Genomic DNA, 127691 nt, shown 5'->3' on the forward strand with positions numbered 1-127691 from the left:
TGCTTCTCCTCTAGCAGTGCTTTCTATCCAGAAGTCACTTAAAACTCCATTCCTTTACAAGTTTTGCATCTACCGCGTAAAATGTTGCTTTATCTCAGCCAAGGCAAAGCGTTCTCCTCCTCTCTCTAGAGAGCGTGAATAGGTTGGCATGTCGTTGGCGTGACGCGTGTCAGTACTATTCGGTGACGTCACTAAATTTCGCGCCAAATCGGTAAGCGGAAGAGGAACGCCTGGGTACTAGGATGGCCTTATCCCATTCTTACGATTTTGGGGGGGGGGGGGTTCAAATTTTTACATCGGTGACGTCACTGGAACTTGAGGTTACGCGTAGAGGGTAAAAGGAGCATGCTCAGCTGACAGAGAAAATCTGTTCAGATTAATAGACTACTTCATTGGCGTCTAGAATTAGAATTGTTGCGTAAACACGGTTGCAAAGTGTTTTCTGAAAGAGAACTTGAGACCAGTCCCTTATACTGAATACGTAGGGCTATGGGGTGGGGTGGGGACTCCCCAAGGGTCACCTTCTGGTACATACATGGCGATTATACCTTTGGTTATTAGTTCAAGCTCAAATCATGATCTCATTTTAAGCACATTAAATCTGCCTTGTATTCTGTTTATTAAATTTTGCGAAAATTCGGGAGCTGTATTTCGCTAGTCTGTTCCAGGCGTTCAGTTAGTTAGGGAGCCGAACGCGAAAAAAAAAAAACAGGATTAGCGCGAAGACCGGCGAGTGGGAAAAAAAATTCGCTCGCCGTTTTTCGCGCTGCCCGGCCCAACTTACCGAACGCCTGGAACAGGCTTTATTTCGCAAGTTTTAATTTCGCTTTTTTAGGGTGAAAAGTTAACAAAAGTAAATGTCTTTGTTTTCGCGATCGTGCCATTGGTTAATGCCCCATTGAACTCTGACTAATATCACTGTTGAAAAGGGTCATACGTCAAAGTGAATATCTAATTGTGATTTCATTTGTTCCCTTGAAAATTACATGTTGTATTTTTTATTTCAGAAGCAAGGAATAGCAGAAATCAGTTCCACCAAAACTGGAAACACGCAAGTAATACCCTTACACCAGAAAACGGTATTTTTTTTCACTGTATTTTGAACTTATAAGGTTTTACTTGCTAGTCCAATGTGTTTTTAAATAAAGTGTCATTTGAACACGAAATGTGTGCTCATTTTTGTGTGGATATCGTTGAACTGGACCTCACACTGTGAAAACAGGCGCCCATTTATTTTTCCACGTTTTAGTGAACAAGCGAACTGTAGGGATAAAGGCGGGGTGCTGCGAATGAAGCCCGCCTGCTCTAACCCGAGATCATTTCTCTCTCCCTTTCGAAAAAAGGAAAAAGAACGCCTGATCGCAGATTACGCCTGTTCCCTTCCAATTCCCCCCGAGAAAACAAAATAAAAGTTCACAAAAAAGAGGAAGAAAAGATCCCCGTCTGACTCACTCTTATACTACCTTCCACCCCTGATAATCCCAGAACTTTCTTTCTTTCTTTGTTTATTTTTTTTTTCCACTGTCTTTTTTTTTTCTCGCTTCAAGATTTAGGAAATAGTAGCCTGCAGAAGAGGCGGTTTATTTTGCGAGTAGTGCGAAGCGCGAGGGCAGTAAACCGCCTGTTCTGCAGGTTAAGGAAAGAGAAAAAAAAACCATATCCAGGACAAAGGTAAATGATAAAAGGTTCACGTGCCGCAACAACACGTGTCGCTCTTGACCGGCAAGTAGTACCCCCCCCCCCCCCGGGAGTACTACATGGTATCACTCATCATTGGTGTCCAAACTGTGAGTGTCGCCTACAACTAGTACTAGGCTACGTTTACACGGACACAGTTATCAATCGACACGGTTTCATTACCTTGAAACCGCATCGAAAACGACACGGTTTCGAAGTGTTTACACGGAGCCTATATAACGATTTTCCGACTGTTTTCGAATGTGATTGTATAAGCAAGCGCTGCTCTCTATGCGTGTTTCACCATGTTTACCCTTCGCAAGCCAGCCAGTTCGTGCCATAATACATGGCCGTTTTCAAATCGATGCGGTTTCGCCGTTTTTGACCGTTTACACGACAACGAAACCGTATCGTTTTGAAAACGCTGCACTTTTGACAGCGTTTTCAAAACGACCCGGTTACTGTAGTGGTCTCGATCGGTGCCGTGTAAACGAAAAGCTTAACCGCATCGCTTTCGATGCGGTTACAAATGAAACCGTTTCCGTGTCGGCAAACGTCTTTATCTTGTTACGCTATGACGCCTTTTGAGTGTGACGCACAACAGACATCGCAACAAACCAAAGTTCTACTTCAATAAACACGTTCGTCCGATACGAGACTTTATGTCGAAAAAAATTAAATCCAAGTTCACCAGGAATCTATAAAGTTCAAGATTGAAGGCGAAATATATGCTTTTCGGCAAACATCTGTGACCACTTTTTTGCCGACAGGTGTCTAAGCATACTTGGATCGATCATTCTCGTCCCAGCAGGACTTGTAGCCTGCTGGACAGAAATCAGGGTCAGTCAGGGATTTTAGGTATACAGTATACAGGGAGTACAGGGGCATTTTCCCGGGGGGGGGGTACTCCCATATATGGGCTATATAGGTATGTGCCGCCCTATAGGGTATGGGTTTTGAGGTTCCCAGTCCTTAAATAGGGTATCATTTTTGCTCATTTTGACAATGTGTTCCCGGTGCGATCCTTAGATAGCGTAACTAAATTATATCAGCTTAAATAAACGCCCAGCTAAACGTAAAAAGGCATCCGTTCAAGTGTTAGTAAAGCGATTTTGATTTTATAAAGATTTGTGTTTTGCCGTGCGCGGTTAGCCGTTATTTGCATCGTCGCGGAACGCTTCTTCTTCCCTTGAATAGGGTGTCATTTTTCAGTTTGGGGCCTTTAAAAGGGTATCAATTTTCGCTTTCTTTATCCTTCAATAGGGTTAGGGTTTAAGAACCTTGGCGGCACACCCCTATACAAAATTTATAGAGTACCCTCCCGGGGGCATTTTAAACTGGGTATACTGTATTTTTACCTAAAATTGGGTCTTTTATGGGTATAAAATTACTGTGTTATTCCAAATTTTGGTATTTTGCATGATTTTGAGGGGAAATTTTGGGTATACTGGGTACATGCCTTTCAGGTATACTGGTATACCACTTCCCCCCCCCCCCCCACTAGAAATGGGAGACCTCTGTATGACCTGTATACGTATTGGGTCAAAACAAAAGGAAAACTGATGCCATACACTCATTATATAACGGCTTCGAAAGAGACTACGTAGCAAATAGTGTGTGCTTGTATCTCCGAATAGACTAATATCGTCATATAGCCATCTACCTTGCGCGAAAATGAAGAAGATCATCTTGATTGTTCCCTTTCTTCTTTTTTGCCAAATGTCCTCGTGCAAGACAGAATCTCTATCTTGCTACACTTCGATCTGCGAGTTTACTTTGGTCATAACCGAGAGTCGTGCGATGACATTTACAACGGACGATGGTGAGACATCTTATGACGTGGAACTGGAAGAAAACGGAACACTCAAGTTAGCACCTAACCGCTTTCATCACCAGGTACCAAACGTGTCGCTTACTCCACAAATGGTGCACACCGTTGATGGCAGTAGTCAAAGGAAGATTATTCTCGTCAACGGGCTCTTTCCAGGACCGACACTAGAGGTTGTGGAAGGCGCAGAAGTGGCCATAAAAGTTGTCAACGAAATGGAAAAAGAAGGAGTCGCAATCCACTGGCATGGTATTCACATGCGAGACAATGTTTGGATGGACGGAGTTCCTTATGTAACGCAATGTCCGATTATTCCTCGTGCAAGCTTTACTTATCGGTTCATTGCTGATCCTCCGGGAACTCACTGGTATCACTCTCACAACGAACTTCAAAGGGTAGACGGCCTTTATGGAGCATTAATCGTTCACAGATCGAAAGAAAGAGGAGTAATTCCTCACTTTCCAGTGGTGATTAGCGACTGGTTTCCTGTCGATTCTACCGAAATCCAGTTACTTGATCCCTTCCAGAACGCGCCTGTTGGAACAGCAAAATCGGTTTTTCTCCCAATCGAGAAAAAGGGTGCTTCCTTCGACGGTGTTAAGCTCAGCTCTATGGATTTCTGGTCTGGTCTTATAAACGGTCGCGGTCGAAAAAGAAATAATAGCGCTCCCCTGACAGTTTTTATGGCCACCAAAGGGAAAAAACATCGGCTACACATCGTTCTGGCTTCGGGAGAATTCGCGTACCGAGTTTCTATCGACCATCACGAGCTGACAGTCGTTGAGAGTGACGGAAATCCAGTTGAACCCATGGAATTAGAATCTGTCATTGTTTTTCCGGGGGAAACATACGTGGTTGAATTCAAAGCCAATCAAAATCCGGGAAGATATTGGATTCGAGCAACAACTCTTCGAATGGGATATGGCTACGAAAACCCTCAACCCGACGACATTGTTTGGGATGCGAAAGCAATTTTGCACTACGAAGGAACAAGCGACATGACAGGGGATCCGACGAGTCGAAGACGAAACTGCACCTCTAAATCTCCATGCAAAATTCTTAACTGCGCATGGCCGGCCTATCGCCAAGATCTTTACCCCAACATGCAATGCATCGCATTCTCGGATCTGCGATTGGACAATTCTCGTTACCATGGTCACGAGGAAGAAATTTCACTCGAGAACGAAAATGTCGATGTGGAACTGTTCTTGAACATGGCCTTTCCAATTCCAATCGGAACCTCCATAAACAGTCGTAGAAATATAATGCCCAGTGCACCTCTCTTCCAACATCCGTCCACGTTGGGACTGGTTCCTTGCACTCACGATTGCGAGAAAAAAGGATGTCTGTGTTCGAACATAATAAACATTCCTGCTAATAAAACAGTACAACTTGTCATGATGTCTGACATTTTTGGAGGTCTACAGAAAGGCACAGATTTCGGAAGCAAAGGCAAGGCACATCACCCGATGCATCTCCATGGTTACAGTTTTCAGGTCTTAAAGATGGGCTTTCCTGTAGTTGATAACACCACTGGAAAGATAATCCGCGGAAATGACGACATTGCCTGCAATTGGCGTCAAGATAAGATGTGTAGTCACCCTTACTGGACCTCAGGCAGCGCCACTGGGTTAAATTTTGACAACCCGCCTGTCAAAGACACTTTGGTCGTACCAGCAATGGGTTATACTGTTGTCCGCTTTCGAACAAACAACCCCGGCTATTGGCTGTTCCACTGTCACGTGATGCTGCACCACTTCGAGGGAATGCTGTTGATTTTCAACGTTTCCCATGAAGATCACCCACCCGTCCCTCGAGGATTTCCCACGTGCCAATCCTTCGACATTGGACACGAGGAGTTCAGAAAGAACTTGGAGGAAAGTCAGAAGAAACGCCAAGAAGGATCGGAGAATGGCGAAAAGAAAACTTCAGTGGATGAGACGCAAAAGGAGACCAATGAAAAGATAACGGAGGTGCACGTTTTGTCAGCCATAGCTGCCTCTTGTAGCTCCCTTGGTATATTGTTTCATCTTGTTTTACTGGTCTTGCTCTTTAAACTGTTTAAGGTCTTTCGCCCAATTCAACCAGGGGAGGAAAAGAAAATGGAAATGGCACAAATATCCAAAATGTGATTTTCCAGTAATTTTGAAGTTGTTGTACTGTTAAGCAAGGGAAGGGAATTCTTAAAAAAATAATAATTCAGCCCTGATTGCTAAATTCTCATAAATAGTTCTTATATGTTTCTATGAAACAGGTTAGGAGAATGAAGCACTGATCAACAACGATTGCATTTTTTATTTGCTACTGAATTTCTTATCAATATTGTAAAACTGAAAGAAAAAGTTGCAAAACAATTTAAGAGCATCTTAAGAAATTCATATTTTTATATTTACAAATTAATGTTTCGACTTGACAGAATTTTAACCGATTAATAAATGAGTAATGTTGAATAAGTTTAACTTTTTAGAAATAAATAGTACTTAATTTACATTTAGAATTCTGTCATCAATGTAATTTTTCTGTTTGATTTTATGGAATATTTTCTAATTGTGAAAATAAAACTCGTGATCATGGAAAAAAAAACAGAACTTTACATTAAGAACAATATTACTATTAAGCCAGTTCAGAAATCCATTTAACTTTAATAGCCAGACATTTACTGTAATACTTCGATTTAATGAATAAAATTTGTTTATCAGTTTTACGAATTCTGGCTGTTGTAATCTCAAGTGCGTCAAACCCCCAGCGGAGGTGGGGGGAGGGGGAGTACTCTGGGATTTCGGGGGGGGGGAATTTTTGGGGTATTATCAGACTTTCTCAAAGCCCGTTTACTTCGTCGCTCAAAAGAGTCGACTTGTGGCAAGTCTAGGGTATTATAAACAATCCTAAGTACAAACAAACGTGTTTTTCTAATGTTTTTCTTTGTGTTATATAATTCCCCCTTTTCTGCAAAGTGGTCGATTGCGTTTTTTTTTTTTTCACTTAAAATCCCAAGTGCCCCCCCCCCCCCCCCCCGTGGTCAAATCCCCTCTTTTAAGGGATGGGGGAATACAGGTGAAAGCTGTGTTCGCTGATACGTAGTTTTCGCAATATTTTCCTCTTACCCTTTTAGAAGAAAGAACAAGTGAAACTATTTTTTTCTTGCTCTTTGGGATTCCTTGCAATCTCACAATGCCTTTGTTGATGCGTAGTGAATTCTTAAACTTTTAAGAACTTTTTAAATGATTTGAAGGTGTTTGTAAAAAAGAGGCATGAGAGATTAGTGGATTTGAAACGATCAGGGGAAAAATGAAGATTTAATGAAATGTTGAATTCTGTACGGTTAATCATTAACCGGACAGCTCATATTAAGAAATAGTATGTTGTACCGGATCAAATTTGTCATCACATCTTGAAACAAAAGTCTATATCCCGAATTGTCGTTACCTTCATTTCCCTACATTTTGGGCAGGGTTTTGTTTCCCGGGCTTACCGTAATTTGTACAAAAAGTTATATCAACAAGATTGCAAAAGGTGCACGCTGATTAAATCCGCTGTATATTATATATGAAATGAAAAATTATCGAAACGTTCATTCGACCAGTTGCAAAACCGTGTTTGTGAATTAGATTTTCATTTGCACTTTTTTAAAAAATTTCATTTTCTCAAAAAAGTCATTTTTATTTTCTCCGGAAAAAAAAGTATTTAATGCTGCTCTGAAAAATGTCAGCATAATGTTTAAAAGCCTCTTTATGATTAATAATAATAATAATAATAATAATAATAATAATAAATATATTTTTATAGCGCCTATCCAGGCCTGCTATAGGCGCTTTACAAATGTTTAAAAAATATATATATAAAAATTAGCTGAATAGCTGAATGATTGGTTGTTCTTCTCGTTCAGTCATGCAATAAATCACTTACTAACCAGTGGGATATTGGCCTCGTTTAAAATTAGCTAGTGATCAACGTGCCACAATTTTTTTAAGCCATCAACAAGGTCAATATCGTGCCGTATAAACTTTACACATGATCAATAACAACCTGTATTTACCGACGTTATTTAATTTGACCGACCTCTGATCTCATGTGTTTACTTAGTTTGCTTTCCTTTCTTTGTTTTAAAAGTTTTTCGAGATCAATATTAAATTGAGAAAACGAAGAAATGGCGTATTAATTCCTCTGTTTCACAACTGAGGTAAGTGCTTATTACGTACTTAATCGGCTCTTCGTGTAAAGTTGCACATAAGTCCGCCAAAACTGAGTGTTAATTGTTTTTTACGTAACCTTGACGTTGACTTAGGAAAGAAGGAAAAGAAAGTGCTTCTACAAATTAAAGGGTTATAAATAACACACTTATGCCCAGTCAAACGTGGCTTAGCACACGTTTGCCATGGCTACACTTCAGTTCATTTATTGTGCAACCTTACTCTTTGATCATGATACGGTGGCTTGAGGCTTGTTGATGACGTATTGTTTTCCGAGAATAAAAGTTTAGAATAACGCATTGCACATGGTCAGTTTTTTTTAACATAATTTGATTTAGTGGCACTTTGCGCATCTTCGGACGTGGCTAAGCACAAAGGTATCATAATCCAAGGCTTTTGAAATCGTTGTTTGTTAGTACATTCAGCCGACGGGTAATTAGAAAGTGATTATAGAGTGGCTTTTGTTCCCTGGGGAGTCTGAACGACTAGTGTATGAGGTCAATAACAGATCATTATAAACTGTCTGTTGCCATTAAACAAAGATTGTGCTTGTTTTACACTTCGGTTGATATTTTAGTCAAAGAATTGAATTTTCACCTCGAATCACTGTTGATTTCTGGATGCGTTCGTCACAAGAACGTTCTTAGTGGACAAGAGGGTCAACTTCAACTGCGAAAGACAAATAAGGATCACAAATCAGCTTGTCGTCTGAAAAAACATTGAGACATCAACTCGGGTCACACAAGACACTTGGTGACTATTGATTATTACAGCTTTTGCCGATGTTTTAGTGAACAAGATGTCTTTGTCTTGTCTTCATCAAGCCGTGTGTTCAGGAAGGCTTCACCAGATTCGTCTATTGTTGGATATCGGTGTAAATCCAAAAACAGTCGACAATCAAGGTCGCACTCCGCTCATGATGGCAGCGTGCGCCTCAAAAGACTCAACAGCTACGAAGATTGCTCGACTCTTGCTTAGCCGAGGCGCTAGTGCTGAGTGCGTAGATAGACAGGGAAGGACTGCCTTGTCTTATGCCTGCCAGCATGGCCACTGTAAACTTGTTAAACTGCTTATAGATGACGACTGCGATATCAACATGGCTGATAAAGAAGGGAATACTCCGCTAATGTATGCCGCCATGTCGGGTAATGTACCCACTCTGCGTGAAATTTTACATGTTGTGCTAAAATACAGACTCAGTGTGGACTTGAGGAACAAGAAAGGGTTTTCAGCTTATTTATTAGCGGCAAAAATGGCCAATGGAGAATGCGCTAGAATTCTCAAAACAGAGGCAAATGCTTCGGACTGTGTGAGGGACACGGAGTTTTTCTTGAGTGACAAAGAATGGGCCAAGAAAATGAAAAGAAACTTAAACAAAGAAAAGCTTGAAAAAAAGGCTCAGAAGATCGAAGAGAGAGTTCGTCCTCACACATCTTTGGAACTGGGTCGTGCTAGTAAAGTTTCTAATTCACCTCGCGCGGATCCGCGCGCGATTTCGCGACTAACAACTCGTAGTGAGCCCGCGGTGACGCGGAAGATTGGAGTGACGCGCATGTGGCCTACTCCTCACAATGACATTGAAACTGATCACGAGCTCGAGAATACACGCGTTACTAGCGCCTCATCAGCATATAGTAGCAGCAAACAGAGCAGTATTCCTGCAGTGGCTCGCACGCTAACACCAGACTTGCACGCCATTTTCAGTCAGTATGTTTTAGTTGACAACAGGCCAGCGGTTACCGTGGCTGATCGCAGGCCCCAATACAACGCGTCTCCTCGCAAGAATTCAGAGTTCCCGACCAGACCTTTGCTTCGAGAGGCTAGATATTCTCGACTTGGGGCTATGAATAGGAAAAAGGTTTCCCTTATCAAATAGAAAACAAGGGTAAATATATAAAACATCTATATTTGAAAAAGAGAGTTTTATGTTTAAAATGCACACGATAAAATGTTGGTGAGATTTCTCTGGGCGAGATGGTGAAACTCATGTACGAAGTATTCAGTGAAACGAAAAAAAGGACAAACGAGCAAAAAAAAGAATACTCTGGCACTAATGGGTAAATTTAAGACCCTTCCAAGGCTAAACAATCTCTTAAAGACGGTTTATAGCTTCTCGTATCCCCTGGGCTGAGAGATCACAAGTACAGTTGATATCGAAGTTTTTGCTTTGATACTTTCACCCTGCAGTGCAATAAAAAGCCGCACGGGAGTGAGTGTTTGTAATGTTATGCTCAATGTTTTAATAAAAGAGTGTTTGAGTTGTTATGGACTGAAAAGTCAGGCTCCTGTTTAAACGCGTAAAAGAATATGTGCTAAATTCAACAAAGTGTTGTTGTTTCTTAAAGTCTTGTGTCGGTGTCGCCACGAAATCAAACAAGCACGTCCCAGAGCCAAGTAGCTCGTATGAAGCTGGTGCTAACTAAAGCGTACCTCGGGTTTCCGGTTTTGTAGCATATAAAGCAACTAGGAGAACTGCTACTACCCCCCTCCCCTCCCCTGGTGGGGTGCAAGTCAACCGCAAGTTACCTTCCTCCTCCCGAACATTTTGTTAAAAGTCTGTCTATCCTTCCCTGACTGACACGCATCGCTGCACTCCGAAGTGAATCATTTCATGAAAGAGACGTGAGCAAGGACTAGATCCCCAATTGTTGCGCGCGGATCATTTTAAAAACGGGACACCAGTTTGAAGTACACAAACTACTTCATTTTTCCTTCCTTGATAGCTTTTCTTCTTACAGGAATGACTACAAAACATTAATATAAAACGCACCAGGCGCTTATTCCTGGCGAGACTTCGCAAGCATAGATAAACATGACCCAAAGAAGCCTAACAGCTTTCGAGGAATGATCCAAGGATCAACTATGGTGTTCTCTAGAAGGTCCCTTCCAACAGCGCGTCCCTTTGGAGAGCACATAGCCCGGCGCCAGAACTTCAGTAATGAACCCTTAGTGTCGAAATTTGTACTGTAAAACAGATTGATTGACAAAAGTTTACGATTTTGCGCGGGACTGAGGTCTGGGATGGAAGGAACTTTGTCATCGCGTTTCAAGATTCTTGGTGGTAACGCACTCTGTTTTCCTGCCGTGTTATTGAGATCCGTTCGGAAGTGTGTAGCTGCAATGAATTCCACAAGTAGGGCCCAGCCTACCCCGAACTTTCTTTCAGGCAACGATAAGAGACTGACCTCCTCGGTGAAAAGAGGTTGCGCTGAAAGCAAATAAAAACAAAATATCAAAACGAAGCAAAAACGAACAAACAACATATACAACAAAAGCTAGTCTAAGAAGCGATTCTCCAAAGCTGCCTGTTCTACAGTAAAATACTTGCTTTAATAATAGCCGTGGTCTTCCAACTGTGATCTTCATTATGGTTTCAATTCGGAAGGATTTTCTCCCCCCTCCCCAAAGTTCTCCTCCCTTTGTCTTACATTTTCACTCGCTCCAATCCTTCTCGTCCTGCCTCGGAATATGAATACCATATGCTTGTGGGCCACATTTTGGCTTCAAAAAGATTCGCGCATTTTTACGTGTGCAGACATTCAATAGTTGAAGATTCCATTGGCCTACTCTAGACCCATAGCTGTCTGCACTTTCTAAAATCGCCATTCGGTAAGATTTTCCCAGTGGTTAGCTATTACGCACCTCTTAGTATGGACGTTGTGTGAGCTTTCCACATCAGTGCAACTATAGCATCTTTTTCAGGATCAAAGGAAGTTGACTGCTGAGTAGAAGCAACTTTAACTCGTGCAAAGAACTCGGTCCAGTCACGAATGACCTCAGGATGGTCCAACGAACACTCTTGAATACTGGTACAGAACTTTTGTTTGACTTTGTCGCTCACATTAGTCGGTTTAGCAAAGTACACAGGGTGCCTCAGAGGGGTGAATACTCCGGCATTTAAGGCCCCTAGGAACGGTAGGACTGAGAGGTAGTAATTCATATCGGCCCACCAGCTGTTTGGGGACACACAGCGGGGCTCAGCGCTACATTTCTGGCTATCCGCCATGTCACGGAGGCGACCAGAAGACATTTGCCATCCGAACTGGAGCGGTAGTCCCCAAAGGAGGTTCCCAGTGTTGTTATACCCCCAGGAATTGAAGTACCCGTGGGTTTTCTGCACCATCAACTTAAAAATTCCCATTCTTTGTAGATAATCCCAGGGGTTGATAATCGTCATCATTTTGTCATCTATCTGCCCAACGGGGTAGTCGTCCAAAGATGCCGGAGCTTCCCACCAACCAGGTGGATAATGATGCTGGGATACTGACGCAGGAGTGGATAAATGGCATATTGCCATGCACAGCACGGCAAGGCAGCCCAGATAACTCATGTAAAAAACCTGCAAATAAATTGATATCACCTACGTCTTCTACTGAACAAACAACGTTCTTCGCCATTACGTTTTGCATTTAGAGAAAAAATATTTTCTTCAAGATGGATTAAATTAAAAGGAAAAAAGAAAATGAAACGATATTAAAAATGTATTTATTTTTAGTTAAACTATATTTTATCACAAGAAAATTAGAGAGTTTCCGGAAATGAAAATATTCGGGATTTAATTTTGCGCATCTATACAGCTTTTTTTTAATGTCAGCAATGCCTTTGTCAAAGAAGAAATGTTTCAATTGCATGTCTGGATAGAAAACATATACAGTCAACTCTCTCTTAAACGACACCTCTACAAGACGGGCACCTCTTTAAGACGGCCATCTGGTGTTGGTCCCGTCCCTGCCGTTTTTCAGTCATTTTACTGTAACTAAACTTCCTATAAGACGGACACCTCTCTAAGACGGACAGTTAAAGCCGGTCCTGACGGTATCAGTTACGTTTTAGAGAGAGTTGACTCTATGGCGTTGAAATCACGTTAATTACTCAATTCAATTCAATGCAATTCTTGATTCTTGACCATTTTTCATCAATTTTTCGTTTTATTTGGTAAACACTGTAGGTTTGTTGTGTCGAATAGTGTCCTTATTGACAGTCGAATTCTACATCAGCTGCTAAATTTCCCATACTTTGCAATTCTATCTGATGCCAGACTAAAACTGATGCCTCGTCACGTACCGTTCGAATTATCCCAATAATTTACACCCCGTCCTCGCCAAGTAGAAAAAAACAACACTGCCCCTGTCTAGAAAAATGGACAATGCCTAATGGCTAAAGTATGTAACCTGAAGGTTTTGATTTAACTTGTATAGGGACTTTACCTTTCTCCTAAACTTCCCTCTCCACGGGTAACATCACTTTCTATAAATCAGCAAGTATGGTATTCTTGAGTCGCATACTATGGCCACCTGCGGGGTTAACGAGTGCGGCTAATGAACCGGTTCAATTCGCCAAAGGGGAAATCTTAGTTATGGCTAGTCTGAATATTAAAACTCGAAGTGAAGAGATGTTTGGTTTTGCGAACGACATTTATTTCTCCGTGTTTTGGCTTTGTCTGAATTTTTCTCTCTTATTCTGCATTTGCTTTGTCTCGTCTCGTGATTTCTCTTTAGTAAAATAACCGCGGCAACCACCAGCAATGCAATACTGAGTCAAACCATTTACCGAATTTTTTTTAGAAAAAAAGGCATCTGGCATATAGAGCGTGTCACTAAACGTTCCTTCATATTGATTAATTTTGTTCGTCGATCTTCTGAACCTTTTTAGTAAATGGTAAAACACATGTACGAATTGTCCAGTAAACAAAAAAAGCAAAAAGGAATGCTCCGGTACAAATGGTTAAGTCACTCACAGGTTAAAAACAATCTGGTAAAGAGCTTCTGGTATCTCCCATGATGTAATGTGAGTTGAATTCAAGATTTTTGCTTTGAAACTGTCATCCTTGCAGCATTAGTTTTCAGCTGACAGTGCAACAAAAATTTGCACGAGTGTTTCTGCTAAACTTCCAGATTTTTTGTAATGTTCTACTAATTGTGTTTTAATAAAAGCGTTTTTAAGTTGTTATGGACTTTATCGTTAGAATCTTGTTTACCCCCCCCCCCCCTCCCCCCCGCCCAAAGAATGAATCTTTGCCAGATTCAATGTCTTTTTTTATCAGAGTAGCTGTCGGAGAACTAAAGCGCAGTGAGCCCAAGTGGCCTTGCCATGACCCACCCACCCCCTCGACTGACACGCAACGCTGCACTCCGAAGTAAAGCACTGTATGACAGAGAGAGGCCAGGAACTGCACTAGTTCCTTAATTGATATGCGTTGCTCAGTTTGTAAACGTGATACTAGTTTTAAGTTCACTACTTTATTTTTCCTTCCTTGATAGCTTTTCTTCTTACATTTTGACTACAAAACATGAAATCTCGCCTGGCGCCTATTCCTGGCGGGACTTAGCAAGGATAGATAAACATGCCCCAAAGGAGCTTCAACAGCTTTCGGGGAATGATCCAGGGATCGACCATGATGTTGACCAGGAGATCCCTTCCAACAGCGCGTCCCTTTGGAGAGCACATAGCCCGGCGCCAGACCTTCAGTAACAGCCCCTTAGTGTCGACATTTGTACTGTGGAAGAAATTGATCGCCAAAAGTGCACGATTTTGCGCGGGACTGAGGTCTGGGATGAAAGGAGCTTTGTCATCGCTTTTCAAGATTCTTGGTGGTAACGCCATCTGTTGTTCGCCGGTGTTATTGAGATCCGTTCGAAAGTGTGTAGCTGCAATGAATTCAACAAGTAGGGCCCAGCCTACCCCGAACTTTCTCTCAGGCAACGATAAGAGACTGACCTCCTCGGTGAAAAGAGGTTGTGCTGAAAGCAAATAAAAACAAAATATCAAAACGAAGCAAAAACCAATAAACAACATACCATATTCTCACTAAATTTCGCGAGTACTTAATTTCGCGAAAACTGAATCAAGAGCCATATTTCGCGAGTATTTAATTTCGCGATTGTGAGAAAGGTACAATTGGACCTCGAAACTGTAACAACATAATTAATAGGAGTCATCGTTAAAAACAGCAAACAAAACAATATACACATAACAAAACAAAAGGTATTCAACAGTCTAAATCCCGAATAGGTTCATCTACGACTGCAAGAGCGGGATTTTGAGGAACTTGGCGGCAGAGAACAGTTAGAACAGTACGACTGATGGAGTGGAAGATAACTTATGGACAAAATTAAACAAAAAAAACACCTAAACATGAAGCTCACACATGTTAAAATAACCATGATAAAACACATCGAGCTTCACTTTTTTAATGTTAGTACGATATTAAATTTCGCGATTTTAAACTTCGCGTGTCCTATATTTCACGAGTATTAAATTTCGCGATTTTTTCAGAATCGCGAAAATCGCGAAATTTAGTTCTCGCGAAATTAAGTGAGAATAAGGTATACAACAAAAGCTATTCTAAGAAGCGATTCTTCATAGCTGATAGCATAGTTCTTCAATAAATATTAACTTTTTTAATAGTGCCCTTCCGACTGTGATCTTCATTATGGTTCCAATGCCATAGGATTTCCTCCCCCCCCCCCCCCCCCCCACTCCCAAAATTCTTCTTCTCCCTTCTTCTTACATTTTCACTCGCTCCAATCCTTTTCGTCCTGCGTCAAAATTTGAATGCCTTATGCATGTGGGCCACATTTTGGCTTCAAAAATATTCACGCATTCTTACATTTGTAGACTACCAGTAAGCGAAGATTGGCTTCGTATATTACTTCTACCTAAAAACACCAAGATTTTATTTTCCCTGCAGACCTCTACATGCAGATGTTACCTTCACTGTGGGTGTTATAAGATAAGGTAAAGCAATTTTGGCGTGAATATCATGAAGTTTACGAACCTCTTAGTATGGACGTTGTGTGAGCTTTCCACATCAAGGCAACCGTAGCGTCCTTTTCAGGATCAAAGGAAGATGACTGCTGAGTAGAAGCAACTTTTACACGTTCAAAGAACTCGGTCCAGTCACGAATGACCTCAGGATGGTCCAACGAACACTCTTGAATACTTGTACAGAACTTTTGTTTGACTTTGTCGCTCACATTAGTCGGTTTAGCAATGTACACAGGGTGCCTCAGAGGGGCGAATACTCCGGCATTCAAGGCCCCCAGGAATGGTAGGACTGAGAGGTAGTAATTCATATCGGCCCACCAGCTGTTTGGGGACACACAGCGGGGCTCAGCGCTACATTTCTGGCTATCCGCCATGTCACGGAGGCGACCAGAAGACATTTGCCATCCGAACTGCAGCGGCAGTCCCCAAAGGAGGTTCCCAGTGTTGTTATACCCCCAGGAATTGAAGTACCCGTGGGTGTTTTGCACCATCAACTTGAAAATCCCCATTCTCTGTAGATAATCCCAGGGGTTGATAATCGTCATCATTTTGTCATCTATCTGCCCAACGGGGTAGTCGTCCAAAGAGGCCGGAGCTTCCCACCAACCAGGTGGATAATGATGCTGGGATGCTGAGACGGGAGGGGATAAATGGCTTATTGCCATGCACAGCACGGCAAGGCAGCCCAGATAACACATAACGATTCGACTAGGTCAAAACTGCTTGCGACTGGGATAAAAGGAAACCTACAAATAAATAGAAATTGCGTCACGTACAACTTTTCCACTGAACAAACAACGGTCTAGACTTTTCCGCATTGCATTTAGAGGAAAACTATTTTCATTGGCATATGAAAAAGAAACGTTATTAAACATTTGACTATTTTTAATTTTACATTATATATTTGAGGAAATGAGAGAATTTCCCGAAATGAAAAAAGAAAATATTCAGGATTTAATTTTTGCGCATTTAAACAGCTTTGTTTAATGTCAGCAATGGTTTGTAAAAGCAAAACATTTTAAATTGAATGTTTGGACAGAAAATGCAGTTAAAAGGCGCGAATTTGTGTTAACTGACTTAATTTCTGACCAATTCTAATTCTGATGCTTGACCATTTTTCATCAATTTTTTGTTTTATTTGGTAAACACTGTAGGTTTGTTGTGTCGGATAGTGTCCTTATTGACAGACGGATTCTACATCAGCTGCTAAATTTCCCTTACTTCGCAATTCTATCTGATGCCAGACTAAAACTGATGCATCGTCACCGTTCGTATTCTCCATTAAATTTTAGTCCCGTCCTGGACAAAAATATAAAACTTGCAATAGGCATTAGGCAATTACATTGCCTCATGCTCATAGTATAGAAGCAGGAGGCTTTGATTTAACTTGTATAGGGACTGTACCCTTACCCAACTAGCGCTCTCCACGGGTAACATCACTTTCTATAAGCTCGCTGACCCCATTCAGCTACAAGTCAGCAAGTGTGGCATTCTTGCGTCGCATAGTGTGGCCACCAGCGGGGTAACGCGTGCGCGCTCTCATGAACCGGTTTGCCAAGGGGATAATCTTAGTTATGGCTAGCCTAGCTAAATATTAAACCTAAAAGTGGAGACACGTTAGGAATTGCGGGTGATATTTATTTCTACGTGTTTTGGCTCTGTCTGAATTTTTTCTCTAATTATGCATTTGTGCAGGAGCCCATGATTTGTGTTTGTCTCATGATTTCTCTCCAGTAAAATAACCTCGGCAAGAGGCCACCGGCTATGCGAAAACTTTTACCGAATTTAAGAGTGTGAGAAATGGCATCTGGCGTATAGAGCATGTCACAAAACGTCCCTTCATCTTAATTTGTTACTTTTTGTTCGGAAATTAAACTCTCGTAAGTTCTGCTTGACAGTGACATCACATGGCATATGTCCAACAAACCAGCAATCAGGAAATCACTCGAGATTCAAAGATGGCGAAATCACGTCTGCTTCAAATGATTTCACAATCTTCGCAGATTCTTTATTTTTCAGATATTTTGCAGATGTTTTGTATAATTCATGCGCCTCTTTATGACATATATTTGGTTTCGATTTTAAAGCTGTAACTCAGAGGAAAACAACAACAAACAGCAACAACAACGGTACCCAACTTCGCAAACTTTGCCTCTTTAAGTCAAGCATAAGTAATTTAAATTCAAACACTTTGAGGTCATTTGGATAAGGTCATGAAGCTATCTCAATTAACACACAGAAATTCATCACCTTAAAAATAAGTAAAGCAACTTACAATTTTCTTGAGAGTGATTCCGAAGATTTCTCCCTAAGTGTTTGTTGAGCGAATGGGACCACACATACACTGAGCAGAACTTTATTCTTAGATCACGTGCGTTTACAATGCAAAGTACACAACCACGCGACCTCGTTTTGGGGCTGACACCAGGCTCTGTCCACAGCCGGGTTGTTGCGCAGTGATTTACCCAGGTCCCATTTAGGGGTTTTCTTTACCTCAGCTCAATTACAACAAACAAAAAAATCAAGAACATTACATGTCTTTGGAAAGAGTGTGACCACATAAACCGCTTTCTCAAATTTACAACTTGAGCGCGCTTATAAAACACATTTTTTCTGCGGTTTGCCCTTCCGTCCCAATTTTAGCCACCGAAAACGAAACTTATTTTTGCAAACGCTGACGTCACAAAGTCGAATTTAGCTCTGACTCGAGTTTGAGACTCGAGTAATGTACGCAGACCTGCGCATGCTCTGCCATGGATGGAAGGCCCATTCCGTAAGGGACCCTTAAGGCCCATTTTCCTACCTCAAGTCTTTGTTCCATTCTGTGCACGCTTGACCGCTGGTCAAAGGGAACGAAGGGTCTGGGTACGAGGGTGTGGAAGGCCAAACCGGTCGGATATTAAAAAGAAAACTTGCGTTTTAAAATATATTAGGATTTATGTGGACAACGCCTCATTAGGGTGAAAATTTTCATAACAAATTATTTTATGCATGTCCCAAACTTTAACTAATGTAGTTAATTTTAACAGACTGCTCCAGGCTTCTTTCGGTTTCTAAATTCAGAATTGGCATGGCTCGTCGTGGCTTCACTGAATTTTTCTGCGCCCGCGATTCCTGTAGCTCTCCGTAGCCTCGCTATCAAACTGAATGGTAATTATATCGAAATGGGATTGTTTTTGACAGCTGTTTGGCGGGCTGTTTGATCTCCATCACAACCCAGGCTCTCAGTGCAACACTAGTATTTGATCCGTGTCGACAAAGTTGAAGAGGAAGTATTGTTTTATTGGTGAACAGCGAATTAGGAGAGAAAAAAGCTCCAATATACAGAGACCAACGGTTTTACAAATCACCGCAACTGTGTCAATATATTTCCATGTTGTGGTTGTTGTATATTTGAACAGGTAAGTGAAGTGACCGATTGTATTTTACGGACGATATCTTATTTCTCCGGAGTCCGCGTTGAGCCGATGTTGCCCGCTGAATTGTGGATTATTCGTGAGAGTCGCCTGTTGTTTAACTGGATGCGGATTGTTATTGCTATAGATATGCTTTATTCCAACTCCAGTAAATAAACAGCTTTCGTCTTCCAGATTTAAATTTCTTTGCAAATCGTCTGTACTAAAATCGCTCCCAAATAAACTCTTTCAATGCGCGTTTGTGCGAAAACGAAAATCCCCCGGATAATGCGTAAATTTTGTCTTGAACGCTTTTTTTGTTGAGGACCAACATTTACTAGTGAGGCCACCAAAATGTAGCTTGTTTATGCTAAAGATAAGGAAATATGTGAATTCTATTGAAAGATAGCTTGCTTGTTTAGCCCGCTTAACGGATCTTCATAACAAAACTGAATACCGCACCTAAATGAAAACGCGTTCTTGTTATTGAAAAGATGTCGCCTGATCAAATTTTAGCTCGGGATAATCCTTAAAAATTATTTCTTGACGTCAACAGCCATGAACATTCAATTTTTACAATTAACTATGACACGCGATGGGCGATCACATCACAGAAGATATATCCCTTGTTGTAGGTGAAAATATCATTCGAGAAAACGGCAGATGGCGAGACTGTATTGCACTGAGACATAAAGGAAAACAATAAATGCAATTTTGGAGCGTGTAAAATTTGAATAACGAGTGTCACGAAAGTGAATATCAACACATTCCAAAATTGAGCTAATCGCGAATCTCTTCGTTTTCGAGCGAAACAGAAATTCTTGCAAAAAATGTTTTTTTTTTTGTTTGTTAAAAACTACATTTAACGTTTCAATTGAAGTCGATGTGAGCAGGTGTTTTTAGTTTCGAAAACATAATTTTCAGATAGTAGTATTATCGACTCTACCTTTGCAACGTTTTATTGGCTAGATCGTTTAATAATAGAGGAAATTATTTCATCGCTTTAGGACATTTTTTATTCAGGATGAACTCAAGAAAGTATAGAACCAATATTTGTCATTTGATACTGAATTACTTGAGAAAACAGCCGGTACTCTTTTTGGCAAAAATTAAGGTCTGCATGCTGTATATTTGGTGAATTAAATATGCCAACTGTCAGCTAATGTTCTCGTTGTTTGTCAGTTCAATTGTTTCTGTGAACCAATCGAAATTTAAAAAGGTGTCATGTAATTGTTACTAGTGACACTGAATAAGGGAAAACTGAACCACGCACCCAGCTATATCGAGATCCATAAAAAACTAAAATAATTTGCAAAATATGGGGAGATGACGTTCCTATGAAACCGTGTCGGAAATGTTCGGTTTACATTTTTCACTGTAAAAGCTTATGCCTTCGTTATAAACAAGACCAAATACTATTTCAAATCTTTCAAGTAAAATTTATCTGTATACATGTAGTATTTAGAGAAAAAACTAGAGAACCAATGAAAAATTGCATAAAATTATTTCTATTCTATAGTCAGAGCCTCCAAGTCTCATATTTAAGTGGAGCGGAAAACTTTAACCGACTACGCTAAGATTAAATGCGATACCTTTGAAAGGAAATTGTGTTTTTATAAGAAAATGTTTTCTTACGCGAACTGTTTACTTCCATTCGCTGATCTTGTCAACGCGTATTTGCATACAGAAACAGGCATAATGGGCCACCTGCTCTACCTTTGAACTATACCCAATGTAAAACGAAGTAGTCTGAAGAAAGATATAGAAAATTTATAAAGGCCGATTGGAAGGATGTTTAATATAGTGTGACGATATGACAAGAACCTCTTAAAGGCAACGTTGTTACATTTTTGTCGGGTTTATACTGTAACACGGCGTCATCTGGGATCATAAAGGTATGATTATAGATTTAAAATTGATTCCTCATAAAGGAAAATTAATTAGTTTAACGCTTTTCAGAGATACATTCTCAATGCGTGTTAGGACCTATTATAAAACGTTATGTGTGGTTCAAAGCGCACAATGGTGAATGATCGAGTTGTATATTGACTGACTGATCAGGCGATAAAAACGATGTAGAAACTATCAGTTTGAAAATTCAGTTGTATTAAAAGAACGCTTTAAGCCGTTGTTCAATATCAGTCACTTGTGTATTTTATAACTTTCCTTTATTTAAAAATAGAATCCCGCAGATTGTGGATCATCCCAAAACTTGACGAATTGAAAACACGTTTATATTTTAAGAAGAGTACAAACAAAATACTTTTTTAAATTTCTATCGTGCAAAATTACAAAATGGCAAATGGTTCAACTAATATTGAATTTAACGGCTTTAAATTCTCGAAGCACAAAAGGTTCTGTTTGCATTTTTGACGAACTTAAAACTAACGACGGGGTCCGAATCAAAATCGGAAGCAGAATCGGAGTCGTTAACTAAGTCGGAGTCTGGAAACGGAGTTCGAGAGCGAACGTTGGCCACTTTTGACAAGATTTGAAGCCATAGCCATTTTTACCGCGTTGCATTTGGTCTGTTCATTTTTGAATTCAAGAATAAGTTATGCCTTCTTTTAGCATTGTATTGTTATTTCAGCCTAAACGTAGTTAGCCTGTGAACAGGCTCCGGCTGGGAAGGCCGCGAAGGAACTGACCGCGGGCTGAGAAGAAACTGGTTGCGAGTGAAGTGGCCAAATAGGAGGGGAGGAGGCCGAGGGGGGTGATGGGGGGGGGGGTGATGGGGGGCGTCCCCCTCCGCACCTTCCTTCCCACCCCTCCATCTACTTTTCCTTCCCGCTTTTTCTTCGCCCCTTCTCGACCTGTTCACGGGCTAAAACGTAATAAGAAAATACGTTTTGTTTCAGACCTCTGTCGCTATGTGTGGCTGTTCCAAAAGCACGAAGCTACTGTTGTGGAAGGCTTTGTTTCGAGTGATCGCTTTCATCGTGGTCGCATTGACTGGGGGATTAATTTTCTCGAAAGTGGAACGTCCCAATGCCGAAAATAATTCAAAGACCAAAGACGAGCTTTTAGACAGCTTAAGGAAAGAAATGGAAAAGAAATACAATATGACCAAGAGTGATTTTGACAACTTTACCCAAATGACTAACGATGCACTAAGCCTAGATGGGCCTGAGTGGAGTTTTTACGAAGGCTTTAGGTATGCCTTTGAAACGCTGACGACAATTGGTAAGTTAAACATACAAAAGTATTTTTTCTTGAAGCTGTGCACGTGGTGAACGATATGGGTTTACATAAGTTCAAATACGGTCTAGCCAAAAGTTTCTTGAGACACTTTGAGGGGTATCAAATGGTCTTTGCGAGCATTTGCGAGCATGCGAGCAAAGCGTTTTTCTTTGCGAGCACGAGCACTGACAAAAGTTAGCCTTGCGAGCAACGAGCACTTTTCAAAAAGTTACACCACTGAAAACCGAGCATGCGAGCACTTGTAAAAACGTGCGAGCACGAGCAAACGAGCACCCACTAAAATTTTGCGAGCATTGCGAGCACTGCGACATTTTGAGGGACCATTCATGACCCCTACTTTGCATACAAAATATACACCATCCAGTGAGAATGTCAATACAATTTAGTGTTGCCGTACTCTTCTTCCTCCCTGCAAACAGGGCCAAAATGTTGTGGGCGGGCTGTATGGATGAAAAAATGACAATTGTACTGGGGGTGGGAAGGGGGTGGCGAAGACAAATATCATTCTCTGGTAAAAAGATGAAGTGTCCTAAGACCTTTGACTAGGATATTACGTGTCCCGTTGTTTATTTCTGTAAGAACATGCTGAGCAAACTATTTGCAAACAGGAAAATCACTTGAGGCATTTATGATAGTATTTGCATTCATATCTAGTGTTGCTTCATGAGTGTTCTTTCTTTTCCGAGCAAGGTCTTAACGCCGGAGAACTTTTATTCTGTTATGAATTATGAAGACTTTAATGCTTGAAAGAATTTCTGAGGACGGCTTTATCTCACTTTTGCGCATGTATGTTCAAGTTCACTTCAGTTTATTTAGGTTTAACCTTGCCTAGTTCCTAGGCCTCTATTTTCGTCGCGGTCAACTCGTTTCGAGTCACTTGCTGTTCGCCCCGGATGCGTCACCGAAACATGTTGTGACGTCAAAGATACCGCGAAGGCCTGGGAAAAAAGCCGTACAGTTTAGAGCGGTTTTCACTTTGAGTGTCGAAAGTAATTCGCGAATGCTTTGGTTTTACATTACTATGCTTAGTGATTAGTTTAAAACTCTCGCGCCACTTTTTCAGCCAATCAAAAGTAAAACCAAAACCAATCGTGACTCGCTCGCGCACGTTTTCCCGCGCCTTGTGCCGGCTACATGTATTTGCTTCGAGTTTTGATTGGTTGACTGCATTGTCTGTGTTCTTTGTGATTGGCTAGAGTGATTAGTTTGGCTTTAGTTTTACGACACTCAATTGAAAACTGCTCTTACTTTCGTCATATTCCTAGTACTAGTTCAAGTTATCAGTAACAAATAAAGAGAAACAAAACATATTATTTTATTATTTTCTAGGGTATGGTACCCTGGCACCATCCACCAGTCTTGGCCAGGGACTATGCATCGTATTTGCAGTATTGGGCATTCCTGTTACCATTCTAGCATTTAAATCAGTTGGTGAGCTTATCAGCGGTGGAATTATCTCCATTATCGCATTCATCGAAAGCAAATGCTTCAAAAGAGAACCTTCTCACGTTGAGGCCAAGTGTACCGCAGTGACATGCGTACTAATGTTGATAATGTTACTATTAGGAGCCACGTTGCAAGCATATGTATATCATACCGATGACATGACTTTTCTGGAGGGATTTTATTTTTGGTTTATTACCTTCACAACTGTTGGATACGGCGATTTCGTACCAGGCTATTCCAAAAACCCAGCCTCCTCCCAAAACAATGGACATGCAAGGAATGAAGCTCTTCGGACGGCAAATATAGCTTTCAATATCACTTGGACCACGCTTGGTTTGTGTGTGGTTTCTAGTGTGCTCAATGCTGTAGCCGCGTTCATCGAGAAGCGATCCGCTGAACGGCTGCGTACAAAGTGCTGTTCTTGTTTACACGGCGATCAGGAAGAATCGGAGGAAATAGACTCGAAAGACAACGATAGTTATCGAGTGAACAATTACAATGGAAGTGAAAAAATTGGAAGTGGAAATGGAAGTGAAAAAATTCCTGAAGATGAAAATTATCACAGCGTGACGTATGTGTGATAAGGTGCTCAATATACCAGATCTCTTCTTGTGGATAAACTGAAGAGCACTGGGAAAGAGATTTTCAAAGCATAGAGTTTTAGCTTGGCAATCGTTTGCTCCAGGTCTGCTCATTTCGCGTACTCTGAGACCTCCCCGAATACCAAGCCTTATTTCTCTACCAATGAAACTACAGGGTGATAAAATCACAGACAAACAGACATCACGTGAAGTGGCACGTGATCGTTGATGATCTTATTTCCTATGATACAAAAAGAAAATCCGCCTTTTTTGCGGTCACTCAATTTAGGTGAATGCAAAAACTTTGTATATCTATCATGACACAGGTTATTGACAAATGTCATGCATCAAGTTTATTTATTATTTTCTCACACAAAACAAGGAACCGAGATTTACACGTGTGTTAAGTGACACGTTGGTTTTGAGGCTGATTATATTTGTTTTGTTTTTACAAGAACTGCCGTATCTTTGCTTTCCTTGGGGCAACGTTAGGAAAGCCAAGGAAACTAGATTTCACAAGATTCCCTTATTTCAATGGTTACTGCTATTGTTGGAGAAACAAGCACTTTCTTGTGGAATCTCATTTCTAAGATTTTACTGAGCCCCCAAGTTTTGATAGAAAACTCCGTTGCCAAGCAACATGACGTACTTTCATGACATCATGCTATCATTCGGAGAACTTCGTGCGTTCGTGTTTTTTAATGATTTGACAGTCAGACATTCGTCAAGTACTTTTACGAAGATTTGACGAAAACAGTTCTCACTCGTCCAAATGACAAAGGAGGCGATGATTTAACATTTATACAAACGTGATAAAAAAATCCATTTAAGCCTTAGCACAAACTATTATGATACAATTAACTGTGCTTAACAACGACCATTATTTTAGTCTGCATAACGATTGCTATCTGTTTTACTTCATGCAATAAATAAACAACTACACTTCAACAAAGGCATTGTGAGATTGCAAGGAACCCCAAAGAGCAAGAAAAAATAGGTTCTCTTGTTTTTGTTTTCTAAAAGGGTAACAGGAAAATATTGCTAAAAATATCGCCGTCACTTGAAATCCTGAGAACCACCCCCACCCCCACCCCTGATGGGGGTTTGACGCACTTTGGATTACAACAACCAGAATTCGTAAAACTCATAAACAAATTCTATTCATTAAATCGAAGTATTACAGTAAATGTCTGGCTATATATAAACGTTAAATGGATTTCTGAACCGGCTTAATAGTAATAATGTTCTTAATGTAAAGTTCTGTTTTTTTTCCCCCATAAAATCAAACAAAAAATTATATTGATGACGGGAGTCCATATGTAAATTAAGTACTATTGTTTTCTAAGAAGTTAAATTATTCAACATTACTCATTTATTAATCGGTTAAACTCCTGTCAAATTCGAAACATGAATTTGTCAGGAGCCCATTATACAAGTATGAATTTCTGAACATGCTCTCTTGAATTATTTTGCAAATTTTTATGTCAGTTTTACAAAAACGATAAGAAAATGATTGTCTTGGCAATTGCAAAGTTCAGTAGCGATGAAAAATGCAAATTATTGTTGATCAATGCTACATTCTCCCAACCTGTTTCATACAAACATATAGGAACTAGTAATGAGAATTTAGCAATCAGGGTTGAATTTTTTTAAGAATTCTCTTCCAGCGTTACATTACAGTACAACTTAAAAAGGCTAAACTACATGGGAAAAACATATAAAAATATATAAAAACATATAAAAGTTTACAAATGAAAAAATACAAATAAAAATGTTCGTTGGCCTTTTGCCTAAATAAAAGCCTAAAGTTCAGAGTACAACAACTTCAAAACTGAAGAATCACATTTTGTTTATTTGTACCAAATCTACTTTCTTTTCTTCCCCTGCTTGAATTGGGCGAAAGCGCTTGTACATTTTAAAGAGGAAAACCAGTAAAACAAGATGAAACAATATGCCGAGGGAACTGCAAGCGGCAGCTATCGCTGACAAAACATGCACCTCCGTTATTTTCTTACTGGTCTCCTCTTGCGTCTCATCCACTGAAGTTTTCTTTTCGCCATTCTCCGATCCTTCTTGGCGTTTTTTCTTACTTTCTTCCAAGTTCTTTCTGAACTCCTCGTGACCGATGTCGAAGGATTGGCATGTGGGAAATCCTCGAGGGACGGGTGGGTGATCTTCATGGGAAACGTTGAAAATCAACAGCATTCCCTCGAAGTGGTGCAGCATCACGTGACAATGAAACAGCCAATAGCCGGGGTTGGTTGTTCGAAAGCGGACAACAGTATAGCCCATTGCTGGTACGACCAAAGTGTCTTTGACAGGCGGGTTGTCAAAATTTAACCCAGTGGCGCTGCCTGAGGTCCAGTAAGGGTGACTACACATCTTATCTTGGCGCCAGTTGCAGGCAATGTCGTCATTTCCGCGGAGTATTTTTCCAGTGATGTTATCAACTACAGGAAAGCCCATCTTTAAGACCTGAAAACTGTAACCATGGAGATGCATCGCGTGGTGCGCCTTGCCTTTGCTTCCGAAATCTGTGCCTTTCTGTAGACCTCCAAAAATGTCAGACATCATGACAAGTTGTACTGTTTTATTAGCGGGAAGGGTTATTAAGTTCGAACACAGACATCCTTTTTTCTCGCAATCGTGAGTGCAAGGAACCAGTCCCAACGTGGACGGATGTTGGAAGAGAGGTGCACTGGGCATAATAGTTCTGCGACTGTTTATGGAGGATCCAATTGGAAAGGCCATGTTCAAGAACAGTTCCACGTCGACATTTTCGTCCTCGAGTGAAATCTCACCCTCGTGACCATGGTAACGAGAATTGTCTAATCGAAGATCCGAAAATGCGACGCATTGCATGTTGGGGTATAGATCTTGGCGATAGGCCGGCCATGCACAGTTAAGAATTTTGCAAGGAGATTTAGAGGTGCAGTTTCGTCTTTGACTCGTCGGATCCCCTGTCATGTTGCTTGTTCCTTCGTAGTGTAGAATTGCCTTCGCATCCCAAACGATGTCGTCGGGCTGAGGGTTTTCGAAGCCATATCCCATTCGAAGAGTCGTTGCTCGCATCCAATATCTTCCTGGATTCTGATTGGCTTCGAATTCAACCACATATGTTTCCCCGGGGAAAACGATTACAGACTCTAGTTCCATGGGTTCAACTGGATTTCCGTCACTCTCAACGACGGTCAGCTCGTGATCGTCGATAGAAACTCGGTACGCGAATTCTCCCGAAGCCAGAACGATGTGTAGCCGATATCTTTTCCCCCTGGTGGCCATAAAAACTGTCAGGGGAGCGCTGTTATTTCCTTTTCGACCGCGACCGTTTATGAGACCAGACCAATAGTCCATAGAGCTAAGCTTGACGCCGTCGAAGGAAGCACCCTTTTTCTCGATTGGGAGAAAAACTGATTTCGCTGTCCCAACAGGTGCAAACTGGAAGGGATCAAGTAACTGGATTTCGGTAGAAGCGACAGGAAACCAGTCGGTTATCACTACAGGAAAGTGAGGAATTACTCCTCTTTCTTTCGATCTGTGAACGATTAATGCTCCATAAAGGCCGTCTACCCTTTGAAGATCGTTGTGAGAGTGATACCAGTGAGTTCCCGGAGGATCAGCAATGAACCGATAAGTAAAGCTCGCACGAGGAATAATCGGACATTGTGTTACATAAGGAACTCCGTCCATCCAAACATTGTGGCGCATGTGAATACCATGCCAGTGGATTGCGACTCCTTCTTTTTCCATTTCGTTGACAACTTTTATGGCGACTTCTGCGCCTTCCACAACCTCTAGCGTCGGTCCTGGAAAGAGCCCGTTGACAAGAATAATCTTCCTTTGACTACTGCCATCAACGGTGTGTACCATTTGTGGAGTAAGCGACACGTTTGGTACCTGGTGATGAAAGCGGTTAGGTGCTAACTTGAGTGTCCCGTTTTCTTCCAGTTCCACGTCATAAGATTTCTTGCCATCGTCCGTTGTAAATGTCATCGCACGACTCTCGGTTATGACCAAAGTAAACTCGCAGATCGACGTGTAGCAAGATAGAGATTCTGTCTTGCACGAGAAGATTTGGCAGGAAAGAAAGAAGAGCACAATCAAGATGGCATTCTTCATTTTCGCGAAGTTTGAATTGTACGCAAAATCGTGACTCTCGCCTTGCAAAACAAACCTTAAACAAATATCTCATACTGTGTGAAAACACTTGAAAATATTTAGCAATTTTAATTGACTTGACTTGCCTTTTGAAATAGCATCAACCTTAATCCATGTAAACACCCAGTTTAGCTTCCTATTGGTTTGATCACTGGACTAAAGAACTCCATGGGTGATTCGGCTTTCTCGATCGACTGGAATAATTTAGTTCGGCACGGCAGAAGCACGACGTCTGAACTAGGCCTAATTTAATTTTAAAAACTGTTCACTTACCTTATTATAGGAAATTAACGATACATGTTATTAACGAATTAACGAATTTCAAAAATTCGCGTTAATTTTATTGATGTTAATTAATATAAACACGTTTACTATAAGCATTTAACCAGAACTTTTCTTAAATTCGCGTTAATTTTATTACGCGTCAATTTTGTTCGCGTTGTTAAAATGTCTCGTTATATTCCTATAATAAGGTAATTGCTTTTATCTGTGTTGCTGTCGTAATTTCACGGCAGCTTCCTTTGTTCTTGTTGTTTGTCGTCATTTCAGCTCCTTAAATTTATGTTTCCGTTTCAGAGCCGTCAGGGTGTCGCCTGTCGGAATTTACCCCTCGGGCCTCATCCGTTGCTAAAGTCAATTCTTTTACTTAATATTTAGACTTTCTCAAAGTTTAGGTAACACTCGCGGTCGTCGCTTCGCAACTCACTGCGCGTCGCTTCGCGACGCTTTCCTGCCCGCTTCGCTCGCCAATAGAGGGCGACTTGGTGCAAGTCTACTTAATATTTTGTTCTTCTGTTTTCTAAATTAATTGGTTGAAACATTTTTGCGACGATTCAGGTGTGAAGAAAACAATCGCTGGCGGCTTGTGTTTCCTAAATTATTCTCGTGTTGTGCTGACTGCACTGTGACAAAAGAATGGATTGTGGCCTTCTTTTCTTTCAGGATAAACAAAATAACCACGAAATTTAATTACAAGAACGCGACTGGAAAAGCTTGCCATCATTTTGCTGTGCTTTGCTATAATGATGACAATAGCAAACTACCACACCAGCGCTGCTTTTCTTTTCAAGATATTTGGGCTGAGAGCCCAAACAAGATCAGAATGTCAATGACTAACCTGACAGCCACAAAGGATGCCGAAATATTTTTTCACTTCTGTCAATGCAAACGCCTGCCGTAATCGAACACAGGGCGCCCACACAAATGGAGCGACAAAAGAAGTTTCAAAATTACAAAGAAATGTATGGGAAACGTTCGAACGTTCCTGATAAACTATATCGAGTAATATATTTACATTTATACTCAAAATAAACGTAAAGTTACCTCAATCGCTGTGCCTTGTTGCCCTTCTAGCTCAAAACGGCGAATTTTAGCGATTTAGTGCGGGTTTTGCCCCGGTGGGGGGATACTCAAAAAGGTTTTATACGGGGAGGCTCCGCCCCAAGTTCTAACCCGTTACCCTTTCATATACCATTTTTGACAGGAATTGTACCCCTTTCGTATACCTTAAACTGAAAAAAGGTACCCCTTTCTTATACCTAAGAGACATGGCGTGGACTTAAAATAGGACGTTTTCTTGTCATTTTTATGTAGCGCTCAATAAATTAAATAATACAGCCATAAATTGCGTCTGTTCGAAATATTTTAATTAAAGACCCTTTTAAATGGCCAAATGACAGATTTCCATACCCATTCATATACTTAAGCTCGTGAAATCCCTACTCTTTTATATACCTGAAGCCTGAAAAAGGTACCCCTTTCGGGCGGAGCCTCCCCGTATAGGCCATTATAGGGGGTACCCCCCCCCCCGGGGGTTTGCGATGCTGTGTACCGGTGACTGTTCTCCTCTTTAATATAATGTACAGTAGACAGCATCGCAAAAACCCACTAGACAGACAGACAGACAGACAGACAGACAGACAGACAGGGGTCATTACATGTTGTGGTTCGTGATCGTTGATGTTGTTTCCCTTGAGGAAACAAAGAGGAAATTAAAACGCAACCCGGCTTTATACAGCCAGTCAATTTGGGTGAATGCAAGAATTGTGTATGATCCATCATGACACAGGTTATTGACAAATGTCATGCATCAAGTTTATTAATTATTTTCTCACACAAAACAAGGAACCGAGATTTACACGTGTGTTAAGTGACACGTTAGTTTTGAGGCTGATTTATATTTGTTTTGTTTTTACAAGAACTGCTATATATTTGCTTTCCTTTGGGCAACGTTAGGAAAGTCAAGGAAACTAGATTTCACTAGATTCCCTTAATTAAATGGTTACTGCTATTGTTGCAGAAACAAGCTCTTTTTAGGTGGAATGTAATTTTTATAACATTTTACTGAGCCCGCAATTTTTTTTAAGAAAACTCCGCTGCCAAGCAACATGACATACTTTCATGACGTCATGCTATCGTGACTCATTCGGAGAACTACGTGCGTTCGTGCTATTTTAAGATCGGACAATCAGACATTCGTCAAGTACTTTTGCGAAGATTTGACGAAAACAGTTCTCGCTCATCCAAATGACAAAGGAGGCGATGTTTCAGCATTTTAGCATTTATACAAACGTGATAAAAAAATCCATTTAAGCCTTAGCACAAACTATTATAATACAATTAACTGCGCTTAACAACGGCCATTATTTTAGTCTGAATACCGACTGATATCTGTTTAACACCTGAACTCGTACTAACTTCATGCAATAAATAAACGACTCCACAAACCACACCAACTTGATTATTAAGATCTTTCTACGCTTGTTGCCCTGTACAAGATATAACTTAAATAATGTTTCCCTCAACTTGAACTGAAACGTCCAAAATTCATAACATTCCTTAGCCACCGTCTTTTTTAAGTAGCAGAGTTGCGCTTGCTCATCCGGGATAACTGGGCTACACTTGACCCCACTAGGGATACCCTGAGGCTGCAGATTGTTAGGTATCTCCTTAATAACCCGGCAGCTTTCTAATGTTTCTGCTCGCCATCTCTTCCTCTTCAAGTTGTTTCTTAAACTTGTTTACTTTTTCTATGTGGGTACAGAAATAAAAGACAGAAAAATGAAGTCAAACATAGTAGATACAAAGGTAGATAGTTGCTAAAACGTGCAAGGGCCGTGCAAGGGGAGTTTCTGGTGAGGGGGGAAGGCAAATGAGTTATTAAGAACGCAATATGAAAACTAAACTGATAGATTTTATTACACACTTTGAATGTATTGCTTAGATGAGAAGTGTGTTAGATGGGGCACATTTTTGCATCGAGATAATACACACATTAGAACCTCAAGTCTTACCTCGTAGCTGCGTGAATTTCTCGATTTTTTGCGCCAGCAACTCGTCCAAGCGCCGTACATAGTCTGTAAAAGTTATAAGATTATAAGTAATTCCTGCAAAACGTACCGGGCTAACTGGTTAAAACTGGTTACAATGATGCTAAATTACCTTCCATGTTATAATCGACATCCATATCCACTCTCTCGATCAACTTGTCTTCTTCTTGTAAGAGAGTTCTGGTCTCCTGGTGATCAAAAAGGATTTCAACTTAACAAGCTTTGGCCTTACGTTAGTTTCAAGTTCTACCTGAATTCTAATTGAATGAAAGTATGTTATTCTTTGTATTGAAGGAGGGGTGGGGGCTTGTTTGTTTTCCTCGGGGGTGGACGAGGGGTTTGAGAAGGTGAAAATGAAAACATTTTCTCTAAATACTACTGTCTCCAATAGAAAGGAATAGAAAAGAGCAAAGTATTTTGATTACAGACGTCTCTTGAGCGGGGGAGAATAAATTTATCACCCGAGAGTTCTTGCTAATTTTCACAGGAGTTTTTATGAGCTTACTTCAATGTTTTTCCTGTGGTCGTCCACCAATTTATCTTCAGCATCTTGTAGCTGTGAAACTGCTTCATGGAATGTGTATAACTCTTGAGACTGTTCACCAGAGCCCTGAAAAAAGAAAAGGGGACTTGGTAAAGAGAAACGAGCGAACGATCGAACGAAGGACGAACGAACGAACGAACGAACGAACGAACGAACAAAGGACAAAGAAACGAACGAACGGACAAACGAACGATCGAACGAAGGGACGGACGGACGGACGGACGGACGGACGGACGGACGGACGGACGGACGGACGGACGGACGGACGGACGGACGGACGGACGGACGGACGGACGAACGACCAACGAACAAATTAACGAACGAACGAAGGACAACGAAATGAACGAACGAACGAACGAACGAACGAACGAACGAACGAACGAACGAACGAACAAAAGAAAGAACGAACGAAGAGAGCAAACGAACGAAGGAACGAACGAAAGAACGAACGAACGAGCGAGCGAACGAACGAACGAGCAAAAGAACGAAACGAACGAACGAACGAACGAACGAACTAACAAACTAACGAACGAACGAAGGAACGAACGAACGAACGACCAATCAACATGGAATATACGTACGCTGTGATTACAGAGAAGAGCGAGATCCACATTGTTGAGATGTCGTCCATCAGAGAGAGCAGACATGTCTTCAGGACTCGAGTCATCTTCACCGCCATCAGACGCTGCTCGTTTCTTCTTAGCATTGCTCTCAGGACCAAGTTCTTTGACTCTGAGAAGATAACAAGAACAAAAGGCATGACATTTTTAGTATTCCATTTATTTTTTTCACTCAAATGCTTGAGCAAATGCTTGTGCTTTTTTTTACATTTTTTTTTACATTTACAAGGATAAGATCATGATCATTCGCTTTCTCTAACCTGTCAGCATAACGCAGAGTGTTCAATGTGTGTTCACAACAGCTCATACCAGGAGAAATCATGGCGATCTGTCAACAGAATTGTACATCGTTATTCAGAAACTCATCAAACCTTTCTCATTTACTGTTTAATTTTTTCTGCTCAAATTTCAGACATCTCTCTCGGAGAATTGAGCACGTGACAACAGAGGTTTCTTTTTAAGGGTAAAACATTTTCATAGCTTCATAAAAATGCTCGATGGAGTCAGTAGGGAGAACTTGATTACCGCTTAGAACAACGACAATAATAACAACATAACAAAATTCCTCACCATACATGTCTTGGACTTTTCTCCGATGAATGAATCTCTCAGAACCTGTTTAATCAGACAACACGAAAATTTACAAAAGCATTCTAAATTGTCGCCAACTTCTTCCTTACGCGAGCAACTACAAGTGCAGGTACAAAAAAGACAATGGATACTATTTTGATAAGCTGAAGTACCATCAAATACTCACTGAGAACTAACATTAAAAGAGATAAAAAGTGAAGGGTGGATGTCACTTCATTATTTTGATGATGATGATGACGGTATTTATATAGCGCATTTCCATATGCTCAATCATGAAGTTCTTTACCTGAGTGAGTTTGCTTGCTCTAAAGGGCAGATGAGCTCCTTTGCGTCCAAGGGCTCTGATGCATTCCTACGAAGAAGAACAAGATTTAACTTAACACGCATTTTTAGGCCACTTTGTTGAGGCAGTTCGATTTTTTTACCGTAAAGGATCTTTTAAAGCGTATTTATAGCTGAAACCAACCTTCAAAGCAAGTAAACTCTTGTTTATTTCTGCGCCTTCGAGACGTGTCTGTCTGTCAGCGGTCGATGTGTCAGCTCCTCTTTCATTTCCTGATACAAGCGAGAAAAACAAGAACTTTATCAAAAAGAACTAAGCGAATACACAAGAGGCCTTGCTTCAAATAATAGAGTCATCCAGTTTCATCAGGGCCAGGCTGTTCAAAGGGTGGATATTAAACGCTATCGACTGGATAACGGTTTATTTGATGGTAATTGTTATCTGCCTTTTTAAACAGCGTTGCAGGTTAGTCGTTCGTCATGTCTATCGCGCAAGCTTTTTTACATCATAGCTACTAAACACGTTAACATTTTTTTTACCTGCTAAATCTATCAGCGAGAATTTGCCGTACAGTTGGCCTCCACCACCGTTTTTCATGTAGCCTCTACGAGCAAAGATGTATCAGCAAAAATCATCAAAACGGCAAACAAAAATTTGTTACAAAGCTGTCTCTTGTAAAACAAACTAACCTCTTTCTCAAGACGATCTGGAAAACAGCGTGTGACCGAGACGAGTTTTGATTGGCGGACGTTTGCCCAGATGTCCTGTGAAAAAAAAAATGATGTTCCGATTAAACGCCAGGTACCGAATAAACGCAGGTCTCTAAGGTGGAGTTGAAAGTAGGCCCCTCAGGTAATTATTTGATGTATAATAAGCTGTAGATATATTAGCGAGATACATGCTTGTCAAAAATAATGAACAAAAACCCTTGCTTAATGAAAACCAGGTTAGTTTTGAAATAAATGCCGAAGGCGTTTAATCGAGAAAATACTGTGTGCATTCAATTCTTTAACAAAATAAAGATACCGTATTTTCTCGATTAAACGCCGGGCCCGAATAAACACCGGGTCTCCGAGGTGGAGTGGTAAGTAAGCCTTCCAGGCATTTATTCGAGGTGTAATATGCTTTAGGTATGATGGCAAATTACATTTGTGTCACAAATAATGATTTAAAACCCTTGTTTAATAAACATTTTGCTCCAATAAGCTGCACCATTCAAATAAACGCCGGATCCACGGAGCCAAGTTTGAAATAAACGCCGGGGGCGGTTAATTGAGATCAAAGTCTCTTCGAGATATCGACGTTTTTGCATGAAGTATGAGTCGAAGGTTTATCCTGTGCATTGTTCTTCGAACTTATCATTACAGTTTCTTTGTAGTTTAGTTTAACAATTTCCTATCTTCGCGGAGGAAATGCAGCCATATAATTTTGTCAAAAATGGCTCGTCCGCGCCGGGTATTTATACACATATTCCTTAACATTACACAAATAAACAGTGCAACTTTCACCGAGATCTGACAATTCTATACTTTATAATTGCAAGGACCTTTCGAGGCAGTCGATTACGGCAGCGAAATTAGCAAATGAAACAGCAAAATATGCGTTCCACGCTTTGTTTTTGCGACGCCATATTGAATTGTTATAGGTAGACCGCTGTTCAATGTGATCAAGGCCGTATCGTTACGATTGCTCCACGAAAAAGCACGAAAAAAAAATACGGATATTTCCGACTACTGTCGGAGAAAACATTGCGCATATAATTGCGACGTAAACAAATCGTTACACACTCAAGCTGCGTTTTGTCTAGGCTCTGCGAGTGTCGGATACCGGGGTCGGATATCAAGACCCAGGATTAAACAAAAGCCATATATACAGTTAATGTTTCAGTGAATGCTTTCGAATTATATTTGAAGATGAAATACGAAAGAATGTTATGTCTTTGACTGAAATTCCACTCGAACTGCGTAGATACGATCGCATGTTGTAAAGCCGATTCATGCAACATTGCTGTCAACGCGAAATCTCGTCCCTAACGACCTAGGCTGATGACGAATTTTTAACCGCTCCTAAGCGAAAGGAAGACCCCATCTCTTGCATTTGTTTTAACTTCAATAATATCTTTGAAAAGAGCGAGTTTTTTGGTATGGTTTATTTTTGACGTTTGTAATTTTTAAACGATGTAAGTGCTAGTGATTATTTATTCGTGTTTTAGTTACGCAATCCATTGTTTGTGCGACGCTTTTTATAGATCGTCTTTCAGACACACGTGCGTTGAGATAAGAAAGCTGACATGTCACTTTTAAAATTGTTATATAACGTTTGTAAATGTGACAAGTCACGTTTTTTTCCACGAGATCGCAAGATCACCCACAGAGGAAAGTAATCCCTTGAGAAATTAAAACAGTCCCTTGAGAAATTAAAAAAGTCCCTTGAGAGTTTACAAATATGTGGTTCCAAATTTTGTTCACATAACCCCTATTCTACGTTTTTAGCTTGTAAACAAGCAAAAACGTCGAAAAAATACGGTATACATTCGATAATATAACACGCACAGTAAAAGTTTTGACATGCAGCTCTGCTTACCTGAGTTTATTACCGAGCTCTATAAGCTTCAGAGTGTCTTGTACTGAATTGACTATCTTTTCCTCCAAGTCACAGACCTGAAAAATAAAACACAGCTCTTGGCTTACTTAAGGAAACTAAAGGTCTTTTCCAGAAATTGTTGATTCAATCTTTAGTGGGTTTCGTCAGAAAAGTACAATTTTCATAATTAATTTAATGATTAAAATCGACATGTTACCTGAACTTGTTGATTGCCATCCTCGAGCACTCTTAACCGTTTTCTTTTGTTCAGCAAGTCAAATACCTTGACAGTAAATAGAAAAAAGTTAATCCAAAGAAAAACAATTATTATTAATTAAGCTAAAGTTGTCAAAAAGGTTTTGTAACTCACCTTGCTTCCATAAATCTCAAAATAACTTGCAGATATTAAAAGATCCTTGTTTTTGTGTTTGGCGGATTTGTTCAATTTAAACACGTCTGTTGCTGTAAAGCAAAAAAAAGAAAAAAGAGCTTAACAAGCTTACTCATGATCAGTTAAAATTAAGTCTCATTTGAAAATAAGATACATGTTGTCTGCACAAAAATTATGAGTCCGTTTAGTGGACAAAGGGCGAGGATATTACTTTATATTGTAACTGACTCGGATTCTCTTAAAATTTTGCAAACGTCTTGTCATAACACTTCTTTATGTAGCTTTTCAAACAGAGTTTATAAACGTTTATTTAATAAATTTGTTGGGAATGTAATGAGCTTTTGCATTAGTTTATTCTTAGCAGTTGTTATAATAACAATTTCAACATTCACTCCAAACATGACCAAGAAACAGGCTTTTACAATTATTATAAAACAGTTTACTACTTTTTATGTAACAAAAAATGTTTCATTGTTCAACAGTGTTTCCTGTCCATAATGAGTACATCTTTTCATTGTTTTTAGTTATGTTCAGTGATGTAAGTAATAGGCGGAAGGTGGAAAAATAGCCACCTGTTGTATAGGACTTGATTTTTCCAGCTAAAAACTGTGTCTGCTAGATCTTTCTTTCAATGTGACCCACATATTTTGCCTGTGATCAAGAACATTTTGCGGCCTGTTGGAAATCTTAGCTACATCCCTGATTGCTACTTATTTAGACCAACCTGCCAATGCATAAATTCCTTTGGAACAATCCTGTTGTTTACCACTAAACGTTCCACCCATAGTCTGTAAATGATACAGAAAACACATTAACGAAAGTAACAACAAAACATACCATTATCTATCGTCCAGTCCTACAAAGATTTAAAATACAGTGCAAAAAAACCATAATTACAAATGTATTACATGTACGGGCACTTTCTCCTTTTTTCTCCACACCATTTAACAATGTTGTTTCTCAAGTGCTTCATTAATAATTATTCTTATTCCTCACACTTGTTTATGTGTCGTACATTTGTACCAAGAGCCTATTTGATCAAGAGTATTTCATGAGCACATGGCATGTTACTTACATGAGTTTTTCCACTGCCTGTCTGACCGTATGCAAAGCATGTTGCCATTCCTTGGTTGAAAATAGTGTCGACAAGTGGCTTTGCTGTGTATCTGAGATGTAATCACAATGATAAAAGTGTTAGAATGATTCATATTTTCACACAAAAAAAGTTAGCAGCAACAAAAGACTGACCTGTACACCAATTCATTATTTGCATTCTCATCAAAAGCATAATCAAACCTACAAAACAAAAGAATAGCGTTTTAATTAAAGGCCAACTTTCGGGAAATTTACCCCAATTTTTTATTTTTTCTATAAGTTGTTTATAGCAACAGGAATTCTTATGTACAGCCACACCTTTAAAAAACTACCAGTTAGATATTTTATGCATACTAGATGGGGGCAGGGGGAAAGGGGGGGGGGGGCAAGGGGATGGGAACTTTATGGAAGGGGGAAAGGGGAAAGGGGATGGGAACTTTATGGGAGGTGGGAGGAGAGAGGACAGGGATTAGGATTCCTGAAGGTGGCAGGACCCTTGAGGAACATGGAAAATAAATTTTCAGCATTGCATCATATTTTGCTACAGAAAAAGCACCAAAAGGCAGGAACCGTTAAAAAAATGCATGGAAAGTGGGAAGTGCGGACCAATCCCTTCTCCCCCAAACTAAATGCTTTGTTACTAAGAGTTAATTCATAAAAGCCATTAAAAAAGTGAATCACAAATAAGTCAATCATTCACAACATTTGTACAGGAACTTCATTATATGTTGTATTAATTTACCAAAATTTGTGATTCTCTAGGTACTTTGTGAGGTCAACTTTCAATTTAGGCTCATGGACCTTAAAATGACAAACAATCAAAAAATAATTAGTTACAAGGAGACAGCAAACAACTTTTTTAAATTAAAAAGATTTGAAGTCATAACTTAAACCTATCAAGATTGAACCATTCTGCAGTTCACTCACTCACCACACAGTAATCACCCTTTGGTACTATGATGACATCAGTTTCCTTCTTATTGAGTTCTGTACAAATAAAATCCAAATAATTTGCATGTTATTACAACATACGGTGTTACTCATCGTTGTTACTGGAAATCAATGTTGTTGTTAATGGTGATGAGCACTGTTATCGTCATTCTAAAAACAATTTACAACAACAATGTTTAACAATAGAGCAGTTTTCAATTGAGTGTCGTAAAACCAAAACCAAAGTAATCAGTCTGGCCAATCACAAACGACACAGACAATCCAGTGAACCAATCAAAACTCGAAGCAAGTACATGTAGCTGGCACGAAGCGTAGGAAAACCGCTCTAATAGCAATAATAACAATGATGATGATGATGATGATTAGGCCTTTGTTAGAAGCTGATGTGCTCACTACTATGGAACTCACTACTGTCGAACTCACTACTATACCACTGGCCCAGAGGGCGCCCCCAGGCACAGAACAGCCCACCAAATGCTGGAAACGCAAACTATTAGCTAAATACAATGCTATAATGCCATAATGCACACTACAAAACAACACCTAACTGCAATAACTGCAGCTTGCTCCCGGTCGTTAACTATGTTAAATGTTTAACAATGTTAAATGTCATTTAACTATATTAAAACTAGTTTGAAATTATCATGCAGCAAGATAAAAAGACTGTCTTAGTATCTTTTACCTTTCTTGGACAGTGGTCGTTTGCGGACACACACACAAATCTGGTGATCTACCACCTGATTAAGAAAAAGAACAACAATTTTTCAGAGACCAAATTAACAGAGAGTATGAACATTTTGCCACCAGCACCCAACTTGTTAACAATGACCTGGGCAGCCAATGTAACTGAATGTACAAATTATGCACAATAGATCACAGCTGCTTTCTTAAGATTGGGAATGCAGTGCTTTATACTTACCAGGTCTGACATTGTTAATCCTTTAAATTCTAAATCTGCTTGATACTCCCTAATTGTAAGAAATTAGGCAACAATTTATTATTATAAACTAGTAATAGTTCTCACTATAAAGCTGCCCCCGCCTTTTTATAATTTGTTTTTTGTCGCCTTTAATTATTAATGCCGATGGACTGCACAATTAGGCTTTTTTTTACTGTGTCATGCGGAATTTCTTGTTGTGTGACACCGTTACGTCCTAAAAATATTCACAAGTTCAAGTCGAATTATATTACCTAGCGCGCGTAAATAACACCTAGCGGAAATAACACATAACACATTATTCGTGATGACAACACACAAGCTTATTCCTGGGCTTATAACATTCAAAATAAACTTACAATAATTTCCAGGCCAAAAAGCCTAAAAAAATTCCACGAGTAACAAAATATGGCACAAGATTCGAGAAAACAACCCACTCTTTGGATCAAATAATCTGACAGTTTGTTAGCGAAACGAATTACATGACAAAGTTCACGCTTTTGTTTATTACTCGTTGTAACTTGTAAGATGTATACGATACAACAAACCTCCGAAAGCAAACCTTACAAATGTAACGCTTGGAACATAGGTAGCCGGCACGTAGCCAAGAACACGAAACCAAGTGCTCGAAATCTTTCGACGTATTACTAACATTTGCTTCAAATATCACTTAACACAACCAAAGCAGAGAAACCGCTCGAACAAATCTGTGAACACGCGTAGGCCAAAACCGGAAAACAAAACGCTGCTAGCAGATGGTGAAGCTCGAAACGTGAAGGTGACCAAACGCGACCTCGTGGTTGCAAGTACCCGACACCACCGTGCGCGCTTGCAAAAATATTACCCGTCACGACCGTGCGCGCCTAGTTTCGTCAAATCGAGAATGCTTCGCCCAGTACAGACACATTTCTTACTTTTTCAACAAATACCGTAAAAACTCGTGTATAAGCCGCACTCGTAGATAAGCCGCACCCCCAAATTTCAAGCATGATTTTGAAAAAAAAAAAAATAAAACCTGGCGGAAAAATGCCCAGTTAATTGCACATGAAAAAATGCTGGATTATGAGGAAATTTCAACAATCAATAAAGCTAAAGTTGATTCCTTGAGCCTTTCCGATCGATGTGCAGGATGTACTATAAACACATAAACGGAAAACACTTCAGTCTTATACCCAGAATTTTAGAACTTTATAAAATAAACATCATTTCTGCCAACTTTAACATTTTTTATCTTTTTCTGCCATTCGTTGACAGGTATTTTTTCGTTCATCACCGTTTTTACATCAAATTTTGCACCTGATTTTGCGCTGTGTTCGTGAAAGCGTTCGTAGCTTAGTAACCAGGCACTAGTTTCCAGGCCCATCGCCAAAAGACACATGGAACGCCTGGGGGTTTAAAATTATTTACGGATGAAAAGCGTGGTTTTTGTCACTGTTTTGAGAGGAAAAACTTTTTCAAAATGATCAGTCTCCTTGTTATTTTTGTTTGTGAGGATAGTAAAGAGCTGCTTTGTCGCTTATATGGAGCAATTTTGCAGTTTTATGCGCAAAAATGTGCAGAAGATGCGGAGGATGCAGTGTGAGCGATTTATGCAGATTTAAGTGGACCCGCACGGCCGCACCACCGCTTCCTGTCAGATGCCCTGTAAAATTGCATGCAATGGTCTCTTAGATAAGCCGCACCCACGATTTTGAGCCCAAAATTTCGGCAAAAAAGTGCGGCTTATACACGAGTTTTTACGGTATTCATTGTCCTTGTATGTATACACCCGGGGACTCCTAGTGTGCCTCCTCGGGTTTTGGCCTCTGGGCCAAAACCCTGCGGAGGCAATTATTGTTAAATTTTTACAATCTTTTGCACCTATCCAGTAACTGCAAATAACATTATTTTATAATAATAATATTACAGTGCGAATACTCGAACCGGGACAGTTTGAACAAAGTTAACCAATCGCAGCGATAGTTGATAACAATGGATGGCGACCTTTTTCGTTAGCGGACCAATGACGTTTAAGAATTGAAACAATAAGTTTACAACAAAATTTGAAAACTCAGCAACGTTGCAAATAGATGCGGACCTCTCAGGAAACCCTTCTTTCTTTTGATTGGTTAGTTTCGATCCTAAATTTTTAAGAACATCTGAAGGTTCTTACGGTGGTCTTCGAGCTTTCGAGTTACACCTAAGTTGTTAGGGCTTGAAATAATTTTCCGCCTTGATCAAGTTCGTTCTTGTGACGAATAAAACAAACCTTTATTGACCTTAACTTTTACAACATTATATGGCTCTAACCAAACTGCGTTGTGAAAATCGACTAAACTGCAACGCCTCGAATAATTTTCGCAGTTAGCCTTTCCGCTCTACTTATGCTGGGCTTACATAGTTTCTCAATTTCGAAATGTTCAATTTTTTTGATCGTGAAGTTGTTGCTCACCTTCTGGGCATAGACGAATTGTTCAAATCATAATCCCTCAAAACGTTTCTAACAATGAAAGTGCCGGCTACTCTTGACCTCAGTTGCGATTAATTGTTGATTCATTCCGGTGTGTTGCAGGTCTAAAACCCACTCTCGTAACAACTGCGAATGTCGGCGACCATTGTCATATATTCCCCCTTCACGATTCAATCTGAGTGGAATACTTTTGACAAAAGCCATTTTACAGAATATTTTTGCACTCGAAACGAAAACTTTTTTACCGTTTCGAAACAAAACTAAAATTCATTTCAAATTTGGGATGGAAACTAACCAATCAAAAGAAAGAAGGGTTTCTTGAGAGGTCCGCATCTATTTGCACCAAAGTGCCAAAGTTTTACCTGTATAATAATGCCATAACATGTAGGACAAAGAGAGCTGAAAGCTTTTTCACATTTCGATACTTCTTGTAATTAGTCCTTTTTTGATAGATTTTTAATTGTAAATAGTAGACTTTTCATTTCATGTAAGTGTCACTCGATAATTCAGTTTCTTTTAAGTGCAAAAGAGTTTGAATAAACTATTATTATTATTATTATTATTATTATTAACATTGCTGAGTTTTCAATTTTTGTTGTAAACTTATTGTTTCAATTCTTGAAAAAGGTCACCATCCATTGTTATCAATTATCGCTGCGATTGGTTAACTTTGTTCAAACTGTCCCGGTTCGAGTATTCCCACTGTAAAAAAAGTCTGTTGATGTGTTTTATAAGTGGATATTAATTTTCTGATAGCAAGACACCTTATTTTGCTGCTCTGTAACATTCATTGAGTGTCACAAACCTTATCATTTGTATAAATTCCCAGTTAGGATTCCCAGGTTCAACTTCTTGCTGAAGGCGAAGTCTCATTTCTTTTTGCTCTTGCTGTTGTGCTCTGCAGACACCATAAATTTATTTGTCATCAGACAGACATGGGAACGATTGAACACTTACATAATAATAAACCTACCCAGTAAATTAGGAGAAAGATATCAATGGAAACCAAAAAAAAAACAAAGTTATGTCTGATCAATATATCTTGCACCTTGAACAGTTTCTTACCTTCTTTCTTCTCTGTTCTTTTTTAATCGTTCAATCTCCTTCACACAGTTGGAGCGTCTTCTGTTCACTGGACAAAATAAATAAATAAAATAAGTACCCTCATAAAAAGTCACAGATGTTCAGGTATTGAAGTGCATCATCAAACATTTTATAGCATATATTTTTATAGATTATATATGGTTCTTTTTTGCTCTTTTAATACTATTTTGTGTCCAAGCACAATAATAAATACAAAAATAATTAATTGAACAATATTTGAATAAATTCCTGAACACTTTACCTGGATTAGAGTCTGCGTTATCTTTCTGTGCAACCTCCACAGGTGAGCCTCCATCATCATCATTAGCAAGGTTGAGTGCCATGGGACGCTCAACTTTAGCTGCAAGTAAAAATTTTATACTTTTTTGTTAAGTTATAAGTTATAAGACAGTGTACAATGTTAGTAATCAGGAATAAATTTTAATATATTTAGTTATATATGTTGTGGTTTAATTTTATATTTGGTTTAAAATTTTTCAAACCAGTTTGATTTTTATTTTCTATTGTCTCACATTCATTATCATAATCTGAAACAAAGGGAAATAAAAATCAAACTGGTTTGAAAAATTTTAAACCAGGGATAAAATTAAACCACAGCATATATAAACATAAACATAAACATGAAGTGTTTTTAATAAACACGAAATATCGGCAAAGTTGACTTTCCAGTTTTTATGACACACATAAATTAAAAAAGATATTTTTTAGTAAATTAAAACAAAATTAAAAAAGAGAAAATTTTATAACCTGATGGTGGATGAACTTTAGGTGAAGAAACACTGTGATTTTCATTCCTTGCATTCTGAACAAAAAGAAAGAAAAAAGCAACTACAATGGTCAGCGACTAAAATTTCAATATTACAATAATTTGTTATAATTATACAGTTGAACCTCGCTAATTCGAACTCGGTTATTTTGAATTCCCCGTTAATTCGAACTAAAACCCGTTTCCCTTGGATTTGCCCTTCAGTCATTTACTATCGGCTATTTCGAACTCCCGCTACATGTATTTGCTTTGAGTTTTGATTGGTTCACTGAATTGTCTGTGTTTTTTGCGATTGGCTTATTAAGTAATTACTTTGGTTTTGGTTTTGGTTTTGGTTTTACGACACTCAATTGAAACCTGCTCTATATGGGTCTAAGTCAAGATTAATCCAGATTCTTGTCTTGCCTTTTCGGTTAGGAACATAAATTGTCAGAACTTGTCCTCATAGTACCTATTGGTCTAGTGACCACTGACATGTCATGCTTTACTAGACAGGCAAAATATTATATTTTTCTCCAGGCAGGTGGTGACCCAGTAAGAGGGTCTTGTCAGGTAGACAATAAAATAATAGGCATGACTGAATTGTTAGAAAACTGAATTTAAGAATAAAATTTATCATTTCGATACTTTTTATACTTCACCCTGGAAAAAATCAGAGAGCCCCCCCCCCCCCAAAAAAAAAAAAAAAAAAAAAAAACTATTCTGTTTCTATAAACTTTATAAACTTATAAGTTTTTCTGCAACGCAATACAGTCACAATCTGACAGTGCACAGTGTGCATAAACAATTTCAAAACTATTCAATTCCCTGTGTGCTCTTTTACACCTGACTGCTAGCAAAAAGCAACACATGCCGTTGTCTCTTTCGACTCTCCAAAATCAGACTTTGAGAGAAAGTATACTAGATTTGCAACTGGTAGAAAGGAAGCAAACTCATACAGTGCAGGATACTTTAAAATAACAAATAGAATGTAATACAGTTCCCCATTCAGGTCATTCACCTCTAGTAATGAAAATAAAACGACAGAACTACTTTACCTTGTTGCTTGGTGTAGTAGCTATCCTTTTATTTGATGGCGTGGGTTTTGGTTTTGGTTGGACAACAAGAGTTGGATTGAGTGCGAAGATCTGGTCAACTTCAATCTGAATAAAAGCAGTAAGATACAGAAAATTAGGTCATCTCTTGAAAAACAGATTCTGGATAATTTAGTTAACTTCTGATAATAATTTAAAAATTTACGTCAACTGCGATGCCCTCCCATCCTTCTCTCCTGTTCTCCTTCCTAACCTCTCCCCCCCCCACAAAAAAATAACAAATGGAGAGATTTTGAGGACTATGTGGCAGTCTGCAAGGAGAGTTTTACTGCACTTATTTTTGAGGGGCTCCCAGGGGGTCCATGTTCCTCTGTTCCCTAAAAGGAATTCTTCGATTTTTGTGTTCCTTGTTACCTAAAATACCAGGATGCTTTTGTTCTTGTGTTCCCAGTTTTATTTTCCTTCTGTTCCCATGTTCCAAAAGGTCAATTGGTATGTTCCCTTGTTCCCTGAAATCCCTGGGGGAGACTCATTTTTTTACCTCTTTTCCTTTTGTTTCGCCATTTTCATACCACTCCACTGTTACACTTTTGGTGTCCACATTTATGCCACTAATCATTGATGAGTGGACACGACCTACAGACATGACAACAAAAAATAATTTAGAGAACAGTCAAATAGTATTTATTTTACAAGTACATTTAGACTTCCATAGCCTCTTGTTACCCAATTTGGCATCCGCAGTGAGGTTGGATCACATAACAGAGATCCCCAAGTTTGGTTAAGGGTCTGTTTAAAAATTTCTGCTCCTACTCAGTTAAGAAAGGTCAGCTACTAAAACTGAATACAAAATGCCAAACATATTTTGTTTTTAAGGGTTTGAGTCGAAGCTCATTTCTCCCAGCATCGCTGGTAACTGAGCCAAACCGTTATAGCCATGGTTAAAAAATTGTTTTTTCTTGGGGAAAAACCTCCCCACCCCAAGAAAAAAAAATAACAAAAAATCCTTGCCACAAAAATATATGTACATTTAATAATGAGCAACAAAGGGCCATTCCATTTTATATCCACCCCCCCCCCCCCACCCCTCCATGATGAAAAAAAAAGAAAAAACGATCGAAAGTGCCGACATGATACCCCCTTCAGAAATGACCCAGTTTTTCAAAACCCCTTCAGAAAAAAGCCAACTTTTTCCTAACCCCTTCAGAAATATTTGAAAGATCAAAGAACACCAACAGGGCTACCCCCTCAGAAATGATTTACAAAGCCCTTCATCTTTATAAAAGGGGGATGTGGATATAAAATAGAATGACCCATAACATAACCAAACAAATGTGAAAATATCTAAAATCTACAGAGATGGTTAGGGATTATTTTATAATAGACACAGTAAGTATAAAGTAGTATAAATAAAAAAAACGATCGATACAATGTAAATAAATTTAGCCACATTTTATGGGTTGACTGTTAAACCATTTGTACACAGTAAAATGAATTTGACAATAAACAAATTAGATTCTCGAAAAAAATTCAATCAAGAAGCTTCATTTTTAATACTATTAATAACGATGACGTTAGCAGAATTCAAAGGATATGACAATATAAATGAAGGCCTATCAACTTGGGCTATTGTACGTGTTAATGCATTTAAATCGAGATCGTTGGAAAAAAATTCACTAATGTTTAGGTGTGGACGACATTTTAAGTTAAAAAACTTCACCAACAACTCTATCTTGTCTGAACGATCAAATCTATATTTTAACCAATATAACCAAAGTCGCGTAACTAGGGGAAAAAATGAAAGATTTTATATGTTTACACGTAAAAACCGGCCGGCAAACAAACTTGATCGGCAAATTATCACGGTTTTTATACTCCCGCCCGAGGCTTGCCACAACTGAATATGCAAATAACATTGGCTCTAAACGAAAACAAAGTTATTACACTAATCCTCTGAGAGAAAAAATATGTAGTCAGGGTTCTATATCAAAGATATTAAGTCTAAGTAGAGGACAAAAAGTTGTTGCAAATATTCCAGACACTACGTTGAATAAAACTTTACGTACCGTCGGTTCGCTGAATGTCGACTTTGATCCCCACGACAAGTTTGCTGTATTTGTCCATTGCGGTAGTGCTGCTCGATTTAAGTTAATATTCGATCTTTGGTATAGGGATCTGCAGTCGTGGAGTTATTCATTCGTTTCAGTGTTTAGATTTTCCACTCAAAATCTTCTCGACAAGTTCTGAAATTTCCATTTGGATTAGCAACTGAGCCTGCTCTTGCACAGCGGTACTGATTCACGGGTATGTACGTTGTATAATCAGAATCATACTGTCTCTTCTAAATTTACGGTGTCTTTCAGTTTGGTCGCACAAAGCTATGGAAAAATCTTCAAGAAAGGGAAAGATCATCTCTGTAGATTTAGCTAGAACCTGTTAACATGCAAATTTCAAACCCTTTTATTGGGATTAAAAGAGGGCCTCAATGAAGCGCGTCGTGGCGTGGGAATCTAACTAGTTTTAAATAAACAAAAATAAAATACGACGCTTTACTTCAAAATAAAGCGATCCCTCCCCCTATATTGAAATTAAAGGTGTTAGAAATATACTGAGAACAGTTTTCTGCTGTATGCAACAGCCTTTCGACGCCAAACTAATATTGTACTCTTTGTGGTCAGGTGTAATTTTGGGACGGTTCATTATTGACACAGGAGGGGGCTTGGCAAGTAACTTCAAAGACTGTCACTAAATTATAAACACCTCTTGCGCAATGACTTAAACATATATTGCAATCGAAAACAAAAATCACCCCCTATTAAAACCCGTAATGAGTAAAACAAAACAAAAAAGTAAAAAACAAACACGAAAACAAAAGCAAAACAAACAAACAAATTGAAAACGAAAACAAAACCACAAAAAAAAAATGAGTCGTCAATTTCTTCACATCAATTCAACGCTAAAAGAATCATCATCACACCCACTTTCAGTGTTATGTGCATGTCGGCTATCTTTCGACATCCAGTTCTCGATATGCTAAACAAATCATGAAACAAACACCAGAGTGCATCGGTTTTGTTTGGCTCATTTCAAACAGCACGTCGAAAGATGGATGTTGAAAGAAAGCCGCTGTGCTCGTAACACTGAAAGCGGGTGTAAGTTTTTCTTTTCTCAGCGCGCGCTCAATTTGAAATGGCTTGCGCGAGCTGAACACCACAAAACCGTCATAAAGGGCAAATCGCGTTAGTTTTTCAGTTACCATAGGAACAACAAGTTGCGTTCAGTTAGTTTGCCGGGTACACATTGAATACTGTAAAGTGCAACGCTGTTAAGCTCAACGTAAGTTCAATTTTTAGTTTGCCCGGTACACGGATGAGAATTCATGTTATTTCCTTACAGTAAAGTTACTGTTGTTCCAAGTCAACGAAGCCAAACGCGCCAATCAGGGGTTTTGTGGAAGAAAAAAGAGATCCTTCAACAACGGAGTGAGAAAGTTGAAAATCCAAAAGAGGTAAGTAGACCCAGGTGCTGTCAACATCCAACGTTTCACAAGTTACAACGGGTCAACGGTTTTGAGCTTTCCCCATGTGTAGTAACCATGCGAGGACTGTTCCGGCGTTCGGTTAATAGTGAAGAACGGCGCGAGAAAACAACGGCGAGCGAAGAAGTAGGGAGGGCATTCCTTGCGCCGTTCTACAATAACCGAACGCCTGGAACAGGCTAGGATTTACACACCCATGCATTCTTCACGACTTTTATTTCTAGGTATTTACAGATGGATTTGATTTATTTTTTAAGAGTAAAGAGAGTCAGAGTTAAGGAGAGGCTATCCGTCCTCTGCTTAGGTCTCCTTGCTTCTACGAGAAGTTGCCTCTGTAACTTCCTAGTCTCTGCAACTTGTTTGAGCTTAACGCATTTGTTCAGCGTTATCAATCCACGACTCGTTTACCGTATTCACATACATACTTCACGCAACACCGTTATCCCAATATTTCTTGAGGCAAGTGGGAGGCTGCACACTGCGGCTATCGTCACTGTTCGTTTATGGTGGATTTCATCACAGTTAGCCAATAAATTCTAGAACAAAAACACGCAGTCCGTGTCAAGCGCGGCTAAACTGATTACTCGTGCTACGCAATTCGTTACGTTGGTTTCCGTTTTGCTCTTCAGCGATCGGTTGAACGAACAGCACGTTTCTTGAAGCAAACACACGCAGCCAAGCGCTGAAAAACTGGTGCAAGCCAATTCGTTTCAGTTTTGCTCCTGGCTGCTCCTGATTGGTTGAAAGAACAGAACATTCCCTCTGATTGGTTGGTTTCTACTCTTTTCACGATCTTTTCTTTAACCAATAAGCGCGTTCATCAATTGCGCTCTATTACAGAAATTGCTATTATACTTTTCTTTTTAGCTTCAAAAGGTGAATATCTGGACTGTGGTAGACGGGGTCTTGTTCATCTTCTGGGATTTCTTCCACTGTGAAGTGTTCTCTCACAAGCTGAGAAATAAAAGGAAAATACTCCTTGTTTATAAACAGTCTATAGCTGAGTTCCAAGCCCAACAAGCAACACCTATGGCTAAGCTCTTAGCATAGTTAGTACTACTAACTATGCTCTTAGAAATGCGGACTTCTCTACACCGAGATTTGACTTCTGTTACTCTGGTAAAGAGTTTAAGATAGCGTCAGTTATATGGTACGATGAAAAATTACTATTTGCTTTTTGATCCGTTTCGGGACATGTAACTCATTTTATCGATGCAGAAAATTTCTCAAAAGAACATTTCAACAAAGCAGAAAAAACAACAAATGTGATAGTAAACCAAAAGTAGCCAAAAGTAACAAGAGTAAGATAAAGAATAGATTAAGAATAGCTATGCACAGGTCTGTTTTATCACGTCTTTGAACGAAGTGCAAACGATTCCTTAACGACATTTTTTAGGAGCCTGCTCGTTCTAAAACTGTGGTGTAAATACCCTATTCTGCACCTAGCCCTCAGGTACCTTTTCTCTCAGGTTTTTGCCAAGTATCGTTCATGTCTCGCGAGTTAAAGACTCTTTTAGCCATTTCTTGGATCCATACGCTAACTGTCTGATGCACAGCCCACCGTTTTGGAACCCTAGTTAATTTAGCTTGAATATTGTCTAACTTAATAATTAGGTGTCCTCTGACAAAGGGCCAAAATTGCCTGCCGTTGCTTCTATTATAATAGCTGTCTTTACCTGATGAAACTTTTTCTCCAGCAGTGGTTTATTGCCTGTCGTTCTCTCCTCATAGCTTATCAACACTGTTGTATTGACGTCACTCAGATCACAAAGAGTTGCCACAAGAGGTTCTAAGGACTTAAACAGTTAAACAACTTGCATGAGCCTACAACACCATATTTAGTAATTCCTTGGTTTAATCTTTTAGCATTAATATTATTAATCTTCATGTCAACTTCTCACCTCTTCATAATAAATGCAATCAGCCACTAAGAGAAGATCTGGGGAAGGTTGAATAGCAGATACATCTTGCCCCCTGCAATAATGTTAATAACACATACACGAACATTAAATAAATGAGGGCTTGCTTGTGAACAGTTTCAGGGGCGGATCCAGGGGGGTGGATTGGGTGGCTAGCCACCCCCCTTGATCCACCAGAAAAATGAAAATAACTGAAAATAAGAATAAGAAAATAACGACAATGTCCATCCACCTCTCATAGTCAGGCGGCCGTTCAAAGTTAAGGACGGCCATTTTTCCTTAATAGGAGATTTTCGACAGCCTGTTTTTCGAACTTCTGGCTTAATGTAACAAAACGTGTGTATAATTTTGAAAAAATAGATTCCTTTTAGCTTTCAAGAATTGTTTTAGCCTTGCTAGAATGATTTTCGTCTTCATTTACGTCTTTTTTTAGCGAGTTTTCTTACCGTTTTTGTCGCATCGAAGCGATTTCACAAGCAAGCAAAGTCGCCAAAGTTGTCCCAAGGCCATTTTGCCAAGAGCTAAAAATTTCTACGCACGTGGGTGAGCAACTTATCTGTTCTTTCCTGTAAGTTCGTGGCCTGTCAAATTTCAATCACTGTTCATTTCATAACTGAAAACTATACTTTTTCTCCAAAATATAACTCAAGGTAAGTTGAGGAAAGAATATTTTGCCAAATTATCAAGGAAAAACAGTGTTTTAATAACTTAATTGACAGCTGTATAAAGCTGCTCAGAATCGCGAAAACCACGTCTAAGAGGCTTCAACTTTTCAAAATTTTCTGCGGGGGGCATGCCCCCAGACCCCCCTAGGGGGATGGAGCCTATGGCTCCATGAAATATGGTCCTCAGACCCAAAATAATTTGCGCTCCCATTTTCAAAAAACTGCCTAAAAGCCTGAAACCCCCTCCCTCATAAACAAATTGGGGCTTAAACAATATAGTAAACAAAAATATTGGTAAACAGCCACCCCCCTTTGAAAAATCCTGGATCCGCCCCTGAGTTTAGCTACACCGTCTCTTCATGTGATAATGGCCTTTGCTCACCTCATAACCTTTCACTACTGCAGACAAACCAGTGGGACAGGCCTGACTATCCATATCTATGAAGCAGTGGCAGATCATCGTCTAGGGGAGGGACCTTATGGAGTCCACCCCCTTTTGCTATAAGTATCAGGCCAAAAATGGCCACCCCCACCCCCACCCCCACCCTATTTTCAGGCAAGAAAGAGTCTAGTTGTACTCCCCCTTCTCCCTTTTGAGCACCACTGGGTTCAGACTCAATGATGTTTTTCGATTTTAAAGACCTGTACTTTTTTTTTTTTTTGGGGGGGGGGGGGGAGGGGAGAATGCAAATCGCCCATGTAATTAATACTAAAATGTCAGTGGTTCCATAAAAGGAGGTACCGGTATTGTCACTGTTGTTAAATATCTGACAGATTGCAAATTGTAATACAAAGATACTTACCATTTTAAGGAATTTGCCTTGAAAGTCCCAGTAATCATATGTTTATTGATCTCTCCATTTAACGTAATGAGAGGCACGACCTCTGTCAAGTCAGTACAGCAAACATGTGCACTGAAATGCAATGGTATGGATAATATTATTATGCTCACTGATAACTAGTGCTCAAAGTTGACTGTTGAGTAACTGCAGATCCAGGAGAAAGGCATTCCTAGGGGAGTCTGGATATACAATGTGGTGAACTCCTGCCCTTAGCAGAGACATATTATACCCCTTGATCGAAAGCGGACACTTCTCTAACATGTAACACTCCCCCTTTCTCTCCCCCCCCCCCCCTCCAATACCAACAGAAATAATTATTTGAACTGGATACCAGCAGTATCTCCTACTAGGTGAAGAGCTTGATGTTCTTCCAATCTACAACACCCCCCACCTCCCACCCACCACCACAATGTACTACACCTTGTCTCTCTCCCCCCCCCCCCCCCCCCACACACACACACACACATATCAGCACCCATACTTCTATGCTTGCTTATTTCTGGTTGGATTCTATATTGCTGGTTTGCAACCACGTGACAAAGTGGCCATGTTGGGGGACAAAGCAATAAAATAAATTTTCGCAAAATTTGCATGATAAAAAAGTAAAATTCCCAGCGGAGTGAAACGCTTTGTTCATGTCCCCCAGCATGGCCGCCGTGACGTCAGTTACAACCTCTCTAAGACAAACACCTCTCTGATGAGAAAACTCTGCAGCAGACACCTTTTTTTAGTAAAATGACGTATTTACTACATTTAACCTGTATCTCACCCACAAGTCGCGGCTATGAGTCCGACTACTCCAGTACCAGCACCGAGCTCTATAACGCGTTTGTTGTCGAGTCGTTCTTTGGAGCAATAGTGGCGTGCCTGTAGATATTTTGCAAGAACCAGAGCAGCATCCCAGACAACACAACTTTCATCTCCCACTTCGGCTTGTTTGATCCTAAGTATTCCATCTTGACACTCGATTTCTCTCTCAAATGTTCGATTTGAAAAATCCGCAGCTTCGTCCGCCATATTGGAATTTTAGCAGCAGCCGCTGGCCAGCGAGCCGTTGGATTAAACGAGGAAAGACTGGAGCGAGAGATGGCGCGCAACGCGTCAACGTCAACGCGCGTTTATTGACGCGCTGCACATCAAGCAAACAGACAAACAAACAAACAGAGTTACTGAGAAACAAACCGCGCCAGTGTTCATCGTGCACATGTACATATCATGAGGGTTTTTGGGTTATGGGGGGGTGGTTCATGTATCTTTCAATGCCCACCCTAAGCGAGGTTACACATTGCATTGGGCTTGTTGGGTCGTCACGCTCAAAATGGTTGCGGAGACTCCTCTCTCCTCCGCAGAGGCCTTTTTTATTTTTCGTTCTGGGAAATGGGGAGAGGTGAAAGCAAGCGCGCGGAGCCCTAAAAGAGAAAAACGAAAGCGCGCGGGCACTTCCTTCCTGGCTCTTCTTTTTTTTTCGCTTCCACTGAAGAGCCTCTTCGGAGGAGAAAGCGCGGGGACTCCAAAACAAATGACAATCATTTGTACAAGGGGAATGGTCAATGGTTGAATGGTCAACGGAGAAATTTGAATAATTAAATCGGCAAGCTGTGACCACACAGAGGATGGTATGCCTGTGGTCGATGTCTAGAGAAAATCTGCTAGAGTTATGAGTTGTAAATGCTTGTAACCAGAGTGTTTTGAGCCCGTTAGCCAAAATTATTTGAAAAATGTTTTATATAGTAGAGGCGCTATCCCCTGTGCGCTTGGGCATGTAGTGATTGGTTGGACTCAGTTTACTGCAATACAACAACAAGATCGTGAAAATTACTTTATTAAAATTAAAATGCATTACAAGGTAAGTTCGTATGGTAGCTGGAATCTGGCATATTCAACTTTTTTTTTGAAATGTCATATAGATTATGTAAAGGAAAAATTAGGTCCTTAGCTTGAAATACTTGAAAAGTCTCCTTTTGGTAAAGTCTCAAGGAAGAGCAAGTTTTGAATCAATGCCGCCATTACCATATGTGCTGGTGCCATGCGTATCACCTGATGCCACAAAATCTCCTTACAGGTCTCCATACATTTCTTATAGAATAAGTTGCGAGAATTTGATTCCACATCAGAGCTATTCACTTTTGTGATCAGCTTTGTGATTCCCACGACCCGCGCGCCTAAATTTGTATTCTGTTTGTAGGAGAAAGCGAGCTTTTGATAATTATTAGGATTGAAAAAGCTTATTACAATAACAACTATTCGTTTTTGTTTCCAGTAGAAAATTCTGTACAGATATAAGTGTTTTTAGATCACAGTTCTCCGCCGTGTTCGTGGGGAAATGTCGAGTCTCCAACGTTTTGACAGGCAGCTGGTGTTCTGAATTCCATAAGATATTCACATCGGCTAGGCTCCGAGACTTGGATTACTTCGTTTGTTGAGCCACAGCGAAGGTTAATCTGTAAGGAAGAGAATAAAAAATTAACATTGATTCTATCAGTTACCGCCACAGACAGATAATTTGCACTGAATTTGACTGGTCACGGAGGCAAGATTACGTGACAAGGCAAACGAATGGGTTACGTTTGCAAAGAAAGCTTGACTCTGTTCATGTTGTTGTCACTTACATACATATAAGCGGATTTTCGACTTTACAATCACGTCTCCCTAGTCCGCTTAAACACCTTATTTTCGCAAGGTTTTAAAATTTTACAAGAATTTTTTACCATGATAATTTGCAATGAGATAGGTATGTCATCAGTTTCCTTTCTTTCAAGCGATAAACTTTCGCGCGTTTAATTTTTGTTAAGCGATTTGCATAAAAAAGACGCCGAAATAAAGGCATTAATAAAGGAATGAACATCTTTTGGAGGCAAGTGGTTTTTCTGATTGGATAAAAACAAGCGAAAACTCTTAGGTAATATAGTAGTACGAGGATTTCGGGAAAATAACACACAAAACCACAAAAGCAGTCCATGACTTACCTCAGCTGATCTGCTTGGTCCATTCCAGCAGCTCTGTCCTCCTGAATACTTCATACGACTGTACTTGTTTGGATGCCCAGTCCACTCACCCCAGGTCCTAAAACAAATATGAAACAGGTTTGTTCTAAAACAAATCGAAAGCAGGTTTTAAACAGCGTAGTTTACTTCAGTACTGAGATCGTGTTTGGAAGTTGTTACTTAGATGTTAAAATCGAAATCAGGGTTCAAAAGTTCTTTAGAATTTCTTTCACCTCCGTGGTCACTTCTGGAAGGTTTCACTGGGGCTTAAAATGCGTATGGTCTAAACCAATCAAAGTTGAGCTTGGTGATTTGCAAGTTATACTCACCCTAGAGAAGTCTCTGAGCCTCCATCCTTAGGCTGCTGAGAAGCTTTGTCAAACGGACAAAGTTTGTACAAATACCTGAAAATGTTAAAAGCAGACGGTGACCATACATGTCACTGAATTACAATGTACAAAACTACTTTCAAGGCCAAGGAAACCTCGCTGAGGCAATAATAAATCAAAGCGGAACAAGAGTTTAAATAGACATGTATCATTCAAGTCTTGGCGCTTGTAGATTAGTGTCTTGTTCGTCTGTTTGGGTTCGTCGTAGTCATAGTGTGAATTTAAGTTCTAATTACTCACTCTCTGTCGGTATATTCAAAACACTGTCCTTGAAGCGGAGAAAACTCTTCTTCTTGACCAAGATTCAGGTTCAGTGATCTTTCAAGGTCACTAAAAAGCAAACAGCAAATAAATAAGATTGATAACTTTACTAAACGATAGCAAGGATCTGACAGTCAACGAGAAAGATGTCAAGTTACAGCACCTGATTTCTCTTTCTGTTTCCCGTGAAGTTGATTCTGCATCATCAAATTGTTTTCTGGCATCGTCAGCAACTGAAAAAAAAAAAAGATGTCAAAACATTCGGACCTTCTCACAATGTCAATGTGGAACCAGTTGCCAGCAAACGCCAAATCCTCGACCACCTTGGCACATTTTCGAGCTAGTTTAAATGGCATGAAGTTTGCTGGGTGCCAGTGTATGAACTGTATATCGTTTTATCTTGATTTTTTTTTGGAACATATATATATATAATTATGCTTCTTGTGCAAACTAAAACTTTTAAATTTTAATATTACCTAGGATGCTTTCATATTTCAATTCTATATTTATATTAGCATCTCTTTTTAAATTCTATTTTTAATGATTTTAATGTAATAGTAATGTAAGTAATTGTATTGTAAATAGTCGTGCGTTTTTAACATGAGCTCCTGGCTTGGGAGATTGGGCAACCACTCCCAACGTTACCGACTTTAAATAAAATAGCTATACCTATATCCCTATTGCATGAGTATTGCATGACATGGATCCGAGCACGATATGATATTGTAGTGTATTGCGTGACATGGGTCCGAGCACAATGTGATATTGTAGTGTATTGCGTGACATGGGTCTGAGCACAATGTGATATTGTAGAATGTCGTATGACATGGGTCCGGGCACAATCTCATTTTGTAGGGTATTGCGTAACATGGGTCCAAACACAATAAATGAAGCTAGACATAGCGGTCATTCAATACAATCCAGAAATTATTATTCCTGGAATGCATGATCAGGTATGAGTTGTGTGTTAAAGCATGAGTCTTGGTCAGTTCACTTTTTGGAATAATTATACTTAGTTTGACTTACCAGAAATTTTTGCTTTTGTTTCCTCATCATAATCTGGCATCTTTAATTCATCATCCTTATTATCTGTAACGTATGTAACAGAACTGTGTAAATTAAGAGACAGAGGTTTTTTCCACAGCAGAATCCTGATTTTCTGGAATCCTAGATTTCTCTTACATGAACCAAAAGTTGTTTCCCTTGGATTCGCGTAACTAAGTCAAACACTGCAATTTTACCCCCGATTTCTCGAAACTCCCAATTTCTCAAACCAATTTTTGCTTAGTTTCCATTGGAGGTTCGAGAACTTGTTATTCACTGTAGTAGTTAGAAAACAGTTTTTCCAACTTTTATCCTGAACACCAGCATAAGGCAGGGACAAAAAAGCTCTTATTGCAAAGTGTCAGGAAGCAAAGTTTGTTTTTGTTTTTTGACACTTTGTACAATTATTTGAGCATTTTTATGGAACTAAAGGAATAAAAGCAATACCGGTACTTAATTTTAACTTATAAGGGTCTGGAAGTAATAGATTTAACTGCACATAGAAGAGTTTATCGCAAGAACTCCCGATTTCTTGAACCTATTTTTGTTTCTCTGGAGGTTCAAGAAATTGGAATTCCATTGTTAGTGGTAGTGAAAAAAACAAATATATATATGACTGGATTTATGAAAACCAGGTTAGTGAAATTTTCACAGTTGTTAGCGCAAAGTAGACTCCAAAGTAGAGTATAAAAACTAAAGTGAATGTCACTTTTTTCTCCCTCCTCTCTCTTTCTTTCAGCACTGTAGTTCATTTTTCCTCCAGCATGTTTTTAGGCCACATGCCAGTGTTGTACTGGTCAACACTCAGGCCCGGTTTTCTTTGACCACGTTTTCATAAATCCAGTTATATATATTTTTTCAACTTTTATGCTGAACACAAGCATAAGGCAGGGACATAAAAGCTCTAATAATTTTGCAAAGCATCAGAAAACAGACCTTTTTTTGTCTTTTGTTACTTTGCACAATTATTTGAGCATTTTAATGATGCTAAAAATAATGAAAGCACCTCTTAATTTCAACTTAGAAGGGTCTGGCAGTAACAGATTAAACTGCACAGAGAAGAGAAAGGTTCATGTCAAGAGTTGTCACATCTGTTTCTTTCAATTACCCTTACTTCAACTATTTCTGTACAAAAATCAGTTTCTTTAAACATGAATTTTTTTGTGGGAGGTGCGGCGGGCTTATAATTAGTGTGCTGGACCCAGATCATGCGGTCTGGATTTGAGCTCTGGTCGGGGTAACTATGTTGTTTTCTTAGACAAGACACTTCACTCTTCAATGCCTCTCTCCACCCAGGTGTATAAATGGGAACCAGTGAATTTAATGCTTCAGGGTAACCCTGCAATGGACTACCATCCCATCACGGGGGGAGTAACAATACCCCTAAGGAGTATTCCTACTCCCCCTGGATGGGATTTAGTCCTAGTTGCTTCATGCTTCTGAAACCAGGTTAGAAGCTCTGGCCTGATGGGCCACTATAGGCTTGAACACAGACTTTACCTTAAACATGACTCACCTTCTGTGGCTTCAGAAGCTCTTTTCTCTGCTTCTTGTTTAATGTCGTCAGAGTGGTCCTCCCCTTCATCTTCATCATCTTCCTCATCCTCGTCGTCATCATCATCACCAGGCACTGGAGGAAGATCTTCATCATCAAAATTGTCGTCAATTGGCGGCGGTACTTGAGGTGCCTCAGTTGAAGCAGCTACAGCAAAGGATAGAAAATAAAAAATCTCATCAGTGATTAGATCCTGAATTCTCAATACCTTTTTGTAACCCATTTAAGTGTTCAGGGCCCCGTTTCTCGAAGGTCCAGAAAAAAATTTTCACACCCACAAAGACATTAGCCAAATCTCAAACCCCATGATTATACATAGCTGTTTTATTCACATATTTTTAATATAAACAGAGGTCCCTTACATACAAAGTTTCAGGCCTATACATTTCTGTTTTTAAGATACAGATAGCTAAAATTGGATTTGCAGGCCTGAAAAGTTTCTGGGGCTTGTTAAAAATGGGCTGCAGGAATGCAAAGTAAAGCAACAATGTTATAATTTCTTCATTAAATGTCTTCATTGCTTGCCATCCACATCTTTAATACATGTAATTTATGACAGAAAACATTTGTTTTTGAAGACAAACCTTCAGTTGCTTTTTCTTCACCTTCAGTTGTTGCTGATTCATCAGTTGGTGGTGGCTCAGGCTAAATTTAAAAAAAAAAAAAGAAAATTCAGGACAAGTTCAGAGGAGTGCATTAAATCTGTTGATTACTCATTGAATGTATTTTACTTGCGTCACACATTTTGATAATAAGGAAAGTGGTCATAACAAGTGTACTCGATGAGGACCCACCTTGTGTAGGGGTAGGGGGGTTATGCAAGACACCACCTGTCTGATAAGCCAAATGGACAAAATTTATTGGCCTCAAAATTCAAGTTGAGACTTTTATATGAGGTGTGCATGAAGCTTGTACTGCTGGAGAATTGTTACTGGGAGGTCTGAATCTTTTTCTTATTCTCTACAAACAAGACAGCATCTTTTAAGGTGGGGAAGAGGGGGGAGGGGGGGGGGTACACAAAGAGACCACCTGCACCTGTCTCTTTGCACAGTGGTGGGTTCTGTCTGAGTACAATAGTTTTGACCATTTCCCTAAAACAACTAAAGATTTGGAATTAATAGAGCAGTTTGCTCTTACTGAGTAAGTACTATGACCTTCCCCAAGTTCAGGTGAAAAAAAAAAACAGAGAATACCAACCTCTTTGTGAAGGTATTTGTCCTTGAAGTTGCTCCACAGACCTGAGAAAAAGTCTTCAAATTCTGACTCTTCATATCCACCAAGCAGTTCCTAACAATAAAATAATGAAAAATACTGACTCAGTGAAAAATGACAACGAACCACATGTACAACATTAGTAGGATATCTGGGGTAGACCAGGTAGGGCCACCATCCTTTGAACAACATAAATCACATCCTTGCCACCACACCCACCCACCCACCCCTTCCCTACCACCCCATCCCCCCTGAACATAATTTATCTGGACTTGACATATGCTGTAGATGTACCATTTGGGGTTGTTTCACTTGATACAGAGAAGTAAAGTGCCACTGTAAGAGGATTAAAAGTGTCTTGCCTAAGAACAGACTAACACAAATAATGATCTCTGGCTGGTCGGAACTCAAACATGGATGATTTGATCTGGCTGGAGTCTAACCCTTAGGCCTCCATGCCTTACCAGTGCAGTTCAGTGTCACTTTGCAAATGATTCAAACTAACCTTGGCCTCATCCTCATTGTATTTTTTATCCAAAAGTTCTGTATCAACAATTTCTTGTACTGTGATACTGCAGAAGAAAAAACAAAATTTCAGGATTAGAAAGGACAGTACACATGCTACATATGGTATAACTGAAGACACACGTCGACGAAAGGCACCTAAAAACTAATGTTTTATTGTTCACGTTCATTACCGTCCATCCTCGTTAGTGTCTAAAGCCTTAAATGCCGTCTCTGCTGATGCTCTATCTCTTTCTGCCAAAAGTTTGGTCTTGGTTTCTAAAAAGAACATACAATGTAAACAAAACAATGATCACAGAATAAATAAATAAATATATAATGGTTTATTTACATTCCAAAAAATATTGACTCTTCTATGCAAAAATTTAAAACAAAGATATATATAAAATAAAAAATGATGATGAAAAAACTTTGTTTTAATATACAACATGCTATAAAATATAAGATAAAAGATATATTATAATCAATTGTCTGCAGCTTTGCTCTTGAAGTGAGCTTTGGAGTAATTGATATTGAAGTAGCTATCACAGACAATTTGGTTTTAATTAATAAATTTTCTGTTGCCATGCAAACTTTCACTCAGGCAATAAGTTGCACATTGAATGAATTGGTAACAGGCATGTTGCTCTCCTTTCTCTTCTCGGCTCAAGTGAACAATCAATATTGGCAAACTGAGTGCGATTCACAGAGAAAGGGCATGATTTCTCACAGTGAAAATAAAAACACATGTAATTACTCATTAATTAGAGACAAAGACTTTATTCTTTTGATCGTAACTTGCATGAGTTTTAACAAGTGACGGCAACATCATACTCATCACAACCATCACAAAAATCTACATTACTACTAAAGAATGATAATGATAAAATAAAAAACCTTCTCACCTTCCCATTCTTTTTCATGTTTGTCCTTGGCTTCTTTTTCTATTGCTTCAACTTCCTCCTTTTTAGCTGCAATGAGTAACAAATTATTAAAAGAAGCTAACAACCATTACATTTATTGTTTACAACTACATACAGGAACAGTGATATACCAGTAATAACATTCTACATTTTAGATAATGATGTATATTGATACCTTTCAAGTTTTCCACGACAGCTTTCTTCTCTTCCAACTGTTTCTTTAGTTCTTCAAGCTTTTGCTAAATAAATGATAAATGCATTATGTTAGCAGGTAAAAATAGCAGCAACAGCAACAACAACATATTTAAAACATTTGCACCTCATAAAATAACAGACATACCTTTCTTTCTTCTTTTTTCTCCTGTCCTTGCCTGCTATAATCTTGTTTTATAGCTGAACCCTTAAATTGACAAAATATGGCCATTGACCACCAGTTAACAATGATTTTGCCAAGCCTTATTCATAATGATACTAAATACTGATGAAGTGGTCTAGATTGATTGCAAAAGAAACAAGACTCACCTGTTTTGCCAGTTCAGCTTCTTCTCTTTGCTTTTGATACAGTTCCTTATAAAGCTCCCTGAAACATGCATCACAAAAATATTTTTGATATTGCACTGGTGAAAAATAAACAGTTATTAATAGAAGTTACATTCCAATTGTGAGAAGTGTAGGTACAATCTGAAGAATGTTTCATATTCAGACAGAGACAGATCGATGAACAGACAGACAGACAGACAGACAGACAGACAGACAGACAGACAGACAGACAGAAGGCAGGCAGGCAGGCAGGCAGGCAGGCAGGCAGGCAGGCAGGCAGACAGACAGACAGACAGAGTGTGTACTTTCATTGAAAAAGTTAAGCTACAGTAAATTATGTCATTCAGACCCCACCACACCCTTTACAATTCAGTACACCTTTAGTTAGTTATTATTAACATAAATAAGCATAATTATGCTTTATTAATAAATTTTCTGTTGCCATGCAAACTTTCACTCAGGCAATAATTTGCACACTGAATGAATTGGTAACAGGCATGTTCCTCTCCTTTCTCTTCTCGGCTCAAGTGAACAATCAATATTGGCAAACTGAGTGCGATTCACAGAGAAAGGGTACTAACAACTTCTTACAATCTTCTTACTTCTTAAAATCAGCAAAGTACTGTACTAGACTGCTCAATTAATACAAAGAAATCATTTTTTGATCCTTACTTGCACGTGTTTGGACAAGTGACGGCACCATCATATTCATCACTACCATCACAGCAATCTAAATTTCAACAAATAATTATTTGGATTAGAATATGCACTTACCAAACGTACATGTATGTACAAATAATAGTTCATAATAACATTATTTGAGGAGCTTTCAACACTCAGGTCAAGAAGAATAACAGAGTGGTTGAAAGTGGGCAGTCAAGCGTTAAATACTACCTCTATCTACATGTATATAATAATATAATAATAATAATAATAATAATAATAATAATAATAATAATAATAATAATAATAATAATAATAATAATAATAATAATATACTTAATTGACCACTCCCCAATGGGGTTTTTCAGGGCCAATGTGAAACAAATATTGTAAATGAACATAACATGGTTAAAAATCCCAACTGGCAGGAGGCAGACCAGTTGGCTATTTACAAACGCAGCCGAGGAGTTGAACTCAGAACTACCGAGAACAACACCAGCTGGTGGTCATATAGCAGTGTAAAACTACGGTGTTTAGTCTAAAGAGAAAATTGTAGAGAACCCCCAGGTTTTTTTCAGGGTGGGAGGGATTGGGGATATTTTTAGAATGGAGGGAGTGGGGAGGAGCAGAAAAGTTGAGATATTTTGAGTATTATTTTTGGTACTAAATCACAGGATCATTTGCAGCCCCCTCCCCTTTTTCTTTTAAGTTTCCTCCCCACACCTCCCAAGAATATTAATATGAAATGCATTTACAATATTCACATTTAGTAATTTAAGTTAAAGGAGAACTTATATTTATTCCCATTCCAGTCAAGCGAAGCCAAGAAAAGTGAACTACAAATACTACATACCACATATACCATCATTGACTCTAGATGAGGGAATATTCAAAGGTCTAAATCCAGCATTTGCACAATGATATTTTCCATCAGAGCAAGCTGATGTCCCTGAAAAACATAAAACACAACAAACTGTTAGTGTTTGTGTATGGTATATAATTTCTGCTCATGTTAATTATTGTCCTCTTTTCCTGCTATAAGGCAATGATTACCAGAAACAGAAAAAGAGAAATAGAATCATCAAGAAATGCCAATTTTTGTTGAGTGTAACATTTTGTGGTAGTTTTAATCCAACAGTATTTTTGATGTGAAAATATTAAGTACTTTTGATGTCTGATTTTCAGTTAACTTTAACTGGTTCAAAACTGGTTACAAAATGTTCAGGCACTCGTTGTTCAAAGGATTGATAATGCTGTCCACTAGGCACACTATCCAGTGGATAGAATAGTTTGTTTTGTCAATGGGGCCCAGTTGTTCAAAAGGTGGAGAACGCTATCCACCGGATAGCCAGCGTAGCTTGGCGTTCTAGTCAGTCGGGGAGAGCGAGAAATCGCGCGCGGGAGCAAAGCGACGGCGGAAGGCAGAAGGAAAGAAAGAACGCCAGCCGCCAGACGCCTCTTAAACGGGAGAAATCTTTCGAATTAGCGGCCTCCAGAGGCCGCTAATTCCCATTGGCTAAAATTGCTTATCTGTCCTGTGATTGGTTTGTTGGCTTTAATTTATTCCAAATGACTCATTCGCATGCACGCAACATTCAGGCCGCTCAATTAGCATTTGACAAGTGACGAGTGAAGCAAAGCAGTGTGAATTACACATGGATGCTATTGCAGGCAAACAAACTCGGCAGTGATCATTTGAAACTTTAACTGGTTTTCTTCCCCCGCTTCGACTCGCAGATGAATTTTTCTTTGGACCTCCCGAATTTGCAGACATTTTGCAAAAATTAATATGAGCCTGATAATTTCCCGGGGTTTATTTGTTTTGTACATCCTGTACCACACGTGAGTTTGACAGAACACGTCACCTTTTTATTTCCGGTCTTCACAAATTACGCGTATTATTTACATATTTACGATCATTTACGTGAAAAGATTTCTCCCGTTTAAGAGGCGTCTGGCGGCTGGCGTTCTTTCTTTCCTTCTGCCTTCCGCCGTCGCTTTGCTCGCGTGCGCGATTTCTCGCTCCCCCCGACTGACTAGAACGCCAAGCTACGCTGGCTATCCACCGGATAAATCACTATCCAGCAGACAAGTGTTGGCAAAACAAACACTACGCTTCCTACTAAATAGTGATTTACATGTATCAGGTGGATAACATTATCCACCCTTTGAACAACTGGACCCAGGTCAATAGCAATTATCCAGCGGTTAGTGTTATCTCCTTCATGAATAACTATGCTTTGGTTTAATCATGTTTGATGACTCAATCCAATATATCAAGCTCAATCAATGGATTTTGTTTGATTGATTATACAAACTGTACCTGGCTCGTCAGTACCATCAGCACAATCACAGAAATCGTCATTTACACTACTAAAAGGAACAGTAAGGGAACCATCTAAACACGTGAAGTCTTTTAAAGGATCATAAAATGGTAACACTGTAGAAACAAAACAAAAAAAGAAAAAGGTCAACTGGTGATAATCATAGCTATTTGAACAAGATATACAGTAGAACCCTGGTAACTCGAACTCTGAAGGGAAACGAAAAACTGTTCGAGTTATCGGGGTTTCGAGTTATCAGGGTAGATTGAATATTTAATTTGCCAAGTTAATAATTGATAGCTTACTGATTTTTCAGCACCTCAGTATACAGCACAGTGCAAATTAAACTTATCTCGTCAGAAACTCTAATACGATCATAAATTCTTAGGATAAGAGTGGAAAAAGGCTGTCAAATAGGTGATCTGTTTTGTTACTCTAATCAATGGGCAACCGTGGTGAGTTGCAAGAACCGGAATTCGAGTTATCGGGGTAAATTTGACCCAAATTTTGATCAAGGGAAACAAAATTTAGTTCGGGTTAGCGGGGTTTTCGAGTTATCCGAGTTCGAGTTAACCGAGTAAAAATGACGTAAAAGTGAGTTCAAATCCAAGGGAAATGGAAGTATGTTCGAGTTAGCGGGGTTGTTCGAGTTATCCGAGTTCGAGTTACCGGGGTTCTACTGTACATGTACTGTGTTGTTCCAGAAAATATCCATACCCCTCACGCGAAGATTTTTTGGTTTGAATCCCCCCTCTCTGTAAATTCCAGTTGAGCCCCATACTTGCCTTTAAAAATTTTGGCTTTTGAGATCCCCCCACCCCCTCAGAATTTCCAATGACCTTCCGTGGGGTGGGAATGGATATTTTCTGGAACTGCGCATCAGCGATAAATGCTGTAACATTACCACCAGAAAAAGTCTTGATTTCAAATGGGGTAAAAAATATCCAGACTATTATTTATCATGTGGCAACTTTCTTCATGCATTGCCACAAGAAAAAAAGCTTTTAGTTTATTTTATAGCCAAAACTTTCAACTCTTATTTTGATATCTAAGGTGTGCAGTAGGAGGAAATGACACTGCAAACCGACATAAAATTAATTTTCATCAGGATTCTGAAACTTTGGTTGGCCAGATCAAGGGAGCACCTGAGGCAAAATAATGTCAAAAATAATTCCAATTTTTTTTTTTAGTTCGCAAAGGGATGCCATTTCATCTGAAGTCTTTTTAACTCACTACATTAATAACTGTAGTTATTGTCAAAATTTGAGAGCTCAAAACAAGCATATGAAGTGTTTATTAAATGGCCGGGTAATCTACAAGTAATCTAAACTGGGCGTTATAATCACGCAGCTGCAAACCTCAATTAAATGGTAAAAGATTACACAGTATATATACAAATACCTACTGTTTAAAACCCACAAATTTGAACAACTCTTATAATAGAAATAACACAATAATTCAAATGTCATTTCATAGGGAAATCAAATCTCCTCATACTTATAGGAACCAATGCAATTAAGTATGTAAAATCATTAAAATATAAGGTGACCTCTGAAAATTTTTCTCTTTTCGATATTTGATGACACTTCATTGAAACCAAAAATTGGACGAATAAAATTGTACTGAGAAATGAAATACTTACTAGTAACTGCAACTCCCCTAATACTTGAAGCAGAAGCTATATACGAACTAAAAAGCCGAAGAAAAAGAAAAACTAAAGAAAGATATTCTACACGAGAAATGGAACGAAACGCCGCCATGTTGAATACACGTGTCGTCTGACTAGGAGACTAAGGTGAGCCTCGTTCCGATATTTGACCGCGAGGAGCTGGTGCACTATAGTTGAGTTTCCCGCCAAATAAGCAATCCGCTGTGCACAAGATACGTCACAGATATTTTCGTACTTTCGTTTCGTGTGGCTGACCAACCATTCCTTCAGCGTAATATTCCAGTAGAGGTTGTTGTTTTTCTACTTTTTCTCATGAAAATGAAAGCCGCTTTTGTTCCTGCAAGGTGAGCTACCTCAAAGGATTGTAATAACAGGCTATGGAAGTGGCTGGGAGTCTTCAAAACGATGGAGAAAGGTAGCAAAGTTCAGGGGCTGCCAATGTTCGATTGGACCCGTGCATGCTTTATTTAGAGACTTTGCTATTTTGATTTTGCTTTTAAATGTCCTTCTTCCTTGTTGGTTTTCACTGCTTGCGTTTTCCTGACAACAAAACTTGTTTTAAGAACTATTTAAAGATTAGTTTACCCCACTGACTGTACTGCGTTTTGAAGGTTAAATGATAAGTGACTCGAACAGATTTACGACAGAAGTAATCTTTGATGAGCATTTAGTTGTGATAAAATAGTGATTGTTTAGATTGTCACAGATTCCTGTTTTGATTAATATATGCTAATGCGTTGTTGCTAGTGTGAAGAAATCTTTCTAGTTCATCTCATCACTGTCTAGATATTCTTTAGCTAGCTATTTCTGTTATCCCACGCTTGGGTGTGCATACATGTATGTCTGTTTATATTCATCTAGGTGAGATTTTCAAGTGTCAACACTTCAGTTTTTACCCCTTGCAAAGTTTCCTTTGCTTTTAATTTTGCCATGTACTGTGGTTAATTAACCTTTGTTAACTTAAAGTTACTAATGACAACTTGACCGAGGGAAATTAACTCTGTTAACCACATAAAAGTGTTTTATTAACATATATCTGACACCTTCCTCAGTGCTATTACAAGCCATTGAATATTATGGAATATCCCACAAGTCACTTGTAATTTTTCGGTATACACACAAAGCTTTAGGTTAGTGTATACCACAAGAAAGTGTTGTGTAACTATTTTATACCATGCCATAAAAGAAAATACGCTTAATAAATTTCTTCGAGAATAAGATCGCAACACACAATGGGAAGGTTGGGTTGAATACCGTCAAATATTATAACGGTTTTCCTGTATTCTGATTGGCTGTATTTTCTATGGTATGGTATAAAGTGTTATACATGTAAACATTCTAACATTAGGATAGCTCTTACATAAGCCCTTTAATTTTTACAATGGTTTTGATGAGATTGTGTGTTTTTATGTTGTAGTGATAAAGCTGCAAAGTTTTATGAACAAGCTCTTCTTTTGGTGGATTGCTGCAAGATTCCAGAGGCCATCAAGTTATTGGAAAAGGTTTGTGTTTTAGACAAGTCTTTGACCTTTTTAAGCTGTAGCATAACTTCCCTTCTTCAAAACAGTTTACTTTACTTCCTGTTCAATATCTTGCAGGCCATTCAACTCAATCCAGGCTCTGAAATCTACAAGGAAACACTGGCTTTCTTTCAGATGAATGCGCAATGTTACTCAGACCATCTACAGAAAGATAAACAAGGAGTAAGCTATGCTAGTGTTACCCGAGGAAAGTCCAGTGTCGGTTATCAAAAAGAGAAGAGTTCTCCTGAGTGGAATGTAAAGAAATCGAAACTAAAAGAGAATCCAAGTGCAAAGATGCCTTGGTCGCCTGCTGTTTCCTCTAGTTACTATAGTGACCCTTATGAACAAGCAACCATTGAGAATCCATGGGCTTCCTTTGTGAACAGCAATAACAGGAGGAAAAAAACTGACAGCAGTCCAATAGATGGCTTAAGTGAGATAGACCTTCCACCCGTGAATGGCAATTACACTGAAAGTCCACTTTCTAAAGAAGACCATAAACAGCATGTTCGGAAAGAAGCTGACAGTTCCTTTAGTTCAACACTCAAAACACCCATTAGTTCGCAGGAAACTGTGTGTGAGGATGGCAAAGCTTTTAACCATGAGCACGAGAACCATGTTGATATTTCAGACGATCATTTTGGATACAAAAATGGTGCATATCCCGAAGGACTTTACACTTACAGCCATAACCATGATGAAAATCTAGAAAGCAAATTTCTTGAGGAGTTGTGTACGGCACGTGAAACTGCAATAGATGACTGGGCAAAATACTATGATCTGCTACGTAGTGGGTTAAGAGATGAAGTACTTTCTACGCGGTCAGACGTTTTAGGTCAGAATATACCCACAACTCAGTATTCTGACAGTTTAGACGAAATTGATGAATCTTTGAATGTCAGATGTAAGAATCATGTGGGGAAAGATCAGTCAAGTTCTGACAAACCTGCCTCTAAGAGTAACAAAAGTGTGTTCAAAGTGTGGGCATTTTAATGGAAGTGGAAATCTCCCTTCTACTCCTACAAAGAACAGGATTCATTTTGTGAATGGTGCATGTGTTTCAAGCTCTAGCTTGCCTCATTGTACTTGTAACAAACAGAGCAAAGGCTACTCTGAAGGACAATCTCCCAAGACACCACTTTCCACATCACAACAGGAGTTTTATCGAAACCTTCAGAATTACTTTGGCAATGGGAAGGTAAAGAATAGGAAAACGGCAACAGAGTCAGGGAATGAGAAAAGAACTTCAGATGACTTAGATTTAAATTCTTCGCCATCATGTAATTCTCATGACACTAACATTTCTTCAAACTCGACCAAGGATCCACTAAATGTTACATCAAAGCAGAATGTTATGGAAGGTGGTACTGTACAAAGAGATAGCTGGACTTCCAAAGAACATTTAAGTCATGAGGTGCAAAATGAGGGTAGTTCTTTTGATCGTAAGACAACAAAAAGTTCATTTCATGCAGAGGAAGTAAAAAAAGACAAGAAATCAGTTGACGAGGAAAAATTTCAGCAGACAAGTTTCAAACCAAAATCAAGAGTTGATGACAAGGTCAAAAGTAGACCTAAAGCTTCAAAAGCTGAACATGTTAAGAATTCAAAGGAAGGAGCATCACAAAGGGTTGATTCCCACAGACAAGCGAGAGCTAAAGTTGGTGTCAAATCAAGAGTTAGTCATAAAGTGAAGGCTGAGGAGACTACAAGGACTGTGCCAGCTTCAGATGTGAAAGAAAGACCAAGTAAACACAGGGCCGAGGGAAAAGTTCAAGAAGAGATTGATGTCACCAAGCTTTTTTACAGTCTTTATTGCACAGGTACTGTTCATTTTACTTTTGAGAGATAAAAGGTAGGGATAAGGTCAAGCCTAGTGGCCAATATGGCTGGCGCTAACGCCAAATTCTGTAATATGAAGCGGGTAGGGCTTATCCTTCCTGGATAGGATGCTACTCCATCACAAGGTTACCCCCAACGTGTAATTTGTCAGTACAGTCAGACCTCGATTATCCGGACTCGTTGGGATAGTAAATAGTGGAAATTGAGAGTAGAAATCGAAAGTAGAAAAGAGCCAAAAAAACAGGGCATCTGACTGGAAATTTATTTGTGTGAATGTTTTATGGCTAGTGGAAATGAAAGGAAGTTGCCTGCCGAAGTAAAATGTTGTTCGATTGGAAACTACACCAGGTTCCATGTTTTTGACAGGTAAACCACCTTAAGTAACGTCGTTAGAACTTAGTAATCTGGTTGAAGTGAAGGAAGTCTGATAATTGAATAATCCAGATAATCGAGGTTCGACTGTACCCATTTTACACTTACATCTTGTAGTTGGAAAGAGGTAATGTAAGAGTTGAGTCTCTTGCCCAACAACACAACACAATGAACCTTGTCCAGGACCCGAACCTGGACTGCTTAATCCAGAGTCCAGGGCCCGGTTGTTCAAAGCACGATTAAGCTAATCCAGGATTAGCGTGAAATTTGATTTTAATTTAATATAATTTCGTTGAGGCTTTCTGTTAATTCTGTCCCACAGTTTTGACATGGACCAATCTCAAACTTAACAAAATATTAGCTTTAGGAAACCCTTTAAAACAAGAGAAATTAAATAATCTTGATCATCTTTTAATCCTGAGTTAGCGTTAATCGTCTCTCGAACAACCCAGCCCAGTGCAATAACCATTTGGCCATAGCACCTCCCTTTATCATAAGTTAAACGAAAAACTTGCATTGTACAGTGTATTCACTAAGACGTTTTCATGTTCTATTCTTCAGTTATTTCACTATTGAGCAAATGTGGTCAAGCCTTGAAGTCCATTATGTACTATGTTTTACTTCTTCTGGTATTGCTCTTTGGCTTTCTCATTTACTGGTGAGTCATTTTTGTGAAGTTTATTCTTTTATTTATTATTTAACAAAGTTCTTTATGATGCTGAATGAAAGATGGTTGCCTGGGATGTCCAGGGGCCTCCTCCTGGCAATCCCCGCAAAGAAGTCCAAAAATGGACGAAGCTGTGCTGAAAGCTGCTGAAACTTTGACCCAACATGCTAGTATAATGGCAAAGTACACTGAGCCTGCATGCTCGTACGGATACCGTTGAGCGGAAGTACCAGCTACTCTTTGTTGTTAACTTTGTTAAATTGCATTTAACAGCATTTATTCTTTTTAATTTTTTTTTTTTGCAACCAGTATATTAAATTTTACACTTAAAGAAGAATTTTACCCTTATTTTTGTGTAACTTCAAAATGCCAGTGATAGCTACATTATTATGTAGGTTAGATAAAGACAAACATATTATTGTGAGATAATTGTATTTTTTTTTTTCCAATCAAGTGTTTGGTTTGCTGGCTGCTGGTTGTGCAGAAAGGTTCTAAACTATGTTCCAGCTGAAAGATGGTACACTGTTGTCAGAAACAAAATATCGGCTTTGTTTGAGTGGTTCAGGAAGCGCAGAGAAAGAAGAAAGGTGTCAGCAGAGGGTCAAACCTATGATCTGCCTAAGAATGGTAACTCATTAACATTCAATTCTTAACACATTCAATAAATGGGAAAAATGTTATGTGCACAAAGTTGATTATGTTTTCATTGAAATCAGGAGATGCAGCAGTTATGCACATGCTTCAAAACAAAGACAATGACCCCTACAGGTGTGTATGCCACATTATCAACACCAATAAATAAATAATAAATTATATCAAAGGAGTACAGTGTAGTTGAAAATTGGATACAAATTCATTTTGATCAACCTGCAAGCCATGCTTAAGGGTAGCATGGTTAAGGGTAGCTGTGTGGACAGGATCAAATGGAATCAAATGAAATTGAAAGCTATACAGTGGTTTGCTATGTATGTTGTATGTCATTATGATTCATTTAAGTTGTTGTGTCCACATGATCTCTTGAGTATTTTACTTGAAACAAGACACATAATGAGTGGCATACCATTGCTCCCTCCCTCAAAAACAAACAATCAAACAAACAAAAACATAGGAAAGTCAGTGTGACAAAGTGTTTTATTGTACATGCAGTGTACTTGGTGTGCCAAGAGATGCGACAGATGATGACATCAGAAAGCAGTACAGGAAACTGGCTGTCTTAATCCATCCTGACAAGGTACTACTCAGTTCTTTGCTACTAATAACAAGGTTTTTGACGATTTTATGTAGATTTCCGACGATTGTCCGAAGATTTTCAAAATGTTGTCCAAAGGTTGTACAAATGTTTCTGAACATTTTCCAAACTTTCCGAAAATTTCCAAAGATTGCGGATGAAGTTCCGAAGATGTTTCGATTAAGGTGGGGGGTTGTTTTTTTTTTTTTTTTTTCTTAATATCGATAAACTTTGGCTCATTGAGCATTGAAACACAGCAAACTCTGCGAGCTGATTGGTCAACAATGATATCACACATGTGTGGATATCATTTTTATCCACACATGTGTGATACCATTTTTATCGATTTGCTACCACTCGCTATACCACTGCAGTTTATATATTTTAATATCATTATCATACAGTCCTGCTACAGAAACTGGAGTAACATGCTGGAACTGATATGAAGTCATGTCAAAGGTCCCTGGAGTTAAAAATAAACATAAGCCACAGCCTAGACCATGTCATGCCCATGCCCATGTCATTTATGTTCATCTTCACTGTGTTAACAGCTCTGGTTATCTCTGTTTCTTGCAGAACACCCACCCTCAAGCTGACGAAGCCTTCAAAACTCTTGCCAATGCCTTTGACATTCTAAGTGACCCAGTAAGTCTGAGCAATGTTCCATTTACACAAGTACATATCTTTTTTGAACCCTGATATCTGAAACAATGCAACCTCTAGGCTAGTACATGTAATTAGAAGCACTCTGTTTAAATTTGATTCAAGATTTTTTTTTTTTGACTTTTGAATCATTGAAAATGCATATATTTTTAAACAGGTGAAGCGTTCTAATTTTGACACTGAAGAAGCTTGGAAGAGGAGAGCAGAGGAAAGGGTAAGTTCAGTTTCATAAAACAATTTCATCAGCACCCCCATCCATTTTTACTTTGTCTCACTGAAAGAATTTGTGACTGTAAGTTACTATACATGCTATCAATGCAGTGTGGTTATTAACACTGCTCTTTTCTCTTGAATTAAATGTTCTGAATCTTAATATTTCTTGTAGGAGGGACGTTATGGTCCTGCCAGTCCCGAACAGTTCTTTGCTGATCTGGGAAGAAAGATGCAAGAGGTAAGCACTGTCAATACATAGGGAATGAAAGATACTCCAAGTATGCTCTGTTCTTGTCTCCAGAGGCCCGTCCTTCTGCTTCGTTAGGGCCTCTGCTCGGTTTGGGGGGGAAAACCATTGTGAGAGAAATAGGGACGATGACAACAATTATATTTTGGAGAATTTTCAGCATCGTTAGTTCTTTTTATTTTATTTTATTTTATTTTATGTGACTCTGACTACATTTTTTATTTTCTAAACACAGATGCAGAATTACTTGCATTGTAACGCATGTGATGGAAAACACCGTCGTTACAGCACAGACCGGTTTGTTCTTACAGCACGATTTTGTGGTCGCTGTAACACAAGACATGCTGCAAAAGAGGTATGTAAGTGCAGTAGAAAAGGCCCTAGGAGCGTGGGGGGGGGGGGGGGTTGGGGGAGGTCTGTGATTTTTTTATTATTATTATTTAGTTTGAAAATGACATCAAAATTACTTTTAAATTGCGCCAATGGCATTAGAACATATCAGAGGGGCCCTTCTAATTTACAGTAGAGACTCCCAATTTTTTCGAACCAATTTTTCGTTTCCCTTGGATATTACTTCTCTGTAATTTGACCTCCTATTTCTCGAAGCAATTTTCGTTTCCTTTGGTGTTCGAGAAGTCGCAATTCTTCCGTATAAATTTGTTTTCTCTATGGGCCTGGATTTAGGACAAATATTCTATCTGCGATGTATTAAATAACCTTACCTAGAGTTGCAAAACAAAAAGGAACGAGGATTGTCAAGGTTAGGGAGGACTGTAACGGATCACAAGTTCTGTAGTTTCCTTCGCAGCCGTAACGGGTCACGCAACGCTTCTTCGTCGGGGAGCGTTGCGTGATGACCCAAATAAGGGCTGCGAAGGAGACTAGGGTATATACGAATGGCGAACGTGAAAGGCACGGCGATGCGACATCCGTGACCTGGCTACTGAAGTATCACAGATTCATCGAAATATTGTGATTAATACACTGTTTTTGTACGGTTTTATTCTTCAGGGAGACTTGTGGGCAGAAAGCAGCTTTCTTGGTTATAAGTTACACTTTTATGCCTGCATGGAGGGTGAAGTGTTTGATGTCACTGAATGGGCAGCTTGCCAGGTTAACTTATATAGATCTGCTATAAACAATTAAGTTTTCCATTTGGCTAGTGACATGTTAGATTTTACTAGCCATAAGTAATTTTTCACTAGTCAGATATATTGATTTCTATCAAGAACTGTTGACTTTTCTGAGTTTTTCACTAGCCAAAGTGGCTAGTAGGAAAGCTAAACCTGGTAGCCAAAACTTAAATTTTAGTAGCCTTTGGCTAGTTGGCTACCGTTAGTCTCGAGCCCTGTTAAATTAATAAAATAATTCAATATTATATTAATTTATTTTGTTTTATCATTTGTAGGGTATTGGCAGTTATCGTGTTGAACCTAACCCGCATACAGTCCATCTGAAGCTCAAGACCCGTCAAACACACCCTAGCGGCTTCAGTTCCAGGTCAGACCTAGCCAGTTTATTGTTTTCACTAAAGCTTTGATATTCTTGCGGTTTGATCATAAATGTACGTAACAACCATAAAAAAGTTACTTTTTATTATTTCAAATTACAGATCGGAGGAGAAGGATTTTGAGAACTTCATGCGCGCATTTTTCGGACAATTTCCGTCTGAAAGGGAAAAGTTTCAAGGGTCAAGCAAGCCACAGAAAAGAAGAAGAAAGAGAAAGCATTAAGTTGAAAGATCGCGTGGAGACCAGTGGGATTTACCGATTACTTCATGGGATAAATCCATCGTTCTGTTCATAACAATCGCCGTTTATCCCATTACACAAAACAGGAATTTATTCTGAAGCTGATTTGTAAAGTTATTACACTAGGAGGCCATGTTTGTGAAGTTTAACTCAAGCCTCTTAATGTGAGCCTTAAAAGTTGATGAAATCATGAAAAACATGGCTAAATCATGAAGAAGGGTATCTAAAGTTTAACAACACCTTTTGTAACAAATATTACAGGGTTGTAGGCCTGGTTCATTTGAGAATCTAGTCTAGTTCAAGTTGGGGTTGTGCCGTTAATATCGGGGTAACACTTAAGAGTTTGATAGATTTTGTATTGAAATTATTATAAATCGACAAAAAGAAATTTGTTTAAAGAACGCAAGAAACCGATATTTTTCCAGTTAAAACATTAATTACATTGTATAGTTTGCATTACGTTATGTTTTGAAAGAGATATATGAAACAGTCACTTTTCATTAGTTGATGTTAGATTTAAAGTAATAAACAATTATCGGGGGGGGCTGGGCGGTTTTTTTTTGGGTTTTTTTTTTTTTTTTTTTTTGTTGGGGGCGTTTTTTTTGGTTATATTTGGATACAGTTGAACATCTCACGTTGCGTTTTTCTTTTTTTTTTTTTTTTTTTTTTTTTTTTTAACTCACCCACAAAATATTCTTGTCGGCGATTTCACAGTGGAATTCCTGTCTCCCCTTTGTTATTTCGGATAATCTCCGATGTCCCGAAGCTTCAAAACGCTCACTTTTTTTTCTTGGGGGGGGGGGGGCAAAATAGAGTTAAACCTCTACAATACGAACCCTCCCTTATACGGGAAACGGACACTAAATCTCGGCCACAGGAGAGCTTAATAGGCACAGGCAAATTAAATGCTAGGGGTAACCCTGTAATAGCCAAGCATCCCATTTACGTAATACTGTGGAGTACCGTAATGATTCGATTTAGCGCCCGGGGCGCTTAGTTTTACTTTTGGCACCTCAAGGGAGGGCGCTTATTCGGGACAGGGCGCTTATTTAATTTTTTGAGAAACAACCAAATGTATCTAACAATAACCGAAACTGTAACAGTCAGAAATTGTTAAAAATTCAGTTACTTTTAAAATAATTGTTCATTTTAGCAGCATAAAATATATACACGAACTGTACGGTGAACGTCAATGACTTTTCAGTAGGGGCAGTTACTCAATAGGGGCACTTATTAGAATAGGGGTGCTTATAAGAATGGGGGCGCTAACTTAGAATGGGGGCGCTTATTGGAATAGGGTCGTCTCTCCCCCTTTTTTTTTTTTTTTTTTTTTCCAAACTTATTTACTTGAAAAACACATTCGAAGGGGGGCGCTTATTCGGAAAGGGGGCGCTTATTTGGCCCCAAGGAGCTTAATGGCGCAGAAAATTAAATGCGAATCATTATATATTCGGTAAATAAACCCCTAGTTGTTTCATACTACAGACAACTACCGGCCTGTATATTAACCTCTCTATTAGGGAAATGGATAAAACTATTATACTCAGACAGGATCCCCCCCCCCCCCTGCAAAAGCCAGAAAAAAGAGATGGTGTCTTGTTTGTATAGCCTCCACTCTATCAGGAGTAAAAACTAAGAAAAAGATTCAAACATCTTTGTGCATTTCTCCAGCAATGCAAGCTTCATGCACGCCTAATATGAAAGTCTTAACTCAAATTTTGAGGCCAATACATTTTGTCCATTTGGGTTACCAGACAGGTGGTATCTTGCATAGCCCCCCTACCCCTAGACAAGATGGATCCTCGTCGAGTACACTTGTTATGACCCCTTCCCTTACGGACACTCCGGTGACGATACAGTCGAACCTCTCCATACGGCCACCTCTCTATTATGGACAATCTCATATGTCCCAACAAAATTCTCATATTTTGTACAGTAAAAAAACGTACTAAAACAACACCTTAGACGTTTTTAAAATTGATCATATTTTTACATGCAGCATTCTGTTGTAGAACATTAAGTTTGAAAATAGTGATTCGTACAGAGAGCAAGTAGCTGAAGTCAAAAGTGACGTCATAGTGGTGGCCTCTATAATATAAATACAGACACCTCTAATACGGACACTGCGCAGTCCCTTCCGTGCTTGTATTAAGGTGGATTTCCACTGACGCATAATTTTTTGCGTGCGTGAAAAAATTTAGAGACAAAGTATGAACGACTCGCGTACACGTTTACGCAAGTCGTTCATACATTGTCTCAATTTTTTCACACGTTAACCTAGGGAGGTTCAACTGTATTTGTTTTCACTGACTCGTTTCAGCCCCTTATCGCCTATTAGTATCAAAATATTTAGGGGGAAGTCGGGAAGAGGACGTAATTCGTTTCATTCCTACGTGTCCTGTTGCCTTTGACAGGGTCGTAACCAGGTATATGGGATCAGGGATCACAGCCTTGGGATCGGGATCACAGCCGGGTTTGCCCGGCCCCGGGAAGGGGCCGGGCCCGGGGGTAAAAAAGGATAAAATTCATTTTTGGAGAAGAAATAAAAAAATATTTAAAATTTTTAAACAAAAAAAAAAAAAATTACCCCCCCCTTTTACGCAAGGAATCACTTGATGCGAGGCAATTGTCTTTCGCTCTGGAAGGGAAGTGCAGTGACAAAGTCTCTTAGGGGTGGGGTGGAAAGCAACTGCGGTTTTTGACAAACATTTTCTTGTAAATTCCATTACAGTAACTGCTTCCCAGTAATACTGCTGTAGCACATTTTTTATTCTTCCCCAATGTTTACGTTATGTTGATAAAGAAGTACCAACCACAAACCTCAATTATAATTTTTTATTTTGAAAACTATAAACAGTCGTATTTTACTTGCTTGACAGTACAAATTCTTTAGTTACTTATCTTTACTGGAACAAAAGTTAGCACATTCGTAAATGAATACGTGCAGTACACCATCCATTTCCGTTACAAAAGATTACAAGACTTCCGAGTTGATTCTCCCAACATCCACAGAAATTCATGGTATACTGCTTTAAAAATTTATACAATTTCTATTTAGTTTTCTGGTAAAATAATCAGTTATTGACTAAAGCACGCGAATTATCTTCAGTGTTTGTATAAAATGATAATTATAAAAATCCCTGATAGCCATTCAGCTCAGTCAATTTCCGTTAAATCACCCCCTTACAACCGAGTAATAATTCATAATGCTTAATTTTACAATTCGTTTGGGATATTCTTCCAATATAATACATAATGAAAACATTAGTTACATAGTCGTGGCCTTTTTCTTACAAAAACAGAGTAAAGATAAAGATTTGTTTAGCTGGCTTGATGAGTTAAAACAATACGCTTACATGAAGCCTTTTAACGACTCACTTAGCACAGGGTACCCATGCAGTTGTAGTTGCTTTGCAACGCAGATTGGATGCCCTGTTTATGCATCACGAATTCAACAGATAAAGTCTTTATGAAAGCACTGTGAGAATAATTTTTCCTTTGGTTCTCTTCAGCATAGATACTGCAGACTCATGCGCAACACCAACAAGGCTCTCTCCATTGACAGCAACAATCTGATCACCACGTTTTAGCTGTCCATCACGGGCCGCAGCGCCTGTCGGGAAGACAGTTTTGACGTAGATTGGCAGGTCTCCATGAGGACTCCCATGACCACCCACGATACTGAATCCCAGGCCTTCTGGGCCTCGTTCTAACTCGATAATTTTCGCTTCCAGTGGTCTGAAATGGAACAAGAAAGAAGTGTTATGATTAAGGCAATTTTTGGTTTGTTCAACGCAACGTATTCGATTAGTTTCCAGAAATGTTAGAGCCATTTTCGAAACTCCTCGGTCAAGCTTCGAAAAACTTCGGGTAACTTCGGATTTTTTCGGAAATCTTCGAGAAATCTTCGGGTAAGACTCTTCGCCATATATAAGGTAGTACTCACGCTTCCTCTCCTTCTTCGTCGGACTGAGCAAATTCAGCTGTTTCCTGCGCCATGGAGGAAGTCGGAGACAAACTTGCCGGGGGAAGACTGGTACCTGATGACGGATCTGGGCCAACTTCCGGCTGTTCTGGGTCTAAAGAAAGTGTGAAGAGGAAATGACTAAGAAAAGGAAAATTGTTTAAATTTACAGTGCGACGCGCCTTATATAAGGGCGTGCGACGCGCCTTATGGCCACCCGACAAACTTTGTGTCAAGTGTCATCTTGTAATATTTTACGTTTTCACTGCGTTTTGTTGACAATTACGCTGTAACAAGCATCTATTTGATCGTATGCAACTTTGCAAGGAGGCGTTTTCGTCAAACTTATAATGATATTACTAAAGCACACTTGTAAAAAGTTTGTTGGGTGGTCACGGTAAGACGCGTCACACTGTAAAATATAAGCTGAACGTGGCTTTATTTTTGTCTTCCGAGCGACATCAAATTCCCTGGTAATCATAGAATGAAATTCTTAAACTAAACTTCAATCAATGAATCATGTTTCACAGCGCACTTACCGAGCGGGACTTGGACCGAGATGTTTTCCATGCTGCTCATCGATTCCGTCCCAGGCAGTATGTTGGGCAAACTGCTCATCGAGGACGGCCGGGAACTGGTACCTTGCTTCAGACGAGCAACTTCAAGAATGACACGACCGGTGGTTCGCTACAAAGAAAAAGATTGACATGAATATCCTCAACTACATGTACCTTCCTTTATCTCGTACCGGAATAGCCCGCTATTTAGGGCAAGTAAAGATGGCGAACCAGAGAGAATGCTCCACTTTACCTTAAGAACAGCAGCAGCTATATCTTGTGTAGCATTCTTGAGATCCTCGCCGTTGACCGAGAGGATCTGGTCACCAGCTAGCAGACGACCGTCAGCCTCTGCTATTCCACCTCTGACCTGTCAATCAAAGTTAGGTTTAGCCAATCAAATCATAGCATTTTACGACTAAGTGAAACTGAACAAAAGCAGTAGCAGTTCTTCAGTGTCTTCGTGAAAAAGTCCACCCGGATATTTTTTCTTTAATATACACGTTTTGTAGGTGAAGAAAAACCTAATGGAAACTTTGAAAGATTCAGTATCTGCACGGAAAATGGGAATGGGTGGTTCTCTGTTTTTTACAAAGAGCATGATAAATTTAAAAATTTAAATATTTGAATTTTTATATCGACAGAGCTGCGAATTCCGAAATCAACTTTGGTGGCTTCTATGGGAGGGGGTCAGTTGGGAAGACAAAAATCAAATAAATTAACGGGTGTAGCATTAATAGCAGAAACCGCTACATACCACGTCCGAAACGAATACCCCAGTGTCATTTCTGCAAAGAAAGAAAAGGAAAGTTAAACAGAAATATACGATCATTAGAAAGCAGGCCAATAATTAGACTTGCTCCAAGTCGCTCGTTAGATTCGTAGGCGACCGCTGGATACGGAAACGGGGGGGGGGGGGGGGCATGAAAAAAAAAATTGAATTTTTTTTTTTTTCCTTGGCCCCCCCGTTCAATTCCCCCCCCCCCCCTTTTTTTTTTTTTTTTTTGTTTTTTTTTTTTTTTTTTTTTTTTTTTTTTTTTTTTTTTTTTTTTATTATCAATAATATGCATCTCATACCTTCTTCCGACAATACTCAAACCAAGTCCTTGGCCGGGAACCTTGTTTAAATCTAAGGTGAGGTATTCAAAGGCTTCTGAAAAGGAAACATAAATCTGCGATTAGAGAAAGGGTTGGCGTGACTTTTAACGCTATGAACTACTCAGCCTTTCAACATAAAAAATTATGGGATTCTTAAACTGCATAGAAGAACATGAAACAATCGGACATCGGGTAAGCAGACAGTCTTCGGACCTCGTCTAGATGTCTGCTATCGAGAGGTGTCCGTTAGCGCAGGCTCGACCGTACAAAGCTATACCACTTAGAAAAATTGGAAATACCTTCATCTTTAAACTGAGACTCGTCTCTGAGAACAACCAGTCGAACAACAGCAGGCGTTTGTCTTAGAGCTGTGATGGCCATATCGTGTGTCGCTTCTCGCAGATCGACATAATTCACCTACAAATACAATAACAGCAGCTTCAGTAAAAGCCCCAGTAAAGTGTCACTCAAGACCTTTTTTGATGAGTGTTGCTAATGTGGCGTTTGTCTACTGCGCAAATGTGTATGGAGTATAGGAGTCTAGCAACTTCCTTGGTCAGTAAAATTTCTTTACTTCACGAGAGTGGATTGACATTTTCACGAGAGATTTCACCATTGTGATTCGAAATGCGACCACTAAAACTCAATGTTGTCCCGATCTCCTTTAAAAAAGCCAAAGATTTCGAGGTGTAACACGCTGCATTGAACAAGTGTACTACACTTCGTGTGAAGCAATGATCGAAGACCTCAGACTGCCCTCAGCATGACCCCAACAATGAGCACACCCCTAAAACCACAGTACAAGATAACGCAAACTTACTTCTAAAATTTGATCGCCAGCCCAAAGCCTGCCATCTTTGGCCGCTGCGCCGTCTTCATACACTTCATGGATGACTATGGCGCCCTAAAAAAATGAGCAAGAATCAACTGATGAATTCTTCTTACTAATATCCATACATTTCTTAAAAAGTTAGTGCTGAGAATTAAAGGCTACATCAATACTTGTATCAAGTGCGGCTTACCAACAACGTATCTGCACCGCCGACTATACTCAGCCCCAGGCCTGTGTTTCCTTTAGGAATCTCTATCACACATTCTGAGCCGGGAATTATCGGTGTGGTGCGGGGATTTGGAGGCGGGGTTAGTGTCGGTGAAACAGCTGCGCAAAAACAACAAAAACAAAAAACAATTGAGCGACAATCGAAAATTCTTAAAATCCACAAAAAGAATAGTCTACTTTGAATTTTGCAGGCTGCTTTGAAACAATCGGTGGAAAAAGTGGAGTTATGAACTTACGTGCTGCCTCACGAGGAGACTGCTGGACGATTTGAACTACTGGCTCAAAAGCCTGGGGTTGTACAGGTTCTCTTCTAGACGCCAAAGGACTTCCTGTCGGCGCACTTCCGGTTGGGATATCTGCGGTCAGCGCGCTTCCGGTTGGTACACTCTCAAAGAGTTTTTTAGTCATTTTAGGACTCTCTGCTTTCCTCGGACTTCCGGGTTTTTTCGCATCTGATGTGGATTCCCTGACTGGTTTCTTAGCAACAGGAGGTCCTTTCTTGTGAAAACGGGGACTTCCGGTCTCCCTCCTCGGAGATACACTGGCGGAAGCTGGTGGACTTCCGGGAAGTACTTGTTTCCTAGCAACCACAAGCGACACCTTTCCCTTGGTTCTCTTCAATATGGCAACGGCCTGCAACAAAAATGTCGAGAGAATTTAGCGTGAACAGTAAACATACATTACGCGCGCACGCACGCACGCACGCACATGCACGCACATGCACGCACGCACCATCCACCCACCCGCGCACACTCGATACTGGTTCATTTACAACATTAATGAACGCCCTAGAAGGTCAGTGAATTTTTTCACCAATGCTTTTCCAGTGAAACAATAAAGCTTCAAACCTGTCCACATCTTTGATGCTGTCTTCACATCTCTAATTCTGCCGGCTCATTTTCCTACTCCAATCTCACAGTGCATTTACAAGATGACTCACACAAGGCTAGAAGACGGTGAAAACTGGCACTATATGTACAGCACATTTTGATCAACTTTAAAAAACAGTATGGTGCGGCCGGTAGTATCACTTAAGTTATGGGTTCGAATGCCGCTCAAATGTCAGCTTTTTCCTGGACTTTGTTACGGCACAAGTTGCTTTATTACTCTAAGTATCACTTACAAACGCTGTTTTAAATTGTTTACCTCAGCATGAGTGAGTCCTACTATGGGCTGATTGTCCACTGCGATCAGCTGATCTCCTTTCCTCAATCGGCCGTCCTAAAGAAAAGCAAAAGAAACAGTTAACATCCGACCAACAAACACCTTTTCCGCGCCGAATTTCTACTTGGAGAATTGCATGAGCCCGCGGTTTTTAGCAGCGCCAAGCAATATGACGTCTTACCTAATAGCGACAAAACAGCGGTCAAACACACAACACGCGCGCAGTTTTCCCCAAAGCTATTAGTCCCCCATTTGTTCGCTATAATTCAATAATTATAGAAATTGATATACCTTTTGAGCAGGGCCTCCCTCAGTGATGTCCTTCACATAAATGCCTGTCTGACCCTCACCAAATCCTGGACCCTCTACCACAGCAAATCCAAGGCCAGTCGGGCTCTGTTAAAGGAAATTGAAAATCTTGATGTTGACCAAAACGAATCCCATAAGGCTATCCTACGCCCCACTATACCAGTAGACCTTTGTACACAAATCCAATTTTTGCTCGCACAACAGTCAGAAGATTGCACGTAAAATTGTTGTTCACAATTCATACTTGAATGTTGCTTGTAAACAAGGCCTCTTCCTAGACAAAAATGACCTCAAACGAGTGAGTTTTATGTTATAAAATAATAACATTTTACATGAAAATTCTTCGTTTACATACCTTGACAAAGTCAATGAACTCCACTTTCTGACCTCCTGAAAGTTCTTTCAAAAGCGTCGGTGAAACAGTGATACCCTCTGCAACCGGCGGAGGACTGGAGCTAGGGCTAGGACCTGACCGTCGGGGACTTCCGGCCTCTCTTCGTCGAGCCGACGGCGAGGTCTCGCCGGTGCGAACATTAAGTGGTTTCAGTTCCGGTTCGGACCACTGTTGGCCCCTGGGAGATTCCTGAGCCGGTGGTGTCCTGGCTCGACTCAAGAAATCAGCGGCTTCTTGTGAACGGCCTAACACGAGGTGAACCTCTGGCGGAGTGTTCTTTGAGATCAAAAGAAAGCAAAATTGTCACACATCAAATGAATACCATGCTTGAAACGTTTTCATATGGACAAAAATGGCGCTGGTAAAGTACTGGTTGACGCTTACCTTCAGGATCGCGGAGGCCTCGTAATGAGTTAATCCCCGGATGGACACTTCATTAACCTCCAAGATCTCATCAGCTTGTTGGATTTTTCCATTCCTCTCCGCTGGCCCGCCTGGCTTGACGTCCACCACGAAAATGCGGTTTGCCGCTGCACCTTTGCCGCCCGCGATACTCAGACCTTGTTAAGAATGACAAGATAAACAGGTTATAAAAACAGGATTGTTACTGGCGAAAGCGGGCCATGAAGGGACTCCAATTAATAACAATTACCCTGTTTATTAAGTGCTGAAAAACTTGTACTTCCCACAGGAGCTTATTTACAAGAGCTTATTTAGTGTCTGATAATCAAGGTGAATTTTTTTAACTTACCTAATCCCGTGCCTCCTTTCATGAGATCCGCAAAAATAAAATCGCCTGTAACATCTGGATATTTTATCTTCATTTGCCCTGGTATAAATATAGCATTTGAAAATGTTGGTTAGCAAAATACAGCAAGCGAAATATTCTTTTAGTAGCCCTTAAGATCCAACTTTTAATTCACCAATTACATTTTTGGGATCAGATGTCCACTGCAAGCAGAAACACGTACCACGCGTCCGGTGACACGTGATCTACATTTTAACGTAAAAAAAATGCCACAAGGGATAATTGTTAAATATACCGGCACGAGATACACGTGGAGCGCGCGTGGAGGGAGTACGCGCATTTTCCTCGGGTGCAACCCTCGCGCGTGCCTCCTGGAACTTACTCATGCGCCTGCTATGTAACCTAAAACAAACTTACGTTTTCTGTCCTCTTCACTCTTTACAATGGTAAAACGAGACGGCAGGTTCAACAGTTTGCTTTCAATCTCCGCCTTCACACCCTCAGCCTTGGCAGCAGTGGCGATTGGTTCCTCGATCTCATCAGCTGTCAGGTTTTTGGCGGGAATTGGAATGTCCTTCCTGAGCGACTCGTCTGATGGCAAAGTAGCAGCCTCGGTCGAGGGCCTGGCACTGGTAACTGTTACACTGCTGGGCTCCACCTTAAAAAAAAGTGACATGGGAGTTTGCTGTGATTGAGATATTCTTTAGAACAGAAACACAACCCCCGGATTACATATTTTCATAGGAAAGGTGGGGGGGGGGCTGTCCGCAAGAGAAAAAGTCAACATCATCGATTTACCCCTAACATCCCGGTATTACCCCCGTCCCTTCCCCCCTGCTAATAAGGCCCAATGGTTATGGGCCCATCTGTCTACCAACTGTAACCCTCACTTTTAAGCGGCTTTTAAGCTGGATATACTGCCTCCTCTGATATAAGCTCCTCAAGTTATAAGCCTACCCAAATCCCTTTACTAGGTTATATAAGCCAAAGGAACTCCTTTACAAGCTGAAATACGATTATATCCTTGCTTTATCTTGGGATATCAACAAACTGCACCACCGTTTTATACAGTGATCTAACTGCTTTTTGTTGATTGTGGGGTTTGCATATCTTGGTGGAACAAGTTAAAGTTTAGTTGACAACAGACGCGACGAACAAAATTAAAATAACATCTAGAACTAAAACAAAATAAGGCTGAATCATGTAAGATCTTTAAACCTAGTAAAAGTTCAAATATTTTGGCGTTATCGATTTAAATAAGCTTAAGTATATTACTTAAATCGCCTTTTTTTTTTTACTAAGATAATTCTCCATTTTAAATCGCTCAGAAGTGAAAGGAAAACAAGTCAAAAGAACTGCGCGCAGTAGTTTTATAAAAATCTTTAGCCACCTAAATATCTTACAAAACGAATACAGTTATAAAGGTCGACTAAATACCCAAAACATGACCTCTTACAATTTGCATTGAAAGTTTTAACTTAAAAGAAAGTTTCCTAAATTAAATTCAAACACAAATAGACCCTGAAGCAAAGAAATACAAGCACGCTTCGTACGAAATAAGTATTGGTTTTAGTTGTTACCTCAGAGATGTAACTTCTGGACAGTTTCAAACCTTTCGATTTGCCAAAACCAAACGGCATTTTGAAACGACGGAAAAATCGGCTTATCTTTGCAACTTGCCGAGCACAGTTTGTAAGTTCCTGTGAAAACCTTTGTTACAATATTTCACAGGAGCGTCGCGTTATCTTCTGATCATTCAGTAGCCGAGATGTTATTATCGCCACCAAATAACAGTTGTTTCCAATCTGGAGCTTTCTCTTCCATCGAAACATCGAAAAGAAATGACAAATCTAATATAACCTTTTGCTAGAACGTGATCTTGTACGATTAATCCATATCATTCAAAGACACCGAAATTAAATACTTCTCGGAAATAAAGATTATCTGTTGAGCAGTTGTCAACTTTATCTCGCGTTTCCTTTTTATTTTAATGTCTAACGCGCAAAAAAAATAATATTGATAAATTTTAACAAAAACCTTTTTGTTTTATTACAAGTAATTGACAATTAAATGTGGAATTCTCCAATTAGAAAATGGAATCTCAATTAATTAATAAAGGGTAATTAATTATGAATGTGTTTAGGCTAAGCCATTACAAACTATTGAAGAAGAGGCTGTTTCCGCTGGCCAAAATTATCGGCTAAAAGGGCAAACTTAAACTTTCTCACGATTTTACGCATTGCGTAGCTTTTATATAGTTATGGTAATATTTACTAAATAAGGCCTGCCAGATGGCTAGTTTTGAAGAAAACACCAATTTTAGCAATTACATAATTCTGCATGTATACTCCTTTCCGGTCTCGCACACGGAAGTTTGGAAAAACCAATTGTTTTTTTTTTTTAATTATTCTTGCATTCACTTTAGACAATTTCCTATTCTCAAACATTGCACTATAGCACGAAATATCACAGATCGCCTGCCGCAAAATCCCTCTTATAAGCCCTCCAAATTAAAAGCTGTAAGATGACCCCCACCACACAGAAATGAAAGCCAATTTCTATTTTGATCCCAAGTAGTATTGCAATGCAGCTTTTTGTTTTGTTTGTGTTTTCTTTTTTCATGTTGCTACATTTTTATAACATGCATTCTGCTGGGAACTTACGTTGTTGTTGAGCGTGACTTCAGGCATGCGCGGTGGTTTGGGGGGAGCCACTGTCCTGACCACAAACCGCACAGGATTCTTAGCGCGTTTTATGATCTCAACTGCCTCGTCATGTGACGCGTCACGCAGATCGTGTCCATCAACCTAACAGGGGTAGATAGGGTAGGTTAAAGGGACTATGTCACGGATTTTAACAGATTTTTGAACAACCAAAATTTTTATTTATGTCGTGGGAAACTTAAAAATAATGGTCCATTTTGATTAATAATTGCTATTTTAGAGCACTTAAACTGTTCGGAAGCGCGTCTGGCTGCGGATGACTCGGATGAAAATAGATTGCAATTTTGAAAACGTTAGCCAACGTTTTCAAGTTGTTTCCGCGCGCCTTTAAAAAGATCGATATCTATAGCCGAAGTCGAAGTTTGATTTTTATCCACAAATAAAGGTTTTATAAAGTCCCCTACCACTGGTTGTGCCTGTTTTGCGGATATTTAAGTGGTAAATAATTTACGTTCGTTTGAACGAAGAAAATAAAAAAGAAATTATTATAGAACAGTTTAGACCAAAACTCTGCGAAATCCAGGTGACATAGTCTCTTTAAGGATGTATTTTTTTTTGGTTCAGCACAAAAATTTAATCGACATAATTAGCGGTCAGTGAAGCCAATACCAAAAGCCTCACCTCCAAAATCTGGTCACCAGTCACCAACGTTCCTAAACGCGCAGCAGGACTGGACTCAAGTACGTGCCTGATAAAGATCCCTTTAAGGCCCAGGCCCTGAGGGCCAACTTTACCACCAATGATGCTAATACCCAGGCCACTGTCAGGTTCACGGTTGAGTTCCACCACACGAACCCCAGGTTCATCGTAGATTGGCGGTCTAGCCGGTTGAAGCAAGTCTGGCAGGTTTTCTATTCCCTCAGGAATGCTGTACTCCTCAGTTTCCTCCCTGGTGGATCAAAAGAATCAACTGAACATTAGGCGTGGTATTAGGGCCATAAATTAAACGAAACCTCAAAATGGCGATTCGAAAAAGAAGAAAAATACAAAGGAACTACAAGAAAGTTTTACAGATGGACGGATGGGCAAAACTGAAAAAGATTTAAACGGATTGCAAAAACTCATAACCTTCTCTGATCGTCTCTCTGATCTCGTTCAGCCTCATTCTCGAGGGACTGGGACGACGAGTGAACTGATGACGTAGAGCTGTCTTCAAGGAAGGACGAGGGGGACTGTTGAATAGCCCGTGCTGGCGTCATCTCGCTACGGATGAATGTAAATCTAAAAAGAAATGAGACGAGACGATTTTAAAAAATTGATCATTCAGGGTAACAGAAATTTAACTGACTTACGTTTAGACAATTTAAAGTAAGAAATACTTACACAATGTCCTTCAGCAAAGATTGTTTTCTGAGCACAGACCTGAAAGAAATTAACAGGAGTCATGTCAACAATGTTGTTTCCTTGGAAACGTCAGCAACTTGACGTCAAGTCCTTATGACATCACACTAAGGTAACAGCTTTCATGGTAGTGATATGTTTACCTGGCTCTGTGACCTGATAATCCAATCATACTTTCATCATTTACAGCAACAATGTGATCACCAACTCCTATTCTTCCATCCAATCCAACAGCACCGCCCTTGAGCACCGACTTCACAACACAACCACAACCGTTTTCATCTCCCTTCAAAGTCAGACCTAGAACGACACGAAAAAAAAAGCGATAAAAATAAATATTTTTATTTTTCTGTTCCTCGCACGTCATTTACTAAAAAGCGCACCGGGACTTCCCGCTATAGCGGAATGGATGCAGGAGTAGAAGCTTTTAGTTTGACATGCCTTTGTTAGCTTTCCCGTGATTGTTAACCAATCAAAAACCAAATTAGTCAGGAAGTAGTCACGTGCCGATAGAGTGCTCGTGCAGTTCATGGATTTTTGATTGGCTAAGAAATCTGGAAAGCCAACAGAAAGTCTAATCTCGTACCCAGATATTTACGCACTTCGAGGGTTCAGAAGATCTGGGTATGAGATTACAGAAAGTCGTCAAAAAAAAAAAAACAATGGAGTTTAATGTTTGAAACAATTCACAGTTTAGACATGTAAATAACAGTAAGTTAGCTAACCCAGTTTCCCAACCATCTGTCTCCGAATAGTTATAGTCTCCATTCGTGATTTAATATTTTCAGGTAAACTGTCGATATCAACGGAGTCCCCCGAGAACAACAGCGGCGGACCAAAGTCAAACTTGGAAGACTGTTCACTTCCGCTGTCACTGGATTCATTGTCGCTCTCTTTTTCAACTTCAATGTCACCCATCAGGGCGGCTTGTTTGTCTGAAAAAAAAAACGTTAGAAAAGAAATATTTTAGCAAACAAATCACAAGCACGAACGTCATCATACCAAGAGCATTATGTACAGTTTAGGTCTGTAGATAAAAAGCCCTACGCGAGCATTCAAATAAAGCTAGGCCATAGAGAAGTACTTTCATATGGTGTTGTTTATTATGCTGTACAAGGTGGTTTAAACTTTTAAGTCTGTGAATGAAACCCTAGTGTGTGACCATTCAAATGAAAGTTACTGAGCTACTATTCACGTGGTACTGTTTATTATCCCATGCCTAGAGGAATACAGCCAATCAGGAGCCTAGAAACCTGATTCCACGAGAAAAATTCCCGGCGTTCATCACGGTCGCCAAGTTTTCCCGCCAAAAAGCCTAGCTGGCAGCCCGCGGCAGCCCGCGCCATTCTTTCGTTCAGCTCAGTTTAGATTTTGCGAGAAAATGTTCAAACATGATGAATGAAAAACCAAATTATTCTCTCGAACTTGACATTCACTCGTTCAAATTTTCGGAAAAACCTGTTAATAGAGACGGAAAACTTTATGCAGCCTTCGAGGAATTTGCCAAACAGCGGCCAAAAACCCAGGAACGGTGGAGAAACAACTTTAAATTGCAAGACTGCACGTTGATGCAAAACAAATATTCTGAAACAAAGTTTCCGAAGACCTACCATCACCAGAACAACGACAGGACCACTTATTTATGCCGTACTCTGTTGGCTATTCAAAGGCAGATGGAGGAATCTAAACTGGATACGGTAATATTACATGTTTTGCAATTTTCACAATCTATTTATCACTCGAAGTTGTAACTTTTTGTACGTTGTCCGAATTTGTCTAGTAAGCCTAAAAGTTATTTAACTTTAAAATATGCGTATGTTAGAAGCATGGGATAAAATAGTTATGCAATGTTTTCTCGTGGATACCGTAATATCCCACTCTTGACTTGATATTTCTTTGTACAGTCAAATCTATCTAAGACGGACGGCTTTGGGACCGGCCCAACGTCCGTCTTAGAGAGGTGTAGATAGATAGTTTATTTGATATTTCTACATAACAGTCTGAAACTAAATAGCGTAAAAATTTAAAGAGATAAATATGTAAAACAGAAGAAAAACTACATATGGTAAACTATTAAAATCATATAACTATATTAAAAATTTGCCATAGAGGGAAAAAAGCTATGTTTAAAGGAGATTTGAGCCATATGCTGAAAATGAATTGACTTCTTACTTATACGTATTTACATTTCCCTGTGGAAGATTATTTATTTATTGCTACTATCGAGCATGATCTTATTGAAGAGTTTCCTGCACAGTATAGAACGTCGTTCATTTTGGGAGCTTAGATTACAACATGATAGGTGTCCGTCTTGTAGGGAGTTTAGTTACAGTAAAATGACTGAAAAACGACAGGGACGAGACCAACACCAAGTGTCCGTCTTAAAGAGGTGTCCGTTAAGAGAGAGTTTACTGTACACCAAAATATCAAGTTAAGTCACTTGTAGGATATTTCACGGTATGACACTCGAAACAATAATGCATACCCCAGAATGTATGCTGTACAAGGTGGTTCTACATGTAACTTTTACGTCTGTGGACTCTGGGGATGAAACTCTAGTATGTAACTATTCAAATGAAAGCTGCTTTCATGCCGTACTGTTTTTTGTTTTTGTTTTAGTACTTTGCAATTTCAACTTTGAAACCTTTCACGGTTTTGAAATTGATTTTACCTCGTTTCTCCAGTGCAGCATCTTTGATCAGTGGCTCACCATTATATCTTGCTGTATCTGGTGGGCTTTCCTCATATTCTTCATCTTCATCAGGCAAAGGTATCGGCCTGGCAACACCAATTCGAACTTTACCTGGAAGATAGAGAAGAGTTTTTGCGATTAAGGTGGGGTTCTACCTGAGTTTGAGTTTGAATGAAATTTCAAGAGGTTTAAAGAAGGGATTGAAGAAAAAAATGGAAACATCATCAGACAGTTGACCACCACACAAGAGCACTCCAGGTTGTCAGGGGACTGTCTGGTGTCCGTCTACCTATTTCTAAACTTCAAATTCTAATTTTAAAATACCATTAAATCTCCAATATTTCTTATTTCTCTCAATTTTACTAATAGTTTAAGGAAAAACTATCTCCTCCCAAACATCCCCAAAAATCACCTATAACGAGTTAAGGGTTTTAGAACCTTGAAACGCTAACAAGATATTTCCGTTAAACCCATGTTAAGCGGTAAAGACGGCCAGGTGAACCCCCACCTAATATTGTGTAAAACAAAGAAATAAATGTTTTTCCCTAACCCTGGTCAACAAAATTATGTTTCTATTCTTGACTATAAGTTTGTAACAAAACTCACCTTTTGGCGTTCCTTTGAGCGTCTCAACAGCAAAACTGAGTGTAGCATGTTCTAGATTAGTATCATTAACAGACATCAGGCGATCCACTGGCTTAAGGCGGCCATCTTGTTCTGCCACACCCCCAGGTACCAGGCTCCGGATCACAATCACGGTCTTCTCAGGGGAGACTGGGTCCTGACAATAAGAACAGACTTGTTAGGTGAAAATAATATTGAGGTACAACCCTCCAAGTTTATTTTTTCCTTAGTGGCCATTAGGCCACCGACTGCTCAAGTTTGGTCGCCAGTGAAAAATTTTAGTCACTACATTAAGCTAACGCTTTCAATCCTTCTTCTCAATTTAAGTCGCCAGGTCCAAAATTTTAGTCGCCATGTCGACAAAAATGGTCTTAACTTGGAGGGTTGAGGTACACGCTGAATGGCACTTGATAACTCACCTTGTAATCCAAGATACTAAAGCCCAGTCCTCTATCCTCTTTCTCCAATTCCACATAGTCAATCTCATCAGTCCACATGGATTGGGACATAGTGGATTCATTGAAGCCGGTGGGACTGGGGCTATCAGGTAAGGCAGATAGCATTGGGCTAGGTGTTGTTATACCCATATCCACGTACCGGTCATCTTAAAAGTAAGACATAACACAAAATTGTCAATAATAATGAGACAGAGAGTGTTATTACTCTTGTTAAATGTTTACCATAGCAAGGCTTTAAAGTACAAGACTAAGTACTCTAAGTCAATTTCATGTTGAAGTTCAAAACTCAGAATATCAACAATTTGCACCCTTAACTTTTAAATGGATTAGCTGACAATTCTTCCAACGACAGGTACATAACAAATGTTTTACTTTTATTACCAACTTCATTTTCTGGCTTCTTTCACAATGCAAGTGCTGAGTAAATGATTATTTGGTGATTGTAGTATAATATGGTATAACTGCATCCTCGGAGACCCAGGGGCAGTTACTCGGGGCGACGGGGATCATCGGGACGACCGGATTCGGGTAACAGTTTTCAACATGAGCGTAACAGCCCCTGGGCACTTTGTCTAAGAACCAATTCCAGAAGCGTTTAAACTCCCCTTCTGATTGGCCAGAAAAACAGTTTTTCTGGCCAATTAGCGAGGATGACCAGCACTTCACGGTTGACGTCTTCTTACACAAAGTTGTAACTGCCACACCCTTTGAAGTTTTATTATTCCCCTAAAAATGATAGCCAATTAAAAGTTCTTTCTAAGAGGAGAGTGAAGAGGGGTTTGCAAATCCGCCAATCCGTGCTAACTTTTGGCCAAATTCGTCAATCCACCACTATTTCCATTCAAATCCGAATCCACTTTACTTGAAAACTTGATGTGGAATAGTTTATTGCAACAGACAGTGGAAGTTTTTTTTATGCCATTTTTTAAAGAATTTTGTTTATTCGCTTGTTTGTTAGACAATTCTGCCAACAAACCGTGACGAAGACCGACTTAACTTAGTTAAGTGTTCTAAACTTCCTTTAGTATCTGCGATCCGAACTTCCTTAGCTAATCCATGATATCCGCTGTATTTTCGAAATCCGCCCAAGTGCATCGCAAAAATCCACAATCCGTGCGTTTTTTAAGACCAAATCCATCAATACGCAAACCTATTCACCTCCCCCCTCCCCACCACCACCACCACCACCACCCTCTCTAAGATATGTGATTCTATTTAATCTGTTCAATCTCTAAACTCTTGAGATTAAAATCATCTCACACCTTGTCTGTCACTTTCATTTGGTTGGCTTTCCATTTCCATCTCAGCCTCTGCCATGATTGGTTCATCATCTATCAACTCTCGTTTCCTAGCAACTACCAATCGGAAGTCCTTCGGCAATCCTTGAATCAGTGCAACAACTTCTGAATGATTCATCTCCAGGACACTGACACCATTCACCTTTGTGGCAAACAAAACAATTGTCAAACGTATCACACTCAAAAAATACCAAAACAACTCTATTTGATAATAAATAAATAATGTTACTAGGCTTCAGAGGGTCATGCACAATGTAGCTGTAAACCTCAGCATACATTACAGACCTATTCTAGGCAATTACATGTAAGGTGGCCGTTCCGAGGTTGCGCAGGGAATGGGGCGAGTTTATTAGTTCGATATTTGACACCACCAAATGAAAGAACCCAGTGAGAGGTCATTTGACCAAGTTTGATTTAGGAGAACACAGAGAAATGGACTGAAAATTAAAATCCAACACGTCTCTTTTTGAGAGCGTCCCCCACCATATTTATTTTTTATATTTTTTGATTTAGGGAAAAATAGTGTTTTCATCTAGTTTCTTCAAATAATGGGTGGGGATTTACAGCTGCACAAAAGGATAAAAATTTTAAGAGTTTATATGGTTTTGGGGGATGCGACTACAATTAGAGAGTGATGGATTTAACCAAGTTTCAAGGTCCATAACTTCATTTCTCTGCATCCTGAAAGCATCAAACTTGGTCAAATAACCTATCTCATCGCAATCTTTCATGTGGTGGTGTCAGGTTATCGATTACTTGAAATTTGAAACTCGTCCCAGTTCCCTGCGCAACCTCGGAACGGCCAATGGAAGTACATGTAACATACATTGGGTGCATAACACAAGTCATCTAGCTGTAGCTATTTGCATGCTTTGTAGTCCACGTTAAAGCCAAGTGGCTCATTCAGCTGCCACTCAACCCCCGTTTCTGTACCATGAAGCAATAAGGAGTATTGCAACTAGCCCCAGATGGAATGCTAGTCCATCACAGGGCTACCCCCAGCATTCACATGAATTTGCCTGTACATGTACAATGCAACCTATACACCTGGGTGGAGAGAGGCACTGTGACAGTAAAGTGTCTTGCCTAAGAACAATGACCCCAGCCAGTTATTGTACTGGGTAATAATTATAAGTTCAAACTGTTACAAGACGTTACCTCCACAAGATGATCACCAGGTTGGACAATGCCATTCTTTCCCACGGGACCCTCAGGACTAACAGCATGCACTCTGTGCCATGGTAGGGAACCATCTTTAAAAAACACCACAATAATGAACAAGATTTGTATATTAAACAGGAAACCAAAGCCTTTTGACTACCAAACCAATTTTTATTGATTTTGTTTACACGTACATGTATCAAGAGATTTTTTTCAACTCAGGTCAATTAAAATGTAATTATGACATTAAATTAATCATGATTGTCTAAAACATTGTATTTCCTTACCCAGTGGGTTTTGTGTTCCCTCTAAACTAATCCCCAGGCCACCACCTGATTGGAATTTAGAAATGTCTGCAACCTGTTGACAAAATAATTATAATTATCACTACTGATGTACAGATCGACAAATACATTGTAGGAAGAGAGGGAAGGAAGGGAAGAGAAGGGAAGGGACACAGGGAGGAAAGATGGAGTGATAGCCATAGCAAAGAAAAGCAGCAAATGCAATGAATACAAGATGTAATTGCATGTAGACATTCTTATTTGTTCTTGTTGTGCCGCATAATACTCACCAGAATATCCACACTATCTCCCAGCAGATTGCTGTAATGTTCCTTTACGCTTTCTGGATCTGTTAAAGTCAATGTAGTAACATGTTTATGTGATGTTTTCTCTGGAACTAAAAATCATACAAATCTAGAAGTTGTGTAGGGAAGGCCTATGATCTCAAGCTATTATACCTTGATAAACTTTGTCTTCATAAATTATGTATACTGCGTAAAGTTCTTTGTGAGCTGTGACATTTTTAACTTCAGACATTGTCTCGGGTATTTTACAGTATATCACTTACCAGTCCTGGGTTCTAGAGCAACAGAATCCACTTGCACTACTGAACCTTCCGCTAGACTTGCACTTGACTGTGCACTCAGTGATGCAGTTGCAGTAAGCTCCTCTGTAAAAAAATAGTTATTAAAACTTAAGTACTACTAACAGGACCTTATGAAGAAAGGGTGGGGACATACATGTATGTTTCTAGGGAGAGAAGTGGAGACTTTTACTCCTTCCAAAAGTTTGTTAGCCTGCAAACACAGACATAATTAATTCCCATCTGTTGCTTCTCTCAGCTGTAAACAACCCAGAGATAAGTGACAGTCAGAAATACATCTGACTTCACAAGCTTCAAGTTTGTTTGACAAAATTATTTTCTTTCTCTCCTTCAATAGCATTTATCTGTGAACTGCTTCTCTCAACTAAAAACCTGGAGAGAAGCGACAGTCAGAAATACAACTGAATTCAAAAGCTATCAGTAAATGTTTGTTTGACATAAAATCTTTTTTTTTCTCTCTCTCTCTCCTTCAAAAGTATTTATCAGCGAACTGCTTAAGACTACAATCAATTCAAAATAATTATTTATTCCTTGTGTCGTTACTCACCAACAGGGGTCTGTGGTCTGCTGAGCCGATGTCTCACATGTCGAGCCACCTTAATTCTTACAACAGGTCCAGTTTGTTTAAGAATTTCCACAGCCTGTTGATTATCTTTTCCATCCAGACTGATATCATCGACCTCAATTATTTGATCATTAATCCTCAACCTGCCATCAACTGCTGCAGTACTGCCCTCGGCTATACTCTTAACAAAAATTCCTGATAATTCCGCTGAAGATGGAAAAAATATATTGATAAATTTTAATAGACATCACACAATACATACATCAGATCTACTAACTAGGCAAAGTCAAGTCAGTTGAAATTTCAATGCTGCACTTTATTCAGTATTAAACCTGAATTGTTATACCTGGTAATATGGCTACAGCATGTTATATGTTTAAGATAACATACACGTGTGATTAGCTACCGGTTATAGACAGGGCCAGCTTTTTCTGTAATGCCCACGGTGTTCAGAGGTTGTGTGAATGCACAGCTGGCTGGCTAAAACACAGGCAACAGTGCAGCAAAGCGAGAACATAAACAATAAACTTCTTATTAACTCGCTCTAGCTCAAGGGGGACCATACTGGGAAAAAATCGCCCTCTGCCTTTCTTGTACAGACTTTGCTTTACTCGATCTGTACCAGAAAGATCCTGGCTGAGTTATTTCTCTCAGTACAGACCTCAGGTTTAGTTGATAAAGATACTTATTAATATGTTACAGGTAAAATTATTTTGTTTTTTTTTTTTTTTTTTTTTTTTTTTTTTTTTTTTTTTTTTTTTTTTTTTTTTTTTTTTTTTTTTTTTTTTTTTTATAAATAAAAAAATATAAAACACCCCCCCTCTCTCTCTCTCCCCCCCCCCCCCTCTTTTTTTTTTCCCCCTTTTTTTTTTTTTTTCCCAAAAAAAATAACATGTACCGTAACTACTTGCACACATGTAGATGTCTTTAAAAAATAATTTCTGATCACTGCATTAGCATACAAACAAACCTGAAGACGGGTCGACATATCCTGCTATGGTTATTCCCAAGCCTCTGCTGTCTTTTACAAGTTCAACATCAAATGTTTCTACATCCATGGGTTCCTACCAAAAAAAATCATTCCATGATTCAATTAATGTACTGTAAAACTTCTAGTTTCATTTTTGCCAACAAAGGCAAGTTAGTAGGAAAATTACTAAACACTGATAAAATGGGAGCCAGCCAGCCACATGTTTGAAGGGGAAAGGGGGAAGCTTGAGCCAAATGGCCCAAACTTGCCGGAGCTTATCCCAGTTTCGGTAGCATTAAGCAGCTAGGAATATTTCTACTACCCCCCTGAATGGGATGCTAGTCCATCGCAGGGTACCCTCCCCCAGAATTATGTTGCCAGTACTCATTTAATATACACCTGGGTGGAGAGAGCTACTATGAGAGTAAAGTGTCTTGCCAAAGAACACAGCACAATGACCCTGGCCAGGCCTTGAACCCAGACTGCTCAAACCAGAGTCCGGCACACTAACCCTTAGGCCACCGCGCCTTCCACGTTTGAAGGATTACAAAAAACACAGGGCGTACCTCTTCTTTGGAAGCAGCATCAACACTGGAGTCGTCAGTCACTAGTCTAGCTATAACAAGTTTGACATGCTGTCCAACTTTACGCAACACCTGGGCAACCTGTTCACTACCCATACCACCGACATTTACTTCACCAATTTGAAGAATGTGATCACCACTTCGCAGACGCCCATCCTAGAGACAGTCAGAGTTTACACATGTCAGTCTACATGAATTATCAACTTAATATAATTAAGCTTTCAAATGAAAGCTGTACTCTTCTGAAGTGCTGTTTCATTGTCAATGCTTTTCCATGTGGAATTTATTTTTACAAAACTTGTTAGAAAAGACTGCAAAATAACACGGTTCATCAAACCACTGGCCACTTGTACCTTACCAATTAGGTAAATCCTGCTGTTGAGCCAGTGGCTCATCAGGCCGGAGTTTATCCTGGTTTCTGTAGCATTAAGCGGCTAGGAGTAGATGGGATGCGTTAAACCCCAGCAGTTAAATTTGTCAGTACCCATTTATACACCTGGGTGGAGAGAGGCACTATGAGAGTTAAGTGTCTTGCCTAAGAACACAACGCAGTGCCCTGGCCAGGGCTCGAACCCAGACCGCTCATCTGGAGTCCAGCACACTAAACATTAGGCCACCGTGTGTCCCATACCTTACCAATAACAGCTTATTAAAATTACTTGTTAAAAATATCAAGCAGTCTACACACACCCTATCAGCGACCCCTCCTGGTAGGATTGTCTTCACGATAACTCCAGTGCTTCTTCCACCAACAATTCCAAATCCAAGACCTGAGCCATCATTATGCAGTTCCACAGTCTCAATGTGCCGCAAATTCTCTCCATCCCCAGCCTGAAAGATACAAAATCATTAACTCTACAAAAATTGATATGGTCAACCAATATACATTGTACCCGTACAACTTGTAATAATTCTTATTTTATTATTTTCACAACTATCAAACAGATAAAATGGGTGTGCAGCTCGAAATATGAGTCCGAGTATTTAATGCTGTCCTCATCAAGTACATTGGAATACATTGTTCAAAATACAAAACTGAAACACTACTCCAACTTCAAGTCTAGTATGCCGCCTAGTAAAACTTAAAAACACTGTGGGAAAAATGGGAACGGGTGAAACTTCCCAACCAAATGCAGGCGCATGAACCTTTGGGGGCTAAAATTTAAGTACAAAGATAACAAAAATGTATAAAATAAAAGTATGAATGTCATGACAGCTCTTGGCGTTCATACCATAAGATTTTCTCTTCAGTTTGAGGGTTTAGATGAATGTAAATTACAATTTATAGTAAGTAAATGAGGATTTCATTTACTTACCGGTACTGTAACAGATGTCCGAGAAACAGTACTAACATCAGAGGGTGTCCGGGACAACATTGAACTTGCTCCAGAGGTTGTGCGAGATAAATTTCGTGAGCGTGGAATTCCACCTCTGGCCACAATGAGTTCAACTTCTCCACTAGTTTGCTGTAAAACTCCAATAGCTTGTTGGTGTGACACTCCACTGTCAAGCTGTTTGCCATCTATTGCAAGAATCTGGTCACTTTCTTGTAACCGTCCATCACTGTAAAGTAAAGAAAAGTACATATTCATGTTGAAAACTTTAAGACTGTTTACTTAAAAAATGATAAAACTGTGTGAGAGAATGCTAATAATTAATAATGATTTTTATTTATGTGAGTCATGTCACCCTGTTTTGAGATGTATAAAAACTTGACAACATTATGTGTATATATTATTTTAGTCTGTGTACTGTTTAATTACCTTCCTGCCACTCCTTCAGGCTGGATCTCTTGGATGAAAATTCCCAACTCTCCACGATTTTCACTCTTTAATCCAACAACACTAAAACCCAAGCCGCCTTGATCTGGTTTCATCAACTTCACCGTCTCAATCTCACGACCTTGCGCCAGAGTTTCAATACCCTTTTGAAAGTCTTCATTGCTGCCGAATCTGGATTTCTTTAGCTCTTTATTAATTTGATCTCTGTTGTCGTAAGGTGCTTCAAATTCAACATCGACAGGGAGGTCGTCAGGAGATGAATAAACATGCGTGGACTGCTGAGCATCTACCCAAGCTTCAGGCTGATCATTTCTTGCTACTGGTTCAAAGCTTTCATGTGGTTCTTGGTCAAACACCCCAGCTGTCGATGCCGGTTCATTTCTTATTGCGGTTTCTTCACCATCTGTTGCAGAATGGTGTGGAAATACCAGCTCTCCTGTTGGAGAGAACTCAAAATCCTGAACTGTATCAGGTGGGGCATGCTGTAGCTGTTTGTTGAGTTCTTTCACAGACTGTTGTATGACCAGAAGCTGACGAAACAGAGGGCTTTCCAGCATCTGTTTGATTCGTTCAAGTTCCTCATCATTGTCAGTATCTCCGCGAGACTTGAGCTTCCGTTGAAAGCCATCCAAAATCTCCACAGCACGAGATGTATCTGACAGAAGAGAAATACATGTAAATTGTTACAAAATAAAAATTCAATTATCTGAGATTGTGAAGGTGGAGGGAAGATGTTGTAGCTGACTAACTGCCTTATTATTTAAAAGGCCAGGGACAATTTCTACTGACAGCTAATGAGTTCCAGTTGACTGCTGTGTGTAATTTTACATGCAGTTTCAAATCCACTGCATGTAAGTATTACCGGTACATGAGCAAAACACGAGCTAAAAGCACAAGTAAGATGCATTTAATTTATTTAGTGAATCTGTGTGCACATCACACATGAGCGGTACAGTAACTGTCACTTTTCCATCAGTGATATATTATTGGTGAAAAATCAAACCAAGTGGACAATAATAATAAAATACATTAGTTTGGTTGTCTGCAAGAACTACAAACATGTACATGTTGCTTCTGTTTCCAATATCATGACAGTATAACATGCATACCTGACACTTAATTTACACAGCACTGTGATTCTCTGAACTCAACAAAGAAAACTAAATTTTGAAAGCTGTCAATAATCTTTTTTGCAGTTGAACCAGTTTAATGTTAGCAGTAACATAAATAGGAAAATTTGTTGCAAACAAAATGCAATAAATAAATAGACGTGATTGCCAGTCTCAAAAACCAAATTTTTACTGCAGCAATATACATGAGTTGTACACTATTAACTACATTAATAATTCATAAGGTCACAAGTTGGATGAGCATCATTTTAATGAGGTTAAATGCGATTTAACCAAGTTAAATAAAGCAGTTTAACCAAGTTAACCACAACGAGTGGGTAGTCGGCTGTCCTGGTGGTCAGCGGCTACTAGCTCTTGTCAGGCTCAGTGCATTGCGTTCTCGGACATGACAGCGTGGTGTCAGGTCTTCGTTCAATGGAGGGTTTTCAGGGATGTTTTGCGAGTTTTTCCCCTCCCTCCCTCCCTTGCTTCTTTTTATTAGTTATAAATTCATTTTTCCACTGATTTAATCAGTGTGACGGGTGTCTGTGTGTGGGGGCTCATGGCTGTTTTGTTGGGATTGCCAGCCTTGGCAGCTTTATCCTATCTGGGGAGGGCCGGCTGACCTCAGTGGAGGCCCTCCCGGGTATCCCAGGCACCCATCCTCCATATTCGCGAGGCAGTGGTTAAAAAAATAATGTTTGTACACGTATGTTATTTCTTGGTAGATTATATATTAAACTGTATATTTCTAGAAATGTGAAGAATAATTGTGTAATAATTACACAATTTTTGGTAACATTTTGAGCAACATTTGAGCCCACTAAGAACGATAATGAGGAACTGAGAGCATTTTCCAATTACTACAAAGTTCAGAGTTTGTAATAATGATAATGATAATGAATTTATATAGCGCATTTTTCATATACATGTTCAAATACGCTGTACACATCCTGTAATTTACTACACAAGGCCAGACCACAACACCGGGAGCTTCGTGCCCTACTCTTCGTGCCCTACTCTATCATGTCATGCACCCAGCTAGATAAATGTAACATAACATCCTACATGTAGCTATAGCAAAGATATTGTTGACGTCACCTATTGTTATTAATGTGCCAACCAGAAAACTATTGGCTGGCGAAACAAAGAGTTCTTTTGTTCAAATTTTTGGACATTTAAACAATGTTTGTAAACAAATATCTTCCCTATGTGGTAGCATCCTTAGTCTTTGCAGTCATATGTACATTGATAATTTTGACCAGCTGTTCTAGAAATGTGGTGACTACAGTATTTCATATGTTGCTATCACAACTTAATTTGGTTAGAAAACTATGCATTGTTTTCAGTTTCTAAATACTGGTATAATAAACCATTTATTCTCAACAATAACTTGCAATTATTGTCAACAATGAAATGGCATTGAATATTCTCTATTGTTGACTACAGTGCAGACAAAACAAAAATCGTCTGCGGATATTAGAAAATCATTCTGTCGAATGAAAAACCTCACGCCTCCACTTGTGGATTAGAAAGCCTGAAATATTTGTGGAATGTTGTCACTTGCAAGAAAACATTGACACAAAATGTAATTAAGTAGCTCAAAGATTCTCAAAGTAAGTAAAATGGGCAATTTTAAAATATAAATTATTGGAATTTGTTGGCGTACATTTAAAATGTATTAGAATATGAAATCATGGAATGTTTATCAGCTTTAATCTGAGCTTATAGAGCTTTTAAATCAAGTACTGCAGCCCTACTGTATACAGAGTTCGAAGTATCACGAATACCATATCCCCATATACTACTCGAATGAGCGATAATTTGTATTTAGGTTACAATAATTCAAGCAATAATAGCAAAAAACACTTGAACTCAATAGACTATTACAGATCGCATATAGGGCTACCGAAACCGACAAAATATGCTTGTGCTTACCTTGTAAAATTGGCATCGTGGTCAAATATAGATGCCCGGTTTATGCGATACAGCGAACAATCGCAACGCTGTTGCGACTTGTAAAGCGCTTCTCCTCAAACTTTACGAGCTAGGAATCATAACCAAACCATGCACTGCAGAATCTGTGCGGAAAACACTGAGTAAACTGTATAAATGCTTGGAATAACTTGCTGGTTCGTAGCGTTTGTAAATAGCAAACGAGAATGTAGGCCAGGCTACTAAGCTTAAAATATAGGTCAACCACAATGCAATGCGCGCCCATTGTTTGCACGAGCGTCTAAGCGAGGAACGGAAAATGACCATAACCCCCGGTACACACAATACCACACTCTACAACTACATGGATTATTTCGAACAGAAAATTATTTTCCTTAGCTTAAGACATCGTATTTCTTTACATTCCCTCCAATAACAACATATCTACTCACGTTTCCAATTCCCTTCATCCTTTCACTTTTGACCTTTCCAAGTCTGAAGTCGACTCGGATGTTAGGTCAGCCAAAAAAGTGAAGAGATATCCGGTTTTCTCGGAGTCGCCAGAGAAACTTTGATTATTGTTTCTTTTTTTACATGTTAACACTCTGGCCTTGTATATCACACGCTCAAAACTGGGGAATTGTATATTTGCAGTGCAAAGAATCTTATTGTGTGGATTTCCAGTAAGTGCTGTAGAAATTATCACAGGCAAATGTTCTTAATATAAAGAGACCTGCTTTACCTTGTATTCAAGCTTCAAAGCTGCTGAACTGAACTAATGTCCTATCAAAAGCAGATGATACGAAAAATATGAAAGGAATTAATGGCTGTTTCACTGCTGGGCGGTCCTAGCCATGGGTCACGCAAATTACTAGTCCTAAGGTCTCCTCGTTGATAATCACGCGAGACTAAGAAGATGTAATGATCATCTTAAATACATTTCCATTATTTACGAGTTGATTATAGTTTGCCCTCAAAGTAAATCATGCATCACAAATTAAAGGTAAACCAGTACCGTTGTAACGAGCACACTGGGTGCACTGACTCTGCACTTGTGGTGAAAAAAAAAGGAAACCGTAATAGCCGGCCGGGCGTTAACAAAAATACTGTTGATACTAAACAAAGCTTAGTATTCCAACACACTATATATAATTATATTGCTAAACTGCTACGGCAACGAAAATCAGTTGAGCAGTATACTAAAATCACTGATCGCCGGCCGATAGTTATGGTAACGGTGGCTTCAAATAAACCTGGAAAAAAAAATGGTTGAGAAATGGACACTACTGAACATATTCATTATATTCATTCATCTCAAAATGTTTCATTTTTCCCATACTTGACTCTTTTTTCACTTAGGACATCTAAAGTCTGACCTCATTACCGGTCACCTGTGATCTTTAACGTTTGGCGCGCGAAATTTTTTCAACAAATTTAGCGCAGTATTTCATTGCATTGCGGATCAAGAGAAAATATTTTCTCTTGGGGAAATCTATAAAGAAACCCTATGCAATTAGGTAAACATGACAAGAGAGAAACTTCCTCGGTTATTTTGACGAAAAAAAAGCCCGAAACACACTGTGTTGCAGACATCTCTATCAGGAGATGCTTGTAATAGCGACGCGAGTTAAGAGCCGGCTGCGAGCGATAGCAAATAAGTGAGTAGCAAGTATTTGTTTTTTTTCCACAAAATTCTTTCAGGTAAAACAAGTCTTTAACACTGCTTTAAGCTTTCGATCTTACGGTTATGTAGTTTCAATCTATACAATTGCCGTATCTGTGAGCAAAGTGAATTTAAGGCAATACATTTCGTTTTTGATCAAGGCAACTAAGAATTTTTTTGCGTTGTCATGTGTTCCTTCAAAACTGACCATGATGGTAAGATCGGTTCACCACTTTGAAACAAAAGGACAACATATTGGCACGAATTGCGTTATCAAAGGAAATCAGATAAGAAATACGTTGCACAATAAAATTTGATTAATGGAATTTTCAGGGTTCCAGAGTAAGATATCAAAAAGGATACCACTTTAAACGCTGTTAAAGGTGAACAGTCATTCTTTTAGATTTCGGCACGTGTGGCAGCTTGTAAAATTTGTCAAAGTCGGAGGGAAAATTTAGGAATAAATAGCAAAGAATCACCATGGCAAGAGAAAACAATGGAATGCTCCCTTAACATATTTGCTCTAGTAAGTGTGAGAAGCGTGTTGCGTCAGTAACCCCATGGATCTATATTCTGCAGATCTTTAAATTGAGTTTGATAAGCCAATTTCTTTTTTTTTTTTGGCCTGCTACACTGAATTTAAAAGTATAGATATTTGACAAGTTTTAAATTCAGTTATTTGACATAAATTGCCATAGACTGTGTTTTGCCCCACAAAGAATGTCTTGTCTTAAAATGGTATGTTTTATCCCGAATATAAGGCCCACCCACGTCCAAAAACTGTTTTCTGAACTAAATCAGCTGGAAATGTATCCACTTCTCTCTCTATCTATTGGACGTAAATTGCAGTTTCTATTGTTTCTCAAAATTGTCCTTAAAGTGTTTTATTTTCTAATAAGTCTTATGCTTTCCTTACATCAAGTAATTTTCGACACTTATTATGGCTGTCAGCAAAAATATTGAAATGCGGGTACAACACAAAGCTTTCGTGATTTTCCAATGTAGTTTCTCTGTGTGAAATTTCACAGAGGGTAACAACTCTATTGTATGTTTTTCGAGCAGTACCATGTAGAGAAGAAGATGACCAAAATATTATAAGTATGAGCATTGTAGTTTTTTTTTTTCAAACTGTGTACAGTGTTCCATAAGTGTCGTGATGCTACATACATATTATCTTTCTAGTTTTCCTACATCTTTTCACGTGTCTCAGGAGTGGTCTCGGCATTCTCTTTCCGTTACTGCCAAAAACTTCTTGTTCTCCCAAAATAACGTTTATTAGACAGCCTGCATGATCAAAGTTGCCACCCTCGCAGTCTCAGTTGATAAACTAATTTCCTTGATTGTACAAGGTTTTGGTTGTCGGCAATTTCTCTCTTTGGAGATTTTTTTTAAATAAATCGCTTTATGTGTTGTCGATAAATTTTTTATAACTCCCAACTATTGAAGTATTGTGCTTCCATCCATTAGTCCAGCCATATGGTGCTAAAAAATACTGGAATTGTGCACTTTGGGGTAAAAGCACCAAATTTGGCATGGTGATAGTATTTAAGTTGCTGAACAATATTAGCTATGGACCCCAGCCAGGGGGGCGATTTTGTACTAAGGGGGGTGGGGTGGTTACAATTTTCAAAGAAATACTGTAATTCAAGAAAAAAGGTGTAAGTTAGCCGATTTTTATATGTAGTAGTACTTACTTACTATTCAGGTTGCTGAACAATATTAGGTATTTACCCCAACAAGGGGGGTATTTTTTACTAAGGGGGTGGGGGGTCAAAATTCAAAGAAAGTACTTATTCAAGAAAAAGGTGTAATTAAGCTGAATTTGTAAGATTGATAGAACTTGCTTACTTTCAAGTTCCTGAAAAATTAGGTATTGTCCCCAGCAAGGGTGGGGGAGATTTTTGTACTTAGGGGGTGGGGTGTTACATTTCAAAGAATCTGTAATTCAAGAAAAAATTTATATTTGAGCCGAATTTTTAGATGCGATAGAACTTGCTTACTGTTCAAGTTGCGAACAATATTACGTATTCCCCAGCAAGGGGGGTTTACTTAGGGGGTGGGGTAGTTGCAATATTGAAACAAATCTGTAATTTACCGAAAAGGTGAAGAGTTGAGCTGAATTTGCCATACTAACAGTGCACAATGTCCTGAGATATGTCATCTGACTCCAACCAGACGTTCTTCACAAATGGGGTGTATAACCAGCACGCAGGGGAGGGGGGTGGGGTAGTACGTACCATGGTATTTTTTGACTTTGTAAAGTAAGCAAACTTAATCCTCTTCCTCGTATGTCCCGGCATCCGCATTTACAAAGCACAGTCCAAGACATGACAGATTTCTAATATATTTACAACGTTCTCTGTAACCCCAGCATTGCACCCTCATTTCACCAGCTCCCTGGAATGCTGTTGATGCTTCTGGTGATGTGGTCCACCCAGGCTACCATGCATCTGACTCGGATTGTGCCCATCCCCATTCACTAAGAGAAGGTAGTTCAGGATTAGATACAATGCACTGTCTTCAACATAACAATGACCAGCTTGGTAGGCCACTATCTTGTTGTGTTTGAACTAATGCATCAGCGGTAGAGGGTTGTTCTCAAATGTCCTACCTTCTGTGCAAAAACTAACTTTCCTGGCATCATTGTCTCCTTGGCACGGACTTGTCTGGTCATACAACAGCACCACAAATCTTTCCAGCAAATGCATACTAGGCATTTTGTTGAGGACCATGAAAGCTATAGTGGCTTCTCCATAGGACATCCATGTGGCCCATACTGTGCTCTCTCTCGTCTAGAACTGATCACAGCCTGTAAAGGGTGGAAGAGTGCAACACTTGTGATTTCTCATCTCCAAGAGGCCTGACGATATCAAGTAGCACTAACTCCAAATGCAATCACATCTCCCTATAATCTAATTGATTAGATTTAAGTTGGAAATAGCGAGATTGTGACATTAATGTCTTCTGTACGAAGAATAACTTGCTGTGCACAATCAGATGCAATTAAAATTAGCCTTGTAGCACCTCCTTGTGCATGCAAGGTGATTTTCAGGCGTAACATCAACGAAGATGACTGCGAGAGTGTCGCTGTAGATAGAATAATTTTGTTTGCTTCACAGGCAACGTGATCATCTTCTAAGCTAGATATGTCTTTGTAGGACCTTCCTCAGAAATTCTCCCCACTGCAGGAACCCTTACATCTGTTTCTACCTGGCGACCTGCGACCGCAAGGCGTAGTCCGAGAGAAGTGTATGGAAAAACTGACACCAAACCAATCTATAACCCCAGTAGTAGATGTGATGCATCGATGGTACTGCCCCTGCAACATAAGCCGTCTGGAAAGTATCTCTGGCTCTGAGAGCTGCCGCAAACAGTAACCAGCTACCGAGGGAGAGACACTGGGAAGAGCAACCACCGGACGCGGGAGGGCGAAGATAAGGCGAAGCTGGGGAGAGAAGAAGAGAACAAAACAGAGTATAGTGCGGCACAGAGGAAAAGTACAGTAGACAATGGTGTTGCAGTAGTGCTGCCTGGAGAAGGATGATGTAGCTACCGTCAGGCCGGAGAGAATCTCAAGTTTACACCTACAGGTTGAAGACATCAGCATTAAGGACAAGGGAAGAGATGGGCACAGGAGAGACAGCCACTAAGCCATGTCAGGCTGAAAGAGCGAAGAGGGACCAGGCCGGCAGCAGGAGGAAGAACACCCCCACTGCTAGCAACAAAGAAGTGGCCACCAAGCTGAGGAGTGCGCGACACTGACTACCTCCTAGTGAAGGGGATGGGCACAGAGAAGCATGGAAGCCTCAGTGGACCACATCACCTGAAGCATCAACAGTTTGCCAGGGAGGGAGGTGAAACGAAGTGCAAAGAACAAAGAGGTCGCCGTACATGCGGTGGGGAATGCGAGGGAGATGATTAAGTTTGCTTACTTTACAAAGTCAAAAAATACCATGGTATGTACTCCCCCCACCCCCTTCCCTGCGTGCTTGTTATACACCCCTTGTGAAGAACTTCTGGTTGAGTCAGATGACATATCTCAGGACATCGTGCACTGTTAGTATGGCAAATCAGCTCACTCTTCACCTCGTCAACACAATTTGAATTCGCAACTACTCCACCCCCTAAGTACAAAAAACTTCCCCTTGTGGGGAAATATTGTTCAGTACTTGAACAGTGAAGGTCTATCGCACTAACGCTCAAATATACAACTTTTTCTTGAATTACAGTACTTTTTTGAAAATTGTAACCACCCCACCCCCCTAAGTACAAAAATCTTCCCCCCACCCTTGTGGGAACAATACCTAATATTGTTCAGGAACTTGAACAGTAAGCAAGTTCTATCACATCTTACAAATTCAGCTTAACTGTACACCTTTTTCTGAATTACAGTACTTTTTTGAAAATTTTGACCACCCCACCCCCTTAGTACAAAAAATACCCCCTTGGGGGTAAATACCTATGTTCAGCAACCTGAATAGAAGTAAGTACTACTACAATAACATTCGCTCAACTGTACATCTTTTTTTAATTACAGTATTTCTTTGAAAATTGTAACCACCCCACCCCCCTTAGTACAAAATCGCCCCCCTGGTGGGGTCCATAGCTATTTGTTCAGCACTTAAATACTATCACCATGCCAAATTTGGTGCTTTTACCCCAAAGTGCACATTTTTTCACCATATGGTCGGACTACATCCCTACCATAGGGGAGATATTGGCATTTGCCAATTGCAGTAGTAAGGTACCCATGGCGATGTTCCTGTGTTTAGTTGTTGTCTTCATTATATAGTTTACTGATTTTTTTTTCTTACAGAAAGATAAGCCTAATGGGCATCAACTCTAGAAAGAACATTTAACAGGAGTGGACTAAGAGCGTTTTTTGTGTATTTGCCGTCTAAGATCGCCCTCTCAGCTGAAAACAACACTTCATGTACGTCCAATAGTACTGTACGGTGCTTGTTCAGTGTACCCACACAGTTATGCGGAAAGCTATTTTTCCTAGTTTGCGTTTGTAAACTACTAAATCATTCATATTATACTCTAAACAGCGTAGCTAATTAATGTGAATTCACATGAAAAACCGATAAACAACAAATAAATGACATTAACACTGACTAATCTTTTTTAATATTGGTGCATTCTAGTTGAATCAAGGGCCTGGGGCAAAAATCAATGGAATTCAGCCATTAAGTACTTTCGAAAATGTATTTACTAGGAGATTTTCATTTATTTGTTGGCATAATTTAGTCGATTCCGGCCGAAGACTACATCTCAAAATGTTCACTTCAATAATTAATTCGTGACAAACCACGATGTGTTTTGTTTTATTAATCCCCTCCTGGGTATAAGTGCCGGAAATAATATTCCACTGTTCGCTAAAAGACCTTCTCGACGCACGAAAGAGAGTTGACCAGCAGAGAGCCATTTGCCCTAAATCTGCAAACCGCTCGCTTCACGAAATGGAAATATAGACTCTCCGAAGCTAGCTTTACTCCCTACTCGCAGCTGAGGACTCTAAAAGATTACTGTTGCATCTTTGAAGGTGTGGTAAACACGTTTTTGTTTTTTGCTGTTCAATTGCTATTTAGTCTAAGCCCTTAATTGTTTTTTTAGACATAAAACATACCAGTCCATTTTAACTTTGTACTGTTGACATAAACATTCTAAAAAACGTTCTTATAAAGGAGGTTCGTTTATTTTGGATGCTTCTTTTTTTACCGTAATAGGCAAAGTTAACTACAAATTATTTTTTTTAGAAAAGTCATGTAAAATGATTTCGCAAACTCTTAAAGACCGAATATTCTTCATAAACAACTTTCTAATGCGTCCCATAAGCCTTTAGTACTTCAATATGGCGGCCAAATAGAAAACCCTAAAAGTTCTAGAAGTATATAAAGAATAAAAAACAATAAACAGTAGACTTTTCTCTTCCTTTTAAAGACTCTTTAGATTTTTATTTTAATGCTTGCTACGTAAACATGTGTGAACGTCGATTGGTAGAAAATATATTGGTATTAGGTTTTCAGAACCACGCTTATAGCCTAGGGCTGCATTTTGAGACTTTTCAGACGATAAAACATTGTATATCTCCATAATCGTGACTTGATATCTTTACGTGACGATAAAAAGCATGACATATTGGAAAAAAGGTTTTCTGTGAACTAATTAGTTTCTATTTTAGAATATATAATACTAATATATGCAGATAAAAAATCGCTATAAAACTCTTATGAGTTAACCTTTCAAGCCCTCGAGTGCTAAAGTTCAGAATGGGAAGGAAAAACAAATTAAAAAATAAAACTTAAATTTGTAAAACATCAGTTGAAAAATAATAAGCACCACACGAAGATTTTGCTCATTAGCTTTCTATATAAATGGCCACACACTAGGGTCCGGCTCATCAACAACTTACAACCAGCCTGTACAGCATTATAGGTTCCTAATAAAAGTACCGCATGAAAGTACTGCCCAAAAGCTTTCACTTGAATAGTTGCGCACTAGGGTTTTATTCCACAGACGACTTAAAATTTATAACTATATTCAAAACCACCCAAAAGGACTGCTCAACAGCTTTCATTTATAGTCAGATCCACCTTGTACATCATATTTACCCTTGTTCTTATATTTGACAGTACAAAAAAGACACTTTTATTTAATATAGCTTTCATTTACATGTGAACTCCCCAGGCTTTCTCTAGCATACATACAAAAAACATCGTAAACGTTAGAATCAGTGACATGGATTTACTTAAGTTTTCACTTTGTCTGGGATTGAAAGGATTGAAAAAAGTCTGAGATTCAAGGAGTCGAAATATAGTAATATAACCTCTGCCCGAATGTAAAGTAGCTTACCAGTTGTTTGCCAATCCTTGATTTATCTTTCCCTTGCGGTCCTTGCGGCTTTGTTTGAAATTGAGGGCAAAATAAAACTCACAGGTTCAATCCCCAAAAAACAATTTATACTAGGGCAATACAACTGGGAAGAAATTTAAAACATGCAGCAAACAGTCAAGATGTTTATGGTATGCGTTCACAGAAAAACTTTTACTAAAGAGCTTATTACAAGTATCATGGCTTGGGTAACGTTTCTAGGATAAAAGCTAATTACTTGCCATTCACAAATATTTTGTTTTGGTCAGTTCTGATCAGCTTAGTAGGGTCGTATTTAAATGAAGTAACGAGTAAACAACAGAAAAAAACCCTGATATGTAACGTCTCAAAACCTCAACAACAAGGACTTTATCATGAGAGGTTTTAATATCTGCGCCAGAATGTCGGTGAAAGTATAAAAAACTTCCGGCTCTGATAGAGTAACTGAGTTCTTCTTATATAAAGTTTGCATAAGCGGATGATTCTTGCCTACTTTTTGCCTCAAAAGGCGTTTGATGCAGTAGGAAAAGTGAAGTATTAAAAACAGGTTGAAAAAGTTGGAATTAGAGAACTCTGGTGAACACAAATTAAAGTAAGTGGGAAAAAAGCTTATCTTTTCTCTACATGAATGACTCTACGTACATGAGGCCTCCATTTTTGGTGTGCAAGATAGCATATACTGTCCTTATATATTATCGCAATTAGTTCGATAACATCAACTGATATAGCGAAAATGTTGGTGTAGAAGATGAAAGAAGTTCTAAAAATATGGCAGATTGTTCTTAAATAAGTATTATTTCAGCTTCTTTAATTAAAGGGAGAGTCAACTGATATAGCAAATGTTGGTTTTTGTGAAGGCCATTTGAGGAAAACAATCGGGCTAAGAAACCGAAATTTCGAAACGCGAACTTCAAATCAAAGCGGGCTGTAAAGATAAAACTTTGCACGAATATTACCACTACTTGTATGAAACGTATGTTAAAAGAAAGGCTTTGTAGAGAAAGTGGAAAAATTCTAGAATTTTCATGACGTCAGATGGGAATCTGCTATAATATTTATCAAAGACTGCATAGAAGAGCAATTATTCTGGTTGATTCATTTAGTTATCGTGATTCAAAGTTGCGCATGGTGAATAATTCAATTCAAAGTCTTGTGTTTTGTGCGAAAGGTTTAAGTTTTGCCGTAGATGGAAACTCATAACATTTTTTGAAAAGATATGAAATAAGAAACAAACTTTTGAAAAAATACAAGCCTGTCCAAAAAGCTGAAGAGAATGTATTCTTCAATTTGGCTCAGTATTTCAGTTGGACAAAACAAACTTCCACCAGCTAGCAGGTTGTGGAAATAAGAAATGTGATTATGAAATACGAGCTGACGTACATGTAACTGTACGAGTTGTTTTGTTGTTTACCATTTCGGAAATCGGTCAGTTAGAATGTGAAAGAAAACCTCAAGCCTATTTTTGGTTGCACAACAAAACGGAAGTTGTTGAGATACACTTTTAAGATAAACTTCAAAAATCCCAGCTGGAATATCCGAAAGGAAAATGTATATATACATTCCATTCACTTAATTAGTTTTACAATTTCAGGCCTTGCGCCAAGCAAGTTCTGGTAATTAAATCTTTTGGTAACAGAATTTCCTGTAGATGGTGTAATTTCGTCCCAGTTGCGAGCGTCCGTTATGTACACAAACCGTGTACTAACAGGTTTACATGTAAAATCCAAGTGGTACGTAAGCAATTTTTGTTATCTTTTTTTTTTTCAAGGTCTGGCCAGACGAGTCGGCCAGATTCGTGCCCAGACCTTTGGGGCTCGGCGCCATTTGGCCACTGCCCTGTGCTTTCCATGCGCACTTTACAGCGATTCTAAATTAGCATTTAAAATTATTCAGTCTGTCATTCCTTCCACGATGCCAGACTCACCGTGAAACTTGTGTAAACATGAGTTTGGCCCAAAGGGAATCTTTTTGCCTTACTTCAGCGCAAGCCTCTTGAGATTAAAATAGACAATGCAGGAAACAATGCAGAATGGGCATTCTTGGCAATTTCATGTAATCTTTCACGTCACGTGGAATTCCGTTGTTTTAAGCTTATTACAATAAATGATGTTACATTATTTAGGCTTAATAGATGTATCGGTAGATAGGAAAGCTCAAAAATATAATCTAGTTAAAGATCTTTTACAATACTGTTAAATAATGTACCTTCTTGATTATTAGAAAACGGTTGGTTTCAATTCCTCTTTTACAAGTGCAGATAATTTGTATTACTGATTAATTCCAGTATTCTCATTTTCTGAGTTCTTATCTTGGTATTGATAAATTTAAAGAGAAATATTATTTACAACACATCGTTTAAGAGCCAATTAACTGGCATTCCTTCTTGAGTTGGATGTCTCATATACCATCAACGTTATACAAAGGGGCAAATGTTTCGAATGATAAGAAACCAGAAAAAAGGGGGGAGCGTTGTAGGCATTGGGTCATAGCTTTCTTACACGAATCTATACTTAACAAAAGACAATTTTCCATAAAGCTAACAACACAACAGCAGTTCCAAATGTACTTGCAAAATTGTCTTTTTAACACCATGATTTGCCGAAATACTGAACATGGAGAGGCCTCCATAGAAATCACTTGATACGATGGTAGCCATTTTGCACTGCGGTTAAATGAACTTGGATTATCTTTGCAGCTTGGGGATGATAGCAAAAAGTAACGGGATTTGGTGAAAATGAGAGGTATTAGTACCACATAATATTTAAAGCTTGTGGATTATCCTTCCTAAGACGCTTAGCAGGGTAAAAATAGCTGATAAACCCTTCCATCTGAATAACGGATCAATTAAGAAGAAAAGATTTTGTAAACATGACTTGGACGTGATGAGGTGATATTTAAGAACTAGAGTTTTCCGGGCCTCGTGGTTTCCAGAGGTATTGGGGTGGAAAAGGAAAATAAAATGATGATTAACAGATTAAAGCCGAGAGCGAGCACCGCCAACAAAGTACAGAGGATGAAGTTTTGGATCGCACGCGCCCCGTAACCGTTTGTTGTTAACAATCTGAGAGCAGGAAGAGGTTCAAACCTGCCAACTTTTGTTTAACACAAGAATGATAAACAAATAGTACCATACGAAAGTTCTGCTCAATAGCTTTCATTTAAATGGTGATACACTTGGGTTTTATCGACTTTATCCACATGCAGACTTAAAAGATAATCCACCTTTTACTGAAAAGCTTGCAAAATGAATGGCCACACAACAAAGTGTTTCATCCATTAACCTACATTTTGAACCAGTTCAATTGACTCAAGGTTTGGCTGTTAGCTGGCAGTGCAAGATTTCTTCTCAAAGTTTACTACAGAGTCAGACATGTAGGTAGTAAGAATAATATAAAGTAACCGATTTTAACCTATAACATCTATTAGTCGCTTTTTTTTTTTTTTTTTTTTTTTTTTTTTATATGTGATCAAATTCTCCAAACATGTGTCAAGAGAAAGTTGCAGAGACGAGTTGGGAGATTTTTTCTATTGAAATAAGTGCTGTAGGGGTTAATGCATCATCGAATTCTCCTACCTTATACAATAAAGGACGTAAGGAGAATTTTTATATTAATATCAGGGTCTACAGTGACAGTTCACAAGCTGGTGTTACATTCACCAGACTTCACTTAAAATTTTCTGTAAAAAGATTACTTTAAATTGTGCGAACGCTTAAAGACCCTCGCCCCTGCTTTTCCAAAGGAACTACGTGACGGTTTGTGCTAAATATGACAAATGAAAACATTCTTACGTTCCTAAGTCTACCGCAGAAGTACCTTTTATTGCATTGATAAGTTTTATTCTGGATTAGCGTAGGGGATTATCGGCATTTTATTTTAAGGCCCTTGCTGGAATGTGAAATAGATACTGGGCTAGAGCTATCCATTAGGACTTCTTAATCCGACCGGGAGGTCAGTATATAAGAACCGTATTTAGTCAAACATTCTTTTATGTTGGACTGATAAGGCAAGAGAAAAGTTTCGCTTCTTTCCAAAAAGACTGAACAGAAACGCTCGAAGGAAAAACTGGTGAGGCTATTTTGGAACTTGTTAAAGTGTGAATGTGTGATTTTATGTTTTTGACTGCCCCAGTTAACCCACAATTTTGAACTGTCATAAGTAATATTTCATCACGTAGGTTAGCATTTATCTTTAGTTTTCTTTAGTGGTCAGTAACTTTGCGTACAAACCAAAGTTTTTTTACTGTATTTGTTTAGTGGTTTAGATGTTGTTTTCTCTTGACTGTAAAGTGAATCGTTTAGTATCGGTGGCTGCTGTATAAACATTCAATAGTAGTGTTTTCTTGCAAATTCAGTCTGTTTTTGTATGAATAGTTTTGCATGATGAGAGCCAGAAATTTCTCGGGAGACCCTCGAGCGGTTACTAGTTTCTGCCGAATTCGAAATCGGTTACAATTTATTATTGATGTTCACGACACGAAATTTTTGGCTTGATGGACGATTTAAACATGTTGCAACAGAATCGACTGACTAAAACGAAGCAAGAACTTCGTAAAAGGCAAATGTCCGCAGTACGAAAGTGATGAGTTGGTTTCCGGCCAAAACGGACGATTCGTGGCAAAAACAAGTGAACAAATGTGTTCTGTAAGTATTCGTACAAAGCTTCATGTAGTCAACACAAACGAATATATTAAACACAGACTTTTTTGTAAATGTAACTTTTTGAAACGATTTTAAAAGGCTCTAGGCCGTCTAGAATTGGTGAAAATATTGTCATTGTACCCGTGCGACCTTGGCTAAGTAAGTGGTGAAGTGTCTTTCTTAATCCTCAATCACACCGCCGTTATTTGGGGTTCTCTTTTGTTTAGTGCAGTCGGTTTAATTCTTTTCTCAGTTTAAAGTTAAACTACAAAGCGGTTTAAAAGCTCATTCATTCGTGTATTGTTTCAAATTTTTCAAATCATTTACACGATAAATCGGACTTTTCGAAGCACAACACAAGTTTATGTAAGTTTAGCTTCGGAAACACAAAGGCTCGCCTCTTTATCTTTTCATCTTGAAGACTTTTTTTTCGTAAATGCCTACCATTTATCACTTGACATAAAGGCCTTGAAGCGAACCAGTCTTCGAATTGATTAAAATAGGCCCTAAGTGACGAACTGTCCGCATGTGAATCATATGTAAGCGGATTTTAATAATCTCAAGCTGCACCTTGCTACAGACGCTTATCGATAGTGAAGCAAATCATTTCTACGTTCAATTATATGCGAAAAAAGTACTGACTTTTAACCCTGATCTAACAGCATGTACTTATTTGTATATGAGCGAGATGTAAAAGCGAAGATGTATATTTATGATAAGGTGATATCAAATGGTGGCGAAATGCCGTTTCAGAATTGACAATTACAGTCCGGATCTATGAATAGTATCGGCTCTTCCCTAGTTCTCTCCAAAAAGATAAATAAATATGAGAATACATTTAAAGGTGCCCGCAAACAGGCAATTTGTTTTTTCTCACATATGTGATTTTGGAAACCGGTTAGACTCAAAACTTCTGAAGGCTTCCAGAGGGTTCCAGCATTGTTTTTCCTCTGTCAAAAAATGTTTCCGATAACCATAAGAAGATTATCAACCTTTTGTCGGAAATTTTATCTACATCCGCGGCCGTGTGCTTTACAGACTTTAAAACCTTGTAAGAACTCAGCTGTGAGATCCGAATCAAACCTCAAGGCATTTCCGTTATAAAAATTCTCTTTTTCAGAAGTAAATACCGAACACTATTTGTCGATCTTTGTAACCAATTAGAAGCAATGCCCCGCCCAAAGAAAGCAGGGCTTCATTTTCAATCCAGTGATGCACTTTTTAATCTAATTTCCTAAGAGAATAGTCATTTAAGGCTCGTGAAACCCATTTTTAAAGGCCACAAGATGTGACCCATCTTGAAAACGTTTCGTCGCCTCCATTTCACCTTGGAATTAAGTCGGTAATATTAAAGATAACACAAGCCGTCGGCTAAATCCACCGCCCAGGCCAAGGCAAATCCAGGGAGTGTATATATATACTGCTGACGCTGCCATATGGCGAGATGGGTCTTCGCTACGCAGATAAGCTTCACTACTGAAAGGCAAATATTTAGATAAATCCCCCTTTTTGCCGTTTTCGGACCTTGAAGAATTGTTATTGCAGCCGGTTATTAGGCATTAATCGGCCTTAAGTTCTCTGCAGTGTAAGGACATTATAGTTTCAAGTAAGTAGAATATATTCTCGCTGGGAATCGCATAGAATTTCCTTCCTTCTTTTGTAAGGCCTCATATCTACTGGATTTACCGGTATGTTCACATACAATTCACTAAGTCTTGTTTTTTGCTCGTCCAAAATCTTATGTATTTTTCTTGTACTTGATTTATATATATTAGCTTCGAATTAGTTATAAAACTTGATGTCTGAAGACAATAATTTTATTTACCTTTTTAAGTATGACACCATGAATTCCTGTGCGGTATTAAATTCTTGAGGCACAAAGTCTCGGTGAAATCAACTCTCTATTACCGGTGTGCAACGCTTTGATTGGCTAAAAGGCATGTTATAAAAAGGCTCAATAAGCTCTCCTGGTAATGTTTTCTAAATAGATCATGCATCATTAAGAAACTAAGGTTTTAGTGAGATGAAACTTGAATGGTTCGGTGAGATAATTACTGTTAACTCTACAGTTGATCGAGTAAATTAATCTTCAGCTAGTGAAATAATTTAAAAATTATTTTTTATTAGTCTGATGATGGTACAGTTTACACCCGAAAGTTTAGCAATCTATTTATCAAGACTCTTCATTTGATGGTCGAATTGTTGGAAAATGAACTCACGGGTATCCTTAGTAATATAATTTAAAATTATTTAACTGAAATCATGATAAAATGGTACATGTAAAAATAAACTAAAAGAAATATATTTAAAGCACATTTTCAAATCGTTACTTTCTAATGTTTATGAGTTAGCCTGATTGCTAATCGTATTTCACTATTACTTCGTCTGACGATTGATGCAAGTTTTGGGTCCCGGACATCTCAGTGTTTTTATTCTCTAGCTAAGTGAAAAGGTTCTGTTTTTGACTTAGGTATAAAGGATACACATAAGACCGAGTTTTTTATGGATTATAAAAAGGCAATGTTTTGAGTTTATAGGATGCAGCTGCAAAAGTCGATGGATCTGTTTTGAAACACACTTTTCAGTGTCCTCTCTTCATAGAAGCACCTAGCTATAAAGTCAAGGGAAATATTTGAAGCTGGACCGATAAATGCTAACTAAAATTAAGCCTGTCATTTATTTCCTTATTTCCAGATTTAAGCCCGTGCGATTTTTACAGATAATGGCCTCAGCTCTGGCGCCCAGTTTCCAGTGGTCCTCATTATCCATCGGCCTTTTGGCTCCTGTTGTCTGCCTCATCATTCTATGCGGAATGATTGGAAACATTCTTGTTATAATCGTCTTATGGCAGCAACAGCGTCGCTCTCACCGAATAACTGGAAGTTATTTCCTCATAAACCTCGCGATCGCTGATATTTTCGCCTCGGCGAATTTAATATTCATGCTGTCCACTATTATAAACGGTGGCGAGTGGATTTTTGGAGAGCAAATTTGTAAAATGAATGGTTTCTTGACCGTTCTGTTGGGCGCGACATCGCTGCTTACCCTGTGCGCAATCAGTATAAACCGGTATTTCAAGATCGTGGAAGGTGGGAAGTACAACAGGATCTACACAAACACCAATACGCTGCGAATACTGGCAGTCACGTGGTTTGTGCCATTTTTGTTCTCAATCGCGCCGATCTTTGGCTGGTCTGCGCATGAGTATCAAGTCGGGAAGTGCGTCTGCCATTTCTTATTCAGTCGCAGTATTTCTTACACGATAACATTTTTCAGCATCATTGTTATAACGCCCTTCACCATAATCCTCTTCTGCTATCTGAAGATCTACAAAATCATAAAAGCCCATGGAGCAATCATTGGTAACCTGCGGCGCAGTCAACCATCAGTCAACGTGGAAGACATCAGAATCGCGACAACACTGTTCATTGTGATTATCGTGTTCATAATCTGTTATATTCCCGCCAGTGTGGTGAACATTGTTCAAATGGTGCAGCCTGGATTCAGGATACCTCCTTGGCTAGACATGATGTCTTTTATCCTTGTGGTCTCTAACCATGCCAACAACCCTTTGATCTACAACGCCCTTAATCGTTCATTCAGACAGGCGTTCCGAGAGGTGTTGCGTCTACGACCCCGTGAAGACTCGCGCGCTGGGAGCGAGAGTGGCGCCAAGTATGCGAGCCCGCGAAGTTTGGAGAACGGCGGAGGCACAATCGCGCGGTCGCCTAGCAACCCTTGCTATCAACATTCCAGTAGTTCTCATGGTTCAAGTGAAAAGCACGCTCCTGAAAACGCATTGACGACTTTGACTGTTTAGAGAAAAACGTTCCAGCTCTGGCTTGTCCACACATTTCTTCACGTTGTTGAATTGACTGTAAATCTGGCGACTGTTTAAAATAAGGGGACTTCAAGTGTGGTAGATGCAAAATTCAAGTGCGCTTTAGACTGGAGTGCTCGTCTGGGAGGCACAGTGGCCTAGTGGGTAGTGCTCTGGATTTCGGATAGAGCGGTCCTGGTTCGAGCCCTGGCCGAACAGTGGCCTTGTGTTGTGTTCGTGACACTTATCTCACACAGAGCTCTCACTACGAACACCCGAGATAAACTCCGGCCTTATGGCCACTAGATATAGGCTCGAAAGTCCTTAAACAGTAATATGGAGGTTTGTCTCCAGAGAGCCTTAAAGACCTACTCTAAAATTCATGGAACTTAAAATTATTTATTTTTTGTTTTGCAGATTACAAATGTGATTTGGGTCATGTACTAAAAGCTGCGCCTTATCTAGCTCTGTAGAGCAGAACTGTGTTAATTGTAAAAAAAAAGACGAAAGTTTTGAACAAAACTTTTAAAAAGGGTTCACTAGTTGCAGAAACATAAGGCCAGATACTGTTTAGGGACGGACCATTATATTTTTAAGGACGGAGGATTTTTCTGAGCGAAAATGAATCTTTTTCACCGATATTTTCCCAATTTTTTCTCTGCCTTTAGGTTGTTCCCGCTGGATTGTACGAAGTTTTTCTTATTTGTGTGAAGTTTTTCTCTACTTTCTTTTATGTTCGTTGTGTAGGATTGATCATTTTGGTTATTACCCAACCCCCCTCACCACTCCCGTCAAAAATAAAATGGTCCGTTTTTATTGTACACCGGAGAAAGTTTGTATATAGAAATCAATTATAATTTTATTTGATTGTACCTTTACTAGTTAGATGAACGTACGTAGTAATAATTCTAGAGCAAATACATGCGAAAAATACTACGTTCTACCGATAAGCCTGTATAGTAAAAGGAGGCTGAAGGGCTAAAATGGGAACTGTGATTTGGGCAAATTTTCTTTGGGAAAATGGAATTTGAGTCACTGGGGGGAAAAAATGGGAATCACAGACAGAAATACAATAAAACTGGGACTGGGATTTTGAAAATTTGGGAAGACAATAGGTTGGGAAATGGAATTTGGCATTGGGCCTGGGAAAATGAGATTTATACCCCGCCCCCTCCCCCCCCCCCCCCCCCCTCTAGGACCCTCTAGTAAGAGAGATTAGGCTGTAAAATAATATTTTTTTGCCAGATGATTGTAACAACCAAACAACCGGCTGCTTTTCTTTTTTTTGGGGTTTCGTTAGCCAAAGGGATGTATTTATTAAATTAGTGCTGAAAGCATCGCATAAAGATTAAAAGTAAATAGGACAACATTATGTAAGAACTGAATCTATGTAATATACTGACAAACAGCAAAAAGATTTCCGCTTGAGTAAAGACGCATTAAAAAACAAAGAGCATTTTCCTGAGCATGATCAGACATTGATTATCTAGTAATACGTGACTCGCAGGGCCTCGCGAAGCTCTGATTTATTGTTGCCTAGTAACAGACAAAATACAGCAGACAGAATACAAAAAGAAACTAAACAACAACGAACTGCACGATTACAGAGACTTCAACAAAATAGAGAAGAGAAAATAAAAAAAAAAAATAAAAAACAACAATCTTTATGTTCTCTATTCCCTCTTCTTCCCTCCCCCCAAGAGAGAGACACAATTTATTTAAGAAAAAAATATAAAATTTTTTATAAAAAAAAAAAAACTACAAGATATATAATAAAAAAAAAGAAGGAAAGGGGGCCAATAAAAATAGAGGGGGGGGAGAAAAAATGAAAAAAAACCGCAAAAAAAAAAAAATTTTTTTAAAAAAAATTTTGGGGTGTTAAAAAAAAAAAAAAAAAAAAAAAAAAAAAAAAAACAGAAGAAAAAAAAAAAAAAAAAAAAAAAAAAAAAACCCCCCCCCCCTTCCCCCGCGCCCCCAAAAACCCCCCCCCCCCCCCCCCCCCATAAAAGAGAAAAACACATTCGCTTACCTCCTTTTCCCCTTGGGGTGACAGTGGGGATACTTCCTTGTAATAGGTAATGAGATGAACCGATGGATGGTATCTGAAGTGACTATACAGTGGGGTCGCATTTTCGACAGTGATGTTTCTCAGAAGATTCTAGCAATTCACCTATTTGTGAAGCCAAGCCAGTAACTATTTTCTGGCAGTTAATATTCCAGAATGTTTAAAGGTGAAGAGTATAGTCTTAGTCTACATTAAATTTTTTTAAAGGGCTCATAAGGTAGATTCATAAACACAACGTGACTAAGCTTGGATCACACAACTCACATTTACATATGGAGCAGAATGAGGAAGCTAGCGGCTGTGATCATGTATGGCCAGCGGTACATACCCAGCAAAAGCTGACCCGAATGCTCCTGATACGAAACGGTCGAGTGCGAAAAAAAGTAACAGCTCCTCCATAGCCATTACTCAGGTCGTCACACGATCCTCTCAAGGAGGATTGCGTGATGCCCTCAATAACGGCTAAAAGCGAAAAAGACTGGGGTGGATTGAGCCCGGAAAACACGGGCGAGACGAAGTTGCTAAGTAACGGGTTCTATTTTTTTAGCCAAGCGACAACTTTCCGAGTGCTCACGAGTGATATAACAAACCATTCGAGTGTTTCTGGGAGGATTCACCGGAAAACGGAAGTAAATCTTCGTATCACTGGTCTCTCGGGACGTTTTTGGCAGGAACTACGCGTCTCTTTCCCAGATACCTACTATTTAGCTCGGTCTCGTTTTTCTTTTCTTGCTCGTGCGCGCCTTTACTCCACGGAATTTAGCAAAAGGAGAGTGTATATATTGCCCAATACTTCGGTTTGTGAAAAAAACTTCTACGGACGCTTAAGGTGATTCCACGGAATTGCATTGCGCATCCTTGCTGCGCATAAGTTTTCGCGTCATTTAGCGCGCGCACGAGAACACTACGAGATTCCCGTTAGGCCACAAATAAATGGTCGTTTTCTCTTAAACGAGCACAGTGACCCCCATTTTTTAATGAATTAATTTAAATGTTATACGGTTGTCTACAATATATCGCGATTTAAAGAAAAGTTTAAAATTCTACATTGAGACATTTTAATTTTAATGCCGTAAAAAACACATTTTTAGGTAGTGCCGTAAACGTGCGCACAAAGCAAAATCTTTAATTTCTTTCATTATCTTAATTCCTGCATGTACAATAAGAATAGTTTTTAATATAAGATCAAAGTCTATTTTGTTGAACTAGACTAATACTTTAATGCAAAAATGATTTTTTTCTAGAAACAATAGTTCCCCATTCGGATTACTAGGGTTCCTAATTTATACCTCGCGGGTCGTATATTTACTATAATTCCCATCCATTTTACAGAAAAACTAGCGTGGTGACCCCCATTTTTTATTTTATTTTTTTTATGCTCATAACATAATCGTAACCTGGACCAAGTTTCAGAAAATTTTTAATACTCCTTCTATTTCAGTGGAATCACCTTAAATAGATGGATAACGTTTTCTGTGTTTTTTATCGAGTTATAGAATTGTGAGAAAACGAGGAATGCTTGGATCGTGATTCCACTGCTTTTTCGAGTATACGTAAAACATGTCTTTGTTGTCTGTATTCTGCTCAGTGTGTTTTTTTTTGGAAATTCGTTGTTATCGGTAAGAAAAAACAACTACTGTGTAGATTCGAAACCAGGTGCCAGTTCCTCCCAGGTCTCCTCTTTGGAGCGCTATCCATCTATTTAGCGCCCACCCCGTCCGGGCCGCCCCCCGGGGGGGGCGGCGGGGGGGGGGGGGGGGGGGGGGGGCGGGGGAAGAGGCGTGGGTGAGAGAGAGGAGGAGGGGAGAAGATGGGAGGAAGGGAGCAGTGGAGAGGGGAGTGGGAGACGAATAGGGAATATATAGGTGATAGATAGTGAGGTGGCATTGTAAAAGCATAAGAACTAAGAGAGCACGTAGTAAAAAAAAAAATGTAGAAGGGAAAAAAACAAAAAGTGAACAAAATAAAAATAATGTAGAGATAGACTAAAAAAAAAAAAAAACTGATACAGGAACAAGAGAAAGAAACGAAAGTAAGGTAACGACTACCGAAGTGGACCCCCCATTCAGACCCTCATTTAATAGTGCGTCCGTAGAAGCTTTTTTCACAAACCGAAGTATCGGGCAATATATACACTCTCCTTTTGAGGCCGCCCATGCATCTAAATTGCTACCTAAATAGATCCCGAAAAGGAGGCATGGATTCCAGTTGAAGATGGGGGATGCCAAGTAGAGTGGTTCGCTTCGCCGTATGTCTTTTCGAGAAACATGAAACGACAGAGCCTGATTTAAGCCTCGCTTGCCCACTTATCAGTCTTAACGAAGTATTTGTTATGGTGTAGTTTACGCACATGATTCGCGTCGCACCTATTTGCTTAGGAATCAACTTAACACTTGCGATAGTGTCAATGTTCAAAGTTGAAAAATTCTCCAATCAAGTTTATAATTCGCTTCTTCTTCCTCTTCCTAAGCACATATTCAGCGTGAGATTTGGTCTTGATTCTCTTTCTAATATCATCCATTAGTGCTAACAAACCATCCCGCTCATAGAGCCTGAAGGCCCCTCGGTGCGAATTGGAGGTCCAGAGGCAATTGGTGGACAGGCTCAGGGCAATAGACACGTGGCCTCCCTGGTTAGCCTGCGTGGCAGGCGTCTGAGTAGTTTTTGTAGCGCGCGTATGGGAGAAACGCGAAAGGAGAGGGCCTCGCGCGGCCTTCTCGCGATCGCGCACTCTTTTACGCGCGCTGAAAACTACACAGACGCCTGCTACGCAGGCTACCCTAGTAAGCTGCAAGTCTGGTGCTTTCAGCTTGGCTTGCTTCGCAAGCTGATGTGGCCTCTACTGGTGTGTGAAGTGACTATGACTAGGGTCGAGACCATAGAACGAAGCATCACAAACTACCTCAGAAAATGGCTTGGTTTGCCAAGAACCTTAATAGCGTAGCCTTGCATAGCTCCACAACAAAGCTCCAGCTCCCATTGAGGTCACTTGATGAGAAGTGGAAGGTCGCTAAAGCTTCGCTCTACATGATTTTGTGGGACTCTGTTGATCCATTGATTAGATCCTTGAGCCCTGATGAACCAACTGGGAAGAAATGGGCTGTGGCCTAGGCTGTTAAGGAGGTTGAGGATAGGCTGACACACATGAAGATGGTTGGAGCTGTCCAGTAGGATGCTAGGAGGCTTGGCTGGGGTAGAATGAGCAGGATAGGCGTGATATGGTGACTGATGAACTAGAAGAATAGAGGAAGAGAGGCAGATTTCTGTTGCAGTGGGGGCAGCCTCAGCAGGCGGGTGCATGGACCACTTGGAGGACATTTGAGAACAGGCGGGATAAGTGTCAGACCTATGGTCAATTTAACCCCTAGGGATCAGTATGCTTATACGGTGTTGTATAACCTTTTGCCAACCCTTTTCAACTTGTCCAACACTGGAACACATCCTTGCTAGGTGTAGCGAGAATACGTTTCGTCAGTGTACCTGGCGGCATATCCAGGTCTTAAAAGTCCTAGCCTTTTTGTGTTGAAAACAAGTGTCAAAGCAACTGACTGAGACACAGAGACAGTGGATTTTGTCCTTAAGGAAAGGTCAAAGGGCTCAGCAGAAGTCTGCCACGAAGGTAATACGTATGGTGTCAAGCCGTAATGATTGGAAGATGTTAGCAAGTCTACACAACCCCTAGATTTTACACCTCTGATCGCTGTCACCTCACTTCGCCCCGATCAGTTTTAATACTGTTTTGTTAGCTGAGCTAACCGCGTCATGTAAGGGCCAGGTATGCAGTTCTGAAGAGTAAGCGTGATGATCGTGGGTGGACATGTCATGTTGAGGTTGGGTTTCGTGATTTTGCTGGCAGGACTGTCGGAAATCGGGGTTGCTCCCAGAGCAAGGAGGTCTGTAATAAGACGCTTGGGTATGGAAAAGCCGTGACAAGTCCAATTGACGCCCAGCATGCCCGTGGTGGCTCCTCCCTGGTCCTGTAAGAGCTGCCCATGAATCAATGTTGTGGTTCAATTTTGATACTGCTGATCCTAGCAGTATGCAGGACGCGTGTCACTTATCAACCTAGTAAAATGGCCCAGCTCACAACGAGTCTCTCGTAGCTCAGTTGGTTAGAGCGCCCAACCGGTATCTGGGAGGCCATGGGTTCGATTCCCGTCGGGGACTCAGAATTTTTCTTTGTCCCATGCTCGTGTCATGTTGAATACTTCATCTTCATTATTTATTACCGAGCTTAAAATTTACCATCTTTATTATTTACTACAAACTAGATGAATTCGACATTGCTGATCCTAGCAGTATGCAGGACACGTGTCACTTATCAACCTGGCCCAGCTCACAACGAGTCTCTCGTAGCTCAGTTGGTTAGAGCGCCCAACCGGTATCTGGGAGGCCATAGGCTCGATTCCCGTCGGGGACTCAGAATTTTTCTTTGTCCCATGCTCGTGTCATGTTGAATACTTCATCTTCATTATTTATTACCGAGCTTAAAATTTACCATCTTTATTATTTACTACAAACTTGATGAATTCGACATTGCTGATCCTAGCAGTATGCAGGACGCGTGTCACTTATCAACCTAGTAAAATGGCCCAGCTCACAACGAGTCTCTCGTAGCTCAGTTGGTTAGAGCGCCCAACCGGTATCTGGGAGGCCATGGGTTCGATTCCCGTCGTGGACTCAGAATTTTTCTTTGTCCCATGCTCGTGTCATGTTGAATACTTCATCTTCATTATTTTATCCTTGGTTTCCTTTGTTTTTGGGTATGGTAACGTATGATGTTGAGTTAAAAACAAAGAAAAATAAAATTTTAACCAAGGATATAATTGAACCACAACATTTACACTCCTACTGGAATAGCCCCAAAAGGAGGTATGGGTTTCAGCTGAAGATTGGGGATGCCAAATAGTATGGCTCACTGCACTGTATGTTTTTTCAAGGAACACGAAACAAAAGAACCTGACAGATGAGAAGTAGTTGTTAGGAAGCAGACTGATGCGATTTGTTACGTCTATTTATACTCGTAAGGTTCTATAAATGATTTAAGCCTCGCTTGCCCATCTTATCTATCCTAAGTCTGAAGTCTTTGTTGTTGTGAAGTTTAAGCACATGAATCGCGCCGCGTATATTTGCTTAGGAATAAATTAAACGCATGCGCTAATGTCAAAGTTCAAAGTTGAAAAAATCTCGATAATTCAGTTACAGAATATTGAAAAGCAAACATTACAACATGAAAGGATTTTTTTGAATGTCGAACCATAATGTGTGGCCCACTCTAGACGTTCTTAAAGTTTCAACCTCTATGTTCAACATAATACATAAAGTACCACATGAAAATACTGCTCAACAGCTTTTTAATTAAAATTTAAATGATAAAATTAATTATTTACCTACAACTTTAAAGATATGTTACCACATAATTGCACTTAAAGTTTGGCTCTGGAAAATGAAAGGGTTAATTAAACTATGGAAGAATGAAAGTAAAGTGAAGTAGCCTAGGCTGAGGAAAGGAACAAAATGCAAATAAACTGAACACATGCCAAGCAAACTGGAGTTTAGCACACGGCAGTGAACGGCCAACAGCGAAATTGTTTGTTAATCTTTTTAAGCCTCGTCTAGTCACAGATCATTAATTTGATGTTGTCTGGTCTAGCTATCGGACTTTTGGCAAGGATGCAAGAGTTGCGGGTTTTTTTTGGCTGCCTTTTTGCGAGTTATTTGTAGTGTTTGTGGTTGCTAAGTATCAGGATAAGATAACCACAGTTTGAAAAACAATGTCTACGACACTGGCGAAAAGGAAGTTCTTATCGGCCTTGTTATCAGCTAGCGACACGCAATAACAAGTGTTACCGTTAAAAATACAATTTTTTCCAGTGCCATCCTTCGCAATCTCGGAATTGTTTTCGAGGGAGTGGCAGACGATACTCAAAAAATCTATATTTTTCTCATACCAAAACGTGCGAATTCCCCCTCGATCCTTCAAACCTGACCTCTATCTAAACACTATTATAGACTATGCTTCGCTTTTTGGTTTCCTTGGTATTAAAGTAACCTATATGCAAACGTCAAATACAGTACCGGGGAGGCACGGGGGGGGGGGGGGCGGGGGGGGGGGGAGGGGGGGGGGGGAGAGCCCGGGGGGGGGGGGGGGGGGGGGGGGGGGGGGGGGAGGGGGGGGGCAAACCGGATACGGTATGCAAATTGTTCGCCTACAATCATGCCACAGAGAAAACTAGCCTGCATGCAGCCGTATCTATTTCCTCACGTGAGGGAACTATTTCCTCACGCAGGGAAACTGGTTACTCACGTGAGAGAATTAAAGACGGCCGCGCGCAGGCTTCAGGAAAGTGATAAGCCAATAGTCTTTCCACTTCTCTCCTGTATTAGATGTTCACACCTTGCCCAAAACGTTTCGCCGCTCCATATTTATATACACATATGTAGCTTTCTGTTGCTTTTGTGTCTATAGCTTTTAGTTTCTTATGTAGCTTTGAAGTAAATAGTATCATCTATAGCAAGGGTAAAAATCAGGTTATGCTTAATGTCTAAAAATGGTCAGGAATGTACGTTTCTCAGGAGAGATGCATCTCTCAATTTACCAGATATCTTAACTATTATTGTTCAGAAATCAAATGTTAAGCAAAACATTGACATGGGATTCCCATGCAAAAACTACACCCCTTTGTAACAAACAACGAAAACTATCCCGCCTCCTCCTGGGTAGATCGGCCAGGATTGCCATGGAAGTAATTT

General features: G+C 39.4%; 11 protein-coding genes and 1 pseudogene across 14 annotated transcripts; 5 read left to right on the forward strand and 7 right to left on the reverse strand.

Annotated features, from left to right (window-relative positions):
* Positions 1-3236: 3236 nt before the first annotated feature.
* Positions 3237-5939, forward strand: LOC144637969 (uncharacterized). Its single transcript, XM_078497056.1, has one exon. It carries the CDS (start codon positions 3352-3354, stop codon positions 5635-5637), a length of 2286 nt encoding a protein of 761 aa, XP_078353182.1. The 5' UTR covers positions 3237-3351; the 3' UTR covers positions 5638-5939.
* Positions 5940-8029: 2090 nt separating this feature from the next.
* On the forward strand, positions 8030-9971 carry LOC144637801 (uncharacterized). Its single transcript, XM_078496884.1, has one exon. It carries the CDS (start codon positions 8495-8497, stop codon positions 9569-9571), a length of 1077 nt encoding a protein of 358 aa, XP_078353010.1. The 5' UTR covers positions 8030-8494; the 3' UTR covers positions 9572-9971.
* Positions 9972-10464: 493 nt separating this feature from the next.
* LOC144639312 (protein leg1a-like) lies at positions 10465-12148 on the reverse strand. Its single transcript, XM_078498625.1, has 2 exons — positions 11338-12148; positions 10465-10903 (listed from the first exon to the last, which is right to left on the reverse strand). The coding sequence occupies exons 1-2, from the start codon at positions 12023-12025 to the stop codon at positions 10473-10475; spliced, it is 1119 nt and encodes a 372-aa protein (XP_078354751.1). The 5' UTR covers positions 12026-12148; the 3' UTR covers positions 10465-10472.
* Positions 12149-13918: 1770 nt separating this feature from the next.
* LOC144639313 (protein leg1a-like) lies at positions 13919-17815 on the reverse strand. The gene is made up of 3 exons (XM_078498627.1): positions 17738-17815; positions 15473-16208; positions 13919-14435 (listed from the first exon to the last, which is right to left on the reverse strand). Exons 2-3 carry the CDS (start codon positions 16158-16160, stop codon positions 14020-14022), a joined length of 1104 nt encoding a protein of 367 aa, XP_078354753.1. The 5' UTR covers positions 16161-16208; positions 17738-17815; the 3' UTR covers positions 13919-14019.
* An 882-nt stretch (positions 17816-18697) lies between these two features.
* Positions 18698-24429, forward strand: LOC144637774 (potassium channel subfamily K member 15-like). 2 transcript variants are annotated; one of them, XM_078496851.1, is made up of 3 exons: positions 18698-18863; positions 21716-22040; positions 23388-24429. In XM_078496851.1, the coding sequence occupies exons 2-3, from the start codon at positions 21728-21730 to the stop codon at positions 24083-24085; spliced, it is 1011 nt and encodes a 336-aa protein (XP_078352977.1). In that variant the 5' UTR covers positions 18698-18863; positions 21716-21727; the 3' UTR covers positions 24086-24429. The 2 variants fall into 2 exon arrangements, with proteins under 2 accessions (XP_078352977.1, XP_078352978.1); XM_078496852.1 differs by lacking the exon at positions 18698-18863 and adding an exon at positions 20612-20752.
* Positions 24430-25924: 1495 nt separating this feature from the next.
* On the reverse strand, positions 25925-28204 carry LOC144637637 (uncharacterized). Its single transcript, XM_078496697.1, has one exon. It carries the CDS (start codon positions 28202-28204, stop codon positions 25925-25927), a length of 2280 nt encoding a protein of 759 aa, XP_078352823.1.
* A 2108-nt stretch (positions 28205-30312) lies between these two features.
* Positions 30313-47196, reverse strand: LOC144639303 (kinesin-like protein KIF2A). Its single transcript, XM_078498602.1, has 28 exons — positions 46987-47196; positions 45462-45556; positions 44924-45028; positions 43868-43922; positions 43362-43460; positions 43082-43148; positions 42822-42914; positions 39550-39598; positions 39313-39367; positions 38611-38666; positions 38422-38480; positions 37833-37880; positions 37660-37750; positions 37309-37372; positions 36564-36655; positions 36411-36476; positions 36194-36270; positions 34300-34374; positions 34150-34214; positions 33794-33882; positions 33614-33679; positions 33307-33351; positions 32997-33064; positions 32698-32848; positions 32078-32182; positions 31685-31760; positions 31537-31599; positions 30313-31272 (listed from the first exon to the last, which is right to left on the reverse strand). The coding sequence occupies exons 1-28, from the start codon at positions 47042-47044 to the stop codon at positions 31193-31195; spliced, it is 2112 nt and encodes a 703-aa protein (XP_078354728.1). The 5' UTR covers positions 47045-47196; the 3' UTR covers positions 30313-31192.
* A 1461-nt stretch (positions 47197-48657) lies between these two features.
* On the reverse strand, positions 48658-52965 carry LOC144639335 (protein N-lysine methyltransferase METTL21D-like). Its single transcript, XM_078498658.1, has 5 exons — positions 52654-52965; positions 51846-51956; positions 50360-50432; positions 50135-50254; positions 48658-49412 (listed from the first exon to the last, which is right to left on the reverse strand). Exons 1-5 carry the CDS (start codon positions 52899-52901, stop codon positions 49308-49310), a joined length of 657 nt encoding a protein of 218 aa, XP_078354784.1. The 5' UTR covers positions 52902-52965; the 3' UTR covers positions 48658-49307.
* An 845-nt stretch (positions 52966-53810) lies between these two features.
* Positions 53811-66086, reverse strand: LOC144639308 (glucosidase 2 subunit beta-like). Its single transcript, XM_078498613.1, has 19 exons — positions 65926-66086; positions 64283-64399; positions 62813-62908; positions 61969-62026; positions 61279-61336; positions 61097-61156; positions 60932-60995; positions 60739-60804; positions 60028-60112; positions 59835-59901; positions 59315-59404; positions 58702-58762; positions 58079-58264; positions 56545-56607; positions 55682-55751; positions 55498-55587; positions 55198-55272; positions 54851-54947; positions 53811-54325 (listed from the first exon to the last, which is right to left on the reverse strand). Exons 1-19 carry the CDS (start codon positions 66041-66043, stop codon positions 54179-54181), a joined length of 1668 nt encoding a protein of 555 aa, XP_078354739.1. The 5' UTR covers positions 66044-66086; the 3' UTR covers positions 53811-54178.
* Positions 66087-66197: 111 nt separating this feature from the next.
* LOC144639300 (uncharacterized) lies at positions 66198-74985 on the forward strand (annotated as a pseudogene). The gene is made up of 14 exons (XR_013568116.1): positions 66198-66367; positions 67370-67454; positions 67551-69295; positions 70248-70344; positions 70808-70980; positions 71070-71121; positions 71500-71584; positions 72158-72226; positions 72402-72458; positions 72630-72695; positions 72940-73059; positions 73716-73817; positions 74113-74204; positions 74317-74985. The product of XR_013568116.1 is annotated as an uncharacterized LOC144639300 (transcript).
* Positions 74986-77275: 2290 nt separating this feature from the next.
* LOC144637713 (multiple PDZ domain protein-like) lies at positions 77276-102107 on the reverse strand. 2 transcript variants are annotated; one of them, XM_078496784.1, is made up of 37 exons: positions 101882-102107; positions 98817-99489; positions 98370-98616; positions 97744-97884; positions 97036-97209; positions 96470-96563; positions 95482-95706; positions 94899-95000; positions 94621-94679; positions 94334-94406; positions 94044-94138; positions 92850-93027; positions 91549-91733; positions 91112-91286; positions 90485-90616; positions 88539-88748; positions 87957-88113; positions 87796-87834; positions 87541-87693; positions 87094-87361; positions 86413-86556; positions 84167-84407; positions 83753-83830; positions 83386-83561; positions 82963-83277; positions 82590-82694; positions 82281-82355; positions 81371-81767; positions 81097-81233; positions 80895-80978; positions 80374-80491; positions 80054-80129; positions 79734-79764; positions 79230-79346; positions 78959-79106; positions 78402-78534; positions 77276-78193 (listed from the first exon to the last, which is right to left on the reverse strand). In XM_078496784.1, the coding sequence occupies exons 1-37, from the start codon at positions 101895-101897 to the stop codon at positions 77923-77925; spliced, it is 6042 nt and encodes a 2013-aa protein (XP_078352910.1). In that variant the 5' UTR covers positions 101898-102107; the 3' UTR covers positions 77276-77922. The 2 variants fall into 2 exon arrangements, with proteins under 2 accessions (XP_078352910.1, XP_078352909.1); XM_078496783.1 differs by having other exon boundaries at positions 94621-94721.
* On the forward strand, positions 91657-119692 carry LOC144637717 (melatonin receptor type 1A-like). Its single transcript, XM_078496795.1, is given in 3 exon segments — positions 91657-91676; positions 117748-118849; positions 118852-119692. Coding segments are annotated over 2 exon segments (1146 nt in total). The 5' UTR covers positions 91657-91676; positions 117748-117775; the 3' UTR covers positions 118924-119692.
* Positions 119693-127691: the final 7999 nt, after the last annotated feature.

Source organism: Oculina patagonica, chromosome 14, assembly GCF_052425735.1.
Source record: "Oculina patagonica isolate OP01 chromosome 14, crgOcupat, whole genome shotgun sequence".
Taxonomy (NCBI): domain Eukaryota; kingdom Metazoa; phylum Cnidaria; class Anthozoa; order Scleractinia; family Oculinidae; genus Oculina; species Oculina patagonica.

Excerpts from the sequence above, each read along its gene's own strand:
- LOC144639308 (XM_078498613.1), bottom strand. The coding sequence starts at position 66,043 with ATGGCGGCGTTTCGTTCCATTTCTCGTGTAGAATATCTTTCTTTAGTT. Across the intron at positions 61,157-61,278 it reads AAGCTGAACTGGCAAAACAG|GGTTCAGCTATAAAACAAGA; the intron begins GTGAGTCTTGTT and ends TGTCAATTTAAG. Across the intron at positions 60,996-61,096 it reads AGAAAAAAGAAGAAAGAAAG|CAAAAGCTTGAAGAACTAAA; the intron begins GTATGTCTGTTA and ends TCATTTATTTAG.
- LOC144637713 (XM_078496783.1), bottom strand. Across the intron at positions 95,001-95,481 it reads CAGACCACAGACCCCTGTTG|AGGAGCTTACTGCAACTGCA; the intron begins GTGAGTAACGAC and ends ATTTTTTTACAG. Across the intron at positions 84,408-86,412 it reads AAGTCACGCTCAACAACAAC|GTGGAGCCCAGCAGTGTAAC; the intron begins GTAAGTTCCCAG and ends CTTTTTTTTAAG.
- LOC144639312 (XM_078498625.1), bottom strand. The coding sequence starts at position 12,025 with ATGAGTTATCTGGGCTGCCTTGCCGTGCTGTGCATGGCAATATGCCAT. Across the intron at positions 10,904-11,337 it reads CACAACGTCCATACTAAGAG|CGCAACCTCTTTTCACCGAG; the intron begins GTGCGTAATAGC and ends ATTTGCTTTCAG.
- LOC144639303 (XM_078498602.1), bottom strand. The coding sequence starts at position 47,044 with ATGGACAAATACAGCAAACTTGTCGTGGGGATCAAAGTCGACATTCAG. Across the intron at positions 43,923-44,923 it reads CTACTACACCAAGCAACAAG|AATGCAAGGAATGAAAATCA; the intron begins GTAAAGTAGTTC and ends CTTTTTGTTCAG. Across the intron at positions 36,271-36,410 it reads ATGGCAATCAACAAGTTCAG|GTCTGTGACTTGGAGGAAAA; the intron begins GTAACATGTCGA and ends TTTATTTTTCAG.
- LOC144637774 (XM_078496851.1), top strand. The coding sequence starts at position 21,728 with ATGTGTGGCTGTTCCAAAAGCACGAAGCTACTGTTGTGGAAGGCTTTG. Across the intron at positions 22,041-23,387 it reads TGAAACGCTGACGACAATTG|GGTATGGTACCCTGGCACCA; the intron begins GTAAGTTAAACA and ends ATTATTTTCTAG.
- LOC144639313 (XM_078498627.1), bottom strand. The coding sequence starts at position 16,160 with ATGTGTTATCTGGGCTGCCTTGCCGTGCTGTGCATGGCAATAAGCCAT. Across the intron at positions 14,436-15,472 it reads CACAACGTCCATACTAAGAG|CACAACCTCTTTTCACCGAG; the intron begins GTTCGTAAACTT and ends ATTTGCTTTCAG.
- LOC144637969 (XM_078497056.1), top strand. The coding sequence starts at position 3,352 with ATGAAGAAGATCATCTTGATTGTTCCCTTTCTTCTTTTTTGCCAAATG.
- LOC144637801 (XM_078496884.1), top strand. The coding sequence starts at position 8,495 with ATGTCTTTGTCTTGTCTTCATCAAGCCGTGTGTTCAGGAAGGCTTCAC.
- LOC144639335 (XM_078498658.1), bottom strand. The coding sequence starts at position 52,901 with ATGGCGGACGAAGCTGCGGATTTTTCAAATCGAACATTTGAGAGAGAA. Across the intron at positions 50,433-51,845 it reads AAGGCAAATTCCTTAAAATG|GGGGCAAGATGTATCTGCTA; the intron begins GTAAGTATCTTT and ends ACATTATTGCAG. Across the intron at positions 49,413-50,134 it reads TGGAGAAAAAGTTTCATCAG|CTTGTGAGAGAACACTTCAC; the intron begins GTAAAGACAGCT and ends TTTATTTCTCAG.
- LOC144637637 (XM_078496697.1), bottom strand. The coding sequence starts at position 28,204 with ATGAAGAATGCCATCTTGATTGTGCTCTTCTTTCTTTCCTGCCAAATC.